Source organism: Notamacropus eugenii, chromosome 3, assembly GCF_028372415.1.
Source record: "Notamacropus eugenii isolate mMacEug1 chromosome 3, mMacEug1.pri_v2, whole genome shotgun sequence".
NCBI classification, from domain to species: Eukaryota; Metazoa; Chordata; class Mammalia; order Diprotodontia; family Macropodidae; genus Notamacropus; species Notamacropus eugenii.
Genome location: NC_092874.1, coordinates 17,216,082 through 17,356,081, shown reverse-complemented (window position 1 = coordinate 17,356,081; position 140,000 = coordinate 17,216,082). Strand labels below are relative to the sequence as shown.

General features: G+C 45.1%; 3 protein-coding genes and 1 long non-coding RNA gene across 13 annotated transcripts; 2 read left to right on the top strand and 2 right to left on the bottom strand.

Annotated features, from left to right (window-relative positions):
- Positions 1–30,866: 30,866 nt before the first annotated feature.
- On the bottom strand, positions 30,867–45,983 carry CBX3 (chromobox 3). 4 transcript variants are annotated; one of them, XM_072650972.1, is made up of 6 exons: positions 45,722–45,983; positions 44,409–44,460; positions 41,044–41,186; positions 35,421–35,583; positions 34,044–34,138; positions 30,867–32,410 (listed from the first exon to the last, which is right to left on the bottom strand). In XM_072650972.1, exons 2-6 carry the CDS (start codon positions 44,430–44,432, stop codon positions 32,284–32,286), a joined length of 552 nt encoding a protein of 183 aa, XP_072507073.1. In that variant the 5' UTR covers positions 44,433–44,460; positions 45,722–45,983; the 3' UTR covers positions 30,867–32,283. The 4 variants fall into 4 exon arrangements, with proteins under 4 accessions (XP_072507073.1, XP_072507072.1, XP_072507075.1 ...); XM_072650971.1 differs by lacking the exon at positions 45,722–45,983 and adding an exon at positions 45,287–45,438; XM_072650974.1 differs by lacking the exon at positions 44,409–44,460 and having other exon boundaries at positions 45,722–45,850.
- Positions 45,984–46,137: 154 nt separating this feature from the next.
- Positions 46,138–56,260, top strand: HNRNPA2B1 (heterogeneous nuclear ribonucleoprotein A2/B1). 6 transcript variants are annotated; one of them, XM_072650967.1, is made up of 13 exons: positions 46,209–46,623; positions 49,326–49,436; positions 49,544–49,690; positions 49,929–50,139; positions 50,302–50,403; positions 50,487–50,567; positions 51,243–51,305; positions 52,640–52,759; positions 52,986–53,108; positions 53,834–53,919; positions 54,083–55,013; positions 55,317–55,389; positions 55,939–56,260. In XM_072650967.1, the coding sequence occupies exons 1-10, from the start codon at positions 46,618–46,620 to the stop codon at positions 53,893–53,895; spliced, it is 1,026 nt and encodes a 341-aa protein (XP_072507068.1). In that variant the 5' UTR covers positions 46,209–46,617; the 3' UTR covers positions 53,896–53,919; positions 54,083–55,013; positions 55,317–55,389; positions 55,939–56,260. The 6 variants fall into 6 exon arrangements, with proteins under 6 accessions (XP_072507071.1, XP_072507068.1, XP_072507066.1 ...); XM_072650965.1 differs by having other exon boundaries at positions 55,317–55,397; XM_072650970.1 differs by having other exon boundaries at positions 46,138–46,623; positions 54,083–55,397.
- Positions 56,261–60,074: 3,814 nt separating this feature from the next.
- On the bottom strand, positions 60,075–95,601 carry NFE2L3 (NFE2 like bZIP transcription factor 3). 2 transcript variants are annotated; one of them, XM_072650963.1, is made up of 3 exons: positions 94,750–95,600; positions 71,939–72,022; positions 60,075–62,220 (listed from the first exon to the last, which is right to left on the bottom strand). In XM_072650963.1, exons 1-3 carry the CDS (start codon positions 95,326–95,328, stop codon positions 60,973–60,975), a joined length of 1,911 nt encoding a protein of 636 aa, XP_072507064.1. In that variant the 5' UTR covers positions 95,329–95,600; the 3' UTR covers positions 60,075–60,972. The 2 variants fall into 2 exon arrangements, with proteins under 2 accessions (XP_072507064.1, XP_072507065.1); XM_072650964.1 differs by lacking the exon at positions 71,939–72,022 and having other exon boundaries at positions 94,750–95,601.
- Positions 64,473–87,263, top strand: LOC140532471 (uncharacterized). Its single transcript, XR_011976528.1, has 3 exons — positions 64,473–68,942; positions 78,397–78,496; positions 86,927–87,263. It is a non-coding gene; the product is annotated as an uncharacterized lncRNA (long non-coding RNA).
- Positions 95,602–140,000: the final 44,399 nt, after the last annotated feature.

Here is a 140,000-nt window from a genome sequence, read left to right as displayed (position 1 = left end):
AAAGACCATGTCTTTGAGATCTGTCCCCCAAAAGGAAAAGCCCTGGACTTTCCCTTGTGGCCCAGGTCCCCAGCCTATGCCTGAGGTAATCGGCCCTTCCCAGTTAATTAACTGTTCTTTTGTTGCCTGTACCTGGCCCCACCCTAGACCTCCACTCCTGAATTCCATCCCTTCTCTGTTTCCACTGTCTTCTGTATAAAAGATCCATTTAGCTTACATTAAAGTGCTTAGATTTCTTAAGAGTCTGACCAATCTGGTGGATTTTTAGAATCACATCCACCCTGACCTGTGTTCTAATAAACCTTGTGTTTGGCTGAAAGAAGGCTTGGGTGGAATTCATTCAAGGCAGGACTCGTGTCACTATTTCAGGGTCCCAGCACCCCTAAAAAACTTCAAGATATGCACACACATGTATGTATGTATATGTGTACATGTGTGTGCATTCTGGGTTTGCATGTTATCTTCAGCATTTGCATGTAAACTGCTTGAGAGCAGGGGATGTTTTTGCATTTCCCCAAGCTCAAATTTTGCATTTCCTTACACTCACTAATGTCCTTCCTCTCCCCTCACCTCCAATGTATTTTGTGAATACTTATGTATGTCTATGTCATCTTCCCCAGTTACAGAGTGAGCTCCTTGAGCCCAGGAACTGCTTTTATTTCCCTTTTGCTAATGGGATACTTGGCACGCAATAGAAGGTGCTTATTGCTTGATTAATCGATGAGAGGATGCTCCAGCCCTTCCCCCAAGAGGGGTCCTCCATGTCTCCCAGTCCCCCTTCTTCAGCCAACCTCTTGCTTCTTTTCCTCCATCTGATTACCATCTTTGCTTAGTCATAACCTGACTGTGAACAAGCCAGAGAGACCGTTACCAAAGGGGCCCTCCCCTGAGGTGGCTTTAGGAATTTCCTTCCTCCCAGGACCCATGTGGTCACCAGGCTCTTTCCTCCACTTCAACGATCCTTCCTTCAGCACCAAAGGTATATCTTTTACACTAAGACGTTTATCAAGTGATAGAATATTAGTGGTCCCCCCAAAGCACAGTTTGGGGGCTACTTTCTGGAGGAAGCCTGTCCTAATCTCCCCAGTTCTGAGGACATCCCTTTCCCAAATTACTTCATATTTATCCTATATTTTTACTGTGTCAAATTTTCTGTCTAAAGGCTGAGGCAGAAAGTGAGGTGGCCTCCAAGCCAAGAATGCCTGGGTTCAAGTTGGACACATAGTACCTTGTATGATCATGGGCAAGTCATTCAGCCTGTCTAGGCAGCTGTCTAGGACTCTTAAGTTGGAGAGAAGGTGGCTACTTGAATGGTTGAAGGGACTTTCCCCATATGAGAGATCTATACCAATGAAACTCAGATCCAGTCCCTGTTCCTAATTATCTGTGTGCCTGTTCTTTCCCTTCAGTAGAAAATAAGCTCGTTGAGGGCAAGGACTGTTTCATTTTTATTTTTGTATTCTTAACACCTGGCAGCTGGAGTGCCTTGGGGCCTGGAATCAGGAAGACCTAAGTGCAAATATGATCTCTGACACTAATTGGCTGTGTGACCCTGGGCAAGTCATTTTACCCCATTTGCCTTCGTTTCCTCATCTATAATATGAGGTGGAGAAGAAAACAGCCAACCACTCCAGTCACAAAGAGATGGACACAACTGAACAACAAAAATCCCCAGTACCTAACATTTGTCTTGGCACACAGTCAATACCTAATAACTGTTGAATTAGATTAAATTAAGTGGGAAGTTGAGGCTGACCCACAGGGCAACACACTTGACTGCAACATGTTACCAGTTCTACAGAAGAATTACCAGAATTATCTGGAAGCAGCTGCATAAAGTTGTCCTCAGAAAGATGTATGACCCCAAAAGAAGATGGTCTGGTCAAATGGTGAGACTGGGAATGAGCAGCAGACAGGCGGTGTGCTCTGCTGGCCTACAGATTGCACTGGATAACGACTAGGTCCCTTCCAGACTTGAACTGATGATTTTGTAATCTGGTCAAGACTCAGCAGCTACACCTCCATTCTCCCTACAAATTTATACCAGAAAGAAAAACACTAAATCAGAATTTTAAAAACGGGAAGAGAATATAATGATTATCTACTGTAATCACCACTCATTTTACTGATAAGGAAACTGAGGCCAAGTTGCTCAAGTTCATATATGTAGTCAGTGGAAGACCTAGCATGGAAACCCCAGCCTCCTGACTTCTAGTTCAGTGTTCTTTGCCCTGCCCCCACAAGTTACCTCCCGAGAAAACTGGGCTAACCAAGGTGACCACAATGGTGGTTGAGGGTGGGTTGCTCCCTCCCTCTTTGGTTACCAAGGAAACAGCAAACCTACCTGGGGATTATAAGGACAGATGTTGTTTGGAGCTCAACCTTCACCTGCTTTTTTCTGGAGTGCTGAATTAGCTTACAGTCATGTTTTCTCCTGTTAAACTATCACTGACATATGGAAGGTCTACCATTATTATTAATTGTTAGCTGTTACAGTTCTGGGATTGCTTTATTAAAGAAACAAATTCAGCATAAAATTCCAATATCATGCTACATCTGAGATTACCTGGTTCATTTTTTAAAACTTTAATTGCATTTTTCTCCAGGGGTTTTAACCTTAAATTAATATTCTAGGACACATTTTTAGAGTCTTTGTTTTGGCGGGGCCTGCCCATATTTACTCATGTAAGACATCTCTTGAAGAAAGACCTCCCTACCACTGCCAAGTACCTTCATGTTTATAAATATAGGTAAATGGAGCAGCCTCCTTTGGTTTTAAAATTTTGCAAATTGAGGTTTTAAAAGGTTAACTTAGAGTTTAGCTAAAAGGTCCAGGCAGGAGAAGCATGGGCAAGTCATCCTATAGAAATGGGTGAGGAGAGGGATGGCGAGGATAAAATATGGGGTGCTAGATTTAGAACTGAGGTCTTGGGGAGTAAAGTAACATGCTAGAAGTCACGGAACTGATAAATCGTGACAGGGAAACTTATAATCCTATAAACAAAAACTAACTGGGGCTATGCAGGCTACCCCTGGCCCCTCTCATTAAGGTTTGGGGAAATTTGAAAATTGTGAAGGATAAAACTACCATTATCAAGTAGGTTTTCTTGCTCAGATGACCAGAAATGGCTGGAACCTCATGACTAGGCCTCATTTCTCATGTGACTCCTCTACCTCACCCCAGCTTTTTCCTTTTGACTATACAAAAATCTTTCTTTAAGTCTTCTCTGTAGATGCTCATATACTCAGATACATGGCAGTGCCCCAGGCTCTCAGCCCTCTTTATCTGGATTAAAGACATCTTTTCCTCTATATTTTGATTTCTTTTGAGTTTGATTTATTTCAGGACTCAGCAACAGTATAGCTGAGATTTGAATCCTGAACCTCTGACTCCATATCCAGGAGTCTGCCCACTCTAGTAGTGTCAAACTCAAAGAGAATCTGGAGTCACTAATCTGTACCTAAGGATCCCTGAAGGCTTCAAACTGACTTCATTTTAAGATGTCATGTTATCTGTCTTTAACTGAATTTTTATTTACTTTGTTAAATATTTCCCAGAAATGTTCTGATCTGGTTTGGGCTGCATGGTTGCATGCTGCCTGTGGGCTATGTGTCTGACACTTCATCACTCTTGTTACTCCATCATGTCCTACTCTTAGTGACCATACTGTCCATGGGGCTTTCTTGACCAAGATGCTGGAGTGGTTTACCATTTCCTTCTTCAGTGTATTCAAGCAAACAGAAGTTAAATGACTTACCCTAGGTCACACAGCTAGTGTTTGAATTTGAATTCAGCTCTTCTTGACTCTAAGCCTAGGGCGGGAGCCACCTAGCTGCCTCCAGGAACCACTGTCTTGTACAGAGAAAAAGTTTAAATTTTAACCCTCTTCCAATCACTGTCTGCTGCCCAATAGGGGAAGGATCTGTGATTTGGGGCAGCACTGGCACATTACTAGGGGAATCCTCTGCCCTGAAGCAGATAGCAATTCTATGCCTTAGTAGATAAATCTTAGGAAGTTGCCTCAGTCACATGGATATAAAGTGACCTGTCCCCTAAGTGAGTACCTCCATAGACTTTGGCCTAAAGGGGCCAAGGTCTCCCAGTGCATCCTGGGTCATCTCCAGTCAGCCTGATGAATATCTGGTCACTGGATCTAGATGATTCAGGAGGAGAAAGTGAGGCTGATGACCTTGCACAGCCCTCCCTCACTCAAAACAAAGTCAAGTGCAAGTCATGTCATCATTTCTCTGATGGCCTGGTCTTCTTCAGCAAAGAAGGACGAACACAACAACCCCTGGTTGATACAGGGAGCACTTGTCAGAAGCAGAATTGAATCCAGGCTTTCTAACTTAGTCCAGTACCCTGTACTAGGCTGTAGCTGCCTGTAGCTGCTCCTCAGTGGAGGACTAATCAAGAAGGTGTAAGAGGTTGAATAAGGTCTCCAGTCAAGGCCAATCAGCATTAGAGTCCCCTGTTCTCCCTTTGGGGACACCTTGTGTCTCCCAGTGGAGAGTGTACACATGGACAGACATTTCCATAACTTTCCTGGGGATGTGTGATCTAATCTTATTGATTGAGGATGATAAGATTGACTTGGGCTGTTGGGAATTAATCTGGGATGAATTGGTCGGTTCATTCTGTTGGGTTAGAATCACCCCTTTACACAGGATCCCTAAAAGTGAGCCAACTCACTCTCAGAGGCTTCTGTTGCTCCATGGACTTCTTTCTCCTCATTTGGAGGACAAAGGAGGGCGCTACAGAGTGGTTTCTGGGAGCATCCCTACCCTCTATTTACACCAAATCTACAAGCTAAGTGCTGGCTATTCAAAACAGAGTAATATGCATTCCCTGTTCTAAAGGCTTTTACTTTCTGATATGGGAGAAAGCATGGAATCACCTAAGTATAAACAAATGGAGACCGGATTATCTGGAGTTAATTTCTGAGAGAAGACTCTAGCTTTAAAGAAAATCACATTAGAGCTATGAAGTGGAAAGAATGTGAGAGGTACAGGCAGGAAGACCTGTGTTCAAATTCTGCCGCAGACATGTCTAAGTTTTGTGATCCTAGAAAAAAATCACTTAGCTTCTCTCATACTAAATTTCCTCATCTGTAAAATGAGGGTAATTAGAATACTTACTTCACCAAGTGAATCAAAAATGTCAAATATTAAGTACTTTACAATATTAAAGAGGTTAAACAGGGCCTGGAGGCAAGAATACTCATCTTTCCGAGTTCGGATCTGACCGGCCACTTCCTAGCTGTGTGACCCTGGGCAAGTTACTTCATCCTGTTTGCCTCAGTTTCCTCATCTGTAAAATGAGCAAGAGAAGGAAATAGCAAATTAGTCCAGAATCTCTGCTAAGAAAACTTCGAAGGGGGTCACGAAGAGTTGGACAGGACTGAACAAAAACTTCTCGACTGTACAGTCTGTACAGTCTGTACTCTTACAATTTGCTACTGGAAGAGACTGAAAAATGACTCAACAATAAACTTTAAAGATCTATTTAAATGCTCACTGCCTATTATTATTGCTGTCATTATTTCTGCCCCACCCAACGAAGAGGAGAGTTCCTGGATCTCATCTTTGGGGACTCAGTTTTCTGGAGAAAGAAGAGGAAGTTCTGGGTAGCACTAGTCTCTAGGCTGCATCTAAATGCATCTAACCCTAAATGCATCTATAGCAGCTCCAGGTTCATTTTCCTACCAAAAGAAATCTAACCCTTTAGATGAGATTAGATGCTTTTCTGCATCACTGGAGTATTAGGAGGTTGTTCCCAATGACAGCCCTAATTTTGTTTAGCTTCTTAGAGGAGGCCAAACTCCAGGCTGACATTATGGGTCTACTAGCAGCAAGGAAGATGAGAGTCACTAAGTAGACAGAATGAATGGACAAGATAGCATTTATCAGGCATCTATTAAGTCTCAAGCTTTGGGCTAAGAACTGGAGATAACAGATACAAAAGGATAGTCTTTGCCCAAAAGAAGGTTATCTCTAGTGGGGAAGACACCAGGAAGGGACACTTTAGTCCAGAAAGTTACTGGGACCATAAGTGGGATTATCAGGGAGTAAAATCGTATTCCTCAGTCAGAAACAAGGAAGAGCTGATTAGACCATGGTTCAGGGTTACAAGAGGGCTAGAGAGTTGGGAAGACAGACAGAGAGTTATTGGCCATTGTGGCTGGGCAGTCACCAGTTGGACAGTGGGAAGATGAATTGGATCAATTGGTCATTATGTTCTTTTTTGCCTTTTTTGGCGGGGGGGGGGGATGCCATAAAGGCCAATGACCAATATATGCTGCCAATGGGGTGCTTATACAGTATCTGGAGACCCTTTTACTCATATGGAGACCTAGACATCACCTATATTCTGAGATCCTAGAGGAAACTGGGTGGCTAAAAATAGGATAAAGAGCTAATCATTAAATTAGAGAAAATTAAACACCAAAATAGAAATCCTGAAAGTCTCCAAAGAGATGAACAAAACTGAAAGCAAACCTCCTCCTGCCACCAACTAAAACAAAAAACATCAAAATCAGAAATAGAGAAAGGAACTAGGTTGTTTTTTTTTTTTGGAGGTGGGGAGGAATAGCCAAACCACTAACTAATTTGACTAAAAAGAAGAAAGAGGGAAAACATTACTATTATCAAAAAAAGTAAAAGAGTTCACAACAAATGAAAAAAGATATTTTAGAAAATATTTTGCCCAAGTATATCCCAATAATCCTGACATATGAGAGAAATAATTGATACTTGCAAAAATATAAAATACCAATATTAGTAGAACAAGAAAGACTTTAAACAACCCAATCTCAGAAAAAGAAATCTATAGATGAAGAGTGAAAGAAAAAACCAAGACCTGAAACCAGTGGATTCACAAGCAAATTCTATCAAACATTCAAGAACAATTAATTCTAATACAACACAAGCTCTTCGCAAAAATAGCAAAGGAAAGGATTCTACCAAATTCCCTCTATGACAAAAATATGGTCCTGATAAGCAACTGGGAGAATCAAAACAAAACAAAAACTGTAGATCAACGTCTCAAATGAATATTGATGCAGAAATCTGAAATAAAACCTGGACAAAGATCTTACAGCAACAGAACACAAAGATTATCCACTGTTACTAGTTTGGATTTCTACCAGAAATTCAGGGTTGGATTGTGATAATATTAGGAAACATTAGAAAATATCAAATACTATTAGGAAAGCAATAACCATATTTGGCCATATTAATAATAGAATAAGAAGAAAATCATGATTATATCAATAGAAGCAAAAAAAAATCTTTGGAGGAAATAAAATACCCTATTTCTGTTACTTAAAAAAAAACAAAAAACACCATAAAACATAAAAATAAATGAGCCTTTCTTTAACCTGGTAAATAATATATACCTAAGACCAAGATGAGGAATAACATAGACTCTTCTCCAGTAAGTTCAAGGGTGAATCAAGCATGCCTCTTGTCACCACTTCTATTCAATATTATGCTAGAAATGGTGGTTATAGCATAACACAAAAAGAAATTGAGAGACTAAGTACAGACAGAAAGGAAACTGACATGATAATGTACTTAGAAAACCCTAAAAACTCAACTAAAATTAATTTAAACAATGAATAATTTCAACAAAGATGAAAGATATAAAATAAACATATACAAATCATCCACATTTCTGTATAATACCAATGTAATCTAGCAAGAAGAGATAGGAAGAGATATTCTATTCAAAATAACTATAGATTGTCTAAAATACTACCAAGACATACATATGAACTATATTAACACAACTACAAAACACTGTTGACCGAAATCAAAACAAAGACAGAAAATAAAGACAAACTAGAGAAATATTAATTGCTCATAGATAGGCCAGACCAATATCAGAAAAGTGACAATAATACCTACATTAGCTCCTTTATTTAGTGCCACACCCATCAAACCAGCAAAGAATGACTATAGAGCTCTGAAGCTCAGACACCATGGAGCCTCTGCTCCCTGCCTCAAGGCTCTCTTCTGGACCCTCCTGGCTTCAGAGTGATTATCAATAGTAACCGTTGCTGTTTCCCTCCCAGCCTGATGTCTTTCTCTTCTTTGCCTCTTTAAAGGGGCAGCTGGGTGGTACAGTAGCTAGAGCACCAGTGCAGGAGTCAGGAGGACCTGAGCTCTCATCTCAGATACTTGACACTCACTAGCTGTGTGACCTTGGGCAAGTCACTCAACCCCAATTGCCTCATTCTGGGTCATCTCCATTCATCCTGATGACTATCTGGTCACTGGATTCAGATGGCTCTGGAGGAGAAATGAAGCTGGTGACCTGCACAGCCCTCCCTCACTCAGAACAAAGTCAAGTGCAAGTCATGTCATCGTTTCTCTGATGGTGTGGTCTTCTTCAGAGACAAAGGATGAACACAACAACGACTTTGTAGAGCTAGGGAAAAATAAAGGTTAAGAATCTTAAGGGAAAAAAAATAATGAGGGAAGAAAGTAGGAAGGCATATGGTCATATCTCAGACAATACTAGAGAGCAGTAATTCTTGGATTTAGCGTTGGTTAAAAATGGAATTTTTAGCATTGGAACAGATTTAGTATACAATGTATGGAAGCATAAGAAACTACTAGCCTATTAGTCTATAAATCAGTTATAGATGGAGCCATAGCAGATAGAGTGCCAGGCTGAGAGTCGGGAAGAAAATCTTCCTGAGCTCAAATCTGGCTTCAGACACTTAATACCTGTGTGACCTTGGGCAAGTCACTTAACCCTGTCTTCCTCAGTTTCCTCACCTGTAAAATGAATTGGAGAAGAAAACGGCAAACCACTCGAGGAACTTTGCCAAGAAGACCCAAATGGCATCTCAAAGAGTCAGACATGGTTAAAAAATGATTAAATAACAAAATTCTATTAAGTCCAAAGATTCAAGCTACAGGGGTCAGGTCTCACTATATGATTTTTTTTTTTAAGTGCTAGGAAAATTGAAAAGCAATGTGGCCAAAATTAGGTTTAGACACATCTCAAGCCTTACGGCAATCTGAGCTCCCAATGGGTATATGACCTAGATATAAAGAGTCACATCATAAACAAATTAGAGGTTTATGGATAATAACAGGTAGTTTCCAAGGGGAGAAACCAAAACTATCTAAGACTATATTTTAAAATGCTCTAAATTATTGATAAATTCAGAAATTAAAATTAAAACAAATTTAAGGTTCCATTTCCCACTGATCAGAATGACAAAGATGGCCCAAAAAGGGGAATGAAACATGCTGAAGGGACTGTGGGTAAACAGGCACATTGATGCCCTCACTTTGGGTGGAACTGTCAGGGCTAGTCTAGGCATTCTAGAAATCTACTTAGAATTATGCCCCAAAAGTTACTAACAGTGCACGACCTTTGACCCTGTGGTGATGCCACGACAAGTCCTATACCCCAAAGAGGTCAAAAAAAAGAGGAAATGGTCCTATGTGCACAGAAATATTTTGTGATGGCAAAAAATTGCAAACTATAGGAATTTTAATCAATTGGGCAACGGCTGAACAAATTACCGCACATCAATATAATGGAATGCTACCACCCTATAAGAAATTATGAAAGAGATGGTTTCAGAAAGATCTGGAAAGATGTGTATGAACTGATGCAGAGTAAAACGAGCAGAACTGGGAGAACACGGATATTAGAAAATTCACATTGTAAAAATGAATGATTCCGAAAGACTTAAGAATTCTGTCAATGAAATGATTAACTATCATTCCAAAGGTCTAATGAAGAATGCTGCCCACTTCATAACCGCAAATTGAGAGGCTAACATGCAGAATGAGAAACATATCTTTCCCAACATGGGAATTTCTGTTGCTTGATTGTCTTTATATGATACCTGCATTCTTTTCTTTCTTTCTCTCTCTTTCTTCCTTCCTTTTTTCCTTTCTTTTGAGTGGGAGAAGGTGGGAGGAAGAAAAATAAATGCTTGATAGTTGAAAATTATCTTTTTCAAAAAGATAAAATAAAATAAAATTCAAAAAATAAATCTTTTTTTTAAAAAAAACAATTATTAGCAGGAGGGCACTAGCAAATGGGAAGAGAAGAGGGATCAAAGTAGGCCTTTTGAAGGAGGTGGCATTAGGGAGTCTGTAAACAAGCTATGGATTCTAAAAAGTAAAGATGGAGAGGGCCCAGTTTTTGACCTAGTGAGGCAGTCTGTGTAAGATGCTGCGTGTGAGGGATATCAAATTATGGCTGTGTGGTCAGAACATAGAATATATGAAGGAGAATCATGCTGAAAAGTCTGGAAAGGGAGGCTGGGTAAACATTGGTGATAAATCCATTTAGCCGCATATTGTGAGTGAGCAAATGCTTTGACTATATGGCCCTTTATTGTCAAGGTGATGTCTCTGCCTTGTAGCATACTGTCTAGATTTGCCATAGCTTTCCTTCCAAGGACTAGGCATCATTTAGTTTCATGGCTGCAGTCACCATCTGCAGTGATCCTTGAGCCCAAGAATATAAAATCTGATACTGCTTCCATTTCTTCTCCTCTATTTGCTGGGAAATGATGGGATAAGTTACCAAAATCTTAGTTTTTTTTTAGTTTTTTTGATGTTAAGCTTCAAGTCAGCTTTTACATTCTCCTCTTTCACTCTCATCAAGCGGTTTCTTAATTCTTCACTTTCTGTCATCAGAGTGGTATTGTCTGCACAACTGAGATTATTGATATTTCTCTCTTAATTCCAGCTTTCAAGTTTATTTCCCTTACTTTGTATGAGATGCAAGTTCGCCAGCAATAGTCGATGGCTCCTGTTGGCTCTGATAAGACCTACGTTAGCCAAGTCCCTCTGGTAGCTGATGAGGTATAGTGTGTTCTGAAGAAAATCCTCCCTATGAGGGAAGCTGGGTTGGAGATGTCCAAGAGAGCACCACATAAGGACCAGAATGATGCTTAATGGAACCCCACATTCTCCTTAGGGTGGTCCCTCTTTGCCTCCACATTCCATTTAACCATCCCATTAAAAATTTACACACCCAGAAATTGGGGGGATGCGCATCAATTGGGGAATGGCTGAACAAGTGGTGGTAGATGGTGTAATGGAATACTATTGTTCCATGAGAAATGATGAGCAGGCAGACTTCAGAAAATCCTGGAAAGATTTACATGAATTGATGCTGAGTGAAGTGAGCAGAACCAGAACATTGTACAGAGTAACAGCAACATTGTGTTATGACCAACTTTGATAGACTTAGCTCTTCTCAACAGTGCAAGGATCTAAGACGATTCCAAAAGAGTCATGATGGAAAATGCTGTCCATATCCAGAGAAAGAACCATGGAGTCTAAATGCAGATCACAGCATACTATTTTCTTTTTTTTGGTTATTTCTTCTTTCTTGTGATTTTTCCCTTTTGTTCTGTTTCTTCTTTCACAACATGACTAACATGGAAATGTGCTTAATATGATTGTACATGTATAACCTATTTCATATTGTATGCCATCTTGAGGAGGGGAGGAATTTAGATCTCAAAATCTTATATAAGTTAATGTTGAAAACTTAAAAAAAATTTTTAAAAAGGAAAAAAAAAGAAAATCCCATAAAAAAGTGTCTGAGACAAGAAAAAAATCTACATGCCCATTTCTAAAAGTCCAGATTCATCAGAAAGGTACAAGTTAATAATGCTCAAGTAATTCAACACTTAAGTTGGGAAAAGTCAAATTCAGCCCAAATAGCAATAGTGAACCATGAGGCAATAATGAACCAAGAGAGCCGGCATGGTAAACACTGATTCGTACTCTTGACTTCACTCTTCAGTATCCAGCTAAAATGTCCTTGAACTGTCAAGAGAGGTGACAATAAATCATTTGAAGCTTTTAGCCTTAAATTAAAAAGAAAATATTTACATAATTAGTCCTGCTTCCAAAGGTCCCTTTTGGACAATGACTCAGATTTTTTTACAGCTTCTTGGAATCCATTTAATATATGAAGGAAGTAATTCTTTCAAAACAAAAAAGTGGTGCAACTGGAAATAAGACCATAGTTCTAAAGTTAGAAGGGAGCTCAGAGGTCATTTAATCTAAACTTTCCATTTTACAGATGAGGAAACTAAAGCCCAGAGGGAACAGGTGACTTTAAGGTCATGCAGGTACCAGATAGCTAAGCCATATTTCTTTAGTTTTTTACAGACATTTACAGAGAAGTTATAGCAAGAACAAAATTTCCAAAAGTTTCTGGAGGCACACTGTCCTTTGCACCACCTTCTTCCCAGGGTAGAGCAGCTCAGCCTTAGAACCTTTAATCTCTGTTTCTCAGTTGCTGGTGTCTGACCTCTAATCACCCCATTACCATCAAGACCTTCCCTAGATTTGACCTCTAGTCACCCCAGGCTACTGACCACTCCCATCATGACCCTCCCTAGACCCACCTTTTCCTTCAGATTCCCCAGACTACTTGACCACCCCTGGATTCCTCCCTCAGTCTTTCTGTATGTATTTCTTGTTTCCATGAACGTGCTCAGATTCTATCTAGTTGCTGACGTTTTCATTACAAAGGCTCTGGTTCAATCTGGTCCACTGGCATTAGCTACACAAATGCTCAGATTCCTTAAGAGTCTACCCAACCTGGCAGATATTTAATAAACTTTATTTTCCTTCAGCTGAAAGAACACTTGGGTTGAATTCACTCAGGCAAGACCCGCCATGCCAGTATTTCAGGGTCCCAGCACCCCAAACCTCAACAACTGCACATCTGAATGAGGCAGAGTGGATAGATGGGTCACTGTTCTCTTCTTGGGTGCCCTCAGTCCACTGTTATGCTGAGTCAAGTAGGTTACTGGGGACTTCAGTCGGCCATAGGCTTGACTGTCTGCAGAATCTGGCACACACTCCACTTAGCAGACATTGGAAGCTCACAAGGTTACAGTCAAGTCAGTTACTCTTTCATCTAAAAGCAAAGAAGAAAAGAACCAAGGGCCCATATTCATGGTTTGTGTGTTGCCCCAGATAGGAAGAGCTTCAGGCTTCTTCCTACCTAGAGGTTTACTCTTTGTCTTCCTCTCTGGAAAGAACCAGACAGAAAAGAACCCAAATTCTCTAGATATAAAATCAAATGTTCTTTCAACTGGATGAAGCTGCTATAAACCTTTTTTCTTAGGGGTCTGATTTGCTCTCCTAGGTTTAACTATTATTTATCAATCAACATTTATTAGAGTCAGAATCAGTAAATATTTATTAAGCACCTATGTGCCAGGCACTGTGCTAAGGGCAAGGGATACAAAAAGAGGCAAAAGACAGTCCCTGCCCTCAGGGTGTTCACAGTCTAAAGGGGGAGACAAGCCAAAAAATGTGTACAGAAGAGCTATGTATACAACAAACAACAGAGGGAGGGCACTGACAACTGGGAGGGGCTGAGAAAGCCTCCCTGTAAGAAGATGGGATTTTAGGGAGAAGACAGAGAGGTTACTGGAGTAGTGGAGGGAGAACATTCCACGTGTGGGAGACAGCGGGAGAAAATGCTTGGAGCTGAGAGATGGAGGCTCTTGTTCATGGAAGAGCCAGGAGGCTGGTGTCTCTGGATCAAAGAGTACATGGGAGGTAGCTAGGTGTAAGAAAACTGGACACATAGGAGGGAACTTGGTTATGAAGGGCTTTGAATGCCAAACAGGGCACTTTGTATTCTGTACTAGAGGCAATAGGGAGCCACTGCAGTTTACTGACTGAGGGGGTAACACGATTGAAACTGTGTTTTAGGGAAAATTACTTTGGTGGCAAGGGCAGTTAGGTGGTGCAGCAGATAGAGCACCAGTGCAGGAGTCAGGAGGACCCGAGTTCAAATCTCATCTCAGTCACTTGACACTCACTAGCTGTGTGACCTTGGACAAGTTACTCAACCCCAATTGCCTCATCCTGGGTCATCTCCAGTTATCCTGATGAATATCTGGTCACTGAATTCAGATGGCTCTGGAGGAGAAGTGAGGCTGGTGGCCTGCACAACCCTCCCTCACTCAAAACAAAATCAAGTGCAAGTCATGTCATTATTTCTCTGATGACATGGTCTTCTTTGGCAAGGAAGGACGAACACACACTTTGGTGGCTGAATGGAGGAGGGGCTAGAGTGAGGACTTGTGGCAGACAGACCCCCCCCTCCCGAGCGCCTATTGCAATAATCAAGGTGATGAAGGCCTGCATCAGAGTAGGGGGGCAGTGTGAAAGGAAAGAAGGGGATGGTTGGAGAGATGTCACAAAGGTTAAATTGGTAGGTGTTGGTACCAGTTTGGAAATGAGGTATGAGAGAGAGTTGTAAGCCTGTCTATAAGGTTGTTAACCTGAGGGGCTCGGAGGATGGTGTTGCACTCTACAATGACAGGAAAAGTAAGAGGCAGGGGGAGTTTAGAGGGAACATGATGAGTTCCATTTAGTTTTTTTAAAACATAGTATTTTAATTTTTTCCAGTTACATGTAAAGACAATTTTTAACATTTATTTAAAATTTTTTTTTTGATTTCCAAATTTTCTCCTTCCCTCCCTTGGATGAGTTCCATTTTGGACATGTTGGGTTCAAGATGTCTACTGGACATCCAGTGACTGAAAGGCCATTGAGATATCTCTACTTAAATGGCTCAGATCTTGATATAACCCTTCCTGATGTGCCTAGGCAGGGCCCTAATAGGGGAACCCTTTGCACAGGGTATGGCCACCTTCCTTCCCTGTGCTATGTCAATATTCATACTGGTAAGTCTTAGAGATTGGTAGGTCTACTACTGGAGAAGTAGTAGCACAATGCAGCTACAACTACAACTCTGTCAGCATCCTAACATTAATCCAAACCCCCATCTGCACCCCTTACCACCTGATTCCTCATTTGCACCCCCCTCAACCCTTCTACCCCAAAGTTTCAATCTAGCTACCTAGGCCCTTTCCCTGTGCCCTCTGGAATGCCTGTTCCATAGACAACAAAGTAGAATTCTATTCTTCTACTCCTTCTGTTTACCAGCTCCTGCTGAAACCTGACTTGCCTTGATGACGCAGCCTCCCCATCTGCCATCCCCATCGCTGTCTGCCCCTTCACCCATTCTCCTCAGTCGAGACAGGGGAGTTGGAATACTCTTAGTTTTCCAGGTTCTCTCCCTGTGACCAGGTTCTTCTGAGGTAAATGCTGTTTATACTTACCACCCTGGTCTATACACCCCTAGAACACTCCCCTTCCTTTCTCAATGAGTTAAGATGCCTGACTTGCAATATTCCTCTTCTCCCCAATTCCTGCCCTCATACTAGGGGACTTCAACAAACATATTGATTCTCCCTCAACTGTCCTAATTACTCAATTCCTCAACCTACTCACTTTCCACGAGCTACTCCTCCACCCTACCTCACATACACACACACACACACACACACACACATACACACACACACACACACACACACACACACACACACACACACACACACACACACACACAAAGATGATTACACCCTTGACTTTGCCATCACCCACAAATGCACCACCTCCATATTCAAGAATTTTGAAATCCCCCATAGGACCATAGTCTGTTGGCTTTTCACCTCTCCCTCTGCCTTTCCTCGGACTCTTAATATCTGTGTGACCCTTATTATGGGGATAATAATAACAGCTACTTCTTAGAGTTGCTGTAAGGTTGATCAAATGAGATAACTTCAAAGAAAACCTCAACAGGGCCCTCACTGCTGCTAGGCAATCTTACTACTCTTCCCTTATCAAGGCCCACAAACCTTCTGATCCCTCCTCAAACCTCCCATGGCTTCCAACCCCCCTCCCATCCTTGGTGAAGGGGTTCCTACAACTTGAAATTACATAGAATTCTTTTGTGTTTATTTATCTGAAGACTTGTCATATGACCCTGGTAGAATCTAATGTCATCTTTGAGGGCATTTTTGTTCTTCTAACTCCTAGGTCAGTTCCCTACACATTATAGAAATGTAATGAATGTTTGTGATTTGAATTTTTGTGATTTCCCTATGGGTGAACTTAACTGACATCAGTAGTGTTGAAGAGAAAATATTAATACTATGCTTTGCAATTTAGGCTGAAGTTTGCCTGAGATAACTCTATTTCATTTAACCCAAGCATTTCTAGCCTACAGAGATACATGTTCAAATTGACATAATCACCCATGCTCTTGGACATCTCTCTGTCCCAAGACAATCTGAGTTAACATTTATACAGATCCTGAACCAGGAAAAGGTCATGATAGGTTAAATATAGTTTGAGGTTAACCTTCCTCCACAGTCACTCTCCTTTTCATTTTCCCTTGACCACTTGGGTCAAGGACTGAAAGGGTCTCCCTTCCAATGACCATTATCATCCATCATTCTTTCTGATTTCTCTGGGAGGGAGCTTCCCTTGAAGGGGTCACAGGCCCCTTCCTTCTGGGGATGGGAATTCAAGGAAGGAAAGGAGAGAAGTTTGGTTTCTACTCTTTATTCATTACCTGGGATTTTACCTTTAGTCTTTACCTTTTACCTATTTTCAAACTGGGAAAAGTCTGGGAAACGTTTTTAGATCAGAGAAATATTCTTTCTTAATTTCTAGAAAAACTGAGAAGCAAGGAATTTAATATGCTTTCATAGCAAGTATTCTGACTGGGTTTTCTTCTGTTTCCCATAAGACAGAGAGGAATGAGTCACTGGGACAAGAAAATTCATATGCAGAGTGAGTTGGAAAATAAATTTGACCTAGAAGGGGTGAGAGAGGAGAAAGGCAGTCCTAGGTAGGAATTAGTATGCAAACTATGGTCCACAGTCTCTCTAAACTTGGAGCTCTGGTAATGCTGGATTCAGTCCTGAGGGCTTATCACTCATTTGAACTTGTTCCTCCAACTCAGAATTTACTCTGGAATATCTCTGCATCCAAACTATAGGTCATAGCTTTAGAGCTGGAAGGGATCTTAAAGGTCCAATTCCTTCATTGCATAGATAAGGAAGTCAAAGATCAGAGTGGTTAGTGCCCAAAGTCACATGGCTGGTAGGGTAGGAATTTCAACTCAGCTTCTCAGACTAGAAATCTAGAGCTGTTTCTTCAGGACTGTGCTGCCTCTCAATGTAGGGCTTGTGTCTGAGTTTTCTTCAGTAGCTAGCTAGTTTTTCACAAATGTGACAGCTAGGTGGTATAGTTGATAGAACACTGGGTTTGGAATCAGGAAGACTCATTTATGATTTCAAATCCAGTCATAGACACTAGCTGTGTGACCCTGGGCAAGTCACTTTAACCCTGCCTGCCTCAGTTTCCTCATCTGTAAAAGTGAACTGGAGAAGGGAATGGCAAACTACTCTGGTATCCTTGCCAAAAAAAAACCCCAAATGGGGTTATGAAGAATCAAACATGACTAAAATGACCAAACAACAGGAAATATATTATGGAAATCAGGAACAAGAGATTCTTAGAGGCATCAAGGACCATTAGACAGACCTTGTTTCTTTGGGAGGCTGCCTGGTCAAAGACACAAGAGAGGCAGCAATGACCAAGGATGATGACATAGGTAAGGGACATGAGGATACTTCTCATGGTCGGTGCTCCAGCATTACCAAAGCATAGCTAGTTACCCTTGTTATTGGGGCCACTAGGTGGAGCTATGGTGCATAGAGTGCCAAGTCTTGGAGTCAGAAGAACCTGAGTTCAAATGTGACCTCAGAAACGTATTAGTTGTGTGACTCTGGGGCAAATCAATTAACTTTATTTGCCTCAGTTTACTCATGAGCTGGAGAAAAAAATGGCTAACCACTCCAGCATCTGTGCCAGGAAAATCCCAAATGGGATCAGAGAGAGTGACACAGGCCTGAACAACAGCCACAAGTTGTTACCCAACCACCTGAACAGATTCTTTACCAGTTTGGAATCATCATCAGCTTATTAATTGAATATGTAGGCAGCTAATACTATGTGCAAGGTTGTCAGGAGAGTAGGGGCTGTAGGTAAAGCCCACAGTTATTGTCCTGTTGGGGCCCATACCTCCCTTCATTAACTAGGACATAATCTGTGCATTCTGGGTGATGTTCATAGTTATGGAATCATGCAAGGAACTCACTACAACATCCACAGACCAAGCAGTCAGTCAGGTTTTGGACTCCAGCAATCTGGAGGATGAAAGCGACAAAGCTGTCATCAGTCCAAGGTCCCAAAGTTCATTTGTGTCATCCCTTGGAAAATCTGCTCGGTAAGCTAAAGGGTTGTACAGACATGTCCTGTACCCAAAGGATGGCAAGTCCTGCCCGTTTCGGGACTTGGAGAAGACTGAATATGAGCTTGTCACTTGGCACATGCTGTGTGCTTAACATAAGTTTGTTGATGGTGTAAACCAGACAGGGTGTGCTGGTAAACTGTAACTATTAGCTCTCAGAAAAAATATGTATGCGTCCACACTTTTACATTTAATCTACATAATTAATATTTAAAATTTTAAATGAATATTTTCTACATTTTCATAAATCAATGAAACAATAAATTGAGGCTTGCTTCTCACATTTGTCAATTTTTGAAGTATAAGCATTCACCCTGAAAATTTAGCATTTGACTCTTGTGAAGCAGTCCAAGCAAACTCCAACACGTCCATGTGGGGGCCTCCTTCCTTTCAGTAGAGAGGAGGTAAACAATGGCTGTGGATTGGGGCATACAGTGTCTGGCAGTGGGACTGGGGAGGGAGGGAATGTTATTGACTTATAGAAGGGTTTTGCTGGGGAGGGAGGGAAGGACAGTGGCACAGAGTATTTAGCAAACTTTATAAGGTACCCATAAAAAGACATTTTAAAAGAAGAAATTAACTGCACTGTGATTGGAAATAATGGTCTGGAAGATTCACAGATAAGCAGGCTAACATAGAAGATGTGTTAAGGGCTCACTCTGTGGCAGGCACTGTGCTAAACTCTAAGGATACAAATAAAAGTAAAGAGAAACAGTTCTGATACTCAAGGGGCTTACAAGCTACTAACATAAGACGAAGCTGAAAAGCAGAGTGGGTAGCGACGAAGGGCAGGCAAATGGTGCCAGAATAACAAATTCTTGATTGTCAGAAGCTCAGGTGGGAGGAGAATGAAGTTTGGGTCTAATTTCCAAATAGAGGACCTGAAAAGAACTCACCAATGAGCGAAGGGGTCCAGAAGGCAGGATGGGGAGGGAGGAATAGCAGGGTGAGAGGGTCCCAAGTGCTGAGGTAAGTTCCAGGGCCAGAGGGCAGCTGACTATGGCAGCAACATCCTTAGAGTCAGAGGCTCAGTGGGTAGGGTTAATTTGCTTCTTTTAAAGGAATTATTCTAAGAGCCCACAGTTCAGCTCTGAGACTGACTCAAGGAGTTTGTCCGCTTTTCCCTACAAACATCTTGCATTTTGATCTGTAATCTGGCATATTTAAGAGTGTTTAGCTTTTCTGGGGCTGGGCCATCTCCAGCCATCCTGATGAATATCAGGCCACTAGACCCAGATGGCTCAGGAGGAGAAGATGAGGTTGGTGACCTTGCACAACCCTCTCTCACTCAAATCAAAGTCAACTGCAAGTCATGTCATCATCTTGATGTCATGGTCCTCTTGGAGAACAAAAGACAAACACAACAAGAAGTTTTCTGGGGAAAGGTGACCTATAATATTGACCAATACATGAACAACAGTAGTTGGGGTCTGACAGCCCTTTCAACCTGGGAAGTTTGCCAAACTTTAGGGATCATTCCCTAAATTTGAGTCTGATTTCTTTCTCCTTGACCAGAAGTTGGCTTTACAATTTGTGGGGAATGTCCATTCCACAAGCAATTTGACAGCTCGCATTAGATAGGTAGTCAGAGCTTGTGGGACCCGCTGGCACAAGTGTCCCAGAGGAGGGAGCAGGAAGGTACAGCAGCAACCCCTAGTAGTAGGACCTAGATCCATCATGTCTGATAAGATTGAAGGTGCTTTGTGTCTTCCCAATGTACGTCCTTTGTGGTTTCTTACTGCAAAACAGTGGAGGAGGTAATAATAATTTTAATAATGATAACAATCTCATATTCAAGATGCCTCCAGAGAATGAGTTGACATCCACAACTTTTATTCAATTACAAAAACCAGTTATTTCATCTTCTTCAACAGATTACAAATATTAACTATGAATGAAAGAATGCTAAGGCATTTGTTAAGTAATTACCACTGGCTAAGTACTGGGTATACAGATAGAAAACCATTCTCATGAAGGTAGGCAACATTTCACAAAGGAGTGTAGGGAGAGGGAGTTGGCAGCCCATGCTCAGTCCCAGCCCTAGTCTGGTATGGTCCCCAGTATACACATCATTGGGAAATCTCATCATCTTGCAAGAGCCAATAAACCTTGGTACTCACACTTCATTGGTATCCTCTGCCCTCTGACCGAAGCTGGAGCCGTACACTCTTCCTTTTAAAGAAGTGGGCTACGACAGACATCTCACATCCCATCGAGATGTACTCCCCATCAAGTCCCTGAGACAGGTACCCTCCCCCACCCTACCCCTACCCTATCTCCACTTCCTTCAGTATTTTTAAAAGTATGTTAAGTATTTTTAAGTATTATCTTTGAAGCAATTTTTCCTTTTAAGTGTTATATTTCATCAGATTGTAAACTCTTAGGGCACAGGATCTGTCTTCCCTTTTAGTATTTATATCTGCGGCACTTAGCACGGTGCCAGGCCCGTAGTGGCTACTTAATACTTGTTTATTGAATATATGGTCTTCACTGAGACTTAGAAACTTGTTTCTAGGCCAGAGAAGGTGAAAACTCACCCATCAGAACCCGAGAATCCTGTAGAAGAGTGGGAGAGTGATTTATCCCATGACAGCTTTTGTCTGAATCCCATCAAAAAAGATGAGATGAAGACAAATGAAAGCACAAACTAACATCTCTCTCTGTCTCTCTCCCTCTTTTTCTCTCTGTATCTCTTTTGTGTCTTTCCCTGTCTCACTTCTATCTGCCTCCTTCCCCCCATACTCTCCACACTCCCCCACCCCACCCCTCATATTATAATGCTTCAAAATTTGCAAAATGCTTCATGTCTATGATCTCATTTGAGGTTATGAGGGAGGAGCTACTGGAAATATTATCCCCATTTTATAAATAGGGTACTGAGGTTCTGGGAGGAGAAGTCACTTGCCCACAGTCACACAGAGAATTAAGTAGGTGAGGCTAGATTCATAGGATCACAGATTTCGACCTTGAAGGGACCCTTGATGGAGTCCAATCTTTCTCATCTTATAGATGGGGCCGCTAGGGCTCAAATTTAGAGAAGGGATATAAGGTCACATATTCATTGAGCGACATTGCTGGGATTTGAAGTCAGATTTTCTTTTTTGTCCCAATATATTTTATTTACTAAATTAAATATTTCCCAGTTACAGGTAAAAAGTTAACATCCATTTTTTAAAATTTTGAGTTCCTAATTGTCTCCCCTCCTCCCATCTCATAATCTTTCTTGAGAAGGCAAGCAATTTGATATCAGTTATACATGTGAAGTAATGCAAAACATACTGCCATATTAACCATGTTGTAAAAGAGAACACGAGGGGAAAACCCAAGAAAAACAAAGTAAAAAAAATTCTCCAACTTGCATTCAGACTTTACCAGTTCTCTCTGAAGCTAGATAGTATATATTTTTAAAATTTTCTTGAATTGTCTTGGATTATTGTTTTGATCAGAGCTGCTAAGTCTTTCACAGTTGATCATCATGCAGCAAAGCACGTACAAAGTTTGTCTGGTTCTGCTCCCTTCACTTTGTATCATTTCATAAAAGTCTTCTCAGGTTTTTCTGAAACCATTGAGCTCATAATTACCACGCAATACTATATTATCACAATCATATAGTACTTATTCAACAATCGCCCAATTGATGGGCATCTCTTAAATTTCCAATTCGCTGCCAACACAAAAAGAGCTGCTTTAAATAGTTTTTGCTTGTGTTGGTTATTTCCTTTCTTTCACATTGAATCAACAAGGATTTATTATATGTGCATGCACTGTACTAAGCACACATAACAAGGCCTCGGAAGGGGAGTCTGGGGAAGTCCCCTGGCATGGTAGGAGCCAGAAGAGTGATGAGGCCTTCTCTTCTGCGCTTGGCCAGCTGGGAGGGTCCAGCACAGCAGCCTCATTACATTCCTGCAGGAATACTTTCATGACTGCTGCCCGAGCTGGTGCTAGAAGGCTAAGCTAACTTCTCAGAGGGCAACATTTCTAAGATTCCATAATGAAAATTGGGATTTCTTTCCAATCCGACTTGCTTTTGTAATGAACTGGCAGGAAGCCATGAAATCTTCATCAGCTTCTACTCCACAAACTCAAAATATTAAAAAATGAATGTTAATTTTGTCACCCATGGGGAATTGGTGTGGTGAGGGCCAAGTTTCCCATAAAAATAAACAAGTAAGTAGAAAAGAGAAACAGTCACTACCTTGATGCTTTTCTAGAACAGAAGAGTTGCAGTAACTTCCCATTGCCTCAAAGGTAAAAACAGAGACTCCTCCACTTGGCATTCGAAGCCTTTCCCAGTCTGGGTCCAGCTTACATTTGCTGATCCTTGAGGTGGCTTTCTCTCCTTGCTCTACAATCTAGCCCAAGTGACTGACTAGCAGTTCCAAATATATGATCATCCCTCTCCAGACACCATGACTTTGTACAAGAAGGGAATGCTCCTCCTCCTCACCTCTGTCTACTGGACTCCCTCATTCCTTCCAAGGCTCAACTCAGGTCCCATCATAGGAAAAGGAAACAGCCTTTCCTGATTCTCCTAGTTGCTCAGGCTCTGCCTACCCCAGGAATTACTTGGTGTGGATTCTGATTTTTCTTGTCTTTGAGCACATAGTATTTCCTCCATGAGAATGTCCACTTTTTGTCTTTCCTCAGTCTCTTCCACATAGTAATAAAAGCTTATGGAAGAGAATTGAACACAGTGAAATAGAGAGGCAGCTAGGTGATGCAGTGGGTAGAGTTCTAGACTTGGAATCGGGAAGACCCGAGTTCAATTACCGATCAGACACTAGCTGTATGACCCTCAGCAAGTCACTTAACCTGGATCTGCTTCAGTTTCCTCAACTTTAAATGAAGAATAAATTAATAATACTTCCCTCCCATCCTTTTGCAAGGGTCAAATGAGAAAACATATAAACAAATATAAATGCCATATAAATAAATACTAGTTATTAATTTTATGAAGTTGAATCCAGTTTGATCTGCAAGTCATGTACTGATTCCCAAGGGTGTTAGTGACTGAGGATCTCAACTTGTTCTTGGGCATGTCATGTGCCTCCAGGTGGTTCTTGGGCTGAACCTAGAAGGAAGGCAGGGATTTCTGGAAGTAGAGGTGAGGAGGGAGAACTTTACAGGCTGGAGATAAGAGGTGCAAAAACCAAAGATAGTCCTTTGTACCCTAAAGCACAGGGATAATAGAGGAGTGATGTGTGGAGGAGAGGACTGGAAATGGAGGAAGGGGCTGGTAAACGTGGGAAAGGGCTTTGCCTTGGTGCCCCCAGCTGGCTCTCTGGCTAGGATCAGCAGACTCCAAATTCTAGACCCTCCTCTGTGATCCTGGACAAATCAGTGAAGCTCTGAGTATTCCAGACACAGGCCAGCCTAGTTTGAAAATCATGAGTGGCACCCTGGGGGACCAAAAAGGGAATGTCCCACAGGGTGTATGTGTGGGGTAGGGAGAGACAGCCCAGTTCTCCCAAGGCCAGAACTTCCAGGCATTTAGCTTGGAACACATGCAAATCTGCATCAGTGGAGGGCATTTCTTCAAAGGGAGGAATGACAGATCTGGACTGACTTTTTTTTAATGACAGCAGAAATTGCTCAAGAAATGACTATTTGCTTGACAGAGCTCTGTAATGGCAGAACCCCCTCCCTCCCACACAAGTCTACTCCAACTGAGGAGCCTTCCTATTTTCCTCCTAATCTGTGTTACGATTGTAGATCGGTGATTTAGAGTTGAGATAGTTGTTTAGTTGTTTCAGTTTGTCCGATCCTTCAGCTGTGTGACCCTATCTGGGTTTTTGGGGGCAGAGATTTCAGAGTGGTTGGCCATTTCCTTCTCCAGCTCATTTTACAGATGAGGGAACCAAGGCAAACAGGGTGAAACCATTTGACCAGGGTCACACAGCTAATAAATGTCTGAGGTTGTCTTTGAATTTCGATCCTCCTTACTCTTAGGGCTGGTGCTCCAGTGCACTACCCGCTCCAAGAGATCTCAGTACAAACTCCATTTTAGAGAACAATCCAAGACTCAGAAATGAGAGGACTTGCTCCAAGCATGGAATCCCAGGTTCTCCAACCCAAAAGCCAACTGATTGCAAAAAAGGGAGGCTTCTGGTGTGGTAGAGGTGAGATCTAGTGGGCAGATGCTCACATACCCAGTAATAGTGAAAACACCTTCTCCCCAATTAATAAATGGTCAAAGGACATGAACAGGCAGTTTTTGGAGGAAGAATTTAAAGCTCTCTATAGTCATATGGAAAAATGCTCTAAATCACTATTGATTAGAGAGATGCAAATCAAAACAACTCTGAGGTACCACATCACACCTATCAGATTAGCTAACATGACAAAGCAGGATGATGATAAATGCTGAAGATGTGGGAGAGTTGGAACCCTAATTCATTGTTGGTGGGGCTGTGAGTTGATCCAACCATTCTGGAAAGCAATTTTAAACTATGCCCAAAGGGCTACAAAAATGTGCATACCCTTTGACCCAGCAATACTGCTTCTAGGACTGTATCCTCAAGAGATCATAAAAATGGGAAAGGGTCCCACATGTACAAAAATATTTATAGCAGCTCTTTGTGGTGGCCAAAAACTGGAAATCAAGGGGATGCCCATCAATTGGGGAATGGCTGAATAAATTGTGGTATATGAATGTAATAGAATACTATTGTGCTATAAGAAATGATGACCAGGAAGACTTCAGAGAGGCCTGGAGAGACTTGTATGAGCTGATGCTGAGGGAAAGGAGCAGAACCAGGAGAACTTTGTACACAGCAACAACCACAGTGTGCAAGGAATTTTTCTGGTAGGCTTGGTACTTCATTGCAATGCAAGGACTTAAATAATTCCCAGTGGTCTCTTGAGGCAAAAGGCCTTTCACATCCAGAGAAAGAGCTATGGAATTCAGTCACAGAATGAAGCAGACCATTTTCTTTTGTATTATGTTTTGGTTTGTTTTATGATTTCTCCCATTCATTTTAATTCTTCTATGCAACATGACTAAGGTGAAAATATATTTAATAGAAATGTATGTGTAGAACTTATATAAAACTGTATGCCATCTCAGGGAGGGAGTGGGGAGGTAGGGGGGTAGGGGAGAAAGGAGGGGAAAAATCTAAAATATATGGAAGTGATTGTAGAACACTGAAAAGAAATAAAATAATAAAAAAAAAAGAAAGAAAACACCTTCAAGGTGCTGCTTTCCGAAGGCTGGCACTGAGCGGCCACTTCAATATCCATCGAAACACATTAATTCAGCTCCTATTCAATAAATGATTGTTAAATTAAAGTGCTTGTGGAATACCAGCCAAAGAGACAGGTGTGAGTCTGCTCTTGAAAGTGATGCTGTACCTTACTACCCCAAGAAAACAGAAGAAAAAATAATGCCAACAAGCTAGGATTTCTGACTTTTTCTATTCAGTTATTATCAGTTTGGATTTCCAGCAAGAAGTGGCTTAGAGAGGCCCAAGGTCAAACCTAGAGTAAGTGAAATGGGCAGGATTCAAAGCTAGGTTCTCCACCTTCAAACAAAGCTCTCTTTCCACGATTCCCACATTATGAAGAATTGAGAAAAGGGATTTTATAGACTACCTTGACTGCTGGGGTTCAAAGATCCCCAAGAGGTTGATAGACAGATTTCAGTGGCTCCAGGAACTTTGATGAGCAAAAAGAAAAATGCACACCTTAATCTCTAACTGAAATTTAGCATTTCCTTAAATTACTTAAAAACATTATTCTGAGAAGGGATCCCCAGCTTGCCAAAGTTGGTGGAGGGAGGAGTCCATGACACAGAAGAGGTGAACACTTCCTCACAGATGAGGAAACTGAGGCCCTTATAACATAACTCCCTACGTTATAGCACAAGAACAAGGTGGGGAGAAGCCTCAGCAGGAGTGTCTATACTTTGTTTTATCCTTTAGGAAGAGGGTCTCTTCTAAGTTATGGATATGTCCTCCAAGTTCACTAGTCAATGATTTAAAAATTCTCCTTTATTTTTTAAATTTGTCCTGTTTTGATAAATCAGTTCTCTTCAGTCTACCAGATCCAATCTATGGATTTAATACATAAGTTAATCTAAGAAGGCAAATTGCCAACCAACCTCGATGGTACATGGTTAGCCAAGAATTTTGCCTTTTGAAGAGGAATGGGAGTTAAGATTAAAATAGATGACCCTGACAGTGCCCTCTAAGTCCCAAATCTATGATTCTTTAAGTGGTCTGTTCTTTGTAAAAGTCTGAGAACCGTAGATCGGGAAGAAATTCTGAACAAATGCTCTAGCAAGGTCTGTCCCTTGCCTACTTTCTGAAGACTAGGGCTGCAAAAGAGGGGCCAGTCTGCATAAGTAGATGGAGTTCCCAGCCAAGAGTTTCCCACACAAGTGAAATCACAGTTCTGGACTGAAAAAAAAAGTGGAGACAAAGGAGAAAAACAGAACATTCTTAGACCACTTTTTGCTGCCCTGAAATGGCAAGGTATCATCATAGATTTGTGATCAGAAAGATTTCCTGGGATGAGAGACCATCTATCTACCTGCTCCAGGTCAGCTCCTATGATCATAAATATGCACAAATCAGTTTCCACGAGTCCTTGGCTTGCTCATCTGAGTGCCCCTTGTCTGTGAACAAGCAATGAGTATGACAGGCATCAATCCTGATTTTCATCCCCAAATCTTAAGGCTTTTCTGGAATGTCATGGGCCTTAAACTCAATTTACAAAGATTCTTACTCTATATTCTAGGTCTCTAATAAACAAGCTAACTGAAGGCTGTCATCATGAAGTCTCATACATCTCTGCTAGGTTGAAAGGCTTCTCTAAAGATCATTCTTTATGAGGCAAAAAGATTTAATGAAATAAAAACAAATTAATTTAATTAGGTATATTATTCTGATGATCGCCTTATGATTAGTTCTGAAAGTTAGTTGGTAGCATTCCTGGAAATGTTTTAAGCTTTCGTCGGCATAATAAAAATGTATTGACTCAATTAACGATTTTGGGGTCACTCCTCCACACTGCCGACACGTACTTGACTTGCCCACAAGCTGTCTGAACTGAAAGCCTCTTGTAAGAAAGGCAATCTCCACTGAGCACAGAATTTGTAATCCCAAAGCTGGTTTCTTCTACCTCTTGCACATAGTCTTGATTTCACTCATGACTTAGGTCCCAGGGCCCCACGGTCTGTGCCAAAGAATCTAGAAGTTGGGACACATCAAATTTGTAGCACTTCCTATTTATTCTAATTCTTACCTCAAGAGCTTTTAATTTTTATCTCTTGCTTCATTCATTTCTTCTAGGTAGAATGTGCTTGTGGGAAATCCACTTTTCCCCCTTAAGTCTCTGCCTTTGTTTTTTTTTTTTTTAATGGTATTATAAAGCTGGAGTTTTTTTATTCTAGTACCCAGAGAATGCTAGTTATCAACCACAGTATTTCTGTAATTGTTGACTACAGAGTTTCAACAAGAACAAAAATAAATGGTTACCATGTTGACGATTCAAAATGAGAGCTGTTTATCGCAGCACTTGGGAATCAACCTTACAAGAACGGAGTACAAAGCAAACTTGAATGTCCACATGGACAGTTGTGCTTCTGACTGTCAAGGCTGGCTGTCTAAGCTTCACTGGTTGCTCCTGGGACTTTCAGGATTCCTAAATATCCTCCACTCTTGCTACCTTGGGATGGAGCTTCCTTCCGGGCCTCTCTGGAAGCGTGTAGGGCTGCTCTCTCATCACACAGGGGCAATGGGGCACACTGCCCATTGCCCCTGAACTTCTCAGGATGGTTCTCATTGGATTCTTATTCTTTGGTCTGGTGCCAACTGTGGGATTTTTGTTGAAGTATGCACAGGGGAGCTAGAGGGTCTGCCTCCAGCTAAGGCAACCATCTCTGCTGGAAACGTCCTCAATATATTTTCAGGAAAAACTAGCCCATCCTCTAGGGCAGATGTCACTTCTTTTTAGAGAGGAGGTGATCTTCCAGTTCTCAGTCTGTCTTATGCTATTATTCCCTTCCAACACCACAGAGGTTCATAGACTTAAGGGCGGCAGGGACCTCACAGAGCATCTTGTACAACTGAGGCTCAGAAAGGCCACTTGCCTTAAGATTACATAACTAGTATTTGAAGGCAAAGTTGCATTGATTTCAAACGGAGAGTCCTTTCTGTTGTTTCAAACTCTGCTCAGTTCTTGACTTCGCCATTTAGAACATTAACTTGAAAGCATCCAGAGGAAGACAATAAGCATGGTGAAGGGTTTCATGGTGATGTCATTTGAGGATGAAAGATTAAGGGATATAGGAAAAGACTGGGGCAGGGTGGAGGAGCAGAGCTTGCTTCAACTATTACACACTGGTCAGAGTTCTGGCTTTGGTGTCAGGAGGGAGCTGGTTCAAATCCTGCCTCAGATGCTAGTTCTGTGACCCTGAACATCTCATAACTTCTCAGTTGCCTTTTCTGTAAAACAAGGGAGGTGGACTTGATGACCTAAAGTCTCTTTTAGGTCTAAATCTATGACCCTATTAAGTGTCCGAAGGCTGTCTAATGTGGACAAGCGAGTTTAGACTTGTTCTGCACAGCCTCAGAACTTGGACAGGGGCAGAGTCCTCCTTAAAAGAGCTATTGAAATTCAAAATCTGAAAAAAGAATGTGAAAATCGTTTTTAACATGTAATCAGGAAAAAATAAAAAAATTTTTAAAAACAGCTATCTGAAAGTGGAACGAGCTGGCTGATTGGGTGTTAGTCACAGGTCCACTCTCAACTGAGTCAAGCATCCATTAAGTGCTTACTATCAGCTCGGCCCAGTACTAAATGGGATGAAAATACACACAAAAGCAAAACACAAAGTCCCATCCGCAAAGAGACTACACCCTTGATGGAGAAGTCAACATATAAAAGAGAATAAAAAAGTAGCGTGGGGGGAGGTACTCACATAAAGGCAAGTGAAGTCATACCAAGACAAGTAAGGCTGGTCTAGGTATTTCCTCAAAATGGAGGTTCTGGAAGAAAGTCACCGGGGCAGAGTTGTACAGGTAGAAGCATCCTCCAAGGATGAGACGGCAAGACTTTCAGACTGCAAGCCAGAGGCTCATATCTTAACCTTGGGAACAATATTCCCCCTGTAGGCCAGACCAGATTTTCCTGAAAAGGTAGTGAGGAGGCCCAGCTGAGACGGATGTCCGAGCTGTGGTCTTCTGGCAAAATGCTGCATAACTGTGTCAGATATGCGTTAGAGAGAATCTGCTGGGAAACGCTAAGCAGTCATTGCACTGGGGCTCTGTTCGCTGTAACGCTTCACTTTTCACACTGTAGAACCACATACACCTTCCTTCTCTCAAGATAAGCAGCACTGCTGTCCTTGAGCGTGGCCCACCTACTACCATGGTGGTCCTGTGTGGCTAGCTAGCTTTGACCACTTTTATGTCACAAATCTCTAGTTAAGAACAAAGCCAATACATTTTTTTTTTCTTTTGGAAGCAATCAGGGTTAAATGACTCACCCAGAGTCACACACAGCTTGTAAGAGTGAGGCCAAATTTGCACGCAGATTCTCTTGTCTATCCCAAACCCAGACAATTAGGTTAAATCATCTCCGAGCTGCCTTCCAGGTCTTCATGTTACAATTTAAGACTTCTAACTTTGCTGGCACGGTGTCCTTTTTTGCTTCCCTCTAGCATCGTTACCTTTCATAAAAACCCAAGTGGAAGAAAAACCCTGATGCTACTGGGAGATCATTAATTAGAACCATTTTTAATAAGAGCTTATCACATGGGGTGGCCTGACCAGCTTCCAAGTTCAAGCCCGTTGCCCTTCCCTACTTGTCCTGGTATCCTGTCTAGAATCTGGCACCTGCCAGATGCCTGTTCTGTGAGGGGACGAACACTGAGCTGGGTTGGGATAGGTGTTTCAGGGTAACCCTGTCATTACCCCATATGCCACCATTTTTGAGAATTTAATGGCCTCAAGCCAATTATATCTTATAGGTTTTAACCATAAGTTCTAATTAGGAGACAAAGACTAGTTAGTAAAAGGGAGCATGAAAATGTAGAGTGTATTATATAACATTTCATATCAAAGATCACTATTTGGGGTCAGAGAATTCAAACTAACTAAGGGTCAATCGAGTTCCTAGAGAATGGGATCTAGTCTAACCCCCTCATTTTATAGAAAAAGCAGAGGCCCAGAGAGGGGGCACTTCAGGGGTTAAGTACACAGAGCTATAAATGATTTGCCCAGATTTCTCTGGCACAGCCACTGTTAAAGACATGAACATAGTGACTCAGAGACACAGAAAGACTTGCACAAACTGATGGAGAAGTGAAGGAAGCAGAACCAGTGCAGACATGAGTGCAACAATGTGTGAATGCCAATAACTCACCTCCTGGGGTTCTATGGGCACAGACATTGCAAATGCTGTTATCAGCCGTTCCTGTCAGTTTTATGGGATCAGTTCTCTTTGCTACAAAGGATTTAATATCAGTGGGAGGTCTATCAGGAAATACCCGATAAAAACAAAAGGCACCCACTGATCCTTCAAAGAAACACATAAACCCGAACTTTAAAGGTTAAGGTGATGTTTGTTCACTGGTTCTTTAGGGAATTATTCATCAATGCTGGCGAGACATTCATGGTGCCCACTGCCCTTGCCCCCGTGAGGGGAGTTCAGAAAAAGGTTTTGCATGTAAAGGAAGAATATAAAACTATTTATTGACCACCGTTCACCAGTATTTACAATGAAGTAAACAATATACAATTGTATAACATTCCAAGGACTACAAAGTTATTTTTCTTGCCTGACTCCCACGGAGCCGAGTGACCCAAATACTCAAAAGGCTGGTCCTACATTGAAGGGATGGGTTGGGATAAAGAAGGAAAAACATGCACATCAAGAGTATAGAAGACTACCTAACATGGTACATCTGCTTCCCCATTTATGCCCATAGTTAGGAAAACACCCATCCCTCCCTCCCCCTGTGCCTGCCCTTTGGGCAGAATATGAACGTTCCAGCAGATGGGGATGTTATTACATGATTAAGAGAGGACCCTTTGGTTAGTAAAATAAGATGGGACACCCCTACTTTCCAAAGTAGGAAGTCCAAGTTTTTCTTTTTTTAAAAATCAAGGCCAAAACAGTTCTATTTTAACATTTTAGGTAAATGTTCAAACAAGTTCCGGCAGCATTTACCCATGAACATTTCTAACCTAGAACTGGGCAACATCAAGGATTGAGGTGCCGGACCCATAGCAGGGTCCTGCCAACAGCATGGCTACCCTTCCACAAGTCCTGGCAGGCTGCACTCTAGTCCAGCCAGGCTTTGGGGAGAGTATCCCTTTTGGATAAATGTGGAGCTGTCCTTTGCATCCAGAGAATGTTCACCATCACTTTAATAGGGCCCTGACACTGAGCACTACACAAGTGTGAACACTCCAGCAAGGCTGCAAAAGTGCCTATAAAATCATTCTCTTCTGTTCAAAAAGAAGTTAGTGTTTGGAAAAATGAAGGCAGCAGGTTTTCTGCCACTCAGGAGAAACAGGCTCTTTGGCTCCCCAGAACTGAGCAATAATGGGAAATGGCTGCCGGCAGCAACCTTTCAAGAGATTTACCTCTAGGTGTAAAATGTAGCTTTTATTAGTAAGTTGGGTTTCAAGTGAATGTCAAAATTCTACATGGACACAACATTGTCTCAGACAGCTAACCTTAGGCATACATGGGGGCTAAACATTTCTTAGGATTCAGAGTAGTGACTACAGAAGGTATTAATCAGTATTTATAAAAGTTTTTCTCTACTGTGGAGGAAGTTAATAATTCCATATCAAATACTCTCTTCTGTGATAAATGTTAAGTAAATGCAGAAAGCTTGTATTTACTTGTTCAGTTACCAGTGCTGTTGATGCAAAATAAAAACCAGCCCAAACAAAAAACCAAACAAAAACAAAAACCTACTTTAAAACCTACCCAACTCAGTTCTCATTAGATGCAGATGGTGCTCACACTGCTAACAAATTAAAGAATGGAATTGTATCCAGATTTTATAATATATATATATATATGTACGTGTGTATGTATGTATATATATATATATTTAAAAGCAACATAAATTATTGTGCTTCATCTTCAGGACAGGAGTGCCAGGTCAGTCGCTCCTCATAAAAGGCGATGACTATCTGAGGACATTTCATGTTTGCTTCTTTGGCCAACACCAAGTCAGCCTCATCGGAATCTTTCCTGCGTGGAAGGTGGAAAAAATTGGGTCAAAAAACAACCAAAATATTTACACAATTTTAAATTGCTGATTTAAGAGATGATTAGGCTTCTAATTAAATCAGGGTGAGGGTTAGGTCTGAAGGCTCTGCTCCGAGTGCTATTCCTGGGACTTTCTCACAAACTGAGGACCCAGTGCAGCACAAATCAAATGGCTTCACACTTCACCCTGCTGTTTCTTCCATATAGTATCAGATTTACACGAATCTCAATAGACTCAATTATTCTTATCTTGACAATGGAATGAAATTAAAAGATCGCCAAAAATATTTGGTGGTTAAAAGCTTTCCTTTAATTTCCAGTTCTAACGCCCTTGAATCCTACCCCTAACCACATACATGTTATGTTAGTTGAATAGGATGGGCAGGCAAACATCGATTTTGATGCATGCCACTGGAAACAGTAATGAACATCAACTGGCTCACAGTGCCAGCCAAGTGCTGATGGTCAACTTATTAAGCCCCATAGTTTAAAAAAAAAAGTCATTGGTCTAAACTACATTACAATACATCTTTTTGCAGGAGAGAGGAATACAAAGTAATCTTCCTGTTTATAGGACAGCGTCATTGGCTCACAGAGAATGGCCTTCATGTCTCCCCAGCTCCTTTAGATAAGCTATCTTTTCATTTTTGCAAATGGAGAGATTTGTCTTTAAGAGGTGAAGGGCTCTGTCTATGGTCTAAAGTATATCATTTGGTTTAGTCACAGAAGATTCCAAAGTACTTCTAAGGAAGGCTACACTTTTTATACAATCCCTAAAAGCAGCCAATCCCTACCCCCTGCCCCCACCTTCTACATGCTATCTACTACAACATCCACCTTGAGAAGCCACTTTGACTGCCACAGACTACTGCGTCTGACACTGTTGTCTTTTATTTCTCAGTTTTCAGGGGAAGGGATGGTCTAAGAGACAATCGTGGGTAAACTGACAACGAACAAATGCTGAGGATTCCTCCCATGTTTATACACTGTCCTATGGGAGCTGAAAACTCTGAAAGCTATCACATCTTCTTTACAGGGTAATCTTGAATCTTTCCTTCCTTGTGCTTATCCTATTTGCCAAACGACCCTTTCCAACCTTCAACAAGTTAGCGAGGAATACTGGTGGACAATTTTTGCTATGGTTTTAACAAGTTAACCACTATAACTAAAGATGAAGTACGTTCAAACACATCAATTTGTCAAGGATGCTTTTATTTGGATGAAAACAATATATCCTTGAAGAGTTCACCCTTAGGCCTTGAACCTTGATGGTGAGCTCAAAAGCTTACTGGTTATCTACAGCCCACCTGCTTCTGCTACTTCCCAGCAGCCACCACAAATAAGCCTGGGTCCTTGCTGAGACATCCTCTGGCAAGGCTGTCTCTTTGTTCACCTCTATGGTTCACATCTGACTGATCCCCTTAAGGGCCTGCTCAAGTTATCTTCTCCCAAAGTACTTCCTTCCTGCAGAGTCAGACTCTGTTCAAATGTCCCTTTCTCTCAGTACCCACCTGGGCAGCCTTGAGGCATTAAACTGGATAATCTGAACATCTCCTTAGAGATGGCTGGGTTATTTTTAAATTTATTCCCCAACATATGCACCCTGCCCCCTTACCATTTCATGAGAAACATCAGCTCCCCACTGCTGTCGGTAGCACCAATGATTCTCTCCGGGTCAAGGCCCCGAGCAAAGCCCCGTGGCTTGTCAGCCTGTCATGAAAGGTCACAAGAGTCCATTAAGCCAATGCTCTCCCCACTGGCACATCTGAGTCTGGCCAGCTAGTCCAAATCCCTCATTTTACAAAGGAAAGGAACAAAGCCCAGGAGTTGGGATAGAATTTCCTAAAAGCTACGATGAGTAATCTAATCAGAAAATCTAAATGGCTCAAATGGGAATCTAAATTCAGCACTGAACAAAACCCCCAACCAAACAAGGTCTTGAACTGTCAATTTAGAAAGACTAAAACTTTTAAAGTTAATTGATGTGAATTATCGGGATGACTGAAACTCAATACAGAACACTAAAATGCACAACAGGACATGCTATGCCACTGGAAAGACACCAAACTCCTTGATTGGATTTTTTGTTAACAGCAGTTAAGTTTTTGGGTTGCCTAATTCAATCAAGGCCGCAATACTTAATATCCTCACATAGAAGAGAAATGCTGTAGATTCCCCACCCCCATCACCAAGCAGAATTTCATGGGGGAAGGGGGCCTCTGAGATCTATCTGAGCAATTCAAAAGTCAGAAGACAAAGGTAATGACAGCCCATTTTAAACACAGCCGATTTTCTACTCTCCACAATGAATTCACTACATAAATACTGTACAGCCCAGGGGTTCCCCAAACCCTGCGCGCTTCATCGCCTGTGACATGAAAGCACATACTCCCACAAGCACTGGCTGCCTGTTCATGGATGCTCTGACGCTGACAGAAAGCAAAAACTGCCCTGGTCAGGGGCTTTGGTGGAGTTAATACTATACAATGTGAGACAACACCTCTTAGAGGAGAAAGATTATAAAAATGCACCAATTACAGACCATGACCCTTAAGTATAGGAAGTAGGTTTATGGAAAGTCCCTGGGACAAGTCCTTGGGGACGCACACTTGGACGGAGGCCATCCAAGATCCAAACACATGCCCTCTTTTTGAACATGTCCTTTTAAAGGGGCACCTTAGGTGAGGATGTGTGGGAGAACAAGCCCCCTGAATCAAGAGACTTGGGAAAAGGCGGCTAAAGCCGGGGCTTAATGAAACATGTCTCCTGGTGGGGATAGGCTTGGGGGACTTTGGATCACTGAACTAGGGCTGGCATGGATCCCAGGCAGTTCGTCCCAGAGAGGAAACTGAGGCAAGAGCTGGGAAATAGGCTGTGCAAGACCAAGGGGCAGAGGTCAACTGCCCAGGACTTTCCAAGTGGAATAACTAGCTTCAGAGTCATAATGGAGATCTCTGGGGGGCCCTCCCAGGGAAGAATCCAGAACACTCACCGACTCACGCTTCTTTTTCGACTTGCTATCATCTGACTCGCTGTCAGACAAAGACTTTCTCTTGGCTCCATCTTTTTCTTTACCAGCCTTCTGAGAATTCAGAAACGCTTCAATTAACTCTGGACAATCCAAGTTTTCCTCGGGTTCCCATGTGTTGTCGGCACTGTTTGGGAGAGTCCAAGGTGATGGCGTTCAGCAGATGGTAGGCCCTCAAGGACCATCCCATTTGAGTATCTCCACAAATGCCCTTGTCACTAGCAGGAACAACCTGGCATCCAGACTAGGGAGGGGGAACCTGGCCTTCTAGGTCCTCAGGTATGGCCGTTTGACTGAATCCAAGTTTACAGAACAAATACTTTTATTAAGGGCATTTGTTCTGTGAAGTTTGGGCTGCACCTGAGGACCTAGAGAGGCACAGGTGGCCTCAAGGCAGTAGTTCCCCACCCTTGGTCCAGACAGGTGCCAGCATTTAAAAGTGAATGAGCAGTTTGGAACAAGTGTGTTACAGAACAGGATAGCATGAGATCTAAAAGAGTGCATGTAACACAACCGACAGACCCTCCACCATCCCAGAGCCCCCAGGGCTTCTCAAAGAGAGCCATGTCTGGACAATGGCTGCTTAGTGGAGGTCCCAGACTTTGAACACGACCTCCCTCCCCTTCCCAACTCAACAGTTAGTTAAGAGCTCAGGCAAGCTCTCACTCATCTGAATGCAGCAGAAATGTCACATACTATCTATCTCCAGAAGGAGAGGTTGGGGGTCCTCAAACACTGACACAAGGAGAGGGCTCAGAGTCAAGGCCGTCATCTTTACCTCCTCCTCCTTGCCACAAGTGCTCAAAGTTGGAGGGATGGTGGCCAGATGTGCTTTGAGGGTCAAAAAGGCCTGGAGGACAAGTTCTGGTCAGTGCACCAGGGAGAAGAGGAGGACAGAAGAGGAGACATGGGCCTAGCTCAAGATGGGAGCCCTGAATGTGTGGTGGGTCAAACCAGCTGGATTCTGTAAGTTCCTCAGCCATTCATTCAAAAAGCAGGTGAGGAAGAACCAAAACACAGAGGGCAGACACATCAGAAAGCAGGGTAAGGAATGTGGTGTATAGGAGGAGAGGTATGGGCCTGAGTCCACTGGTTGCAGGGACAAGGTGGGGGGGGTATGTCACTGGGGGATGCTGGCAGAGGTCCTAAGAGCTTGCAGGATTGTGAGGAGGAACCACTAATGGAGAGGGTTAAGGGACCCAGGTTCCCTAATTTTCCATGAAGTCTATTAAAGCAAGGAGCTAGAAGGATTGTCCAAGGCTCTCCCAGGGGTTCCCCAGGGCACAGTGGAAGAAGACTCAGCAGATGGGTGGGCTATGAATAAGGAGTCAGGTTGTAGAGGAGCAAAGGGGCTCCCTGTGGGCACAGGCAGGGTGGGAAGCACCTGCAACAGTGGACCAGGCCCTGTGCTAAGTGCCTGGCAAATGTGATCTCAACTGATGATGCAAGAAAGTGCTGTGGCAGAATGACAAGGTGCAGTAACTGGATGAAGTGGAGGAGAAGGATCTGCCACAGAGGAAGGAGAAGCAGGCCAGAGCATGGTAGTGCAAGTTGGGCAAGGAGGGCAGAGGGACTCAGGAGTATGAAAAACCACCAAGGCCACTGGAGGCACAAGTGAGGATGCAGCCAGAGCTGGACACTGGAGAGCAGCCTAGTGAGATGTCCAGTCTTTCTGCAAGGCTGGTCCAGCACCAGTGATAACAGACTCACAGCTCAAGTTCACACAGCAATTTCCTCACAGATACACTTCCCATTTCTAAAAAGGACACAAAATCTGTGCAGGTCCTTATCAAAGGGCAGTGTCTTGAACTCAGGTCTTCTGGCCCCAGATGCACTGTTTGCTGCCTTTACTAGACCATGCGCCCTTTCACCTGCAGGGAAACCTCACAATTCTCTAGCTGGGCCTCAGTTTCCTTAACTTTAAGTGGGCACAGTAGCTTGTGTGTGATCTGCTTTACACAAACCTCAAAGCCCTGTCTGACTCTTGGTTAGTACCATGAGACACACGAGGAACAGGCAGCAGCCAGGACTTCTGAGAATCTCCAAAAAGGTGCCGGCCACATCTATGGTCCAAATGCTGCTTCATAATCACTTAGGGAAGGAAAGCAAATCAACTTTTTTACAGATCAGAAAACTGAGTCCCTCCCCTGCATCAGCCTAGAGGAGCCAAGCTGTCCTTGTGAGGTAGACAGATGAAAGGCAACACAAAAACTGTCACACATTTAGTTTCTTTGGTTCCTCGGCAGGGGAATTCTAGCCTGGTCCCTGTCCAGTCTCAGCTCCAGCCCTTGCACTGAACGAAGTCCCCAGATCCCCAGGTTCTAACATTGGGAGCTTTCTCACTATCCACATGCAGGGGGACACCATGGCCCACCCCACACCCCCAGGATCCTCTGAGAACCATGGGATGTGGCCCGGGTATGGCAGGCCCTCCACGGAACGCTGCCTGGTATGGGCATAAGCCACAAGGAGCCACTGTTGGGCACACCAGTTACTGACCTCACGTACCTGCCACCTCTACAAGGAACCTCCTTCCCACAGACTGAGATACCAAAGTGCACATCAAGCTTGAACCTGCCTCTTTTCCTTTCAAGTTAGACAAGGCAGTAATTCCCCAGGGCATAAAAGGTGATGCCCCTTCCCTAGTTATCTTGCCATCACCCAAGAGGGGTCACAACAGGGAGGTGGGACACTCCTGCCACGTTCCCTGCTCAATGTCCTCAGGATGGAAAAAATGCCGCTCTTTCCAACCTTCTTTAACCTGTATCTATTTTCCTATCTACCAGGTTCCTCCTGATACTCCATCCCCTCTCTCCCCTAGGGGAAGGGATTCAATAATTCTGTCTGCCCAGCCCTGGACACAAACACCCAAAAACACCCTGCAGAAGAGGATTTTCATACTGTGAGAAAATTCCCCCCAAACCACCCATTATTTGAGGACAAAGCAATAGGTACCAGTTTTTGCTCCCTCTCTCTGCCGCTCGAGCTTCTACATCTCCTCATCAATCTTAGGATCCCCAGCTTTCTGTTAAATTGAAGTTAAAGCCTGGCCACTGTGCCCGCAACTGTAGATCTGACCCAGGGCTGCGAGCCAGTCTTCACAGACCCCTGATTCCTATTTATCCAGAAGGGAAACAAAAGGCTCACTTTTCATGATCTAGATTTAACGACCCAATGGGCAACGTTCTAGAAACCCTCAAGTGCCCTCTAAGTCCATGCTGTTATTCAGGCAGAGGTAAACTTTCGGCTCTCAAAATTGTGCCAGCCACCCCCCCCTTCTATGTGAAATGTGAAACCAGCATCCTGCTCATCTGGGAGGTGTAGGGTTTGGGTTAACCATGCACTTCCTGATTCCAGAAAGGCTCCTTTTATCAAAGAAGACTTTATTCAAGCATAAGGCTGATTGTACTGAGCTCTTTCCTACTTGCACTTGGGACAGAGAGACTAAACCTTGAGGGCAGAGCCTTCAAATGCAATGACTTAGCCATGTTAGTAAAGAGACTAAGATCAGAGGCTGCACAGATAATGACTGTGTGTGCCTGTTAACACCAATCTTCATTTCTAATTGGTAGCAGGACCAGATTATGTCTAATCAAGTGTAATGACAGGGATCAACGTGGCTGAAATACAGAAACATTCCTTGTAAGCTGGGAAGAAACCTTTTCCTACAATTCCATTTGCCCACCACTAAATCTGGCTCGAGCTATGGTCCTGCAGAGGGCGCCATCCTCCTCTCGGGCCCCAGGGGTTATCCTCCCGCTCCCCTCTGACCCTTGGCTGCCAAGGCCTGGCCACCTGGCCTTCTACCATCTTGTTCACACCTCCTTTCCTCTGACAGTGCCACCTGCTGGATGGGCAATGACCTTCCTAGAGTGCAGGTCTGACCATTCCACTCCCTCTTCTCCAAAGCTTCTGCGCTTCCTTCCAGGGCCAGTCCACCCCCACCCTCTGGATTCTAGTCCCTTCTCTATTTCCTATCAACCCATCTTTTCACTTCTTGTCTTCCTTCTTCAGATGGTGAGCCCCCCAGGGCAAGAGGTGTGCCTGGTCTTTCTTGGAACCCCTGGTGCTGAGCATATAGTAGGTGCTTAACGTTCATGGACCCAGGACACCTCCATAGAGAAAGTCACAGAGCCAGGCAAGGAAGCACCTGTGGTTTTCTGTAGAGGGTTCAGGCGGGGGCTCTATCAAGCTGCCAAATAAAGGAAATACAACAAGAGCTCTGGGACTTCTCCCAGGCGGCAAGATTTCCTCCTCAGCCCAATCTGTTTTTCCCCGAAGCTCCACCTGGGGGAGTTGAAGGTGAGGATGCATTCAGTGGGTGCAGTTATTTGACAGGGCAGTAGCAGCTTCAGCCCCACCCCCCCCATCTGTGGATTCCAAGGAGCTGAAGCTACAACATTACAATGTAACTGTCTGCTAGGTTTCTTTTTCACGGTCAATGCCCTCGTACCATAATTACCATTTGGATTCCTCCTACGCCCTGGCTCTTAATGTGGGTGACAAGCACCCTCAGCTCAAGGCCAGATGCCCAAGGCCCCTTAAGGCTCCTCCAAGGCCCTCCTCAAACTTGGGCAGCAAAAAAGTCACTTTCACAACAGAAAAAACTACAAAAACACCAACTAGCTCATGTCCAAGTTATCCATGCCTTGTGCACCAGGTCGTTTAAGAGATACAAAGACTCAAGCCAGGGCCTTGCAATTTTTATGGGAAGATGTGGTCTAAAAGGGAGAGGGAGTGGGAAAGCTAGGTTGAAAAAAATATACAACTGGACGTTTATCCCATTAGCTATGAGGCTCAGTGGACAGAGTCTGAGCTTGCAGTCAGGGAGACCAAGTTCGGACAACTGGCACTGACTGGCAGTGTGACCCTGGGCAAGTCATTTCCCCTCTCCCAATGAAGTTTTCTCATCTCAAAAATGAAGATAAGGTTGGTATCTACTTTCAGGTTTGCCTCGCAGATCAAATAAGACAGTCTTTGTAAAGTGTTCCATACACCTTAGAAATTACATGAAGGCTAGCAACAGGTACTATTGAACTGGTATGAATCACCATAAAGCCTGGTTCCACTGCTGTGCCTAAACTCCACAGCAGCAACAGCCCTGGCACCACCCATGGGTGACTGGAGCACAGAGAACTCAACTTCTTAGTTTGGGACCAGGGTTTAAAAAAAAGCATTCTGTCTCTGGAGGCTCAAGAGGCCTCCTGTCCACACAGTGGATGGACAGAGGTTCAACGCATAGAGGTCAATACTGCTACAATCAAAAGGCACTGAATGCTTCTCCTGATGCATGCCACAAACAGCAGGGTCAATTCTGTGGCCTTTACAACAGGACTAATAGGCCAGCTCCTGCCTGAGTCATCACCCCTACCCCCCCACCATGTTTCCCAACTTACACCAAATCGTGTACCCTGAAATTAGAGGTGGGGGTTGGGAAGTCCTCAGGCCAGTCACTGACAGAGGTCAGGGGGGCCACACAGGGAAAGGTCCTGGGCTGCTGAGCCCCAGGCTTTGACATCTGTTAAGTGCTCCAGACCTTCCAATACCCACAGTCCCATCTGACAGAGGCTTACTGGGGGCTGCTTACTCTGTAAAGCCTTTCCATTTTAAGAAATATTCCACTTTCCCGTTCACCACTCTCCGGTCCAACACCTTCTCCACCACAAACTCCTCGGGTTCCGCTTCCTCCACTTTCTTACTCTTGCCATTCTGCTTCTTTCCCATCTTTTGCTAAGAAGAGGAAAAAGGAAAGAAAAAAGAAAAAAAAGCCACGTCAAGCATTTGGGTTTCCCTGCTTCTTGCTCAGCTGTCACGGGGGTTAACTTCTAACATGTGGCAGCTGTCCCAGACTCCACTCGCTACTCTTCATTTCCCCCAGAAAAGACGCCTGGGCAGGAGGAAGAGGGCACCCCAAAGCGTGCCCGCCTGGACTCAGCCACTCCTGGCCTTCCCCACACTGGACACAAGAAGCCACTCCCTGGCTATCTTGCCCCCTTGCTGCAAAGTAAGGCTTCCTAGAACTGTAAACACATTCCCAAGTGCAGAGCCCCAAAAGGGAGCGAGAATAAAATGTCACAGCAGGATGCAAACAGACCAAACAGATGCTACCCAGGGACATGCATGTATGTATGTGGCCAGTCACACGGCTGGTAACGGAATCAAGCGTGTTAACAAGGATTGCAGTTTGGCAGAAAAAAATTGAGAGCCACACATGGTTAAAAACTCACTCTAAAATACAACTCAAGAGTCTCCAGGAGGAAAACCAAGGGGGCAGAAATCAGCCAACACCTGTCTCCCCTCCCACCCCTCAGCTCAAACAGTGAAGTCAAAGGTGACAAAGTCTTTCCATAACTCTCAGACTAGCCTTGACCACTTGAAACAAACCCAGAATGCTATCACCAAAATGATTTTGAAGATGAAAGAGGTGAAAAAAAAAAAGGGTTCCCATTTTTCTGTCCTGTAACAGAACAAGCTCTAAAATGGTGGCCCAGTTCATCAGTAATGCTATCAGGACTTCGGTAGGAGCCCATGTTCAGCGCTTTACTTCCTCAAGCAACAATGTTTTTGAGAATATTTTTTTTACTCACTGAAACAATTCCTCCAGATTTCCTAGTTAAGCATTCACTTTATGTGTTTTCTTGGAAGACAATAGCTTTTGTGCTGCTGTTTTTTAAACACAATGAAAACCCTAGTTGCTTGGTGGCTTAAGGCAACCTCCCAAACATAGCATGAATGCATAAAAAAGTGACTAGTGCCTCAAGATTCAAAGAGGATATATTTTGAATACTGACACATATATACACATTTATTATACCATATGAAACAGGAGATATTTTGGCTTCATTATAAATTCATCAAACTTATGATTCTGTTTTACTAAAAAAACTTCCAAGGAGATGCCCAGGGTGGAAAGACTTTGGCAGTGTGTGGCTACAGCACAGTCCAAGAGCTAGCTTTCTGCTTTTGGACACTGTATCAGCATCAGGGAAAGTCAGGAATGGTTAGGGAGGCAAATACAGAAACTGGGACAACAAAAAGCTGATCAGAATGGAGCACTGAACCCGACCTCAACAGAAGACAAAACAGCCGCTACCCATGAAGATAAAGAGCAGAGACCCCACGTTCAAAAGGTAGAACACAGCAGATGCAAAAAGCAAGAGGAAGGAGACAGAGGAAGAGGCCAAGCACAGAGACTAGGCTGGCATGACGGCCCCCATGCCCAGTGCCCTGCTGGGATGCTGGGTTGTAGGGTGCCTTTCACGTTCCCAAGGTTCTCTTCTGGAAAAATGAACTACACAGTTCTTAGCGTGGGGGCATTTCATCCTAGTCCCCTACTACTCTACCATGTGGCAAAGAAAAACAAATAGCCTTTCACAACTCAGTTGTAGAAAAAAGGGGACAACAGCAGAACTGGAACTTCCAAAAGGAAGGAATCCCTTTTGGGATTTGGGGGATTTCTCTGAAAATCCTATTGATTTTTTTATGATCCAAAGCTGCCATTTGGGGGTCCTCTTGGGAAGACCTTTGTGCACTTAGATACAAAGAAGGTCAGATGCATGCAAAGTTTTGGAAACCAGTGCGCACAGCACTTTCCTGGCTCAAGAGCTATTTACTGAGGTGGCAGCAAGGGAACCTTTTCAGACTCCTCCTGCTCATCCCTTCATCATCAGAGCCCTCCATCCTCCATCTCATGGACAGTTAACCCTTCCCTTCATTTGGGTTTCTTTGGCCACAGAATGCAGTAAATGCAAACTCATAAAAACATGGAGATTTGGCTGATGAAATCTAGGAAAAATTGAAGGAAAGAAGCGAGGACATCATCAGGACATCTTCCCAAAGTCACCTTAACACTATAGATGACACTCAAGCGCGTGGGAATCTCACCAGACAATCTTAGTATTTCAGCTATCAACTTATTCTCCATGGCATTTGGCTTAATCTAACATCACGTTGACTCATTACCAATTTTCTCTCTTTTCTTTACTGGGAAATCCAAAGACTGTATACAAAGTACATACAGACACTGTGGCTTCAGCTCTGTGAACACTCACCTTTTAGGCCTAAAAAAAATCACTAAAACAATACAGAACTCGATACAATGGGAACCATAACTTTGAATTTCGTGATTTTCATGTGAATTTTCAATGAATGTTCTTAATGAAGAGTTGCTCTCAGCCAGCATTAAATCTAATGGGTCTAAGCAGATGCAACTTTATGCACATTTTAGTGTAGAAATCAAGGTAGGAGGCATCATGAAATGGCCAGATACACATACTGGAGTTGGCAGAAAAGGCTGTTTTGAAATATGCACAAGGATTGGAGCTCTGTCCTTCCCTGGTTCCCAAAACTTACTTTCTAAGAAAATTACAACCTGGCTGATGGAACTTGGACAGACGTAGCAGTTTAGAGTCTCCCTGCCTCTCACAAAGTTAAAGAAAGAAAAAGTGGTTCAAAGAGTAACTTTTATCCAGATTAACTTTAAGAATAACCTAGCTTTTAAATTAAACATTCCTAGAGCAACAACCCCCAAACCCCCAATGCATGATAACTTCAACTTTAAAGTCACAGCCAATCAAATGGCTCCGAGGAATTCCATAGGCCCTCTCAGGTTGGCTGCATCCTATGCGATGGATACAGAAAGAAGAAAGGATGCTAAAGAAACCCTGTTATTTTCTCAGAAGATACTATGTAACTGCTGCTTTACGTAGCTTCATCAAACCTCCCTTTCCTGTCCTACAAAAACCCCTTGTGTGTTGGAGATGAGTTTCTCACTGTATCTGACTTTACTAAGTCACTTTCGCGACTTCTCTCCTGACCTGGATGGGGCCCAAATTCTTGGCTAAAGTTGGATGTGTGTTTAGAACCACAGAGATGCAAAGTTATAATTGTTTTTTGGGAGGGGGGGGAAGACTTGGGTTAATCCTTACATATTTTAGGTGCTTATTAACTTACCAATGTAGTTTTATTGGAGGCCATTTTTTATTGCAGACTTGAAGAGCTTTTACTAGAAAAATGCATGACAGTTAAAAGGAAGTTTACATGAGAGAAAAAGCTAGTTGAATACAAGTTCGGTCCTGATTCCAACCCCCACGTATGCAGCACACATCTCTCTCTCGACACAAGCGAGTTTGGACAAAGTCCAGTGGAGAAGCCCCCTCGGAGCTCCTGCGCACGTTCGGGGTGGCACATACCTAAGCCTCCATCAGCATGCTCACCTAAGCCCGAGCACTCGCCAGCCTTCGTGGGGAGGGGGCGGGGCGGGGGCACACACAAAGCCCGCGGCTCCCCAGACTGCGGGGCAAGGAGCCCCCGGGGCAGTTGTCGGGGAAAGCGGGCAGCAGTACTCCCAAGCGAACCCCCCCAGCCCCACACTGGAGATCTGGCAGATAGCCTGCAGACCCCGGAGCTCCCCCGACCACCCTGAAGCCGGAGCCTTCACGTGGCCGCCCGGCCGCCCCCTGCCCACGCTCCCGAGGCCAAGGCCAAAGGGAGGCCGCGGTCCAAGGCCAGGCCGCGCTGCTGTGCCGACCATCAGCCGCCCCCCAGGCCCCTCCCGGACCGCTCCCTAACCCCCCTCGCCCGCCTCAAGGACCCCAGCGGGGGCGGGAACAAAGGCCCGCACCGCGCGGGGAGCCGGGCCTGGCGCCGGATGCGCCGACCTCTGCCAGAGCTAACGGGACGGGCCCGCGGGGAGTCCGGGGGGGAGGAGGACCCCGTGGCCGCCGCGTACCCCGCCCGGCGCGCCCGTCCAACCCCGACGTGGGCGCCCCCTGCCCGGCCCGGGGCCCCGGGAGGGGGAAAGGGAAGGGGAGAGCAAGAAAGGCACCGACTTCACCGCCGCTCCGGGTTCAGGCCGCTGCTGCTGCCGCCGCCCGCCTGCGTGCGTGCGAGCGAGCCCTGCCCGCGGCCGCCGCTGCTTGCTGCTGCCTCCGAGCGAGCGGGCGAGACGGGCCCCGGGGCCGCGGCGGGCGGGCGGCTGCGCGGGGCTGGGCCGGGCCGGGCTGGGCTGCGCGGGCCGCCGCTGCTACCGCTGCTGCTACCGCTGCCGCTGCTGGGGCTGCCGCTGCCGTCGCTGCTGAGCACGGAGGGGAGGGGGGGCCCGAAGGTGGAGCCCTACGGCCGGCCGGGGCGGGGCGATGACGTCAGGGGCGGGGCTCCGGGCGGCGGGAACTGACGGGGGGAGGGGCGGGAAGGGCGTTCGGCCCCCGCCTCCGGGCCGTGCAGCGCCGAGGGCGGGGGGGGGGGGCGGCGGCGCCTGCACTTACCGTCGCAGGCGACGGTCCCCGGGGTGGGGGCCAGGGGGCGGAGGGCGGTTGCGGAAGCCCCGGCGGCCGCGCAGGGTCGGGCTGGGCGGGGACTCCCCACGCCGGCGTCAGGGCTGGCGCCAAAACGCGGGCCCGCTAGGACTTCCTCCCTACGGGTGGGGGCGGGGTCGACATCTGGTGGGGGAGGGGGCCGCGGGAAGAACGGGGCGGCGGAGTCGGGGCCCCTTCGGGCGGGCCCGACCAGAGTCGAGGCCCCAGAACGGGGGGCGGGGGCGGAGCCGGGGAGGGGGCGGACGGAGCCCGTCGGGGCCCCGGGGCGGGGGCGGGGCGGGGGCTGTGTAAATTTCAAACTGCGCGACCGTTTCTCCCCCGCCCTGCGCCGAGGCGGGGGCCGTGCGCAATTCTGAGACGCCCTCTACGCCTCCTCGCGCTCTGCGCCCGGCCCCAGGCCGCGTGGACGCCAATGGCGCCAGGCACCGCCCTGCGGGGGCGGGGTGCGCCGTTGGCGTAAGGCGAGCGCAGCCCGGCCGCGCCGTTGGCGGCCGTTAGTGCGTCTGCGCAGCCGCACTGACGTAGGCGGAGGGGAAGACGCGTTGGTCGGAGGGAAGGTTCTAGAAAAGCGGCAGCAGCGCGAGCGACAGCAGCAGTCGCAGCAGCCGCCGCCGCCAGAGCCGCCGCCTCCGCCCGCTCCTCCGGCTCGTCGCTGTGCTCTCCGGCCGCCCTCGCTCCCCGCCTCGGACCCTGCGCCCAGCAGCCGGCGGCGGTGCGCTTTTCTTGGCCGCGGCACGGCAGCCCCCCCCACCGGCGTCAGGACGAGTCCGGTTCGCGCCCGTCCGCGGAGATCCTTCTCATCTCGCTCGGCTGCGGGGCCCCGGCCTGAGGCGACCGACGCCGCCATGGAGGTGAGTCGGGGCCCGGCCGGGGCGCTGGGAGGTTCGAGGGGGAGGATGGCCCGGCTACCCCCCCCCCCCCGCCCCGGGCCGCCGGCGCCATTAGCCTACGCGCGGCGGGGAGATGGGGGAGGGGCGGCCGGACCCAGGGTGACCCCCTCCCCCCCCCCGGCCCAGGCCGCCCGAGAGGCCCCGCCGAGCCCGAGGCTGCCTTCAGCCCGCCTGGGCCGGCCCAGCTTCCCGCGCTGGGCCCGGCCGTTTGGACGGCGGCAAAGTCGTGGGAGAGGCGCGGCCCCGCGGCGCGCTCCCGACGCCGCGCCCAGCGCCGCCATCTTTCCGAGCCCGGTCTCCCGCCCCGCCGCCCCGATCCCTGGTCTTGGTCCGGCCCGGCCGCCGTGGTCAGGCCCCCTCGGGTCGCGCGGTCTCGGCCCGTCTCGGTTCGGGCCAGTCGCCCCGGACCCCCGCTCGCCCACCCGTCCCTGAGGCCGCGCCGACCTTGGCTGCGAGAAGTGACGCCCTGGGCCCCGGAGCCGGCGGGGAGGGCGCCCCCGGAGGCCTCGGCGTGAGCGGGGGGCGGCCGGGCCGAGGCCGGGCCCGGGGGGAGGGGAGGGCGGCCAGAAAAGCTGCTGCGCCATCCGTGCCCATCCCCCCTCCCCCGGCCTCCCTCCCGCGCGGGACCACGTGCTCGGCCCTGTACAAAGGGGGGGTGGGGCGGCCTCCCGCGGCTCGGGGGGGGGGGGGGGGAGGGGAGCGGCGCCGCGTGCTCCCCCGGGACCACGCGTGCGCCTGCCGCTGTTGGGGGCCGGGAGGCCCAAGGCGCTGCGGGGGAAGGTTCTCCCCGAGGCCTAATTAATGGAATCCGGGGCCGGCCCAGCGGGGCGTCGGAGGAAATTGAGTGATAAAGTTCCAGCCTCCGCCCAGCCAAACGGCCGGTGTCCCGACGCGGCTGCGCCCTTTGTCTGCGGGCTTGGGGGGGATCATGGAAGTCCCTTAAAAGGAACAGGATCGTTCTACCTTCAGGGCTAGACTTAGCGGCGTCGCCCCGAGAGCAGCGCTGCTCGGGGGAGGCCGAGCGGACGCGGGGCCCCCGTTTAGGCCTGGCGGTGGCTCGCGCTGCGGGATCGAGGGTTAGAGTTTGGGTCAGGGATGTTGCTGTTGCGAGACACTTCACCGAGTGCACCCCGCTGACCCCAAGGCTGAGCTTTCACAAACCACAGGAGAGCTCGCCGGCCAAGGTCACCACAGAAAAGGAGGCGAAACGGGCCTCTCCATGTCGTGCGCTTTCTTCTGTAGACACCACGTGGCCATGCCCTGAGCATGGCGGGCAGGCAGTCTTCCTTGGAGTCTGAGCAGGTTCTGGCTGTTCTTTGCCTTCCGTAAAGACTTAAGGATTTGAAGCATCACAGTCTTAGACGTACTTGAATCTAATTTTAAAGAGGTTTGCAGCCCAGAATAGAAACGAGTGAGAACTGGGAATCTTACAACTTGGAAAAGAAGCTGTAACAACTAAATACCGATATTTGTGGTATCTTCAGAATTCAGGCTCAATAAACCTAGAGAACCTTATTTTTTAAAAGATGAACTTTTCCAAAAAACCCTTTATGTTCTAAGTCTCAACACTACTTGAAATTGTGATTCACTTTGTTGCAATTTACAGCTTTGATTATTGAAAACTTGAATGAGGGATACATCTGAATAGTTTCAAGGAAGTTTGTTAGGAATTAGTATTTCCACAAGTACTTGACGCTGAATTTTTTTTAATTATCTAAATCTCTTTTGAGACTTGGGAAGCAGTACTCCTATTATCCTTATTTGTCTTTGAGGATTGTAGTTGAAACATGTTTTTATAATTGACTTTAAGGCTGTCTGCAGTTTGACTCTTAACTTGAAAATGCAAAAATCACTTCTAAACTTTAGTGAAATGTGTGTTTTCAGTACACAACGATGATCATAGGATCATCAGTTACTAGAGCAGGATTACACTTCCGGTTCACCTGAATTACAGTAGTCATCTTAAAATTATTTTTAATCCCTTCTGCCACTTAGATGTGTGATCTGCATCAATTTCTTCATCTGTAAAATAGTGCTAATAACTTGGTGGAGTGGTTTAATTAGTATCAAATGAGATGATTTGTTTTGGAAAGCTGTAAGAATTCTATAAGTTCAAGGTGTGTATTAGGGCTCCTCTGACTTAAATTTTTGGGAGTGTATTAACTATAAAATTTGGAAGTGCTAGCTCCCTGTGTAATTTGTGGAAACTGTTTTCAGCTATTAAGTTTTTTATTCCGCATAATAAACATGTGAACTAAATAAAATATTTCAGGTTATGAGGCCATTAGTTTTTACTAATAAACAATGGTGAAAAATTTTTAAAAGTTATTTTTTTCCTCCTAAACTGGTGGACAACTTTGAGTAATGAAAGAAGTGTCCCTTTCAGTTCATTTATGGCACATACTTGGCCTGTCTTGAGATTTATTGGAACCATCGCTAGAGGGCACACAGGAGATGGAAATTAATCTTCAGCTCTGAAGTTTACCACACTGGCTCTGGTTTGAACACTCCAGAAACACAGAAACCTTTTGATGATCACTCTAACTATAGATGGCTTATATTTATAAAGAATTCAGAAAACTTAAGTGAAAATAAGCATTTAGGAGCTCCATAAAGTACCAGCAAAAGTGACTAAATCTCGGTGCTCCTATTTTTGTTTGCAGAGAGAAAAGGAACAGTTCCGTAAACTGTTTATTGGAGGCCTGAGCTTTGAAACCACGGAAGAAAGTCTGAGAAACTACTATGAACAATGGGGGAAACTCACAGACTGTGTGGTAAATTGTCTTTGAACTTCTTGACAATGCAAACTTAAAAAATGCTTTGACGTAAATGCTGTTACATTGTATTTATTGGGTAACAGATTCAGTTTTCTGTTTTATAGGTTATGAGGGATCCTGCAAGCAAAAGATCAAGGGGATTTGGTTTTGTAACATTTTCATCCATGGCTGAAGTGGATGCAGCTATGTCTGCAAGACCTCATTCAATTGATGGAAGAGTGGTGGAGCCGAAAAGAGCAGTAGCCAGAGAGGTGAGCAGAAAGGAACTTGACTGAGGGTCTAATTGTTCTGCAATGGTGAACTTGATCCAAGTCTTTCCAGAGGCTGTGAGTTTAAAATTTTGACCAGCTTTTCTCTCCCAGCCTTTTTTTTTTTTTTTTTTTGCTCTCTTTGACCATTTGGTTTCATAGCAGGAAACACATTTTCCTTAGGTGAAATGTATGGTTTAGTTTGCAAGTAACATTTTGTATTAATATCCTTGTGTCCTAGGAATCTGGAAAACCTGGTGCTCATGTTACTGTGAAGAAACTGTTTGTTGGTGGAATTAAAGAAGACACTGAGGAACATCACCTTAGAGATTACTTTGAGGAATATGGGAAAATCGATACTATTGAAATAATTACAGATAGACAGTCTGGTAAAAAAAGGGGCTTTGGTTTTGTTACATTTGATGACCATGATCCTGTGGATAAAATTGTATGTAAGTAAATTACAACTTTTGTTTTCTATGTAGTGTCTTTGGAAAAACTTTTTTGTTGCCCTTTTTCTTTTAAAGCATTGAACTTTTCTCCAAATTAAAAAAAAAAAAGATTTAAAAATGCAGGATGCTGGTTGATTCTCAAATTCTGAACTTGTGTTTCAGTGCAAAAATACCATACCATCAATGGCCATAACGCAGAAGTCAGAAAAGCTTTATCTAGACAAGAGATGCAGGAAGTGCAAAGTTCTAGGAGTGGAAGAGGAGGTAATGTGGTTCTCTTCTCATCAGACTAACTGCCTTATTCCGGGTGAGGGAAGCTTGGTGCTAATGTGAGTGATTGTTTGCAGGAAACTTTGGTTTTGGGGATTCCCGTGGTGGTGGCGGAAATTTTGGACCAGGCCCAGGAAGCAATTTTAGAGGGGGATCTGGTAAGTCCAAATGCAGCATAATAGTTGAGATACAAACAGGCTCAACTATCGAATACAAATAATTCTTAGAATTTATTTGACTTAAGTCTTGCCAGTCTAATAAAAGTTTACCATCTCATTCTCAGTACTTTGAAGAAACAAATTTTCTTTTAAATGGTGTGCTTGTCACCATTTGCATGCTTAATAATAATTTGAAATGATGGCTGGACATAACCAGTGATTACACACCAAGTGTGTAATTACCCATGGCCTTCAAGTTGCTACCTTGCCTGTTACTTGGACCTGAAAAAGTGCCCTTTCAACCCAGCAGCTTTTGAAATGAATGGGGGGGGGGCATAAGTATTCTAATTGAGGTCTAAGCCACATTGCTAGGACTTTTAAAAATACAATCTACTTGATTCAATTAAGCATTAAGGACATAAAATTTTTGTGTATTTAAAATGAATTAGAAGACATTCTAAATCTTGAGTTGCCTTTAGTGGGGTAAAAGCAACATAAATCCGTTTCATAGTTAGAAAATTTAAACTGAGAAGATTAAATGAGAAAAGACAAAAATGTTAAAATAGGAATTAGGAGGCAGAAAGGGTCATTGAAAGAAGTTTGGTAAGTAGATTCAGCAGCCAGTATACTTTTGTAAGTCTTTGGAGTGCTTGACATCTCATTTTCTCCCAACAGATGGATATGGAAGTGGTCGTGGATTTGGAGATGGTTACAATGGATACGGAGGAGGACCAGGAGGTTAGTTTTAAGATGGTTGTGGGGGGTGGGGAGTTGCTCTATAATATGCCTACTTGTTTAGTATTGGTTATAGGTAGGTATATAGGTAGGTAACATTGGTTATAGGTAGGTTATGTTCTGATCAAGGGTTCCCGAAAGTAGTTCCCTCCCCCCCTCCCCCAACTAAGTGATATTTTGTTGTAGTACCTCCTGGTACTGTTAATGAGCCCCATCCACAGAAATTAAAATGATCATTTTAGTATGTGATTAACAACAAACTTAGTGACTTGAGGTTGGAAATTCTGCATTCCTTATCTTCCAGTATTTGGAATACTATCTGGGCCTACTGGCTTTTTACTAAGTGTCTAAGTAGAACAGGAAGTCTGAGCACAGCTGCTGCTTAGACAGAACTCAGGATAAAAAGGTAATGAAAAATAGCCCTTGAGAAGGAGCCAACTTGTAGTGCAGCTGTTCCTTATTTTATTTAATCCTTTACTTAAGATGTTCTGTGATTTGCCATGGAATTTGTGACCCACAAAGTAGTCAAGGTGATTTTTTGTTTCCTTTTGCAGAGTTCCCACCCATTTTATATTTCTTACAGATTTCTAGTAGAAAGTCTTTTACCCTCTTTATTGTTTTAGGCTTTGATTTTCAAAACTTAAAGTTTTGAGGTCAGTGAATAAAATGGTCCTGTTGAATATTTAATGTGTAATGTTGCATCTTGGTGTAATTTTTAAAAGTTCATGTTTACATGATATATTTAAAAATTAGTTCAGATTGTGCACATTTTGGTAGGAAACTTTATTTAGTATTATAAGTGATTTACACCCTTTCCCTATTGTCCTTACTGTTACTAGAGGGTCCAGATTTTTGTTTTAGAGAATGACAAACTCGGGATTTGAGAGAGTAAGATAAGAATGAGTTGGAATCTGGATATTTAATGCTTCTCAGATGGACAAATATCTAGCAAGAAAATTGGACAGAAGTCCAGAGCTGAGTGGAAAAGGAGTTCTAGTAACCAGGAGCCAGTACCACCCTACTCCCACCCCTTTTTAGCCCTTTATTTTGGGGGGAAACCATGGCTATTGTGTAGAAATTTTCTGGTTGTTGCAGTTGCTGTCCAAAACAGGGGCGATGCTTTTCATTTTGTTTAGGGTTGGAGGGAAAGGGAAAATTTCTTAGGTGCCTTATGTGCCAGCACGTAGATAACAAAAATAAAGTAACATTTTCTGATTGCAAAAGTTAACTAGAAAACTCTCAAATAGCACTTTGTAGATTGCTATGCTTCCTCAGATTGAACAGTTCTCTGACTTTGAAGATATTAAGCAATTACTGAAAGGCTTATTTTATAATAGGTGGCAATTTTGGAGGTAGTCCTGGTTATGGAGGAGGAAGAGGAGGATATGGTGGTGGAGGACCTGGCTATGGCAACCAGGGTGGGGGCTACGGAGGTGGTTATGACAACTATGGAGGAGGTAATCAATTCATGTGAAAACTTTGTGTGGGGAAAATATGAATTTGGAATTTAAAATGACTTAGCACTTGAATGTAATATTGTCAATTTAGAAGTGTAGAGAGGCATTACTATTGTTGTAGTTACTTTTTGAGGTTTGTCTTAAAAATAAGTAGCACATATTTCAATGTTAAAGTTGACTCATCACACACGGCTGCTGTACTTTAATCGTCTCTGACGTTTAACAGGCAATTACGGAAGTGGGAACTACAACGATTTTGGAAACTACAATCAGCAGCCTTCCAACTATGGCCCGATGAAGAGCGGGAACTTCGGTGGTAGCAGGAACATGGGGGGACCGTATGGTGGAGGTACTGAATGGAATCTTAATTAACCTCTCTGGTTCTTCTAAGTAGACAGTTTTGTCAGGCATCTTTTAAAGTGAATGAAGTGTAACTTGGAGGGTATTGATACAACCTTTTTTTTTTTTTCTCTGTTGCCTCATTCTAAACGTTGAATTCAAGAAAGTACGTTTATACTAAAAGCACTATTTTTGTGAGGGTCACCAATTTGAAAAAGAGCTGTTAAAACTAATCCAGAATTGTAAAACTGCTCATGGCCTGGCATGAAACCAGACCATTGTTTTTGTAAATTTTTTTTTGTAAAGCATGTCAGCAGATAGAATTCTGGATGTTGATTTAAGTAAGCTTAATCCTGCTTGGTAGTTCTGGCCCAAGTAATTCCTTAGGGATGTTTTTAGGAAATTTTAAAAGGGTTGTGATCTCTGAACAGAGGGAGAAGCCCCCCTCTTCAGTTGTTGACTTAGCACTCAAAAATGGACCTTCAGAGGTTTAAAAAAAATCTGAATTTCTTAAACACTGAAAATCCTGATGACGTGTACTTAGGTGGTGGCTACATTTGATGGAAATCCTGATGTGTATGTGCAAAGATTCCTCTAAGAACTTTGTCCCTAACTGTAGTGAGTTAGGAAGTGGCTTTTTAAAAATCTCAGTGTTAAAATGTTATTTGTCCTACAAATCTTGGCCAGTAGACTTGTTGAAGATAACAATGCTTACTTTCTGTCCTAAAATTTTAGGGAACTATGGTCCCGGAGGCAGTGGAGGAAGTGGGGGTTATGGAGGGAGGAGCCGCTATTGAGCTTTTTCTGCCTGTTGGCCATGGGTAAGTGGATTTTTATGAGAGTACTACGATTGCTATTTCTCTTGGGAGACCTAGCTGCAGGAGTAAAAGCTTTTTAGGCTCATGTTATCTTTCCTTTAAAAACTGGTTAGATGGATAATTTCATAACCTATTTTTTTTTTACTCTTTACTTCTGTTGAAACAGGCTTCACTGTATAAATAGGAGAGGATGAGAGCCCAGAGGTAACAGAACAGCTTCAGGTTATCGAAATAACAATGTTAAGGAAACTCTTATCTCAGTCATGCATAAATATGCAGTGATATGGCAGAAGACACCAGAGCAGATGCAGAGAGCCATTTTGTGAATGGATTGGATTATTTAATAACATTACCTTACTGTGGAGGAAGGATTGTAAAAAACACAAAAAACACAAAAAAATGCCTTTGAGACAGTTTCTTAGCTTTTTAATTGTTGTTTCTTTCTAGTGGTCTTTGTAAGAGTGTAGAAGCATTCCTTCTTTGATAATGTTAAATTTGTAAGTTTCAGGTGACATGTGAAACCTTCTTTTTTAAGATTTTTCTCAAAGTTTTGAAAAGCTATTAGCCAGGATCATGGTGTAATAAGACATAACGTTTTCCTTTAAAAAATTTAAGTGCGTGTGTAGAGTTAAGAAGCTGTTGTACATTTATGATTTAATAAAATAATTCTAAAGGAAATTGTGTAATTATAGACTTTTTATTTTAAAGTTAAGGAGGGGGTAGTATATAATTAAGTCCATTGCTAAGCTATTGTTACATATGTAAATTTAAATGCTGATCAGAAAAGTGTGTTGTCTGCAATTCATCAGGATAAAAGTATCTAGATAACTGAAGGGATATCTCTGCAAAGAGAAACACCTTTTTAGATCTTTTAGATGCTGCTTCTTCAATGCAAGGAGATATCCCCAGCGAGGTACTCTTCCAGGGACACAGGTCTAGTACAAGAGAACTCTTGACGGCTACTAAAATCAGCCGGTCTTAAAAAACTGGGCTGTGTTTCTACAAAACTTTTAACTGCCATAGTTTTAGAAGGATGCCATCGAAAGCTGAGGGTGTGTAGAGAAAAATAGTTCTAAGCTTCAGTTAAACTGCTTTAGGTAAGATTTTATTTACTTTTTCTTTCTTAATTGTTCCCAAAAAAGATGAACTAATACTATATGACAGTCTTCTATGTCAGTATAGTGATTATTTATATGTAGTTTAACATAGCAAATAAATTGAGTTAACCATTATCAACTCAAATAATTTTGTGAATCCTGTTTTCCAATATATTAAATTGACATTGGGGAGCTTTTTGGCTTTTTTGGGAGGGAATTTAATTTCATTTATTTTTATTTTTCCTCTTCGTGATGAAGATTCTGGTACTTTAACATATCATTTTTTTCCCTGCTGGAATTTAGCATTGATATGAACCAAGGACAAGCATAATCTGCTGCCACAGGGACTGTAAAGTGCTACCTTTCAACAACTGAGGCAAGCAGGTGATCATTAAATAAAGCTTTTCTTGGGGCTCCTCCAGTGGTGTTGAGCAAAAAGGTAGACCTCGAAAAATTCAATAAACCATATATTCCATCTTGACACTTATTCTCAAGTCACAATGGAGTGAAATAAGAGATCTCTTTGAGGACAACATACTAGAGCAGGGCTTTTTTTCCTCTAATAACCAAGTGCAGTTTTCCAGTTACATATAATGTCTTAGAATATGTGCATTATATATAAACCATGTGCCTCTCCCCATATCCCAAGCAGCAAAATTCCATTGGATTAACCCATGGCAAACATTTCATTCTTCTCTGGTAGCATTGTGTAAAAGTGGACAGCCTAGGGTGATTTCCATCTATAAGCCTATAGGACTTAGAAGTTAGTTACTTGTGAAAACTGAAAGTTGTACACTAGGCCTTATTGCCAGGGGTGGGATATGCCCATCAGGAGTCAATCTCCGGCCCCCACTGAAGTGATTGGTAGCTGCTTTGGAGCACACGCTGATAAATCCTCTTCAGATACTTCTTTTTTCTTTGGCAGGAATGGGTCTTGCTGCAGGTAACTAATGAAGAAGTTCTCAGCCACAGAATGTCTTCAAGAAATAAGAAATTCTGTACCATCTGAATATATTTCTTGTTGGTGCCTTCATTTTTTAAAAGCACTTTTAGTTGAAAGGGAAATGTATTTGGATGATAATTCAAAACAATCAGTTCAAATTAATGGTGATGAGAATTGTCTGTAAACATCAAAAATTCAGCTTACTCGCCAGCATTAAAATTGTATGGTGTTTTAAAGAGGTTTTGTGAACAGACAGAACAGCTTTTTTTTTTTAAGTTTTTAAAATAAACATTTTTTTATCCAAGTACTTTGTGTGATGATTATACACACAATGTGTGCATTTTTTTATTTCATAGGCTTGTAGCTGTCCAAAATAAATACTGCTACGCATTAAGTATTCATTTAAAACCTGCACATTTGACAAGAATGTGGATTCTGTTTTGCTTGAATTAACCACCCTTGTATATTTTACTATATTTTTATATAAACCTGAGTTTTTCTGTTTACCTGGCTTTCTTAATGTTAGATGATGACAGATTTTACTAACTCTACAGAGAAAAATGGCTCCTTTAAAACCTTTTAAAACAACATTGTGAATCACTTCAAGTTAAACACGTGGAAATTGTGATCCGATTGTACTTGGAGAATGTTGCACTTGTCTTAAAAATGCTCTCAAACTCTTCTCCACCTCACCCCCAAGGGTCTTTTTTTTTTTTTTTAAGGTCAACTAGAAATGTAAGAATTTAACCCCAAATATGGACTGTCTTTAAGTGGTTTGACAAAGATGTACAGGTGTGAGGCATGCCTCACAGATGACTACTTGGCTGGCTTGAACCTTAGCTGTGGTCAGGACTAGAAATGATGTTCCCAGGGCTAAATGCAGGCTCCGTGCACAAGTACGGTGAATCTCACTTTAGGTACGGTGTTCAGAATAACATGAAGGAAAACTTGGGGTTGGTGGTGGTCATGTCTTGGTAGTTGAGACAGTTTTCCAAGAGCTTGGAGAAAGCAGTGAGCTGCACAGAGTACTGTTTGGAGGATGGGTGGTGTGGAACCATGTGGTTAGATGGTATCCAAAGAGAGGGTTTAATAAAATGACCCTTTTAAAAAGTGCTGTAACTGTGGAAGATGACTTCTATCCCTTTACAGTCGTGTGGATGCGAGTGATGGAATGTTTGACTAAGAAGTTACTACCCAAATAAAGCAAATGAACTTTATAAACTCTGGAACAGAAACACTTCAGATACCGATGTTAAAACATGCTCATTGTGGGGTCATGTGAGTTTTGTTTAGTTGATGAAAGGCTCAAAAGCAGGGTTTACTTTTTGTGCTTTGGATTTTTTTTTTTAAAGGCTGGTCAAGTTGTTAAAATTGAAACTTCTCATTAAGCTGTGGCAAAGGATATCCTGGGGTTATCTATGCATTAAAATGTTTTGTAAGGCCATTCACAACAGTATTGTGTCACACGTGTGCCCAGAAAGTAGTTTTGGCTGTTGTAAATGAGAAAACCCCACTTGCTTGTGCAATTCCTACACGTGGTGGAGCTGCTTTAGGGGTGGGCCAGGACATTGGACACAGTGATGAGCATTATGTAAGGTTTTACTGCCAGGCTTTAGAAAAATCCAAACACGGTAGGGCTTGAATGGTGCACGTGAGACATGGCCAGATCTCACAGCAGCTTAGTGGTAGCGTTGATTTCCTGAATAAAGTTCTAAATTGCTGTTTATGGAGCTGGGATCCCACTTTGTTATCAACAACGTAACTGGTGGGACTTGCTCCTAATTTCGTGGGTAGTTTCAGGAACATAAGGTTCAAAGTAAATTATATCTCGGCAATGACTGTTGCTTGCAAGAATTTACCTGCTGGAAATTGGTATTCTCAAGTTCAACATGTACTACCATGTGCCTGAATTGTTCAGGGACAGAAGCAAACTCCATTTGAGAGGAACATTAGTTACACGTAGATTGGTGACAAACAGCCAAGAGCTGCCCCATTTCTTATGGAACTCCAAGTCAATGCCACCTTCCCCATGCCAAGGCAACGAGGGTTAGGTAGGTGGCTTTGTGGATAGAATACGGGGTCCGGAGGGCAGGAGGCTCATCTAGCCTTGGATTTGTGCTACCGGTGGCCTTGGGTAAGTCATCATCCTGTCTGCCTCAGTTTCTTCATCTGTAGAATGAGCTGGAGAAGGAAATGGCAAACCACTCCAGGAGCTTTGCCTTGAGGGGGTCCAACAACTGAAGTCCTTCCCAGTCAACTCAGGGAGAGAAAACAAATGGACCAATTCCTCTTGCTGTCTAACAAGTGTCCAAGACATTTGGAAAATCGTATTTTTTCCTTAATGCTTTTTTTCAGTAGTAACAAGGTGGTCTGCAGAAGGTACCACAAAAAAAATTTAAGGGAAAAGTGGCAACCCAGAGGAAGGCTTCACGTAGGATGATACCCAGTGACAATGAGACAAGATTGCGTTGGGTAATTGAAGGTTTCCCCTAGTGGCTGTGAGGGAGGAGGGATGGAGATCTGCAAGGGCTGCCCACAAGGGAAAAGGGTTAGACTTGTTTTAATTGGAATGCAGTTGGCTTCCATCTCGATAGGGGAAACTCCCAAGTGGAACTGGAGCCCAGCTTTGGGCAGGAAGGATTTGGTTCTCATTAGATTAGGTCTTCCATTAAGGGCCTGTTGCATGATCGCTTGCTTGAGATGCTGAGAGCAGATGCTGGTCTCTGAAGGACATAGGACTACCAATCAGATTGAGTAGTACCCTGAGGTGTGAGGGAGCTAGAGACTTGGGTTAGCACAGTTCATTCAGACTTGTTGAATGGCCTGCAAACCACATATATGTCTAGTGAATTCACTGAACTGGGCAAAAATTTCCCATTGGACATAAAGTCCTTTACAATTTTGTCATAGTTTGTGTCCAATCCTTAATTCAAGAAACTTAGTTGCATGCTAGTTAATATTTTGTCATTCTGAATCCTGATCAAAGACCTGGACGTTATATTGCTGGAATAAACATTCTGAGCCTTATTCCTTTTTTGGGGGGGAGGGGAGAAGGGTGCGGGAGGTTTGTCAAAATTCTTCAGTTTATGAAGGGGAAGACTGCATCTGAAGGAAGGATGGCTAGTTTAACACAGCCTCAGGAACATTTCTTGATAGGATCCCTGTATCCTGTATCAAGGAAAGATGTGTCTAAGGCAAAAATGTGATGGGGAGACTGCCATTGAGCTGAGGTACAGAGTTTTGTAAAGCGGGCCTTTCTCCCTTCCACAGCAAGACCAGGGTGGGCTGTAAGGCCCAGTGCCAGGCTGGACAGTTGGGGGTCTGACAATGTCATGAACATCAGTGGGAGGGGCAGAAGATACAAATCACTACATATTTATTCCATTAAGAAAAGTACAATTCATCCTGGCCTTTTTCATCAGGCGCAGTGGAGACATTCCCAAACGACTCTTTGGCACAGGGTTTCACGATGATTATCATCACACTAGCCTTGTGTTCTCATCAGGACGGCCTTTCTGATGATCTCTCCCTAAAGATGTCTAAAACAGACCTACTTAAACAGTCGTATTTTCAACATCTGGAAACAGCATATTTCTAAACTCCCTCTGTACTTTATGGAAGAGACTGCTTAACTGAAAACAAAACAAAGTAACAATTGAAAGAAACAGGAACAAGGCACAAAGTTCTGAAGGTGGTCTCTCTATTGCAAAACTTTGGAAATAAGGATTCTCTGTCATTTAAAGGTGGGCCATCCAGTTTGGTTGATCCGTCCATTTCATCCAAATTCAATCACATACGCAAATTCTTTTGGTTTTGAAAAGTCATTGAAAATTCAGTGTTTAAAAAGGAGTTTCCAAATAAAACCCTATGCTAAAGACCAGCAGGATAATTTTTCTTTCAGAGCAGCAAAGAAATAAGGTCAGGTGTTCAGGAAAAAAAAAGCCATTCGTTGATAATAAAGCACCTCAGAGAACTGAAAATTATGCCTGTTTCCAGAGCAGGCCTAAAGTAACGAATCAGCAATGCCAGTTTGCTCACAATTTCAGTGTAGATATATGGAGGAAGAGTCTGAATTGCCACCAGGACATCTTCGGGGGGGAACATAAGGAAAAAACTAGTTTTCTAGAAATACATAATTTATTTTCATAGCAGGAAAAATACATAAATTAAGTATTCACAAAAATTTTGACTAAAAGATGCTTTGGAAAAGCTGACTGTGATCTGGGCTCCAGTGCTAACAGACTAAAAGAAAACAAAATCTGAAAAAACTCAAGTCACTTTGGGGCAGCTGGGCCTGGAGTCAGAAAGGCCTGAGTTTAAATCTAGCCTCAGGCACTTCAACTAGCTGTGTGACCCTGGAAAAGTCACTTCACCCTGTTTGACTCAGTTTTCTCATCTGCATAATGAGCTGGAGAAGGAAATGGCAAACCAGTCCAGTATCTTTGCCCGGAAAATTTCAAACGGGGTCAGAGTCAGACAAAACTCAACAAGAACAAGACCACTTTGAATTTCAAGATATTACTCCATAAGAAAACGTGGAATCTTTTTCTAACACACAGGATCTTTTTTTTTTTTTTTTTGGCTTGGAAGTGACTGTCTTATAAGATGTGGCCATTACCCAAAATGCCTGGGTAGTTGTCCCATACTTTCACACCCTGAATTTGACTCAAAGATTTTTGGGACGAAAGGGGAGGTTGGTGGTGGTAGTGTGGTACCTACCGTATGAAGACTTGTTGAAAAACATAGCTGTCCCGGATAGCAATGCCCACCAAGGAACTAAACCTGAAATCCTGGATTGGGTTTTTGGGCCAGTTAAATGTTAATTTGATCATTCAAGAACAAGCACTGCTAGACAGCAGCAACCTCCTATGGGCTAGACTGTGCCAAGTTAGATGTCACCAAGATTCAACAGGTTCACAATTCCATTTCAGTTGTTAACGTGACTCCATTTTCCCTGGAGTCCTTCACCAGTGTAACATTCCCTCCAGAGAAGTCAATTGTATAGAATTCCTCCCCTCATTTTCTCTCCTTTTCTTTTTGATTGTCTTTTTTAAGACTGGAAGTTATCAGTTCTTTGGGCACAATCAAAACGCTGCCGTCCTGGTGACAATGAAGAGTATACAGGTTGGGGTTGACAGGCCTGCCCTGGTCATCCCTTAATCTACTGAAAACATCCCTGTAAGCGTTGTGTAGCTTCTGTTTCATGAGATGAAGTGACTTACTATACTGGGCCCTCTCGAGTTGAAGGTTCTCCCTCTTGGCTCGAAGGTTGCACACATCTTCCTCCAGGCTTAGAATCACATCCAGTTTGCGTTTGCGGCAGTTCTGGGCAGCGACTTTATTTTTGCCTCTTCTTCGGATGTCACGGAGCAGGGACACCTGCGTATCTGTCAGGAAGCTCTTGGCTAACACACTGTTGAAGGAGTCAACAGGCATGCTGACAATTTCCTCCACCGAGAAGGGAAGGCACAGGGTTTTGGCGTGGTGTTCGTCCTGGCTAAGGGAGCTGTCCTGATCACTGAGGTAGCCGCTCCTTCTTACAGTCTGGGACTTCTGGGGCCATGGAAGGAGAGCTTCAGATGAAGGTGGACTTGGCAGAAGGTGGTAGTAAGTGTGGTTATGAAGAATATGCTCCAATGCAGGTTCTCCAGAAGCATCTGAACCTGGTATATGGCACAGCTCACTGGTCTCTGGCCAATGACCTCCGACAGCTCCCTCTACTCCCTGATTCAGGGAGAGAGATTCAGCATTACTGCTGTAACCCACGGCACCTTCTTCATCACACAGGGAAGCTGATGAATTAGGATGGGTCATAGATGTGCTGCTGTGGCTGGAATTTAAGGAAAGTCCAGAATCTGAATCTGGTTCTTCAAAAAGCTGGGAAACTTCCATCAAGTCAAAGCCCTCCTCCATGGCAAAAGATATTAAATTTATCTCATCAAATATATTTTCATCAAGGTCCAAGAGAAGGTCTTGGGCTGTTAGGTTCCTGATCCTACTCTCAGTAGATGGAAAAAGTCCTGCCCAATCCGTCCCTGGAAGAGGAAGGGCATTGCTGGAATTCAGTGATAAGAATACATCCTGGGTTTGTGGATGTCTGGCTCTCTGGTCTCTTCTGGATGCGTCTGGGCACAACAACATGGCCTCCTGGAGGCTGACGTTGTGACTAATCGCCTGACTGAAGTTCATGCTGTACTGGCTGGGAGGGTCCACAATGTCACTGCTACTGTTACAGAAAAGCGGCAGGGGCTGAGACGAGATGCCCTGGAAAGGATGACAAAGCACAGACCTCTGACATCTTCCTTGGTTGTTGGAAGGGAGGGTTTGGATTTGGGGGTGGAACTAGGAGAAAGCAGGGAGCTTCTATCAGTAAAGGATGGCCAGAGGCATTCTGCAAACGGACAGAAATCCAGAGGCATGAGCCCCTACCTTCCCTCAGGGTCATCCCACCCTGAAGGGCACTGGCAGGCTTCCCCTCGAAGAACACCAGCCCTTCAAGGCCAGAGACTGTCTCTTTTTTGAAAAAACCTCTTATTTAGCACACAGTAATTGCTTAATAAATGCTGTTTTCAGTCACTCATCAAAGAGATTTGGGTGTTCCCTCCAGGGCTGCAGATTGCCAACACATCAATCAATTCATCTGCAAGCCTTTATTAATTACTTATTAAGTACTGACTGCTCACCTGGCACTAGCCTGTGTTCTGCCTAAGCGAGCCTGCCTATCCCTGGGGGACCCCTGTCCTCCCCTATGTTGGGCTGACGGGGCTCCACCCAAGGGGCAAAAGACTGCCTGGTTGGTGAGTTGGAGGTAGGGTCTCTGTCCCTCCCTGCCCCCTCCACTACCCTCCCCTGTATCCTTGTCTTTATATGTCTCCTACTGTTAACAGGTGAGCTCTTTGTGGTGAGGGGCTGTGGCCTCTTTTAGCCCTGACATAAAGGCAGAATTGAATTTAAAAAATTAACTGCAACGTGATGAAAGTCTATTTAGGAAAAACAGCACAGATGTCCTATTCATAATGGCATGTTACACTGGACATGCACTTTATATTCATGATCTCATCTGATGCTTATAAGAACCTTGTAAAGAAGGACATTATGTCCATTTTACAGATGAGGAAACTGAGGCCCATGGAAGGTAAGTGACTTCGTCATAGGATCACACACAGTTCTGGAGATGGCAAACGACCTTAAAGACCTTCTAGGCCAACCCTCCCATTTTACAGATGAGGAAACTGAGGCCCAGAGAAGGGAAAAATGACTTGCTTAGATTCACACACAAGCAAGGCTGAAATTTGAACACAACTCCACTACACTAGGGCTTCTTAAGCTAAAGTCTGTCAATTCCTTTAAAATAAAACAAAATATTGTAATAACTATTTCTTTTTTTAAAAAAAATTATTTAATATTTCATTTTCTCCCAAGTACATGTAAAACAATTTTTAACACTTGTTTTTAAAACTTTGAATTCCAAATTCTCTCCCTTCCTCCTCTCATTGAGAAGCAATTTGATATAGGTTATACATGTGTAGTCATGGAAAACATTTCTATATTGGTCATACTGTGAAAGAAAGCAGACCAAAAAACAAAAAAACAAAAAACGAAAACTCCTCCAGAAAAATAAAGTTAAAAAAGGATGCTTCAATCTGTATTCAGACAACAGCATCTTCAGATGCCAGCATTTTTCATCCTAAGTCCTTCAGAGTTGTGTTGGATCATTGGGAATTGCTGAGAATAGCCGACATTCACAGTGGATCATCATACACTATTGCCATTACTTTGTACACAGTACATGTCAACTTTGCAGCAGCTCATATAATGAATGTGTATGTTTATTACCATTTTGAGTTAGTTCTGATGAAAGTAAGGTTCAGTCACTCCCCCTTCTCTTGCTCATCTTCCCCTCCAATGTATAAGCTTTTTCTTGCCTCTTTTATGTGAGAAAATTTAACCCCATTCTACCTTTCCCAGTGCATTCCTTCTTCCCATCCCTTAATTTTATTTTTTTAAAGATATTGTTCCTTCATATTCAACTCATACCCATGCCCTCTGTCTATATGAGAAAGTTTTTCTGAGTTACCAGTATCATCTTCCCATGTAGGAATGCAAACTATTTAACCTTACGAAGTCCCTTATGATTTCTCTTTCCTGTTTACCTTTTTATGCTTCTGTTCAGTCTTTATTTTTTTCTTTTTATTTATTTTTCTTTTTTTAAAATTTATTTATTTAACTTTTAACATTCATTTTCACAAAATTTTGGGTTTCAAATTTTCTCCCCATTTGTCCCCACCCCAAAACACCGAGCATTCTAATTGCCCTATCACCAATCTGCCCTCTCTTCTATCATCCCTCCCTTCCCTTGTCCCCATCTTCTCTTTCGTCCTGTAGGGCCAGATAACTTTCTATACCCCTTTACCTATATTTCTTATTTCCTAGTAGCAGGAGCAGTACTAGACGGTTGTTCCTAAAACTTTGAGTTCCAACTTCTCTTCATCCCTCCCTCCCCACCCCTTCCCTTTGGAAAGCAAGCAATTCAATATAGGCCATATCTGTGTAGTTTTGCAAATGACTTCCATAATAGTCGTGTTGAATAAGACTAACTATATTTCTCTCCATCCTATCCTGCCCCCCATTGCTTCTATTCTCTCTTTTGATCCTGTCCCTCCCCATGAGTGTTGACCTCAAATTGCTCCCTCCTCCCCATGCCCTCCCTTCCATCATCCCCCCCACCCTGCTTATCCCCTTATCCCCCAATTTCCTGTATTGTAAGACAGGTTTTCATACCAAAATGAGTGTGCATTTTATTCCTTCCTTTAGTGGAATGTGATGAGAGTAAACTTCATGTTTTTCTCTCAACTCCCCTCTTTTTCCCTCTACTAAAAAGTCTTTTGCTTGACTCTTTTATGAGAGATAATTTGCCCCATTTCATTTCTCCCTTTCTCCTCCCAATATATTTCTCTCTCACTGCTTAATTTCATTTTTTTAAGGTATGATCCCACCCTATTCAACTCACTCTGTGCTGTGTGTGTGTGTGTGTGTGTGTGTGTGTGTGTTTAACCCCACCCACTACCCAGATACTGAAAAGTTTCAAGAATTACAAATATTGTCTTTCCATGTAGGAATGTAAACAGTTCGACTTTAGTAAGTCCCTTATGACTTCTCTTTGCTGTTTACCTTTTCATGCTTCTCTTCATTCTTGTGTTTGAAAGTCAAATTTTCTTTTCAGCTCTGGTCTTTTCATCAAGAATGCTTGAAAGTCCTCTGTTTCATTGAAAGACCATTTTTTTCCCCTGAAGTATTATACTTAGTTTTGCTGGGTAGGTGACTCTTGGTTTTAGTCCTAGTTCCTTTGACTTCTGGAATATCCTATTCCATGCCCTTCGATCCCTTAATGTAGAGGCTGCTAGATCTTGTGTTATCCTGATTGTATTTCCATAATACTTGAATTGTTTCTTTCTAGCTGCTTGCAATGTTTTCTCCTTGACCAGGGAACTCTGGAATTTGGCCACAATGTTCCTAGGAGTTTCTCTTTTTGGATCTCTTTCAGAAGGTGATCTGTGGATTCCTTGAATACTTATTTTGCCCTCTGGTTCTAGAATCTCAGGGCAGTTTTCCTTGATAATTTCAGGAAAGATGATGTCTAGGCTCTTTATTTGATCATGGCTTTCAGGTAGTCCCATAATTTTTAAATTGTCTCTCCTGGATCTATTTTCCAGGTCAGTTGTTTTTCCAATGAGATATTTCACATTATCTTCCATTTTTTCATTCTTTTGGTTTTGTTTTGTGATTTCTTGGTTTCTCATAAAGTCATTAGCCTCCATCTGTTCCATTCTAATTTTGAAAGAACTATTTTCTTCAGTGAGCTTTTGAATCTCCTTTTCCATTTGGCTAATTCTGTTTTTGAAAGCATTCTTCTCCTCATTGGCTTTTTGAACCTCTTTTGCCAATTGAGTTAGCCTATTTTTCAAGGTGTTAATTTCTTCAACATTTTTTTGGGTCTCCTTTAGCAAGGTGTTGACCTGCTTTTCATGCTTTTCTTGCATCTCTCTCATTTCTCTTCCCAGTTTTTCCTCCACCTCTCTAACTTGATTTTCAAAATCCTTTTTGAGCTCTTCCATGGCCTGAGCCCATTGGGTGGGCTGGGATACAGAAGCTTTGATTTCTATGTCTTTCCCTGATGGTAAGCTGCTGGGATTGGAAGCTCAATTCCATGTGGACAGTCTCGGGCGGGTAAAGGTGGGAACTTCTAAATCTTAGAGTTCTCACGAGGCCCCCCATAATAACAACAGGGAATCGAGGAGGAGACCGAGCTATCTCGTGTATTTTCGCCTCTTCCCGTGAGATACGTGATGGGAGGAGCATCCCCGCTCTCGAGGCTGTCCCGGATCTGGGCACACCTATTGTTACCTAACAGGCTTGGTATTGACGTGTAAACTACGCGATGGGAGAGCTTAAGTAGGGTCAGGAAAGCCTGAAAGTTCTCTTGGGCGGAGGGGCCACGTGTGTGGACAAGGCTCTGCATTTCCTCTTTCCTCTCTCCCCTCCCCCTCTCTCCCCACTTACACTTCTACTTCCAATCTCTTATTGTAAGATCTTTGCCTCCTTGGGAGATTCTTTGCTCCCTCCTAAGGAAGAATTCCCCTGCACTTGTAACCAGAACCCTGAATAAAGCTCAACCCTTGTTCGACTCTGATAGGTCTCTTCTCTCATACAAGTATCCGGTTTGGCCAGCCGAAGACCTCTGATAGAGGTAAGGTAAGACTCGGGTAGCCCACAGGCCTCTAGGCCTGGCAGTAAGCATTGTTCTTCCTCATCTGAAAGGGAGGGAGGAATTATCTGTTCATCAAGAAAGTAACCTTCTATGGTCTTATTTTTTTTCCCTTTTCTGGGCATTTTCCCAGCCAGTGACTTGACTTCTGAGTGTCCTCTTCACACCCACTTCGCCTCCAGATCCGCCCAGCCAGCGCTTGGGGGCTGAGATTCAAATGCTGCTTCCCACTCAGGGCTTTGGGTGGGGGTGGGGCTGCTATTCAGTGTGAGATTAAGTTCAGGTACTCAGGCGGGGGCAGGGCCACCACTCGGGGCTCAGTTCCCTCAGGGGCTTTATGCAGAGACCTTCAACAATGGATCCGGGCTCCTGCCTGCTTGGAGAGCCCCAGTCTGCTGCTGCCTCCGCTGCTGCCTCCCGAGGGGGCCTGATTTATGGAGACACCCTGGATCCCCTCCTGGCAAGCCAAAAAGACTCTCACTCAACCCCAGCACCTGTGGGTGGAGGGACCCACAAGGCCGCTGGAGATTCCATCCCTGAAGCCTATTCGGATCTGCTCCTCTCAGTGCTGAGCGGCCAAGGCAGGGCTGGGCTGGGCTCTGGGTCCGGGGCGCGACAGACCTTTCATCAGTTTTTCAGGGCTCTCTGAAACAGAAATCTCATCCACTCCGTTGTTCTGTGGCTTCTGCTGCTCCAGAATTTGTTGGGAGTTCTTTTTTACAGATATTTTATGGGCTGTGGGTTTGGAGCTAGCGTATGTGAATCTTTCTACTCCACCATCTTGGCTCCTCCCCTCAAGTTTCTATCGCTTCTGTTCAGTCTTGTATTTGAAAGTCACATTTTTCTATTCAGCTCTGGTCTTTTCTGATTCAGGAATACTTGAAAGTCCTTCATTTCATTGAATATCCATTTTTTCCCTTGAAGAATTATAGTCAGTTTTGCTGGAGAGGTGTTTCTTGATTGTAATCCTAGCTCCTCTGCCCTCTGGAATATTATATTCTGAGCTCTCTGGTCCTTTAATATAGAAGCTGTTAAATTTTGTATTATCCTGACTGTGGGTCCATGATATTTGATTTGTTTGTTACTGCTTGCAATGTTCTCTCCTTGACCTGGGAGCTCTGGAATTTGACTTTGATATTCATGGGCATTTTCATTTAGGGATCTCTTTTAGGAGGTGGTGGTATATTCTTTCAATTTCTATTTTACCCTCTAATTCTAGACTATCAGGGTAATTTTCCTTGATGATTCCTTGAAAGATGATATCCATACTCTTTTTTTTTTTTTATCATGGCCTTCAGGCAATCTGATAATTTTTAAATATTTCTCCTGGATCTATTTTCCAGGTCAGTTGTTTTTTCAATGAGATATTTCACATTGTCTTCTATTTTTTCATTCTTTTGGCTTTATCAGTTCTTGGTTTCTCATAAAGTCATTAGCTTCCATTTGCTCCATCCTCATTTTTAAGGAATTATTTTCTTCAGCGAGCTTTTAGACCGCCTTTTCCTTTCGGTCAATTCAGCTGTTTCAGGCATTCTTCTCCTCATTGCCTTTTTGAACCTCTTTCCATTTGGACTAATCTGTTTTTTTAAGGTGTTATTTTCTTCAGCATATTTTTGGTTCTCCTTTAGCAAGTTGCTGACTCATTTTTCATGATTTTTTTCTATAACTCATTTCTCTTCCCAATTTTTCCTCTACTTTTCTTATTTTATTTTCAAAATCCTTTTGTGTGCATGCATACACACACACACACACACACACACACACACACACACACACACACTCCATACATGCTGCCTTACTTGGCTACACCTCTAAACAGAGTTGGTTAAAACTCTGAGTTATAAAAACTTAACAGTATATCCTAAAAGATAAAAATAAAACTTCTCATTCCTGCAGTCTGAACCCGATTTTAGGGGCAGATCAGAACTCCTTGGACTTAGCCCCTTAACTGTTTGCACTTCAGGGGTTGTTTCTCAAAACCCAATTCCCTTAAATAGGTTAAACTTTCCTCTTGTAACCTTGTTTGGAGCCCCACACCTGCCTTGGCAGGTATCATGGTCACATGACCACCCATTCCAAAGACTGCACTTCCTGAGTCCACATGAACATGGCTGACTGAGGACCTGGAGACTGAAAGGATCTCAGTGAACAATGAATTTAATGCCTTTGTAATGGATGAGGAAACTGAGGCCCAGACAGAGGAGGGAACGCCCTGTATCAGGTATGCAAGAGGCCCAGCTGGGGCTTGGACCCAGGCCTTTAGATGAGCCATTGATTCTGCAGCTCCTTCTACTGCCTCCTGGGTCCAATGATTATGTCTCAATAGCCAGCCCTGACCTCTCTCCTGGGTCAAAGGTACTTGGCCCTAAAATGGGAAATCCTCCTCACACTTTTCAATCCTTTAATGAATGTTCTCTCCCTTTTAAGTAAAAATTCAGTCAGAAAAATCTGACTGAAGGGGTAACAACATTTAGGAAGCTTTCTATGCACTGAGTGCTTTACAAATGTTATCTTATTTGGTTGTTTTACTATTTGAGTATTCTCTTATTTGATCCTCATAACAACCCTGGAAGGGAAGTGCCGTTAGTATTTCCATTTTGAAAATCAGGAAACTGAGGCAAACAGGGTTAAGTGACTTTCCCAGGGTCATACAACTAATAAGTACCTGAGGTCAAATCTGAACTCAGGGTTTATGATTCCAGGCCTAGACCCCTAGCGGCCCCGTGAACATAGAAATGTTAGGATGAACAGATAGCACTTTCCCAATGACTGCTTTTTGACTCTGGTTGAATCTGTTTTTAGAAAGGATGGGGTGGGAATGGAGGGAGAAAGCCTTGTCCTTGACACCCTGTTTGGAATGAATATCCTCTTGGGCATCTTCCTTGGGAGAGGGTCTGGGGATGTGGGACACGGCATGCATTGTCTCAATGTATTCATCAGTTTTTCAGAGTTTTTTCTTTTTAAACTACATTTTAAAAATTTTTTTGTTTTATGGAATGGATGTCTGGGCAAGGGAGGGGGGATGTAGGTGATGTTTAAGGTTGGCTTGGTTTTTTTTTTCCTTTAGAAAGAAAATAGGGTAGAAAAGGGGGAAGCAAGTCTTGGGAGGTCCAGGGTGGTACCCAACTGGACTGTCACTGCACAGGATACACGAGTCAGGCAGGCATTGGTGGTACCGTCACAGTCGTGGAATTGTCAATATTAAAACATCAGCAGGCTTGCTATTGACAAGTGTGGCTGTGTGACTGTGGGTGAGTCACTTAACCTCTCAGTTTCTGTTTCCACATCCTATATTTTAACATAAATGATTTCCTCTGTAATTCTATGTATCTTATTTTATGCACTTAAAAGCATCATTCTGAGGAGAGACCCTTTGATTTCACTGACCCAAGACCCGGAAAAGGTTAAGAACCTTTTACCACAGTCTGAATTCAAGGACTGGGACCCTATGGATTTACTTACTGTATGACCTTTATGAACTCAATAACCTTTAAGGTCACTTCTTGCTGTAATGTAGAGACATGGCCCCATTAACTGAGGCTTCAACAGGATCTGATGTGTAAGAAACCTAAAAAATGATGGGAGGACATCAGAGGACGTTTAATGATGACATTTTAAGGGGGATGTGGACAAGGGCCTGAGTCAGGACATAGGGAGAGGGGACAGCTGGAGCAAGGGGAGATTTAGCCTCAAGAAAACCTGAGGGGTGTGTGTGTGCGTGTGTGTGTGCATGTGTGTGCATGTGAGTGTGTGAACGTATGTATGTAAGTTCAAGCGTGAGTATGAGTGTGTGTATTCGAGTGTGAGTGTGGAGGTATTGTGAATGTGAGTGTGGAAGTGTGCGTGTGAGTGCATATATGTGAGAAAGTGTGTATAGGAATGAATTGTGTATGTGTATGAGTGTGTGTCTAAGGTATGAATGAGTGAATATGTATGCAACTATGTATATGAATGAGTGTGTAGATGTGAGGAGCGTGGGGGTTCTGTTCAACCACAGGCAGCCAGATGGTTTAGTGGAGAGCGCGTTGGACTTAGTGGGTGAATCTTGCCTCCGAGATAGTAAAGCTGGCTCACCATGGTCAAGGGAGAAACCTCTCAGTCTTAAGTTTCCTCATCTGTAAAATAGGGTGATAACAGACCCTACCTGAAAGGGTCGTTGTGAAGACCAAATGAGACATTTGTATAAGTGCTTTGCAAACCTTAAAGTGACAGCCATATCTAAGCGATTATGATTACACGAAAAGGGCTGAAATATGGAAGTGGCACAAGGACCAGGTGGTAGAAATTACAGGGGTGGGGGGGAATAGACCAATTTAAATCAGAACTTCACAACCAGAGAGGTACAAGATGACCCTGTGAGATGGTGAGCTCCCCATTAGGGCAGGTATCCAAGCAGAGGTTCTGTGACCACCTGTCAGGGTGCTATGGAAGGAACTTCATATATTCTTGTTTTGGGGGGGCGGCTGGAATAGATGAGCTCTGGGACCCTTCTGGGATAACTGAGGTAATTCAGGGGGATTTTACTCATTTGTCTTCTTACCTGTAGCTCAGGCAATGAGAGGAAATGCTGCCCTCTCTCTCCCAAAGAGTGGCTGGGGACTGGCCCTGTTCCTGGCTGCAGTTGTCCTGACTCTGACCTCCTGCTGATCTCTCCCCACACAGCACTAACTAACTGCCAAGCCCTCTGGTCTCATTAACCAGCCAGGCCAGGGCAGTCCTGGCTCCTGACCCCACTTCTGATCCTGCAGCTGAGTCTGTAACCAACCCCACTCTGACCCTCCGTCTCCTCATTTTTAAATGTAAAAAAGCCCCAACCCTGGTCCCTGCTTCACCAGAAAGGTGGCAGGAGCTAATCAACCTCATGTGCTTTGTAAAAATCATCCCACAACTGTCAGCTCCCAGGAATGAATGGACTCATAGGTGTTGGAGCTAGCAGTGATCTCACAGGCCCATTCACAACAGATGAGGAAACTGAGGTTCCTGGGGGTGGTGATGGGCTCACAGTTACACCAGTCATAGGACCAGGGTTTGAACTTGGGTAATGGGGGTCACAGAGCTAATACTGGAAGGGGCTACTGAGTGCGACCTCCTTGCCCAGTCACAAAGGCCCTGAGTGACAGAACTGGGGAGGCTACCATTTAGGGAGGACACAAGGCTGACCTCTGGGCTCCCTCCCCATGCCCTTCAATCTTAATAGCCAACGGTCCCCTCATTTACCTCCAGGGAATTATCCATTGGGGGTGACATCAAATGGAAGACATCTTCCAGAGACCAGGCTGTGTCCCTCTCATCCCCATGGCTCTGGAAAAAAGATATAGGAGGACAATGTTTTAAGGCCACTAGTTCAAATGAGCTGCCTTGAATAGAGGAAGGGCTAGGAGACCCATGTCCTGGCTCCCATAGCACCAGGGGCCACCAGAGAGAGACAGCTAACCCCCACCCTCCACTTTCCTTCCCTTCCAAGCTTTGGCCCTCTGAGGGGAAGACTTCCTCGAGAAAGGTCCTTTAGGTACCTCATCTCTCAGGTCATGGGAGAAAAGCTGCTAAGCCTAACCCTACTGACACCTGGAGGTCATCCAGAGCAGCAGATCTAAAAGTGGGTCTTTGATAGTGACTCCATTATAACTGGCTCCCTTTGTCATACTATGTATTTCATTTTATGCACGATAAGAAAGAGTCTGTAGGCTTCACTCAGCCCTTTCCTGTTCTGCATGAGAAAACCCGAGTCCTAAGTGACTTGGCCTGCCTTGGCACCTTGTACATCTTAGCTGTCTCTATAGAGAGGACTGTTTTCTCTCCCAATAGATTATAAGCCCTTTGAGGTCAGAGCTTTTTGCCCTTCTTAGGACCCCGCAGTCCTCAGACCAGGGCCTAGCACTTGATAACTCCTGTGGATCAACTGCTTGCCAAAGTCACACAGGATTTAGACCCTCGTCCTCTTACTCCAAATTCAGAAGTCTTCCCCCCAAAATATCTTCCCACAGTGTATGTCTCTATTTCTCTAGGTTCAGTCCTACATGATCTAGAGATAGGGACTGAACCTGGACTCTCTCTACCACCAAAGACCAGCCCCTTCTCCGGAATGGCCCAGCATCTGAAGAATGCTCACAGCACTGGCATTTCCTGGCAACATTTTAATAGCACATCAAAGCCCACTGGAAATGTTCAGAGGACTCGATGTACTCCAAGGAACAAAGGATGCCTTTAGGCCAGGCCAGTGGACAAGGGTGAGCTCTTCTGAAGAGGCTAAGTCTCCTCACCATAGCCCAGGCCTACCTGGTGAAGGAGGGGGTGGGCATGGGCCAGAGAACTGGGACCCAATGTGCCTTTCATCATTCTTGAGGGCATACATTCTCAATTCCATTTCTACACATGGGTAAGAGACCTGTCCTTAGAGTGAATATGGGATTGTTCTACAAACAAGAGGCAGCCTCCCTTTCCCCCACACAAGGAGGTTGACCCTGAATCTGCCAGTCAGGCAACATGGGCATGTGGTATCTGATTTGCTCATCTATAAGGTATTCTCCTCAGTGACTCAGATGGAGCCATGGGTGAGAGGCTTGCACAATTTGCAGCTGATGCAGACTCATGGAATGAGAGGGCTACATGGGCCTCTGGTCCATCAAAAGGTCCAGTTCAACGGAAACATTTATGTGGTCTGAGGAAGCACACAGTAGGCGCTTAGTCAATGTCTGGTGCTGTGAATGAATGATTACATGGATGGTGGCTACAGCTAATATTCCTTTTTCAATAGGCCGACTGTTAAGAGGGTGGGAAAAGCTAGTCCTCCTCCCACTAAGGGTCTCACTCAAAGGCGAGAAGACTGAGCCCTGATGGAGTGGGCCCCAGGTCAAGGCTATGCAGGCCAATCTCCTCACAGGCCCCCACAGGGCAGAGTCAGGGTCTAAAGAGATTCCCACAGGTAAGAGGGAAGGAGAAGGAAACAAGTAGTTTATTAACCATTATGAGAAGTAACGTCATTATCCAGAAGGATGGGTCAAATCTAAGAAGCTAAAATAGACCAGATTGAAATGTCCAGTCCTCCCCAAGGATCCCTACAATAAGATTCCTCAGCACTATGGCAATGTTTGTGTGAAAAGTCTGGAGACTCTTCTATGGGTACCAGGCTATGGGTGTGCCCAGGGCATGATACAGCATCCCCAAAAGCCAAGGCTGACCTTGGTGGCTGGGATGAGGGTGGAGATCTTCCAAGGAGGAAGGTCACTGTCCAGCCATATCCCAAACTGTTCCAGCCAGGACCATTCGACAGTTATTTGAGCAGCTGGGGCAGCTGGGTGATATAGTGGACAGTGTCTGGTTTGGGAGTCAGGAAGCCCTGAGTTCAAATCCTGCCTCAGACACTTATTAGCTCTATAACCCTGGGCAAGTCATTTAATCCTGCCTCAGTTTCCTCATCTGTAAAACAGGGATAAAAACAGCACCTATTGCCCAGGGTTATCGTGAGGGTCAAATGAGACAATAAATGTAAAAGTACTTTGAGAACCTTAATGATATAAATGCTAGCTATCATTATTAATCATTCTATTATATTTTCATAATTAATATTATTACACAACATATAATTATTACATTATACTTATAATTGTATAACATAATAAATAATGCAATTACATTATTACTCTATTATAATATAGCATTAATAATAGCAGTAACTTGCATTTCTATAGATCTCCCTAGGTTCCAGGAACTGTGCTAAGCTCATCTGACCCTCACAACAACCCTAGGGAGGAGGGGCTGTTATGATCTCCATTTTACAGATGAGGAAACTGAGGCAGGCACTGGTTCAATGACTGAGCCGAGGTCACCAAGGTCATAATAATATTAAGATAAGAATCAGAAATGGTAAGTCAGAATGTGAACCCAGGTCCTCCAGTACCGCCCTAGCACCCTCCCCACTGCCTTTCCTTCAGTTCTGGAGGCACCTTTTAGGGAGGATACCAAAAAGATGTCGAGTTTATAGAGGAGGGCTGACAAGAAAAATAATTAACTAATAATGAAATTACTAAAGATAAACTTAAAAATAATTAAGAACTAAATTGTTGAAATAATGCTTAAAATAATGAAATAATTAATGGTTAAATGACCTAAAAGAATCTCTAAAAATAATTAGGTAAGTAATGATTAATGTGAGAAGCTGGAAGAGAGTGTGGGGAGGGCGGGGGGGAGGGGGAGCCTGCAGAAAAGCTAAGGCAGGTGGACATGACAGCTCTCTTTAAATATTTCATGAGCAGCCGGATGAAGTGTTGGCCTTGTTCTATTTGGTTCCAAAGGGCAGGTGATGCCTGAGGATTCCTGGGGAAGGGAGGACAGGGCAGACAGGCTCTCCTGACTGGCACCAGGGGTACCACTGGACTCCTGGGTGTGTTTGCCAGGGGGTGAGGAATTTGGCAGGGAAAGAAGAGTGGACCCTGGGAATGGAAGAACAGGTGGTGAGTGTGAACCAGGAAGGCAGGGCAAAAACCCTGGGAGCTGGATTGGAGGGAGTAGGGGGAGGGAGTCTTGGCACAAAGATGGTGGGAAGGATGAGGAATCCAAACTGTCACAGAGAGGCTGGGAAACAGGGCCTGTAGGGTCTCCAGGAATATGTGTCTGAAGGACAAAGTCTTTCTTCATTGGACTGAGGAAGGCTGACCATTCATGTCTGTCCCATGTATCCCAACTGAGCACCTGTGCCTAGAGGTGCTGGGAGAGGACTCAATCAATCAACATTTTTTATGAGGAGAATAATTCTTTATTATTAATTGTTTTCAGTTTTCTACAATCACTTCCATAAGTCCTAGATTCTCTCCCCCTATCTCCCCTCCACCAGAAGGTGTGCTATCCTACATGGGTTCCACACTTGCATTCCCAATAAACACATTTTCACATGGGTCATGCTGCACAGAAGAATTAAAACAAATGGGAGAAACCATGAGAAAAAAACAAAACAAAACATAACAGGAGGGTAAATACTCTGCTTCACTCTGCAGTCCAACTCCATAGTTCTTTCCCTGCATGTGGAAGGCATTTTGCCTCAAGAGTCCATTGGGGATGTTTGAGGTCCTTGCTAAGTCTACCAGAAAAATTCCTCACACACTGTGGTTGTTGCCACGTACAAAGTTCTCCTGGTTCTGCTCCTTTCACTCAGCATCAGTTCGTGTAAGTCCTTCCAGGCCTCTCTGAAGTTTTCATTCATTGTACAATAATACTCCATTACATTTATATACCACAACTTGTTCAGTCATTCCCAATGGATGGGTGTCCCCCTCCATCTCCAGTTCTTGGCCACCACAAAGAGAGCTGCTACAAGTATCCCTGCACATGTGGGACCGTTTCCTATGTTTATGATCTCTGGGGATACAGCCCTAGAAGCGATACTGCTGGGTCAAAGGGCATGTGCATTTTTGTAGCCCTTTTAGCATAGTTCCAAATTGCTCTCCAGAATGGTTGGATCAGCTCACAGCTCTACCAACAATGATCAATCAACACTTATTGAGCACCGACTATGTGCCCTGGCACTGTGCTAAGCCCTGGGATACAAAAAGAGGCCCTGGAGTCTAATGGAGAAGTGAGGGACAGAGACCAGGCAGTAGGAGGCTACACCATTGGAGAGGAAAGAGAAAGTCACTAGAGAGGTTACTAGGCAGCATTTAACTTCTCCCAAGAAGGATGCAAACTGTTCTGTGACTGTACTCTCTCCTTTTTTGTGAAGTTTGGGAGAGCTGGGCCTGGCCTCCAAAGGCTGATGTTCTAGGACCGTGCTCCTGTGGACCTTAAGAATTTTTTAAGTGTTATATGAACGATATTTTAAAACTGAATTACAAGCAATAAGCATCACGGAATCTTGTCAAAGCCAAGTAGGACTGAAAAGGAGTTGGGTCAGGAAGCAGGGATAAGTGACGGATGCATGGGGTAGCCTATGCATGCTACTGGCTTCCACAGAACAGTAAGAGACCAGAACCACTGGGGTCACATGACAAAAACAGCTGGGAAAACCAAGGAGCTGTCTGGCAGAAATGAGGTTTAGACCAGTAGTTCTTAACCATTTTTGTATCATGGGCCCCTTTGGCAGGGGTCTGATGGAGCCGATGGGCCCCTTCTCAGAATCAAGTTTTTAAATGCAAAAAATAAAATACTGAGGGTTAAAAAGGAAACCAATTACATGGAAATAAAGATATAATTTTTTCCCCATCTAAATTCAAGATTTCCTAAATCTATTCATGGATCTTGTAGGGGTTCATGGACCCTGGGTTAAGAAGGCCTGGTTTAGACCAGCATCTCACACTGTAGACTGTTATCCCTCCACTTTGTGACTCTCTCCATCTCAGTTTTGATATATTGAGGGTTGGTATAAGAAATTAAAAGGGAATTTTGGGGGAGTTTTGCAGAAGCTGCAGATGACACATGAAGGCCAGATGATGACACAGAAATGGTTTAGAAACTCAGAAATGCATAAAATATAAGTACAGTGTTGTATAATATCAACATATTTTATCTTTCAATACTGAAAAGACACTATAAGAGAAAAAGAAAAAATTCATACTTTTTCTCTGGTACAAAGGGAAGGTCAAAAAACTTTACTCAGATTTTCCAGATTGTGGAGATACTGCACCTCTAACCTTCATGACATGGAAGGGATAACTGTACTACAATAAACTCTAAATAGAAGGTCACAATATTATTATCATCATTATTGTTTTAAATACAGCATCAAAGTAGGAGATCCCTTTCACAACTATGGGTGAGGAAAAGTTCATTACCAAGGAAGATACAGTGGATCACTTCAGCTTCTGCACAAACAAAATCAATGGAGTTGAAATCAGAAGGGGGATAGTTGACTAAGAAGCATTTTGCAGCATAAATTGCGGCAATTAACTTTAATAAAGGTCGGATGTCTAAAATATGTAAAGAATTTATAAGAACAAGAGCCATTCCCCAGTGGATAAATGGTCAAAGAATTGAACAGGCTGTCTTTCAAAGGAAGAAGTCCAAGCTGTTAACAATTGTATGAAAAAAAATGCCCCAAATGACTAATAATAAAGGGAACTTCAAATTGAAGTAACTCCCGAGGTTCTAGCACCCACAGATCAGCAGAAATGATGAAAAGGGAAAGGGAGGAACCAAGGAAGAACCTTGCTGGTAAAGCTGTGAGATGTTCTGCCATTTTGGAAAACAATTTGCAACTCTGTCCCAAAATCACGAAACTGTGAACTCTCCTTGACAAAGCATACCATTCCTGGGTTCACACCTCTGAGAGAAGAAATGAAGGGGGAAAGAAACCATGTTTATTAGGGCAGCATGGCTAGTTATAGCATGGGAGCTAAGGGGGTGCCCATCATCTGGGAGCTGTTTAGACAAATTACAGTCTATGAATGTAACAGAATGTTATTGTGTCATAAGGAATGATGAATTGGATGGATTCAGAGAAACCTGGGAAGACTGGTATGAATGGATGCAGAGGGAGGTGAGAAGAGCCAGGAGAGGAGTTTGTATACTAACGACAACACAGTAAACAAAAACGTCAAAGAGTGTGTAAATGCTGGCTAGCGTTATTATTGAAAATGATTTTGAAAGACTTAAGAGTTCTCTTTAACATATTGACCATATCACTACATATCTCTGTATGTATGTATGTACATGCGCATGCACACACACACATATACATGTTTCAACAGAGGACCGATGATAAAGCATGGAGCTGGGCTGTGTGGCTGTCAAACTGACAGAGAGATGGGGGATTCAGGGACCAGAGACAGACACTTTTGGACATGACTGGTACGTAGATTTGATTTACTTGACTATGGGTATTCATTATAGGGAAATGGGTTTGTTTGTTTTTTAAGTTGTGGGAGTGTGGAAGAAAAGTGGGCTTTTGTATCATTTTTTTTAAATGGACAGAACAAAAGGAGGTTCAGAAGCAGACAGACAAGCAGGGTAGCTTTCAAAAATTAATAGGCTGAATTTAGGATATTTTTTAAAAACTGTCATCTGTACAGACTATATTTGAAGTTTTATGCACAAGCCTCTTCTGTTTTCCTTTGGACTGGAGATGTAGCAGATAGAATGCTGGGCTTGGAATTCAAATCTAGCCTCAGACACCTAGTTAGCCGTATGACCCTGGGCAGTTAATTAACCTGTTTGCTTCAGTTTTTTCCTCTGAAATGAGAGCACCTGCTAGATGGTGCAGTGGAATGGGAAAGACCAAAGTTCAAATTCAGCCTTAGACATTCACTAGCTGTGTGACCTTGGGCAAGTCACCCTATCCTGTTGGCTGCACTTTCTTATCTGTAAAAGAGCCAAAGAAGTAGATGGCAAACTACTCCACTAACTCTGCTAAAATACCCCAAATGGGGTCACAGGGAGTCAGACATGAATGAAACAACAACAATTTCCCAGGGTGGGTGTGATTATCAAATGAAATGATAATCGCTTAGCACAGAGCCTGGAACATAGTCGGTGCTATATAAATGTTAGGTACTAAGTATGAAATAAAAAAAATAAAAAAACTGAAGTCCTTGGAGAAGGCTGAGAGTGCACTGGGGAGATCTTCTCTGGACAAGAATGCCCAAGATGAGAAAGTGAGGTGGATGGGTTGTTGGAGAGAGTGCCCACCGGATGGATCAGTGATCCTCTCTGATGCCTCACGTGTGAACTCTGGTGTTTCCTTCAACATCAATGCAAAGACCTTTGGCTGGAACAGAAGGCTAGGAAAGTGACTTTCAAAGGGAAGGAGACAGGGACCAGAGGTGAGGTGGTCAGAAAGAAGGTGCTATCACACACACACACACACACACACACACACACACACACACACACACACTCCCCCCCCACACACATCAGCTCTGTGACCCCTCTAGCAAATCTCTCAGCCATCTGAAAGAAGTGGAGGAATTCTTGAATCACAAGAAGTTTTGGCAGCAAATAAAAGAAATCTTGTTTGAGCCAAGTGGGAGTCACAGGTAAGGGGCATCAAAGGACCAAGCCATATGGAAAGGAATGAAACCGATTGTACTTTTGGGAACGATGAGTTCTGCTGACTGCAGAGGAATCAACTCTTCTTAGCCCTGAGTTGCTTTTTTCTCCTTTCAGGAAGCATCCCTTAAGGGTAGTACTGTAATTCTGGTGGGCTGTATTGGTGCCTGAGAAGATTTAAAAGAAGGAAGGCTGGCAGAAGATGAAGTAGGAGGACAAGGAGATCATAACGAGGGACACTTTTGTTAAAAAAAAAAAAGAAAGAAAGAAAAAACAGAAAAGAAGGAAGTTCTGAAGGAGAAACAGATAAGTGGACAGCTTTGAAACTGGGGTGTGGAATTTATTATTTATTATCTTTTAATATTATCAATGCAATATATTAAGTATACATTTATTATATAAATACATTTAATAGAAATATACTTCTATACTTCTATTAATATATTCATATAATGTTTATTATGCGAATATATTATTCTATGAATAATCCTATATTAATATAAGAATTTTCATTTTAAAATTCAAACTGCACTTAACAGGCTTGCAATTTTGCATACCATCCTCTTTTTCTGTTCTGTGTATAGGGAAATGTTCCTCTTGGTTGATGGTTGTCAAGTTAAAAACAGCAAGGAAAGAAAATTGGTTTTAAAAAGTCAAGCGACTTGTGATTCCCTACTGGAAATCACAAGTCTTTGTTTTTCTCGTTTTTTTAATTACCAGGGTAATAGTGTGGGTCTCAAGATGCCTGCACAGGCTGCAGCTGGGGGGCTCAGCAAAGGGAAGGAAAGGGGTCCATCCTCTAGTCAGCTCCAGTGCTTTCCCCTCACCGTGAGGACTCGAACCCAAGGGTGGTGCTGTCAGGGCAAAGGGGTTCCTGGGGAAGGGAGAGCCCCAGCACAGAGGCAAAGAGAGACATCCTGAACGCTTACCGCCTCTCCTGGGAGTCCTTTGAAGTTTCACTCCTGTTCTCCAGACTTTTGTCTACCCAACAACCTCTGGCCCTGGAAGATGCCTCCGACCCCGTGGCCCTCCCAGTCTTCCAGACTGGCCGGTTCCTCCTGGAGCCCCAAGTTGACTCCTTCATTCCCCTCTAGACTCTGATCCAGACTCTGGATTATTTCCTCTCCCACCAGCCTCAGCTTTGTCTGACATGTTTCTCACGCCATTAGAATGTTCACTCTCAGAGGCAAGGACCACCTTTCTTTTTGCTTGGATTTTTATTTTCAGAGTTTGGCACAATGCCTGGCACATAGTAACCACTTATAAATGCTTGCTGACTTAATTAAAACTGGGTTTATATTTTTTGAATCACTTTCAGTCATGTCTGACTCTTCCTGACCCCATGTGGGGTTTTCTTGCAGACATACTGGAGCAGCTGGTCATTTCCTTCTCCAGCTCATTTTACAGATGAGGAAACTGAGGCAAACAGGGTGAACTGACTTGTCCAAGGTCACACAGATAGGAAAACACACACACATATATGTATGCATATACACACATATACATATGTACACATACATATTTTAAAATACAGGTGAACATAAGGAAGTCACACAGGAGTATGATGAACATCCTGTTTATCAGAGGAGGAGCTGGGAAATTGCTCCAGCTTGGTGGAGGGGTGACAGCAATGCCCAGGAAGCTGGACAATAGGCTACCTCACAGACCAACACCGATCAGAGGCTTTTGACGGAGATGGGTCAGAGCTGCTGTTTACTAAGGATATGCCTGTCCAAAGTGGAGGAACAAGCCAGCCATGTAAGAACAAAGGGAAGCAGGGTTGGGGGCAGAGAGGGTGGGTGACAAGGGTCCTCAAAGAAGGCAAGGTGACCCGTCTTGGTGGGTCACAAGGCCAGGCTGGGAGCAGGTCTTTGTGACAGGCCAGGAAGTGGCTCTGAGGCCAGACTAGGGAAGACTTTTTAGAGCTGGCTGAAGACAAAACCATTCTGAGAGATAATTATTCAAAAGTTAATATGCAGGGTTTTTAAAAATTGATTTTTAAAAATTCTGAACTTAATATAACTGAACAGTTCAATATACCAAGTAGATCGTGAAATTTGACTGTGTATTAAAACATAAATTTCTCTTCCATAATATATGGCTTATGATCCCAAATTTTCTTACATTTTGGTGAGGTTTATTTTGACATGCTAGAAGCAGAGATTGAGATGAGGAAAGGGGATATCAGCTGGAAGAACTCTAAAAACAGAACATCGCTTCCCACCCCAGCTGATGAGGCCCAGGATCACCCTAAGATATTGCCCAACACCTTGTTTGGTTCAGGGGATTAAAAGGTCCATATGTCTGAACCATCTGCACAGGGAAGGCCAAGTGGATGAAGAATGTCTATTGAGCAGATTATGACTTCGGTTGGATGATGAGTTGGTCCCAAATCTGCGTAAGAGGAGAGTGGGCTGAATTTCTTCCTGGAAAGTCTAAGATTCCCAACATTCCATCATAATGATGAGTCATGAAAAAGATAAGGTTCATTGAGACATGAGGCCTGGACTATGATTTATTAGTATAAGGAACTCCCAGGTGAGGAGACTCCTTTTACCAATGCAATTTGGCACTTTCTCTGAAGAAACATCATCTCAGAGAGTTGCCTAGATGAAATGATTTGCCCAAGGAACTTCCTCTGAAGAATGAAAATGAACAGCCCACCAAGGGCTGTCAAAGGACTCAAGGAGGGCCTAGATGGGCTGCAGTCTGCACCAATGGAGGGACCATCCACAGTGATAAGATCAAAGATCCATCGGAGCATTTAGTCTGGAAAGACAGCCAGGGGCTGAAGGAACCAGGGAATTATAGGGTGGGTCTGGACAGGTGACTGGAGAAATAAGAAGGCAAATGCACACACTCACACACACATATTTAGGGGAATATAAAAGAGTATGCTGGAGGGAGGGTTGTAGAAGGTCTTCAGTGTAAAAACAAGGAATCTGGACAGCATCTTGTCCAGGAATGAGGATTTTAGAAAGTTGGACCCCAGTCTGAACCCTCCTTTCCTATCCCTTAACTCAATCATGTTAAGTCTCAGGTTCAAGGTACTCGTCAGGTCCACATTCCTAAAGCTATCACTCATGAGCCCCCACTACTAAAGACTCCCTTTAGTATCAGCCAAAAGACACGCTTAGCTCAAAGTAAGGGCATTTACTGAGATGGCATCCTAAGAACAGTAACTATAAAACATCCTAAAAGTGGGCCTCCTGCAAATAGACACAGAATCATGGGAAGAGGAGACAACAATACAGAATCCATGAATGAACTCTGAAGAAACAGCTCATCACTCAGCTCAACTGCTCTCTCAAAAGTTAGACATGATTTCTAAACAAATTTCCTTTTAGGAAATTGGGAACTGGACTAATTAGGAACAGATACTGTTCTATTATTATAATTAGTGTTGCCTAATCCTTATAATCACATTATATAACATAGTAATTATAAATTATTACAATCATTACTATAGTAATGTTGACCAACATTCTTATCTTTTATAATTTCGTCAGTTGGGCAGGAGGAAACCTTGCTGTGACCCTAACTCTGGTCAAAACCCCACCTTCTGCAGGAAGCCTTTCCCAGCCCCTCTCAATTCTAGGGTCTTCCCCCTGTTAAGGATTTCCTGTTTATCCTGTATGTAGCTTACGTTGTACATACTTGTTTGCCTGCTGTCTCCCCCATTAGATTGTAAGCGCTTTGAGGCTAGGACTGTCTTTTTGTGTCCTCAGAGATTAATATACTGCCCAGCATATAGTTGGTGCTTAATAAATGCATAATGACTGTTGATTACCCTGACTGACCCCCTACCACACTGAAGATATTAATCTGAATGGGGGGGTTCTCACAGAGGTGTACAGTGCCAGCCAAGAGGAGCTACTCCACATTGTTGGAAGATGGGCCACCAGGCCACGACATTTTTTCCCAAACTCAACAACTCAAGGGCCTGTCTCAGGAATGGAAGGCTGGGGATGTACATTGGTGGAGGGAGCCCCTAGGCTGAGGACTTTGCAGCATAAGCCTCTGAGGCTGTGGCCAATTTCATTCTCTCATTGTATTTACCACCTCCTAACACAGGACCAGGAGCAAGCAAGGCTCTCAGGCCAGGTTATCCAAATGGAATTAAATTGGTTAACTTTCAGAAGCCATCTTTACATCTGTATTTGTAGAGCAGTCAGCATTTAATAACAAATATTTCTGGGGGAAACTAGGTGGCACAGTGGGCAGAGCACTGACCCTGGCGTCAGAAGGACCTGACTTAAATCTGATCTCAGACTTTCACAAAGCTGTGTGACCCTGGGCAAGTCACTTAGCTCCAAAAATAATAAATGCTTTTTCACTGACTGATTCGTGGTTAACCTATTCACAGATTCCTAGACATTCTTTGTAGTGCTACTGACCAATTAAAACCTATTTACAAATAAAATCTACTTCAAAAACATTTACATTATTGTAATGGAGAACTCTAAAACAAGTGCATCTCAAACCTCGTACACAGTAACAGTAGCAGTGCGCGATGATCAGCTGTGATAGACTTAGCTCTTCTCAGCGACACATTGTTCCAAGACAGCTCCAAGGCTCTCCAGAGAAAGTGCAGAGGGAAGGCAACTGTTTCTGGCTTTTCCCTTCTGTTCTATTTTTTATTTTACAACATGACTAACATGGAAAGGTTCCCATGACTGCACATGTATAGCCTATATCAGACTGCTTGCTGTCCTGGAAAGGGGGGAGGGAGAAAAATCTGGAACTCAAAATCTTATAAAAAGGAACGTTGAAAACTATCTTAACATGCAATTGGAAAAATAAAACACCATTTACAAAAAAAGGAATTACATCTCAATTTGTTTGTCTTTTAAGATGGGATCTCCTCTTCTCTGGGGATAGGGATGTTATTCACAGGTGCTGCCCCACCCCCCCTCACCATAGCAGTGCCAGACTCCTGACTGGCTCAGCCCATGGCCATTCAGAGCTTCTGAGCCTGGGAGGTAGCCAGATTACAGGCAGGGCTCATTCCCAGATCCATCTTCTTGTAGGAGCAAGATACACACCTGGAGCCAATAAAAACACCACCTCACTCAGCACCTGTGAAGCACCTTCGGTGCACCTGGCCCTCAGATACAAAAACAAAGCGTGATCCCCACCCTCTGGATTAGAGTCCAGAGAAAGAATGGGAACCCAAATGAACATAATACAAACTCTAGTCTACAGACTGTAGGACCCCAGACTGGTGACTAACCTGAACCCGAAAAGCTGCAGAATAGACATGAATCTGCACTGGTGGAGGGAGCTCACACAAAAAGAGGATCCCTTCCTTCCAGCCACCCCAAGTGCATAGGAGAGTGTGAAATAACAACAGAAAGGTCCCTGGTGGTGACCCCCGGAGCGGGGGCCATGGATTGGGCTCTGAAGCCAGCAGGGTTAGGGTTCAGCAAACTGTAATGTGGAAAGTTAAAGTAATTTGCTCAAAGTCACACAAGAGGCAGGATTGGAACGTGGAGCCTCGGAATCCAGAGATGGTGCTCCTTCCACTGTTTAAAGCATCAGGAAACTCTGAGTTGAGATCCTGGTTTTTGTCCCAGCTGCATGACCCTGACAAGTCATTTATTTAATGGGTAAAGTGGCAAGAATGCTTTGAGCTCTCTCCTTAGAGGGAAGCCTTTGGTGTAGCATGGGGAGCTCTTCTAGGGGTCATGAAGAAAAGTCTGGGGTAAATGACAGGCCCAGGGTCACACAGCTAGTATGTGTCTGAGATGAGATTGGAACTTAGGTCTTCCTGATTCCCTCCACTCCACCATCCTGCCTCTCTGGCTGGTGGCCTGAATGGGGAGGGTCTGGAGACGGGACTTCGGGCAGACCCTGGCAGCCACCAAGGGGGAGGGGATAAGCACAGTATGAAAGCACCTTTGGGGGGGCCTTTTGTGTCTGGTGACTTGTCAGCATCTGAGGATGGTCCAAATGGGGGTGTGAGTGGGGAGAGCAAGGGCTGTGGCGCCCTGGAGGGTGCCAGGGCTGTCTCCAGGAAGAGACAATACACAGGAGGGGAGGAGGGGAGGAGGGGAGGAAAGGTAGGCCCTGAGCTGCCAAGGGCACTTGGGGAGCAAGTGTGAGCACGAGGCTCTAAGCAAGGTGAGGATTTGAACCTGTACTTGTTGATTCTACACGAGGCGTTCTTTCCATTGTGTCCACCACCAAGGTCATCTACTCAAAAGTACCTAGAAAAGGCATGTGGCCTAATGGGGAGAGGGTGGGTTCAGCCTGGAGCCCCTCAGGGCCGGGGCAGCCTTCCAAGTCCACAAGTCACAGGGCAGCTGTTGACTTGCACTGATGGGAGGAGTTTCTTCTCTGGGACCAGGTGAGAGGACCGGAGGGATTTGGCAGCCCTCTCCCCAAGGCCTCTCACTGTTCAGTTCAGCTGCTGTTGATGAAGCTGGGGCGACAGGCATATGTGCTGGTTTATGCTCCTTTCTGTGTCCCCTGCACTTAGCACTGTGCCTGTATAGAGTAAGCATTTAATAAATGCTGGGTGACTAGCAAAAGAGTGTCTGAGGTTTACATTCTGATGGGGGGAAGTACAAGCAAAATAAATCCGAAGTCTTCCTGGAGGGTCAGGAACTGACCCTTGGACCGAGCCTTGAGTCTTAAAAAGCTAAAGTGACAAGAGGGGGCATGCCTAGCATGAGGGGCAGACAAAGGCAGGGAGGCAGGAACTCTCACTTGGTCCCGATCCATGATCTAAGCTTCATGTTTGTCCAGTTCTTCCTCAGCAACCTCTCCCTCCTTTGTTTCCTGCTCTGGTTCTCACCCTTATACACAATTCTCTTTAACGCCCACCTGGGCTATTACACAGCCTGACAGGCTGCTTACATACACTCTCCAGTTCCTCCTCCACAGAGGGGCCAGACTTAGTGAAGCTTCCTTGGCTACCTGACTCATGACTCCTCTATTCCACACCGGGCCATGGCTGCTGACCGAACGTGGTCCAGCACCCCAGACTGGCATTCAAGGCCCTCCCCTTCTGTGCTCCCAACAACTCGGCCTAACTGCCACCCCCTGTACTCAGAGCCTGATTTCTCACCTCCATGCCTTTGCTTTCACTACTGTCTGCGCCTGGCATGACCTCCTTACGCTCTCTGCACCTGGGGAGCCCAAGGCAAAGGTCACCTCTTCCAGGAAGTCTTTCTTGGTAATGATTTCTTCGCGTGAATATTTCTAACACTGCTATTTTTAATATTACAGGGGTCTCCTCAATTACTCAAAAGAGACTGACCTGACAATCCACGTGGGAGAAACAAAATGGATGAAAAACTCCAGCGTGCGGGTTAGGACATTCTGGCATACAGGCAGGCCACTGAGGTTTGCATGTGGCAAAGGCCCTGCAGATGGACAATGAGGGAGGCCTAGACACGAGAACCTATCTTTGCATGTGGATATCTCCCTGGGGATGCTGCGTGGTAGAAAAGCTCCATGACGGCAGGAATTGTTTCATTTTTGTCTATGTATCTCCAGACCTGGCAAAGTGCCTGGCGCAGTCAGTACCCAAAATGTGTTTGTTGAATTAAACTGAATTAAGTAACTGTGGTCCCTGTAACAGCATGGAGGGAGGGAATGCCTGCTTCAGTGAAAAGACAGCTGTATCAGAAATGGGAAGGGAGGAATGAATTTGGGGAATGGGGGGACATTTATTAAGCCCTTATGATTATTCATGATTTATCACTAGAAATCAAAGAATGAGGTGCAGAGGCACAGATGCCCCACTTTGGCTGGAGGCCCGACCACCTCTAGGGGAGCCACTAGCCACAGGGCCTGGACTACACCTGGGCCCAAGCTCTGGTGTCTCCAGATGGAGCAGAGGGAAGGACAAAGTAGTGTCTATCAAGGCTGGGGGCCTCCAATGAGGGGCCTTGAGGGCTAGGCTGGAGCTTCTCACAAGTTTTCCTTCATCATACAAAGATCTCACTGCCTCTGGACCCAGGCACTGGAGATTTCCCAGGGGCCAGGGGCTCCCTGAAGAGCTCTGCATTCCTGTCTCAGGCTAGGGCTGGGGCAAGGGCCCCTCTGGTGACTGCAGGGGCTCAGAAAGGGGCTGGGGTCTCGGGGCACCCCCAGGTGTAAAGGTGATGAGGTCAAGCAGCAAGGGCCAAACAGTCAGGCTGGTGTTTCTGGGAGAGGCTTGTTTTTACTGTGAAGTTCGTGTGGGAGGGAGGAGGCAACTTGAGAACAGTGGGGGTTCTATCTCTGGTGTGGCCTTGAACCTGACAGATAAGGTGAGGCAATCCTGAACATTTCACTAAGCCACTCACTCCCCAGGGAGATGCCTCCCTCCACCAGGAGGACGGCAAAACCCTTACGCAACTTAACCATAGGGGCTTATGTCTGTTTAAGTCTGACTCCGGGCCAAACTCTCCTATCCAGTGGGCTGAGGTGCCCTCCTCTGGACCAGCCTGGTCCAAGGTCTCTTCTAGCTGTGACCATGGGCTCAGAGCTGTGGGGATTGAGCTGAGCCTGGACAAGATGTCCCTCCGATAGTCAGGACCAGGGATCATCCTGCCTTGGCTTGAAGGGGGCAGCCCAGTTCACTTTGGGGAATCTGCTTCCTCTTCCCCAGGACAGTCTTTCCAATACTTAAGGCAGATGCCATCCTCCCTGCTCCTCCTTAAAGTCTGCTCTTATCTAAGCTAAACACTCAGTTCTGGGCGGGTGAGCAGAGCCCCCCCCACCACCCTAGAGGCAGGCACAGCCCCCCCACCACCCTTGAGACAGGCATGGCCCCACCACCACTCTCGAGGAGCGCACAGTTCCACCGCCATCCTCAAAGTAGGCATAGTCCCACCACCTCCAGTGGGGCAGGCACAGTCCCATCACTACCCTTGAGACTGGCACAGTCCTACCACCATCCTCAAGGTGGACATGGCCCCACCACCACCCTTCTCTGATCAATGGCCTGCCTACAAAGGGCACCATAAGTGGTCCTATTACCCATCCTAGCCCTGGTCTGGGAGGACCACCATCACTAGCCCACAGCCTCTGGGTCTCTTTGAAAGAATGAAGGTCCTTTAAACGGACCTTTTAATAGAGGCCAGGAAACCCAGCCATTCACACCCCACTCCACAACAAAGCCCCTGAGAGAATGCAATTTTTTCCCAACACCAAATCACATACCCCAATGGACTTCAGTTTCCTCCTCTGTAAAAAGAGGAGGTTGCACTGGAGGCCCAGAGGCAGCAAGGTGTCACTATAGCTCACAGGGTGCTGGGCCCAGAGTGACAAAGGTCTAAGTTCCAATTTAGGCTCAAGCACTCACGAAATAAGCCACCTTGCCTCAGTTTCCCCAACTGTAAAACGGGGATAGTAGCCTCTACCTCTGAAGGGTTGTCTTGAAGATAAATGAGTTCACATGAAAAGTGCTCTGCCAACCTTAAAGCAGTAGGTAAAGGCCAGCTATTACTCTTGTCATTATATCCATACATAGAACATCTAGAATTCCTCATCTCAGCCTTCATTCACCACTTGGGAGCTGCTCTGTCAGCCCAGTTCCACATTTTTGGGGGATGGCCTGACTGGGAAGGCTTGGGGCCCACAACACCCTTTTTTCAATAAACAGGCTGTATGTAAATCCGACGGGGCAATGTGCTTGAAATTGTGAAACCCTCTGTTGTTATTGAATCTGCTGAGTAACCAAAGGCTGGATGCCTTGCGTATACTAACTCCTGGGGGAAGGAGAGCATTTGACAGTCACACCTGTGAAACTTCATCTACCCCAGGCATTAGAAACGAGATCCAGATCGCAGGTTTGGAAACCGGGCTCCAGAGGCCAAGGAGGCTAAGCACCCACGCCCTGCTTACGCCAGACCTTGGGTTCCTTCTGCGTTCACTTCCCTAGAAGATTTAAGGCACCCACCCAAGCACACCCTCTTCAGAGAGCAGAGAGTAAAGAGCTCTGGGATTGGACCTGGAGAGCAGGGGTGCCTGACTGTGTGGTGGGGGTGAGGCAGCTAGCTGGGGAGTCACAAGGCAAGAGAAGGCAAAAAATCTCACTGCCCCTCTGCTTGGCTGACTTTGGCCATGTCTCTTCTCTACTAGGGTCCTCATTTGTAAAATGGGGAGACTGAACCAGATGGCATCTGATCGATGGCTAGGATGCTCCAGCCTTGATTTTCACCAGCGCAACTTGGCCGTAAAATGGGATTTATAGATTTAGCATCTGAGATCTCTCACCCACAGTCCACACCCATCATTTGAAGAAAGCCAATTATGTGGAAATTCAGTTATTTGCATATTTAAAAGGGCAGAGAACCCCTGCTCTAAGACTATAGAGGAGATGATGATGTCCAGGGGGAGGGAGCTTCCACACCAGAAGGACACAAAGGCTCCTGGATTCTTGGCAGGATACCTCCAGGGGCCGGCCACTGAGCCTTGGAGTCCAAACTCTGAAGTCCTTGGCTTTTTGGTCACAGCGTGGGTTCTGAAGGGCAGTTCCACTGTCAGAGGAATTCCTGACACTGTTTTAGATTCACCAAGTCTCCCAGAAGAGAAATGAAGCTGCACCTTTGCTGCTTAGAAATACCCCATACCCCCCAAATGCTTCCAGGGAACCAGGAGGGGAGCAGATCTCACCATACTCCCAGAATTGCCCCAACTCAGCTCAATGATAAAACGATGTGCCTATCAAGTGCCAGGCTGGAGACAGGAAAAGAAGAGTCCCTGCCCTAGAAAGATGACATTGTAGGGACTTCCACTGACACCTGATTGCTTTGAAGACTATCGTCTGGACTGGGTGGGTGGGGGTGGCGCCTCCGGCCAGGTGTCACAGTATCACAGGCTTGGAGGGGTACAAGCCCCAGTGCAAGGCACAAGGGCAGGATTCCCACCCAGGTCCTCTCTCTTCATTGCACTGTGTGCATGTACATCCTCGTGTCCCCCAACCCAAGTTCTCTTTGCTCACAACAGGGCGAACAAACTAGCCAGACACAGGAGTTCTGGATTTGATCTTGTCTCTGACAGGCGCTGTGTGGCCTACAGCGAAGCCACGCCCTGGACCTCAGTTTCCTCAAGGCCTGTAATACCTGGGCTCCCCTGACTTTGAACACTTCAAAGGGCTCTATAAAGTCAGTGATTAGTGAAGCTCTCAGCCATTAACATGAGCTCCCTGAGAAAGGCTGGCTTCACTCTCAGATCCAGAACATTAAAAAAAATATATTATTAGGTCTAGGATTTCATTTCTGGGAGGACTGTCCCTCCACAGTGCAGACTGGCACCTCCCCAATCACTACTACTCTTAAAGGATCTCCAGGGATCCTGAGGGATTAAAGAGATGACTGGAACCCAAGTTTCCCCGATTCTGAGGGCAATTCTCTATCCACTCAAGTGGATACTCAATGCTTAATTCAGTTCAGCACCTCGAGCACATGAGCAGCTAATCTTGGATCAGACCCTCTGTCCAAGAAGACCTACCCCATCTGGATCCCCTTGGTCAAGGTCAGCCCTGCCCCAGTATATGGGACTTTGTCACTGAATGTCACATTTCACTTCTCCAAGGGCATCCAGAACCACTGGAGGCTTTCTGGGCACCTGCCCCACACATGGAGGACCCTAGACCCTAACTAACAGCTGAAAGAGGTTTCATAAATGCAGAGTCCTCACTGAGTGACCATGGACAAGCCGAGGTTTCTCTGAGCATTTATGAAGTACCTACTATGTACCAGGCACTGGGGATAGGTAGCATGGGGGCTGGACTTGGGATTTCCTTCAGAAAGGGAGCTTCAGGCCTCTGCCTTTTCTGCAGATTCTATATTTGGATTCAGCACTGAGAGATTCTGTGCCTTGCTGGGTTACACAGATAGTATGTGGTTGAAGTAGGCCTTAAACCCATAGCAACCTGTACATCTACTAAGGCTTGGGCCTTTGCTGGACTATGGGGCCAGACCAGTCCATCCTTCTTGGGCCCCTTCACTCAAGGATATCTTCTGTGCCCCAGAGGGCAGAGGGATTTGGTGCTTGCCTGGGACCATTTTCTCCCCAAGGAGATTCCACCAGTTCAATGAAGGGAGTGGCCACCAACCTCAATGGGGCTTCAGCTGTTGCACAATCCATCCTTCATTCTGACAGCCAGGTGAGCTAGGTAGGCAGGCACTGTAACTGCCTAGGACTTTCACCTTCCTCACTGCCACCTTCTTCCCTTCAAAACTCAACCCAGGTGTCATCTCCTCAACCCAACTCCAGCTCAAAGGGATCTCTCATTTGTTTCTATACCTCATTCTTTTTCTTCCATCTATGGGAGAGCTGGACTTTGCCTCAGACACTCCCTAGTTATGTGACTGGGAAAGTCACTTAACCCTGCTTGCCTCAGTTTCCCCATCTGTAAAATGGGGATAACAGCAGCACCTACCTCCCAAGGTAGTTGTGAGGATTAAATGAGATAACATGCAAAGTATACTGGTTTAGCCATTTCTGTCTGGTTGTCTGTGACCCCATTTTCGGTCTTCTTGGCAAAGATAATGGAGTGGTCTGCCATTTCCTTCTCCAGCTCATTTTATAGATGAGGAAACAGAGGCCAACAGGGTTAAGTGCCTTGCCCAGGGTCATACTAGTAAGTGTCTGAGACCAGGTTTGAAATGCGTTCTGCCCACTGTACCCCCTTCAAAGTACATCACATACCTTAAAACACTACATAAATACAGATTAGTTGTTACTGTCAGATTGCCTTCTGACCCCCCTACCACTTTTAAGGGCAGGGAGTGTCTCATTTTTGTATCAGTATCCCTAGCACAGTAGGAGACAGAGCTAAATAAATCCCGAGAGGGAGAGATCACTAGGAAGAAGGGACAGGAGAAGCAGAAATTAGGGAAGGCTTCCTGGAGAAGGGGGATAAGGATTCTGAAAGACAGACAGGTTTGTGCACACACCCACAGGCCAGAGATGGAGCGGTGCAGAATTCAAAGCAAAGCTAGCCCAGCTGAGCCAGAATGTAGAGCATTGGACAACCAGGCTGAAGCTGATGGTGGAAGGTGGAAGGCCAAGGGGTTTGCCGAGGTTTAACTTGGGGCGATAGGGAGCCATGGGAGTTTTTTGAGCAGGGTAGTAAGCATCTTCCAAGGTACAAGCCTGACTAATTCCAGCACCTGTGCAGGGGGAGGGATTAGCATGGGGGATAATGAGGGACCAACAAACAGTCCAGGTAAGAAGAGATGACAATGGAACAAGGGTGGTGGCCATATCGGGGAGAGAGCTGGGGACTTCCAGAAAGTCTGTGTGGGTAGACTGAGGAAGCTGGTGAGAGGCAAGGAGCAGGGATGACAGTGATCCATCCAAGGAGGATGGAGTTAGATTAGCATAAGAGTGAATCATTACACACTTGGAGACAATCCTCTGTTTAGCTGAGGGTGGAGAAGCTTGTCCAACAATGGCATGCCCACAGAGAGTTAAGCCAGCTCAGAGCTTTTCCCCTCGTTTGCATAAGATTGCAATTCAACCAAAACAACATCCAAGGAACAGATCTGTTGACTGATACTAATCTCTAACCTCCTGGTTTCAGGGGAAACAAATCATTTAAAGGCATTCTAATCACTTGTGGCATTAAAAATGGTGGGGGGGGAGGGAAGGCTAGAGAAGGCGGCCTGTGTCCTTGGCTTTTATTGCCCATCTTGGTCCCTGTTTAATGATCCCCAGTCCATCGGGCACAGGCCACTTCTGCAGAGTCTATTTCAGGGCACTGAGGGGTGGGAGGAAACCTGATTGGAAAAAACTCGCAAACAAAAGGAAACCTGTTTGTCCCACTGAGATGAGATAGTTGGTGCCTAATGAGGGCTGGGCACCACCCTTAGGAGAGTTATTATTAGGACTGTTCTAGAATTATTGTTAGCACACCAGGACAAACAGCCATCCCCTAGGAAGGGCCCACTCCCCTTGGACCAGGTCCTGGCCTAGGGTGCTCACCCTCACTGCTGTCACTGGACCGGTTGGTCCAGGCTGGTGTGACTTGCCTATGGATTGCTTGAAGGACTTTATGAGGAGGGGAAAATAACCCAAGATTTCCTTTTTCCCCACAATAAGACATAGTTGTCAGGGACCTTTGAAGCCAACCCCCCCTCATTAGCTGGAAAATGAGGCCCAGAGAAAGTCAAGGGACTTGGTCAGGTCACACAGGTGGCAAATGTCGGAGGCAGGATTCAAACCTAGGTCAGGGGGCAGAGTTCTACAGCTGGAAGGGCTATCTAAGGTCAACTAGTCCACCGTTTTCATTGATCTCTCTTGGAGGAAATCTGCTTCTGTTCCACCACAATTATGCTGGTAGTAAAGGAGAGTCTCCAGGTCTGGATTCCAATCCCAGCTTGAACTAGGTTTATGACTCGGGACAAGTCACAACCTCCCCGTGCCTCAGTTTTCCCATCAGTGAATTGCCTACCACCCAGGGTGTTTGATAGATAGACTAAAGCACACACTGGACGGTTCTTTAGAAAGATTCATATTAGGAAGCTAGCAGGAGGGGGAATTGTCACCTAGTCCCCTTCCCAGCACCAAAGAGCTCTCTCCCCATACTGGGGCCGAGGCATCCTAAAATCCTAGAACGGCAGAAGTGGGAGTGGGGGGGAAGGGGATGCTCCCTGCTCAATCTTCCTCAAAACCTCAGGCTTAAGGATCCTTGGATTATCCCCCAAAGCCTCCATCGAACAGAGAAGCATCCTCTGGACCTAGGCGTGTCCAGGGTTCAAGGGTCCAATTCCTCCCCATTCCTTCTCTGTTCAAGCCTAGAAAATCCCCTGGAATTGCTTCTAATTTACCGACTCCATCCTCGCTCCAGCTGGGAGTAAGGCAGAGCTAAGCTTCTCGTCTACACTGTCCTGGGCTAACAGCAGAGTGAAGAAGCGAATAGAGACCCTAGAGTCGGAGACCTCTCCATTGGAATCCTGGATCTGCTGCATGTGTGACCTTGGGCCAGTCCCTTCACCTCGTTTCAGTTTCCCCCTCTCTCAAAAAAGAAAGAGGTTGGCTAGGATGCCCTCTAAGGTCCCCGCCCAGCTGAGTCCCAGGAATCTGGGGGTGCGTGCCAGGCTGTCAGTTACCTCCTCCACGCCGCACCCGCTGGTCTCTTGGCCTCCTGAGGCTGGGGCAGCTGTCGGGGACTTGTCTTCCTCAGCCTCCTGGTCCGTGCCCTGCCCTCGGGCCGGCCCGCTGCCGCCACCACCGCTACTGCCGCCGGGGTCTCCAGGGCCCACGTCCCCGCTCGCCTCGGTCTGGGCCCCGTTGCCCAGCAGTCTCGGGGGCCCGTCGGCGCTCCCGGCCGCGGCCACACAGTGCACCAGCCAGGCATCCACGTGCGTGCGCGGGGCGAAGGGGACCCCCAGCGTGCGCACCTCCTGCAGCAGCCGCTGCCCCTCGGACGGCCAGGCAGAGTCCGCCTCCGGGCACTTGGGGTGCAGCTGGCCCCAGCCCCCGACCGCTCCTTCCTGGAAGGAGGGCAGAGCGCAGGCGGCGCCGCCCGGGCTCCCCCACAGCGCCCAGGGGTCCCGGAGCAGGGGCGGCGGCGGGGGGAGCAGCAGATAGAGGTCCAGGTCCACGCGGAGCCCCGCCAGGCTCAGCAGGACGGCCAGGGGCAGGAGGCCGCCGCAGCCCTGCGCCCAGGACGGCCTCAGGTACATCATCCTCGCTCCCCGACGGCTCCGGGGCCAAGCCGCGCCCGCCGCCGCCTCCCGGCCTCCCAGCGCTCCGGAGGCGGAGAGAAGGAGAAAGCCCCCGACCGGGGCCGGCGTCCAGCCGCGGGGCCCTGAGATCGCCCGCAGCCGGCCACTCGGGAAGGCCAGCGCCGGGCACGGCCGGGGAGGCGCAGGGCAGGAGTGCGAGGAGGACCCGGGGAGGAGGAGAGGAGGAGGGGCGGGAGCCGGAGCCCGAGGAGCCTCCAGCCCCAGCCGCCAGCCCGCCCCGCCCCGTCCAGCCTCCCTGCACCCCCGAGGCCCCGCCCCAGCCCCGCCCTCTGCTGCCGAGCCTGCGGGAGGCCCCGCCCCAGCCAGCCTTTCTCCACCGGAGGCCCCGCCCAGACCCGCCCTCTACTCCCGAGCCTGCGGGAGACCCCGCCCCAGCCAGCCTATCTCCACCGGAGGCCCCGCCCCAGCCCCGCCCTCCACTCCGAACCCGCGGGAGGCCCCGCCCGGTCCGAGCTCCAGCCTCCGCCCCGGGAACCAGAGGACTGCCCCGCCCCGTCTGGCCTCAGCTGGACCTCATCCCCGGCCCCCAGCCGGAGGGCGCACTCGGGGCCGCGGATCCCCATCTCCCGGGGGGCTGCCCAGCCTGCGGGGAGCACGTTTTGTTCTGGTTTGGGTTTTCCCGGCGCCAGACGTAGCTGGTCTAAGAGAGCCTGAGCCGAAGCTGGGCTGGGGTGTCCAGAAGGGGAGGGGGCAGCGATGTTGGGGAGGTGGGGGGAGGGGAGAGGGGAGATCGGCCAGACGTCTAGGAAATCCTGTTTACCCCGTTACACTTGATGCACCTCTGGAGGCTGCCTGGTGAGGGGTGGGGTTAGTCAGGAAGGGGAGAGCCCTGGAATCCTGGCCCTGGCACCTGCGGATCCTTGGGCAGATCACACCTCTGAGCCTCAGTTTCCTCATCTGTAAAATGGAGACAGTAATGCCCCAAATCCCCCCTCTCAGGATTCTGGTGAATTTGAAAGCCTTGAAGCACCCCATACACGTCAGCTGTCATTTGGAAGATGAGTTCCTCCAGTGCTCTTACTGTCTTGGCCGGGTGGCAGTCTTGCAGACTTGGCGGGTCACTTAGACCAGCTGGAGCTGACCAGACACAGGTCCATAGTGGGGAAAGCTGACTCCCCGCAGATGGCTCCAGCCTTGTTTCACATCAGTCCCCTTCCTGCACTCTCTGTGGCAGCGAGACTGGCCTCCTATCTGCTCTCAGAAATTGGCCCTCATTTCCCATCTCCGGGCAGTTGAACAGGCCCCCCTCCTTGTCTTCTCCTGGCCTTTTTGAAATCACTTCCTTCAAGGCTCTTGGGGATGCCTCTTCCAGAAAGCCTTCCCTGATCCTCTGCCCCATCTCCCTCCACCTAACAGTGGTTCACAGACACAGGAATGAGAGGACGTTCGCAGGGGTTCCTTCGGTTTAAAAGCAGCATTGAACGGATCGAGAGAAGATCTCATTTCAGATCCTGCCTGAGCGAGGCTAAATTCTCTGTCCCAGAGCAGACAGGTCGGCTAATTGATACATAAATATCCCTGCAAGTCACATATTGACTTAGGTTTGAAATTTAATATCATCTATATTGTATTGTACTTTATTTTGTTAAATATTTCCCAATTTCATTTTCATCTGGTTCAGACTGACTCCCAATTCAGACCCTGCCCTTCCTCTTAGAAGACTTGAAACCTCGGAGAAGGTGCAAATGACCTATATTTACTGGTGGATGGACTTTCTTCACCTGGGAGTTTCCTACACCAGTGGAGTCATGGGTCCAATCTCTAGCCCTCCAATGTGCCAGGGTTGATCAAGGCCAGCTGTTTTTATCATGAGTGTGTTATGACAGACTAATGACTAGTTTGTCTACCTAAAGGAGACAGTGGAGGAGAATGTTTGTTACCTAGAAGGGATTGTCTGTCTTAACCCTTTGGATAGCAAGTCCTGGCTTGCAGGTCTATAACCTGTTCCAAGGGTGTCCCTGGAGAGCCGCCAAGAGCCCGGGGACAGTGGCCCTCCCCCAGCTTTCTCCCCGAGGGGCCAACACCTTGGCACAAAGCTTTTAAAAAGCTCCTGTCTTCTGTTCTAGCCACTGGAAATGCTTATGTCCAGCATCATTCCTTGATCAAAGAGAGCAGGCAGAGAGGAGAGCTGTCTTTGGGGTCAGCAAGACCTGAGTTCAAATCCTGTTTCAGACTGACCCTGGAAAAGTCACCCTCTGTTTGCCTCAACTTCCTCATCTGTAAAATAGAGATAACAATAGGACCCACCTCACAGGCTGTGGTAAGGGTCAAAAGAAATAATATATGATAAGTGGGTTATAACCTTGAGGAACCATGTAAATGTTAGCTGTTATTATTTTTATCATATGCATGTATATTCAGTCATGTCTGACTCTTTGAGACCCCATTTGGGGTTTCTTGGCAGAGATCCTGGAGTAGTTTGCCATTTCCTTCTCCAGCTCATTTTACAGATGAGGAAACTGAGGCAAACAGGGTGGAGTGACATGCCTAGGGTCACACATCTAGGAAGAGTCTGAGACCAGATTTGAACTCAGGGAGATGAGTATTCCTGACTTCAGGTCCTGTGCTCCATCCACATCACCTAGCTGCCCCCAAATACCCATGCATACACACATACATAAGCATGCATGTATTTATAGGTACACACATATATGTATATAAAACCTCCCCTCAGTCAGGAACATCCCTCCACTACATTGTTAGCTTCCTTTGTGTGCCCATTAGATTATAAACTCCTTGAGGCCAGGGACTATTTTTCTTTTTAAGTTTTTTTGTATCCCCAGGCTTAGCACAATATATGGCATACAGTAGGTGCTTAATAAATGTTTATTGACTATTAAAGTGGACGGTCCTTGAAGTCAGGAAGACCCAGGGTCAGGTCTTGCTTCTGCTAAATACCAGGATGTAAGTTTCTTGCGAACAGATTGTCTCATCTTTCTTTATCTTTGTAAACTGAGCACCCAGTCCAGTCCTTGGCACACAGAAGGCATTTAATAAATGTTTGTTGCTTGCTTAATTAGATCACCATGAACAAGTCACTGGACCACTTGGTGTTCCAACAGCTTTTAATAAGTGTGGGTTACAGGGGAGTTGCCAGTCTACACTGGTCAAAGGGGTTTCCATACCAGGAGATCCTTACACCGTTGGGAGGCCCAGATCCCTCCACCCCATTCCCCTCCCTCTCTTCTTCCAAACTGGCCAGGCAAGCCTCCCCATTAAGCCACTGAGGCATTAGAGTTCACAGGTCATATTTCCCAACTTGATGAAAAGACCTAAGAACATCTTTGAAGGCCCAGGACATGCTTAATGAGCCTGTAAATTGGAAAATGAGTCTGTGGGGTCTGGGGAGTGCATGCAGTCAGTGGCAAAACTCTGGAATGTGAATGACTACATTTACGCATTCGCCACAGTGGAGGAGACATTTGTCCGCCAGCCTGAAAGGAGAAAATTTATGAATGACCTAATTTGCTAAGGGCTTGGTGAAAAAGAACCAGTCTTGATCCTAGTCAAGGGTTGTCTTTCCCTGGATCGTAGGACCTAGAACCAGAAGAGACCTTGGAAATCCCCAAGGGTGGGGGTCCTAGACCAAATTGGTTATTTGAGAGGGGAGTAAAGAGGCTGGACATGCGGCTGATGTGGGACAGAGCTCCCCCAGGGGCACCAGGTGGTGTCTCCTGGATCAAGGGACCAGCCCAGTCCATGGAGGGAGCAGGGTTGTGTTTGGCTAACCCGGATTTGAATCTTAGCTTGGCCTGTGCAGCCTTTCAATGCTGGACCTGGAGGTGAGAGGACATTGGATGCCAGTTAGGAGGATGTTACTGTGTAGCATCATCAAAGGCAAACACAGGTGGAGTCTGGGGACACTGGGGATATTCTGGCTTGAGACGCAGCCCCTACCCCACCCTCTAGGACCGTGTCCTCTGAGATTGTATTAGTCTGGGATTCCTCGTTTCTGTCTTTGCATCCCTAGGTGCTTAATAAATGCCTAATCGAATTGAAATAGATTTAGAGCTGGAGAGGGACCTTGCTCAGAGAGGTTAAGTAATTTGTCTGAGGTCACAGAGACATTAAGGAATTTACAATTGCCTCCAGTGTATACATAGTCGCAAAGTCCGAGCCGGAAGGCATCTTTGAGGCCAAGTCCAACCAGGTTATTTTACAAATTAGAAAGGGGTTTCATTTCCACCTTGGGTCTTTCCGGCCCTGGGTCCACAGCCCCAGCACGCTAGATAGAGGCCACATTGCCCAACTATCCTATTGCCCAACGTTTACAATTCTCTCTTATTTTTATGCATCACAACTTCAATTTTATATTGAGTACACAGAGACCTAGTTGTGCCCTCCGGCCCACCCCTCCCCCCCCAAAAGAGTCCATGTAACAGCCCTGCAGATCCTTGAAGCTGGCACTCAGGTCTCCCCAGAATCTTTTCTTCCCCAGGATAAACATTCCCAGTTTCTTCAACCCCTCCACATAGGGCACAGGCTGGAGAACTTTCTCCATGCTGGTTGCACTCTTCTGCATGGCGGTGCCTAGAAGTGAATTCAGTCCTCCCTGTGGGATCAGAGAAGCACTGAGGTGCCCATCCGGTCCTCCTTCTTCCTGCATAAGCTGGGGGGAAGGGAGGGCCCTGCATGAGTTTATGGCCAAACACATGTTTGCATGAGGAAGTGATTTAAGGGGAACTTCCCATCTATGCAAATGACATTCTAAAGACCTCCTCAGATCCCAGTGGGTCCTGACCACTCCCTAAGTGGCAGCTTTTCCAAAATTGCTTTTTAACTGCCTGTTCTAACATAACCTGGAATCTTTGGTTTTGCTGGTTCAAGCCTGATCGTTCTAGCTTGAGAAGGACCCTGGGAGGTCATTCAGTCCAACCTAGTCATTTTACAGATAGGGAAACTGAGACCCAGAGAGGGGCCTGGTGACTTCCCCAGATTTTCAGTCCGGTATGGCAGAGCGTTTGGAGCACTGGATTTGTACACAAAAGGCCTGGGTTCAAAAGAGATGACTCCAGGATCTTTGGCAAAGCTCCAACATGCTCTGGGCCTCAGTTTCCTCATCTGGAAGTGAGATGTCAGACCAGATGGCTCATGGGGCCATTTTGGTAACACATGTTTTTCTATCCTGGCTGCATTTCTGTCTGAAAAGGCTTTGGGCCAGAGGTTTACCAGCTGAATTACGGAAATGTTGTGGCATGGTGGTGAAGATGCTGGATTCAGAATCCAAGGACCTGGATTCCCAAGGTGGTTCCTGGCCTTATTACTGGCAAGACCTCAGGGCTTCAGTTTCCTCATCTGTAAAATGGCCTCGGTCTGAGTTGGTGATTGGCCGAGTACCAGTGAACCAGGAGCCTGCCGAACTCCCCTGGCTGGCCCCAAGCCTTCCATGTTTCCCCCAGAGCTCTTTCTGCTGGATACCTGCTCCCAAGCCAGCTGGGTCACCAACCAGAGGGAGGAACAGGAAGGACAGGGACATTTTCTTACCCGTGTAAATATTTGTTAAAACAGAACTTGTGCGCAGCCTCTCAAGAGGACCATCTGTCCCTGGGCCTGGAAAGCTGTGGCAGCTGAGATGGGGCTTGCATGCAGTAATCAGCTCTGGGTTTCAGCAAGTTGTCTTTGAGTGAAGAATCCTTCCTGTATGGCAAGCAGGCAGCCATCATTTATTAAGTGCTTGCTGTGTACTTGGCATGTACAAGCTAAGGATATAAATACAAGCTAAAAGAAAGACTGTTCCTACCCCAGGAGCTTACATCTTGATGGGGGAAGATGCTGTACAAAAGAAAGGAGGGCAGGGACCTGGGAGGGAGCAAAAACACAGCCAGGATCAGGGAGGAAGCAGGGAGAAAGCTGTTCGGGGCTGGGCCCATCCCCAAAAGGTTGACCCCCCAAAGGGTCTCATCTAGAGAAAGGGCCAGTATTGCAGGGGTGTGAGGTGGGGGTGGGATGTTCCTAGGTGAGAAGGTAGCTGGGGAAGGAGGGCAAAGTCCTTGGGGACAGAAGCAGAGGAAGGAAAGGGGCACAGTGATACAGAGGGCACGGGGTGCCGGTGGGGTGGCATCAGGGGGTCTAGGCTTCCTGCTCAGGTGACATTGGGCAGGTCACACCGTCTCTGGGCTTCAGTGCTCTCATCTGTAAAATCTCAGGGCTGGACCTGATGAGTTCTGCAATCCCTTCCAGCCTCAACATGCCATCCTGTGAGGGCAGAAATGAGTTTCTGAAGGTTCAGATGTGCCTGATTTATGCAAACAAGACTTGGGAAAGTGTCTAGTAACAGAAAATCTGCTTAGTTTTAATTGTGTGTGTGTGTATCAACTTTTTGTTTTGAAAGAAAAGTACAGTGCAATTCCTCAGAAAACTGAAGGAAAACTGAGAAAATTGAGACATCCCCCTCCCCCTCTTGGCAGGACCAAGCTCGGGGTGGATTCTTTCTGGGTGTTGTCAGCCAGGGTGTGCCATCTTCCAGTGATTCCTACTAAGAATCAACCTCTGCTGGTCTGGAGGGGGGCTCCTTATTTGTGCTGGATTTTGGCCCTTCCTAATGGTGCCACTGGGTACCAAGTCTCTGATCCAGTGACTTGCCCAGGTCCCACAGCTGGTGAGGCTCTGAGGAGGGATTCAAACTTACACATATTTTCCTAACTCAAAATCCAGCCCTAAGGTCAGAAGCCCCCTTCAGGCTCTGACACTCGCAGTGCATCTGAGAAATGGGTGCATTCTTTCCCCGCCCTGCAGACCAGTTCTCTGCTCAGAATTCCAACAGCCAACGAAGGAACATCTCAGCTTCCTCCTCTGTCAGATAAGGAACTAGAGCCCCAGAAGCCCCAGAAACCTATGAAGAGATTCTATGACCACAACAAAGGGAGCTGATTTTGGCTTGGGGGAGGGGGGCAAATTACACCTCAAATCTAAAACTGTATTCAGTGCCTAGTTTCTATTATTACATTTATTTGACATGTTATTTAAGTGACAAGGGGATATATTTCTTGTCATGAGAGTCACTGTGTTAAAAATATTGTCTGTGCTCACAGATCCAGAGACCATCCTCTGGAAGTTTTTACTCTTTCATCTCAAGAACTTCCATTGTGGGGTGCAGGCTGAGGGTGGGTTTGGTGACTGCCTCTCCTGGCTCCCTCTTTCAAGTGGGCCCCAAATTTGCTTTTGTCCCTAGTCTTCAGGAAGAGAAAGTGAGGCTGATGACTTTGTAAGCCTCTGCCTCACTTAAATGAAGTTCATGAGCGAGCCAAGGCATTACCCAGCAGATCGTTGGTTCTCTTCCAAAATGAAAGGCAAACACCACGACAGTACCGCGCTGTATTTTCACCATGCACACTTCTTCCCCTCCATCCCACTTCTGTTACCATGATAAAATTGACTATTCCATTTAAAAAAATTAATTTTTCCAATTATCAATTTTTCTTTAATTTACTCTTTCCATTCCTGTTGGGGAAAAAAGAAAGGGGAACAAAAGACAACTCCTTTATAACAAATAGATATAGTAAAGCAAAACTTATTGTCACGCTGGCTAAGTCCAAAACTACAGCTCAGTCTTCACCCCAGAGTCCATCTGTGCTGAGGAGAAAGGAGACCATGTAGGAGTCCAGTGGAGATAAGAGAAGGTCATAGTCACAGGTGTAGACCTGTCAGGATCCACACCCTGAGAGGCTGTCTAAAAATCCAGCCTCTTCATTTTACAGAAGGGGAAACTGAGACCCACGGAACTTAGACAGCTTGTCCACGTTCATACACCAGTACTAGCTAACTCATTAATTAGAGGCAGTATTTGAACTCAGTCCTTTTCTTCCCAAAGCAAATACTCCTTACACTAATGCCTTCTCTCTTCAGTGACTAATTACCGTCTATCCACTCTGGATTTATCTTCTGTGGACAGAACTATTTGCATGTTTCTCCCCTCATTAGGATGTAAGCTCCTTGAAGTCCAGGAATGTGTTTTTGCCTGGCACATGTTCACTGTACTGCACTGGGGATTCCATGGGGAGTCAGTTGGAGTAGGGTAGAAGGGAAGGGAACATGTATTTATTAAGCGCCTCCTATGTGCTGGTCATCACGCTTTATAAACATGATCTCCTCTGATACCCTAACCCTAAATGCCTAGAGACAGCGAGGGCCTAGTGGAGGCTGGAGAATGGAGGTGGGTGGGGGACTCATCACTGTGGTTCTGCATGATTCACCCACCCCGAACCGGGGTGGGGAGGAGGCCAGGAGGGCAAATCCAGGGTTTGTGGAAGCAGGAGAGAAGCCAGGCCAGGCCATCCTGGTAAATGTTGAACAGCTGGTGCTCCAGAAAAACAGCATCAGAGTTTACCCTCAATGCACTTTGCAGTTTTGCCTGCATTAGCAACATTTTCTCCACCACTTTCTTATGTCTAGATAACCAGGATAGCACAAAGCAAGCCTTGATTGACATCATCACCTGTTGGGGGGCAGGGGGAATGCTCCCACCGAGCATTTAGCCAGTGGCTCACTGCTGGTGGGGAGCCTACGGGGGTCCTCTCCTGTGCTGCAGCCCCTGAGCCTCTAGACTACCCACAAATGCACTTCCTGTTAAGGCTAAGCTTTGGGGTCCCACCCACTGTTTGGAACGTTCTCATCACCAGCCACAGCGGAGCCAGTTGGCCTCGGGATTACTGCCAAGGGGGTCCTCAGGAGGGGGCCTGCTCTGCTCCAGCTTCCTTTTGCCACTCTCCCTAAGCCTGATGAGGATCCAAAAGCTCCTCTGGGAGCCTCAGGAGGACAAGTGCCTTGTGGGCTCGAGTCAGGATTCAGTCTGCTAGAAAGCAAGGCTTTGAAGGCTTCCAGCCAGCTGGAGGAGAGCTGTAACAATAATATAGAATACTCGCTACCACTTACAATATCTGCTGTGCGCCAGGCCCTGGGCCAAGTGCTTCTACAAAGATGATCTCATCTGATCCTTGCAATAACTTGAGAAGGAGTTGCTATTATTATCTTCATTTTACAAATGATGAAACTGAGGCAGTAATCAAATGACTTACCTAGAGTCACACAACCGATGAATGTCTGAGGTTGGATTTAAACGTGAATCTTCCTGACTTGCACTGCACCACCTAGCTGCCCCAAGCAAGAGCTTGGGATCTAGGTGATAATCTTAAGTTTTACCCCTTGCTCCCTGTGTGACCTTGTGCAAGTTATTTCCCTCCTGTAGACCTCAGTTTCCTCATCTGTAAAGTAGATCAGTTTTTAAGGACCCTTTCATCTCTAAGTCTTCTCTCTCTCTCTGTGTCTCTCCAAATGAATAGCAGAGAGGGCTGGTTATGGGGTCCATAGGCTTGATTCCCAGCTGACTTAGCACAAAGCCTGGGACACAGGAAGCATTTAATGAATGCTTTTTCATCAGCTGTGTAACCTTGGACAAGCCTCAGTTTCTTCATATGTAAACTGGGGGTGATACCATTTCTCTACCCACTTTACAGAATTGTTGAGATAAAAGCCTTTCTGCATTGCCATTCCTTATCATGGAGACGCTTCAAACCAGGCTGGCCTGAGAACCCCTCTTCCCCACCTCTAACTTTGCTTGGCAAGAGCTGTCAATCTATTCAGTTCTCCCCTGAGACGGCTCCCACTGGGAATCTAGTCTTGTGTGGAGTCTCACTGCCATCGGCACCAATTCTCTTGTCTTTCTTTCTGTCATTTCCTTCCAGGTTTCTCCCCGGGTTCCAATTGCTTTCCTGTCCCTTGGGTTCACACTCAACTGATCTCACCTTTCCTCCAGAAGAGGCTGTATTCAATCTGTGTTTTTTGGAGAGCTTCCTCCTCTTCCTCCTCTTATGAAAGGATGGGCTGGGAGGCCCATACATTCCCCCAAATCAAGGCAGTGGTGATTGCTGCTTCCTTGTGGCCCCAACCAGCTGGGCCTGACTCTCCTCATTGGCATATAGGGGACATACACAATCCCCAAGGTCAGAAGGTGAACGGGACATGTTCTTTCCCCTGAGCCTGGCTATTCTCGATCCCATCTGGCAGTGACTAATTGTCTGCCCACGCATGTAGTAAGATGGGCAAACAAAGACAAAAGCCTCCTTGTCCCTGCTCCGGTGTCATCTGTCACCCCTTAAGTCTGGTGCCAGTGTCTCCTGAGAGCACAGATGTGACCTCAGGTAATGGAAGATGACACCCACCCTGTCACTCCCTTTGCTCAGTAAGCTCCAGACTGACATTGAGAGCCCTGCACTAGCAGCCCCTCACTGCATTTCCCAGCTTCTAACATGTCATTTCTCTCTTTGTGCCACATGATCTGTCGATAACTGGGCTATTTGCTGCTGTGCTCACTTGACGTCCCAGCCCCCATCTTTCTGCCTTTCCTGGCTCTGCTCTGTGCCTGGAATGCACTTGCTCCTCCCCTACAGGCCTCTCAGAATTCCTGATGAATTCCTGGTTACCCCCCCTCCCTCCCATAACCCCCTTGTATTCATTTTGCACATATATTTTTATGCACATGTACATTAGAATGTCAGCTTCCTGAGGGGAGGATTGGTTTAACTTGTTTTTGTTAGTATCAGCAGCATTTAGTACCGCGCAAGGCACACAGTAGGTGCTTAATACATGCTGATGGCTTTCTCCTAGCTCTACCCTGTAGGACTGAATAGCACAAGTCTAATTCCACAGGACTGCCCTTCATATTTTCCGAAGACAATTCTCTCACCTTCCTTCTGTCCATCTTCCCATAGTGTGGACTCCTCCAAGAGCCATCTCCCTTCTGGGGGCTCTCCAGTGTATGAAGGCCTTTCTTAAAATGTGATGCCCAGGATGGATACACTCCAAATTGACCAGAGCAGTTGTGAGACCTGGATTCAAATCCTGGCTCTGACCCCTGTTCTTTCATTTGTGAAACGGGGAGGTCGGAGTACATCACCTCTCTGGTCCCTTAAAGAATGGATGATCTGTGGCTAGGTGACATGGTTTGGTATTCTGACTTGGCTGTTTGCTACTAATATGATGTATACTCCTTCCCCTCACCCCCATTTCTTTAAAGGTGTAATGGAACTATGGGCTCCATTGGACTTGGTGTCAGGAAGAGACATTAAATGAATCTAGGGGCTTAATTTTTGTCCCTGTCCTCCAGTGTGGTGCCTGATTTAGAGGTAGACCGCACCATCTAGCCCAACACCTTATTTTACAGATGAGGACACTGAGGACACAGTAGGCATGTAATAAATCCTTGATTGACTTATCTTACAACTAGGAAGAGACAGGATATGGACTTGGGTCTTCACTACTTCAGGAAGGAAAAATTAGAATCCTAACTCTGTATCTTACTGGCTCTATGACCAGGAGAAGTCATATGCCCCTGGGCCTCAGTTTCCCTACCTGTAAAATGGGAATAATGATGCCTATAGTGCCACACTTCCAGGGTGGCCATGAGGGTCAGATGAGGCCAGGCCTGTAAAGGGTTTTGCAGTTCTTAAAACAGGGCCCTTGTAAATGCCAGCTGTGATTATTTTTGGTGGTGTGTCATCTCTGTGTTCGGCAGTCTGAGGGCAGGGAAGTAGGGGCTTTGATGTAGATGGAGGCAGAATAAACAGACCCTCTTGGCTTTTATAATGGCTTTCAAACAGACTGGTGGCTTGGTCTCTTAGCCCTGCCCCAGCTGAGAGAGTGCATTGCTTTGTGAAGACAGAAGGATGATTTTGAACACATTGACTAGTCAGCCAACGTCAGCAGTGAAACAACCAGTCCCTGCCGTGTTGGGCATGGGACCAACATGATTGAGAAAGGCCCTGTAATGATGAAAGAAGGAACACCTGGGCCAACTGGCTGGAGCTTCTGAACTGGCTGAGAGTGGGGGCAAAGAGACTGTTCAGAGGCTGCACCTGCTCCTGCTTCCTGGTAGGCTGGGGCCAGCATTTGCCACAGTGCCAGCGCACTCAGCCCAAGCAAAAGCTGCCCCAAAGAGGGAGGGTGCCTGGACCTCACCCACCAGCAGCGGCCACTGCTCTAAATCAGTGGGGTGGCCACCTTCCTTCCCGGTTCCCTTCTGGGAATGACAAGGAAGGCTCTGGCAGGACCCTGCTCCCCTGTGTTCTAAGAAGCACAGGTACTGGCATGACAGTAACAACCTACTCACTGTGGAGTTTACACTCTAACTTCACCAGTAGGACTGGGGTGCTGGGAGATAAAGGAGTTCCTGGGACCTTGGCTCAAGCCAGCTTTAGGCAGGTATGAGCTGTGTGACCCTGTCAGCAAACCACTTGACCTCTGAGCCTTGGTTTCCCCATCTGTAAAACGGACATCATAGTTTCTGCACCATTTATCCTCACAGCATTGCAGTGGAATTCATACATAGACCTCATGGCAAACCTTATTTTCTCTCTCTCTGTTTCTGTCTTGGTCTCCTCTCTGTGTCTGCCTGTCTGTGTCTGTCTGCTCTCTGTGTGTCTCTGTCTCTACCACATAATATGTATAATTATATGTATGTATATATATAATATATGTATATATAATATGTATAATTATGTATGTATAATTATATAATATATAGAGTAATCTATATAGATTACATATGTATCTACATATGTGTAGAGTATGTGTACTTCAAGCCACAGGCAGATCTGCTGACATATATTTGTAATAATATCTATCTATATATGTGACCAATATTCACATGTATGTCATTTATTATTATAATTACCATAGGATCCTTCCTCTAGATTGGGAAGGAACATCATCTCTCCCAACCCCTTCATTGTACTGATGAGGAACAGAGGTCTGGAGAGTTTAAGTGATCTACCTCAGGCCACAGAGGTAGTAAGTAACCTTCGTCTTTGACTCCCAATCCCATTCTCCTTCCATAAAAACACCAACCCTATTACGATGGAAAAACATAGTGGTCACAATGTCCGCCTGCAGCTTTCCTTGATCCATGGAACCCTTATCCAAAGAGGATCACCAGGGCCCAGGAAGCTGTGTGGGAATCATTCATCAGGCTCTGATGGTGGGTGGGCCAATCGCTATTGATCCAAGCCTTTCAGTGGCCTTTATCCCACATCCAGTGGTTTTAAAGAGAAATGCAATTAGTCAGTGGCTTTCTTTGTGGGCTCTGCTTCATGGCTCTGTTGGATGGTACCCGAAGAGATCTGCCAGCAGATGCCCGCATTGACTTTGACCCTTGGAACCCAGTGGGCTTCCATGAAAGAGAAATGACAAAAATGAATGCGTTTAAGAGGGCTTGCCAAGGGAAACTTACACGAGATGTAGATAGAAGCCTAGCACAGCCCGGTCCAATTCAATGAACACTGGTGTCCAAAAAGTTGCATATAAAGGTCAGTCAGTATTGTTTTAAAGTGGTTACACATACATCCTCATTTGCCTCCTATGTGCCAGCCACTGTGCCTACATCTTGGGCGTAAAAAGACAAAAGTGAGACCATCCCTGTCCTTAGGAAGCTTATATACCCTAGGAGGGATGATCCAACATGCAGACAGGTCCAATGAGGAAGGATGAAAAGATTCCGGACTTGGCGTCAGAGGCCCCAGCAAGAGACATATGGATTCTCTGATGCCCAGTGGGGCTTTGGGGCACTCCATACACCAAGGGACTCGAGAGATAAGCAGGGAGGCTGGGCATCACATTGGGTACAAATCCCTTTCTGACACTACTGAATGATCTTGGCCAGGTCACCTTCCTTGCTTGTCATTTAAGGACAACACTACCCATGTTACCTCTCACAAGATTGTTGTAAAGCCCAAATGATGTGAGGTATGTAAAACACTTAAGAAAAATAATCATCCACATTTACAGAGCATTTCCTAGGACTTTGCCAGTCCGTGCACTCTTCTGGGACTATATGAGCTGCAGGGTTTCTCTCTGTTCTAAACAATCGTTTCATTGTAAAGTCAGTTCTAGGGAACCTCAGGATTCCATCTTTGGAAAGGAAGGCTTTGCTCAGGTCCCCTCCCACCTGGCAGATGGGGAAGCTCGGGACTTACCTGGCCTAACAAAGGCATCAGACACAGCTGTCAGTTTTCTTCACTGTCTTGTTGCCAGGTGTTCATGGTCAGATCAATCCGTCGATCTACACATTGGATTAAATGCTTCCTCTGGGCCAGGCACAGAGTGGATCCAGGCGGTATAGCCCTTAACTTCGATTTTATGAAAAGAGACTTGATTCAAGCTACTAACTAAATAAATACACAAAAATTTTAAATTGATAATCAAATGGAAAAACAATTTGTTTTTTAAAAATGTGTGTTAACTTTAATGAGAGCAACAAAAATATTGTTTATTTGTATGGTCCCCTTTTCCTTTTAAATTCCATTTCTATCTAAGTATTTTTTCTGTCTGCTAAGATCTACCTTAAGCTTGTTTTCTTTCTAAATATTTCCTATCTAAGTATTTTGTGGGGCGCTAGGTAGCATAGTGAGTGGCGCGTCAAGTCTGGGGTCAGGAAGACCTGGGTTCCAATCCCACCTCAGACACTAACTGGGTGACCCTGGGCAATTACCCTGTTTACCTCCCGTTTCCTCACCTGTAAAACGAGCTGGAGAAGGAAATCGTAAATCGCTTTTTTGCCAAGAAAACCCCAGAAGAGGTCATGAAGAAACAGACCTGATTGAAAATGACTAACCATACAATATTCCCAGATTCTTTTGCACATCAAAGTAGATGGAGAATGCCTTGGAGCCAGGAAGGCTCAGGTTTAAGTCCCTCTTATGACTTTCAGGTCGTCTTATCCAAGCAGGATGGATGAAGTGCTCTATTTGGAGTCAGGGACAATTGAGTTCGAATCTGGTCTCAGATATTGGATGACATACAACCCTGGGCAAGTCATTAACCTTTGTTTGTCTCAGTTTCCCCATCTATAAAATGAGAATGATAGTATCACCTAGCTCAGAGTTGTTATCAAGATGTTATAAGTGAGGCACTTTGCCAACCTTAAAGATATATAAATATGCACATGTAAAACTCATATACACACATGTGTACACATATATACATAATACTATTATAAACAGAAGCTATTTCTCTTGCTATATGTGACCCCAGGGTCATAGATTTGGATTTGAAACTGACCTCAGAGTTTATTGGGTCCAACCCCTTCATTTTGCAGATAAGGAAACTGAGATAGACAGAGGTTAAGTGACTTGCCCAGGGTCACACAGCTAGTGAGTATCTCAGGCAGGATTTGAATCCAAGTCTTCCTAACTCTAGGTCCAGTACTCTACTGTCTACATCTGCCTCACTCACTGGACAAGTTGCTTCACCCCCAGGTATCCTAGGTGACCTCTAACCCTAATGCCAGTCACAGTTGAGCAGATCTCCACCAGAGAACCCCCTATCCTGGCTTCCCATTGTCTGTCCTTCCCATCCTCTGCCTTTCTGCCTCAGGTTTTGCAGATTAAAACCTCTTCCTGTGCTTTTGTAGAAGAAACTGGGCAGGGCCAAAGTCCCAGGTGACCTAAAAAGATTCAGTCTTCCCTTTAAGAGATGTGTCATGAGGAAGGTGACTCATCCAGACCAAGGCCAAACCCAGGGCCAAGCCATGAGTGGCAGAGTTGACTCATCCCCGCCTGTTTTCTCTTGCTTCAGAGTTTGCTCATACCTTGACCTACGGTCACCTACGGAAACCACCGGTTCAGGAATCCAGTGTTTATGATGCTGTTAAGTACCACTCTCGGCCTGAGTTCTTCTCTCCAGCAGGATAAAACAAAATTGATTGTCTATAAATTATGCATCAGCCTCCCGGAGGCTCTCTCTGTCTCGTTCATTATTTATTAGATAGCTAAAGATGACCCTTCATCCAACCACTGGGGCTTGGCCGCCATTATTCTTGTACTGATTCATTACCCTTAGGACAGGGACCTTGTGAGGGCTTGGATAGAAAAGGAAGCTGAAACGCCCTTCACTTTGGACAGCCTCGGGGAAAGAATGGAGAGAGGGAAGGGGATGTTTGCCTGGCCCTGGAACAAGAGAGACTTGGAGTGACCCAATCTGCAGGGACATGTTTTTCCCAATGAACTCAATTACTCAGTGAACCTTTAGAAGCAAACTCTCCATCTGTCCTGAAGGGTTCTGGAGAAAGAAATCCCTGCATGATGACAGGAAAGTCTCTTGGAGATCACCACAACCCAGGCATGTGTCTGAGCAGGTCCTGGCAGGCTCCCCTCTCTCCTGCCAAACGCCCACTTGGAACTTCTAAAGCTTCCCTTTTCTTTCTGGTTTTGGGAAAGAGGAGACTGGCCTGGGTGTTGTTGCTGGCCCGTCCTTATCAGAGAGCAGCAATGACACCAGGAGGGGGTGTCTACTACTGGAGCCAAGATTTAGGGTGGGAAAAGCCTTCTCTTCATTGAGTTCAGTTTCTTCATTTTACAGATGAGGAAACTGAGGCCCAAAGAGGTTAAATCAGTCATTCAGGCAACCAGCTTTTATTAAGTGCCTGCTGTGTACTAGGTACTATGTAAGCTCTTGGGATACAGAGAGAGTCAAAAACAGCCCCTGCCTTCGAGGGGTTCACAGTCTAATGGGGGAGCCTAGGTACAGATGAGGTATTTACAGAGTAAGTGGATAGTCACCCCAGAGGAGGAGTCCCTAGTAGCAGGAGAACTGAGAAGGCTTCTGGCAGAAAGTGGGCTTGGAGCTGAATGTTGAAGGAAGTCAGGAGGCAGAGGTAAGGAAGGAGAGTGCTCCAGGCAGGGGGTACAGCTAGTGTAAAGGTGCAGAATCTGAAGGTCAGCGCCATGTGGAAGGAACAACAAGAAAGCCAGTGAAACAGGATCCCAGAGTGAGGAGGGGACAACTCATAAGATGAAATGCAGGAAGGGGTCAGGTTAGGAAGAGCTTGGTGTGCCAAACAGAGATCTTCATATTTGATCTGGGGGACCACAGGAGTTTATTGAATAGGGAAATCACAAGCAGACAACATAAATTTTTATAATTTGACATTTAGAAGGGAGCTTATACCTTGCCAGTCTCTACCCGTAGGAGCCTCCCCCATTCTCCATTTCTGCTCCTGCGCTGGAGAAAGCCTCCCAACTGCTGACTGAATCCACTACAAAGGTGTTACCTACCTCAACTGGGTCCTCACTGCTGCTTCTGCTCCTACCTAGCTAAATGATTCTCTAGGGGCAGCTAGGTGGTGCAGTGGATAGAGTACCAGTGCAGGAGTCAGAAGGACCTGAATTCAGATCTCACCTCAGGCACTTGACACTCACTAGCTGTGTGACCTCGGGCAAGTCATTTAACCCCAACTGCCACATCCTGGGTCATCTCCAGTCATCCTGATGATTATCTCGTCACTGGATTCAGATGGCTCTGGAGGAGAAGTGAGGCTGGTGACCTGCACAGCCCTCCCTCATTCAAAACAAAGTCAAGTGCAAGTCACGTCATCATTGCTCTGATGGTGTGGTCTTCTTCGGCAATGAAGGACGAACACACACAAATGATTCTCTGTCTCTCTGATGATGGTGACTTGCAAGCTTTCTTTTCCTTCTTGCTTTTTGGAGGCAGTCAGGGTTGAGTGACATGCTAGTAAGTGAGGCTGGATCTAAACTCAGGTCCTCCTGACTCCACTGTGCCACCCAGTTGCTTGAACCTGTTTTCCAGTTGTACCTGTTCCTCCTACCAGGGGAGGCTCTCAATTTATATTTGACCAAAAAATCCTTGAGAAGTCCCTCTTCTCCCCCTTTTTTGTCCTGTATCACTTGAACTGGACATCACTGCCTTGCTCCCAAGTATTTCTCCCTTGGTTAATCTGTTTTTCATCTAGGTCAGCTTGTCCTTGAGCCCCTTCTACCCCATTCCCTCCTATGGATCACCCCACTGTCCAGCCCCCCACTCTCCTTATCTTTCATGTCTCTAATGCTCTGTCCTTCATGCCACCAATGTGCCCAAATTGTCCTTTGAAAAACCCTCATAGATCACGTCCATTACTGACTGTCCTCTCTCTCCCTTCAGCCGGACTCCTGGCAGATTCTTGGTGCCTCTATTTCCCCTCTGTCCCCCGCACTCTCATCTTCCCTCAGTACAATTTGGCTTCAAAGGCCATCATCCAACTGAAGCGACTCTCCCGGGTCACAGTTGTGTCTTTGGAGCTTTGGTTCAGGGGCTGCTATCTGGACTCCCCATTTGTGGTGGCAAAATTGGGTTCCCAAAGAGGCTGATACTTCTCCCCTCAAGGATCTGAAGCAGGGGGGCGGAACCTGCAGCCTTGAGACCACATGTGGCCATCTAGATCCTCAAGTGAAGTCCTTTGAATCCAAACTTTACAGAACAAATCCAGGGTCCCTGAGGGGCTGGAGGGTGGGGAGCAGTTTCTCTAGTACTGCAGGTAGCTGATGAGCCAACCCTAAGTGTTTTTCCAATTGATTGTTATGGGTTGATATAAATTGTTTGGTCATTTTCCAGTCGTGACCCCTTTGGGGGTTTTCTTGGCAGAGATACTGGAATGGTTTGCTATTTCCTTCTCCAACTCATTTTACAGATGAGGAAACTGAGGCAAACAGGGTGAAAGACTATGTGATATCAATTAGCCAGCTATATATACTTAATTAGGCTAATTAGAAGGTTATTAATAAGGCAGATACAGTAAGAGCCCCCAAAAGTCTATGTTACCTTCTCCCACAAGGACACACAGAATCTGAGGGACAAGCTTTGAGAGCACCCATGGCAAAGAGGAGACTCAGCTCCTGGTTCCCAGGAGTCCTTTTCTCCCCTTTGAGGCATACAGCTAGTCTCTCTGGTTTGCTATTTGTCACATCCACTATTTCATCCTGTCTCTGGGCCTTGGCATTAGGTGTCCCCCATTTCCCCCCTCAGTGGTCTTCCTTCTCACTTCTGCCTCTCGGAATACCTGACTTCCTACAAGTCTGAGCTCAAATGCCAATTCTATATAAAAGCCTTTCTCATTGTCCCCTTCTGCAAGGGCTCATCCTCCCCAAACCACCTTGTGTTAATTTTGCAGGCCTTATGTACGTAGACTTCAGGAGTTCTTCTCTGAAATCCTACCCAGCCCAGCAAGCCAGGCTTTCCTGCTCTAGAATTTGTTTAGAGTCATTTTTTACAGGTATTTTATGGACTGTGAGGGGAGAACTAGAGCAGCTTTGTCTTTCTACTCTGTCATCTTGGCTCTTCCCTCAAGCCAGGTTTCCCTGAAGGCTGGGTATCCCCCTCAGGATTCCAGGGGTATCCCTGAAGGTCTGGCTCAAGCCCTCATTCTGACATATTTTCTCCCAAGAATACATTGGACACAGGTCTAGGTGGTTCTCATTGAATGAAGCTGGGCACCCCCTCTGTTATGCCACCTTAGTCTGAGGGGAAGGGAATTCAATATAAAGCAGCTGCTCCAATGTCTTTGACCTTTCATGTTTGCTTTCAAATTCAGTCTAAACACTGGATAAGGTGCTCCTTGGCAACAGGGCACAGATCCCAACTATGGGCTGAGCGGCTCCTGGGTAGGTTCAACTGTATTGCTGCCAGCCTGGGTGCTTGGCTACCTGAAGGGATCTAGGTAGGGCCCTGGAGTTCTAATCTAGCCTCAGACACAAACTAGTTTTGTGACTCTGGGCAAGTCACCTAGCCTTTGTTTGCCTCAATTTCCTCACTTTGTAATAATAGCACCTAACCCCAGGGTTGTTGTGGAAATCTATTATTTAGAGCAGTAAAGTAAAATTTGTAAAGCACTTAGCATGGTAGGACTGGCACGGCACATAGGAGGCCTTTAATAAATATATGCTTTCTTCCTTCCTGCTTCTGACAACCTCTGGTCTGGACTTCAGTTCCCTGGTTCTAGTGGAGGCTCATTCTACTGACCCTTTGAAACTCACAAGGTCATAGTGACAAGGTTTAGGGGTGTTGGGGACTCCAAAATACCAACATGCTGGGTCCTGCTTGAATGAATTAGACGCAAGCCTTCTTTAAGTAAAAAAAACCAAAAAACCAGTTTATTAAAGATTTGCCATCTTGGGTTGACTCTTGAGGAGGCTAAGCATTTGTGACGCTTGTATTCACAAGCGGGCCAGATAGAATCTCAGCTAGACAGAGTCTGAGCTGGATTGAGTCTGAGCACCTTCATGGAGGTGAGATGGAACTTAAATACAGAAAGTCCATGGGAAAGATCTAGAGGTGGTCTAGTGGTCTGGGAGGCAGATCTAAGGAGAATCTTGATGGGATTGGGGCAACTAGTGATATAATCCAGGGTGGGAAATAGCTGGAGGCAATCAGGAGATATCAGACCATGGAGGGTTTGAGTAGGAAGCAGGTGGAGCAATCGAGAGGTAACAAATGGCCACAGATCTGAGTACTGAAAGGCCAGGTTAAGTGGGAAGATTCAAGAAGAGTTCAAGGAGGTTCCCAGAGTCTGAACCCCATCATTAGCTGTCCCAATAGTAGGACCCTGCCCTCAGGAGCTGGGCCTGGATAGGGAGACAAAGGCCTGGGGCCTGAGAATTTACAGCACTTTGCCATCCTTTTTTGGATTCAGCTAAGGAGAGTGGGAGCTCCATTTGATTGGTTAGTGCCTTCTGTGGGGTCTCTGAGGGTCATTATTTTGACTCCTTCTCAAACTGACCATTGGGGTCTGCAGTGCATTGATTATCTACGTCTCCCCTTCAGGGTTCGACAACCTTAAGGGGTTATGGGATGTTCTCTTTTGCTTTCAGCTTGAATCCTGCCCCCTAGCACCTTAGTGAGGGCTTGGGCACTATAGCAGTAGAAAGACCCTAGACCCCAGGGACCTGGCTCCTGACCATGTGCTCTGAGTGGTCCAAACTGCAGGCTTGTCATGGGAACAGAGAAGCATCATTCCAAAGCCAGATGGGACCTCAGAGGCCCCTTCATTTAACAGAGGGAGAAACCGAGGCCCAGACAGGGAAAGAAGAGACTTGTTCCAGGTCCCCTAGGAGGTATACATATGGCAGGAATACATATGGATTCTCAGACTCCAGGTCTGGTGCCCTTAGCCATCCCACCAGCAGCTCCTCGGGGTTCATTCATCAGTCCATTAGGGGGATCCTTAATGAGCTGTTTGTGAGTCATTTAGTAGAGAAAGAAGCCCACCACGATGAAGAAATGTGCCATTTTGTAGCTTTAAAACATCTTCAATCATACTGCTTTACTGTCTGTTCTCCGGGACCATTGTGGTAGATAACGCACTCTGAGCTTGTCTCCTTCCAGAAGGCATTTCATTACCACAGGTTTCCTACCCACCCCCAGGCTTATTAAATTTTAAAAAAGAACTTAATGAAATAAATGAGGATACTCCAGATTTCATAGCAGATATTTGGGGACTGTCACAAATAAAAAGGGACCCAGGAGAATGCGAGCTTCCTCAGGGCAGGAACTGTGGGACTTTTATTTCTGTCTTCCCAGAATTTAGGACTGTGACTGACACACAGTAGGCATTTTATAAATGCTTATGGATGGTGGGGGCATTGATACTAGTGCTTAGAGGAGCAAGAGGAGATTACATTCTATCAGAGGAGAAAAGCTATCCAGAGGATCAGAGATGCTGTGCTAGAAGGATCATATGGAGGTATATAAAAAAAATAAAAATAAGGTGATTTGTTGGGAGGATAGAGGGAAGAGGCATCGGTGACTGAAGGTAACAGGAAAGGTTTCACATAGGAGAGAACGCTTGAGTTGAGTTTGGAAGGAAAACAGAGATTCTCAGAGGTTGAAGTAAGGAGTGAAACCATTCCAGGCTGGGGATGAGGAGTAGGGAGTGGGGAATGGGCGCCATGTTTGTTGGGTTAGATTGAACTGAAGTCCAACACATTCCGATATTTTCGTCTTGCTGCCAAGTGCTCAACTTTCTTTTCTGATTGTTTCTTGTCCTTTGTCAAAGATTTGTCATCTTTCATTCTTTCTTGGAGAAAAAGAGCTATAAATATCACTGCTTTCATTTTTATTCTTTACCCAGATAAGCAGCATCATGTGATTGGAAGGCATCCATTATAAAAGGCTACAACATTTTTATTTCAGTGTTCTGCAACTTGGATCGGAGGGACTGATTCTATGCAGACACGGCAAAACTTTTATTATTCTCCCGAGGCAGGAAACAAAAGGGCTCCCTAATTGTGATTCCTGATGGCAAGATTGCTACCCTTCCTGCTTTCCTGACCCTGTGATTCTAAAATCGCAATGCATAAAATTAGACTTCTCTTCCCTTTCTTTAGCAGTTTCAAGGAAATTGTTGCTGCATACCATATTCTTGGCAGGGTTGTGCTTATTCGATATTTCTCTCCATTCATTTGCTTGCTTAATTATTTGACAGAATACTGACTATGTACACTGCTGGAGAAGCCAGAAGGTGTAGCCCATTTGGCCCATGGGGCCAGGCAGGTGATCCAGCAGTGACATTAAAGCCGCTTTTGGACACTGATGAACCTCAGATCCTGAGACTTCTGTAGCCCAATACCGAGAGATGATGACCATTCTCCAGTCTTCTCTCCAGAAGGGGAGACCACAGGATCCCATACATTTGTTTCCCGGCCGGTCCAGACAGATGTAGCTTTTCCAAGTGGACTTTGGAGGGCCTGCTGCTGCTTCTAATTTCTTATGGCTCACCTTGTAGCCTGATTTAAGTAATTTTTTTTTTCCTTTTCTTGGCCTCACTCTGTCTACTGTGATTCGATTACTACTGACTACTCAGGAGAATCTGAAAGGATGATCTTCAAGGAGATGATGAGCCCAGGTCGCCCCACCCAGAGAGCGGCACCTGTCTTCTGCCTCCAAGAACTAGGATGTTTCCTCGGCTCCCCTTGACCCTTCCAGGATCACAAGGAAAGTCAGTATCAAGTTCTTCATGACTGGACTCGTTCCAGTCTTCACACACTTAGCTCCCCTCCCAAATCTATGCTCCACCTCCCTTGGCCCCTGGTCATTCCCCTCCCTATGTCCTTGTGTTCTCCTGTGCCTGTCTACTCTTCCTTTTCTCCCCTACCTATTTCCATGGTTTCCTTCCTCAGCTCAGAAGCAGCAGGAGGTGCAGTGCTTGGAGCACTGGGTCTGGAGTCAGAAAGACTGGAGTCCCAGATGCTCACCATAATGATCCTGGGCAAATCTCTTAACCTCTGCCTCAGTTTCCCGAATTGTAAAGTATGGGAACCATAATAACACTTGCCTCCCAGGGTTGTGAGGATCAAATAAGAGAATATTTCTAAAGTGCCTGATACATAGGAGGTACTTTATAAATGCCAGTTCCGAATCTTTCAGCTCAAATTCTATGCCCTGGAGGAGGATTTTCCTAGTCCTTCCAATTGCCAGTGCCTTCCTTTTTGAGATTGCTTGCCATCAATTTTGTCTATCTTGTGTACAGACCCAGTTATTCACATGTACGTGTATTAGAATGTGAGCTACTTGTGGCCAGGCATTGTGTTTTTAGCATTCTTTGTCTCCCAGGTACTTGGTACAGAGCCTGGCACTTTATAAACGACTGGCACCAATGTTTTGGTGATCGCTTATGGTGGTGAACAAGTCTTTGTCAGGTTCAGTTGCTGAACCAGAGTTGGAAGATCTCTGCAGCCATTTTGTCCAGCCTCTGCCTGAATGGATTCTTTGACAACTGCTAGAAAAGGAAAATCCCCTCCTCTCTGCATTTGACAGGTTGCTTTGTCCATTGAGTGGTTGAGGGGCTTACCCATGCCCCATTTGGAGGATTCCTTCTTGGTTCCTGCCTCTAAGAAGAAAGTGGTACAGGCCTGTGTGGTGAGAGTCAACCTGGATCACTCCCAAAGTAACCACCACGGCACCCTCCATTCCAGAATCTGCCTTTGAGCTGCTCTGGCCTCTGGGAGACTCAGCTGGAGACTACCAAGAGCCCCAGGAAAGACTGTTGACTCACACTAACCATTTTGTCAAGTGTTTTAGAATATACTTTATTAGAGTGAGAATATCATTCAGAAACTTGCCAATATTTCATTTTTGTTGGCAGAAGGATAGACCCTTTCTAAATACAGACTCCATGAAGTGATGGGCCTGGACTTGGACATCCACAGGAAGATTTTCTTTCACAGCAGGTCAGCTTTGGAAGCTGCACCTTTCCATGCTACCATGATCACAGAAACTGCTTTGTAAATATTTGGGGACTTTGTCTTGTGTGTTCAGCTGTTTAAAGACAGTCACTTCAGTGAACAGTTGCAACTTCTGTACAAATACAAATTGAGACTGCCTTCTTTTGGTTCTTGGTGAATACCTGTAAGTCTATGAGAACCTCAAAGAAGCAAGTGTTATATAGAGACATCCATCCAAGCAATAGGTAAGTATACTCATGGTCCTTCTAAATGTCTCATTCTTTGATAGAAGGGAAATTTCTAGTGGAATGCTATGGTTACCAATTACATGAAATTCTTTCCCCACCCCCATCTACCTATATCTACCATTCATCATCCCTCCTCCCTCTCTCTCTCTTTCATTACTCCCTCTTTTCCCATCTATCTCTTCCTCCCTCCCATTACCTCTGTTCTGAGATCCAATACTCTGGCCCAACTCCATGACTGAACAAGGAGGAGGGACACATTACAGACAAAAGTTTGGGTGATGTCCTCTCTTCAGTGTGGATGCTTCCGCTGACCTCAAAACCTGTAATGAAGCAGAAGGAGGAGGCCCTTGAAGGCCGTGATGTTATGGAGAAACAGGACTCTGTGGTGGCCTGGGACTAGTTTTTCTTCTTCTTGTTCCACTAATCATGGTGTGAGCTCCACTCTGCAAAGCCCAAAAGCCTTTAATCTACGATCTCCATAAACGATAATTACTATTCACAACACTCTCCTTGGCTCCATTTAACAGAGGAGAAGATGGAGGCAGAATGAACTTAAATAGCATGTTGGAAGTTCCCACAGGGAGGCTGCACCTGGCTCTCTCTCTGACTGACTGGAGGGAGCCTCCACGTGCCCTGTTTTAGTCTGGTGTGCTACACAATTCAGGTAGTCAGACAGGTAGTCAAGTTGTTGCTTCAGTCTCTGATCTAGCGGGAGAACTGGACCCTTCAGGCAGGTGCCTGACCCTTAAGGGCAGGGTCTGGAACTCTCCAGGGAGTGTGGGAAACATTATCCATCTTTGCCCATCATTCTTCCTTCCCAGGGCAGCCATGGGACAGGTATTCTAGTCTGTTCTTTTTATTTGGAGGAGAGTGAGAAAGGGACAGGACACTGGGATTGCTGGGGACAGTGGAGGACATAGGCTTTAAGTACTTACATTTGACCAGCTTGGCTGATATTTTATCAGAGGAGCTAGAAAAGCACATGGATTTGGAAACAGAGGGGAACCTACCTAATAACCTTATGACTTGAATATGGTTGCACATATCTCAGAAAAGCTGGTATTCTACCTCATGTCACTTGACTCCCTGTCTAGTGCTGTTTCTACAATGCCACCCTCCCAGGCTCCCACTGAGGCGGAAGGACCCTTTTGACATCATCCCAAAAACAGTTTTCTTAGCTTTGATTTTGCTATTCCCATTCTCAGGTGGGCCATGAACGGGCTGGGAATGTTTAAGATGTACTCATCTCTAGGCAACAGCATCTTAGCAGCTCATATCTAGAGGGAAGGTGGTGGCAGAGCAGGGTAGAAGACAGATTCTGTGACTTAGGGGGCAGGCTCCAAAGGGGGCCAATGTTTGTTGTTGAGTTGTTCATGGATAATGTTGCTGGGTCATGGGCAGAGGGCACAGAAGAGGAGGAGAACCTTGATGATGGAAAGGGTCTTGGAGAAACTTGAGCATGCACAGACACCCCAAATCTAGTCAGGAGAAGTCATTGGCTTCTGTATAGACAGAATTAGAGGGAGCATATCCTGTCTTTGTTTGACTTCCTTGAGAAACAGTACTGGAGAGGAGGGGCATTGGAACCTTCTCAGGCCTTGGTCTCCATGTTGGATTTTTTCCATAGAAGGGGAGGCCTCTGTCCTTGGGAGATTTGAAAGATGAGGAGGGTAACACTGGGCTTCCTGAAGTCCCAGTCTTACTGCCAGTTGGGTATTGGTGACCAGAAGAGCAAGGGGGAGCCACCCCAGCAGTGACCTTTGGGTACTAACCCTGTAGTGACTGAGCTCAGGACATGCCACAGCTAGGAAAAGCTGGAATTCCAATCTATGTGAACTTGGTGGGACTGGGTTAAGGGTTAGCCCCCTGTACCCAGAGGCCAAAGTGGGATAGAGAAGAATGTTTCCCTGAGATGTTGGGGGAAATGCTGGTCCTTTCATTCCTCCTACCTTTGGAAGTAAGTAGTCCTTGTAAAAGCTAATCGATATTAAATAGTTACAGGGAAACTGAGGCCCCAGTCACAGTGAGTGACTGGCCCCAAATATCGGGACTACAGTCAGTGGGGCTCAAGCCAATGGCTTTAGGTCAGAGTCACTCCCAGGACATTGCAGGTGCCCCTCCCCCAAAGGGGCAGATGCAAGTGGCCTGGCTCTGGAGCAGTAAGAGCCAGTGTGTACCTGCTGCAAGAGGCAGTTGTGCAGATGGGAGTAAGGGTGAGGGGAAGGTAGGACTTAACGGAGTGAGCAGACATTTATTAACCAAGCTCCTAGAGGGCTGGCACTATTTTGCTTTGTCTTTGAAAACCAGTACCTAGCACAGGCCTGGCATGTAGTGGGTGCTTAATAATTACTTATATCGTAATCGAGACTCTGTGCTTGGCACGAATTCATTGGCATTTCCCCTAGGCAAGTCACTTAACCCTGTTTGCCTCAGTTTCCTCATCTGTAAAATGAGCGGGAGAAGGAAATGGCAAATTCCAATATCTTTGCCAAGAAACCCCAAATGGGTCATAGAGTCAGACATAATTGTAATGACTGAACCACAACAACATCTGGTTATTTAAGTTCCATTGAAATTCTTTACTCCTGGGCTGGGTGGGGCTGGCATTTAGAGACTAGAATCTAGCCCCTTCTTTTTCTATTTGGGCAGACTGAGTTCTAGAGGATTTTTGTGACTTCCTGAAGGTCACCCAGGTGGTAAGTTACCAAAGCCAGTGCTTCTGCTAGGCCCCCTCCACATTTGTCCCTTTCCTGTGCCCTCTGCCATCTCTGTGAAAAAGCCACCTCAACCTTTATTGGTTTCTATTGTTTAACTTAAATTTCCTTTTATTCCCAGCATTTTTATTATTTCTGTGATTATTTTTACCCACATGAAGACAGGTTAGGGTAATGGGTAGTGTCAGACTGTGGATGGATATTCAGACCTCACCTATGACACCACTTGAGTGACCCTAGGTGAATCACTTAACCCCCCCGTGCCTCAGTTTCCCCATTTGTAAAATGAGGACAAGGGTAGCACCTACCTTACAGGGTTGTGGTGAGAATTAAGTGAGATAATGTATGTACACAGTTTTACAAACCTTATTTATAGCGCTGTATAAATAAAGCTATTTAGTCTTCTTCACCCTCCCACGTTCCAGATTTTTGGGGAAAAAAAACCGTTCAAGCACAAAACAAACTTCTCCACCCCCACCCCCATCCCCACTCCCTTTCATGGGCTTTCTCTAATTTCTTTCTTTAATTGAGCTGGTAGCTCCAGCTGAGCCCAGCCCTGTTTCCCAGGAGGGCAGCTCAGGAGCATCTTGGGCCAAAGGCTTGGGGGTAATTGGGGCTGGGGGCAGTAATAAGATGAGCTCAGTTGAACTTAATTGCTCCATTAGGGAGAGTAAGTGTAGACAGGCATAAAGAGCCCAGCCGGGCAGTGACCTGAGGAGCAGATTTTCTTCCACTGGGCTGCTGGCTCCAGAAGGCTTCTCTCTGCCCATCTGCTGCCCGGACTCTCCCTTTCCCCCTCTCTTGCCCTTCCCTGCTCCCTCTCCTCCCTTTCCCCCTTTCCTCCCTTTCCCCCTTTCCTCCCTTTCCCCCTTTCCTCCCTTTTCCCTTTGTCTCCCCCTCTCTTTTCCTCTCTTTCCCATCTTCTCTCCCTTCCACCATGTCTACTGCTTTTCTCTGTGGACTTTAGCAAACACTTTTGTGCTTTTAAAAATCATAATTGCCTTCTTGCTTCGAATCACCTCCATTTACAACCCTAAGCCCCCCCCCCTGCCCCTTGAGCCATCTCTTGAGACAAAAACAAAGAAGAAGGATCAGTTGAAGGAGTCAAACGTCCAATTAAACCCCACAGCACACACAATATTCTGCAACTGTAGTTACACACACCTTTGTAGCCATTTAGAAAAAATGATTGCCATCTTAGGCTTTTTACAACAAAGCAGTCTTCCCTTCCCCCACGCCTGGATTCCACTGAATGTCCCCTTGCTTGGGCAGACCTCATTAGAGTGGGAGCTCCCCCAGGGCAGGGCCTGATCTTGCCCTTTTTTTATGTGGGCTTTGCTTAGTACGGTGCCTTACGCGGAGGAGGCGCTGAGCAGATGCTCTTGGACAGGGACCCCACGGCCAGAGTAAGCCATGTGCCACCAGCATCATTGCCATTGATCTGTTTAAAGGCACCAAGGTTAGCCATGAAAATGAATCAGTGATGTGTCTTTTCAGCTTGCTACCATAGAAGTTCTATTTCTCCCCTTCCCTTTGGGGCAGACAAAAGGCTACCCACGCTGTGCCATCTCGAACTCCCTAGCCGAAGGGGCAACGCTCCAAGGCTCAGGCTGTCTGAGACCTGCCGTCATGGCCCCGGCAGCCCCACCATACGCAGCTAAGGGGAAATGCGGATCGTCCTATCTTCCAATCCCCCTTTGTCAGCATGAAGCTCACACAAAAGCCTCAATAAAAGGAAGAAAAGACAGCCAGAGTTTGAAAAGAGAAGAGCGATATTCACCTGTCACACATTCCAGCTAAAAATACAGAAAGGGGAGGTTAGAGCAAGATGCCATTGGTGGCAAGGTGCTGCCTGATTGACAGGCTCCTCTTGCTACCTAGAGCATGGGGAAACCTTCATGGAGCTGGGGCCAACATGGCTGGGCTTGGACCACTCCTTAGGCGGATGGGAGGGTATAGTCAGCTAGAGCAGCCGCAGCATCTCCTCTGAACCCAGGGGAAAATGCCACCCAGCCAACAGCGGGCCTCGCTCCATCTAGCCCAGGGTAATGGACTCATGGCAGCCTCCAAAGATGGCGCCATTCCCCCTCATAGTGAGGTAAGTGATGGGAGTCTTATACTGACCTACTGACCTGGAAAAGAAGGGGGAGGGGGTCATGCCTGAGCTTGCAACCTGGAGGTTCAGTTTTTAAGCATCAATACGACATGAAGGAGTTGGTTCAATTTTATCAGGTCAAAATTCTTTACAGTGAGCCATTTGGGAAAAAAATTGCTTTCTATTTTGTGAGGCTTTACGTAGTTGGTGGGATATTCATTCAAAAAAATGCTGCCCTGAAATATGTTCTGCATGACTTCACATGTATAACCGATTTCAAATTGCTCAACTCAACGCGTGGGGAGAGAACTTGGAACTCCAATTTTGAAATGAATGTTGAAAATTTTTACATGTAAATGGAACAATATAAAACAAAAATAATTTCATTCCCTTTTTAGAACATAACCCCCATCTGCTGAGGATGTTTCCATCGGGACACTTGGTCTTGCATCTCTTTGCTTTCATCTGCTTATTTATTTATTGTATTTGCTATAAAATGGGTCACCTCCGTGCTTAGGAGGCTGTCTCTTTTCACCTCTCCCTCTTAGCATGCCTGGCTTCTATCAAAATGCAACTCAAATGCCGTCTTTTGCCACGACAGAGGAAGGGAATAGACATCTGTTAAGGACTTACTCCATGCCAGACATCTCATTGAATTTTCGCAAGAAACCAGGGAGGGGGGGTGCTATTATTATTCCCCTTTGACATACGAGGAAACTGAGGCAAACAGAGTGGGGGAATGACGTACCAAGGGTCACACAGCTCATCAGTGTCGCAGGTCAGATTGGAGTCTTCCAGACTCCAGACCCAGCTCTATCTGCTGCCTCACTGAGTGGTTCCCCCAATTTCTAGTGCCTTCCCTCTTAGACTACTTTTGATCTGCCGTGCCCATAGATTGTGTGTTTCTTTAGATTCTCACTGTCTCCTTCATTAGGCTGTAAGGACCTAGAGGACGGAGACTGGGCTTTGCTCTTGTATCTCTGATGCTCAACACAGTGCCTGGCACAGAATAGACACCTTTTTTAAATTGATATGACTTTATTATATGATAATATAAATTGATCAATAGTGATAAAAATTATAAAGTGCTGTGTTTACTTGCCGGCTGGTACTGAAATGTTTACTCCTCCAGAAACACCCAGTGGGAGGTTCCCATGTTTAGGAGAAGGCAGAGTTTTGTTCTTTCTATGTTTCCCACCGATGAGACGGGGCTTGGCAGCTTGGCCCCTGAAAGGGCCATCCCCTCAGCCACCGAACCCTGCCAAGATGGAGAGAAAAGGAAGGCTTGGTACCTTTGAATCATGGGAAGGGTGCTTTCCAGTGGCGCACACGGGCATGTCTCAAACTGAGCCCCCTCCCTCCCTCCCTATTTTTTCAGGGAGGAGATTAAAAGCCAGTAGATTTCTCTTCTTAATTACAACACTAGCTTTAGAATGTGGAAAGTCTCTCCAAAATGCAGCAGGCCACCTTGGCACATGATGGGCTTCTTCTTTCTGGAGATATTCAAGCCGAGCTTGGATGACCTCTGGCTGGGGATATTAGAAGCTGACCGAATTCTTGGCCTGGCGTGGATTGGACTGGACTCTCGGGTTCTTTGAGACTCTGGGTTTCTGCAAACCCATTATTCTGTGAAGGGAGAAGCCCCACTGAGGAAGAAGGCAAAGGAGTCCTTGCTTCACAAGAGGAGTGTGTTAAACAGAGCCTTGGTTACCACTGCTCAAGCAGGCCCCGTATGCGCAGGGCTCAGCCTGTCCATGGCCAGTCCGGTTCTTTGCCATTGACAAAGGAGTAACTCTGGAAGTTTCTACCTCTGAGCCCTGGATTCAGACTCCCTGCCAGTTAAATGCATTCTTCTTGGGCAGACTGCGGCAGCCCCAGAGTGCCCAGCTTTACACCCGCCTGTGATGCAGAATGAAGCGTGGTCTAAAAAGAGGATTTTTTGTGCTTTCCAAACCAGGCGTGGGTAGATGGGAGAGGCAGCCGGGCTCTCCGGGCCGAGCCCTGGTGCCCGTCTCCAGCAGGATTTCTCCACCTGCCCTTGGGGGGAGGAGGCCCGCCTCTGGGCCGTCTGTTAGCAGATGGTGGGGCCCCAGATGGGAAAGCAGGAGCATGCTGGGGGTTTTCCCTCCTGGGTTCTGGGAATGCAGGATTACGTAATGTAGACGTGAGCCCTGCTCATTTAGGACGATGCAGCGACATCTGCTGGCTGGTGGGTATCCCCTCTAGGGCCTTCCAATGCCCCAAGATGGAAGCCTTTCCCTCTGTAAAGGCCGGTCTGCTGCCCCCTTTTGCAAATGGCGCCAGTGCTTGTGTTTTCAGGTCCCCTTTGGGTTCTAGAGCCCATGACTCTGATCACAGCACAGGGACAGGAAGGCAAGAGAAGGAAGCAACCCAGGAGAACAGAAAGAGCACTGGTGTAGAGGTAACGTGGTCTTGAGTTCTACCTGTTAAGGTGAAATAGTATATGTGAAGCACTCAGGTGTCCTTGTCCTTGTTTTCTTATCTGACTTTGTGATCCCATTAGGGGTTTTCTTGGCAGAGATACTGGAGTGGTTTGCCATTTCCTTCTCCAGCTCATTTTACAGATGAGGAAACTGAGTCAAACAGGGTGAAGTGATTTGCCCAGGGTCACACAGTGTTTGAGGTTAAACATGAACTCAAGTCCTCTGACCCTAGGGCCAACTCTCTATCCACTGTGCCTCTTAGCTGCCCCATAGTAGGTGTACATAAATGTAGATTCTCCCCTCTACTACCTGTGTAAAGATTCATTTAAGGCAGTCAAACTCTAAGTTATTAATATAATGACCATTCTTGTTCTGAATCCACATAATGAAACATCATTCCATTGCTACAGGGTAATATATTATACACCCTGCTTGTTATAGTCACTATAGTTTTTTGTTTATTTATTTTACTTCTTTTTTAAGCTCTTATTTAGTTTTTTGTTTTCCCCAGTTACATGTAAAAACAATTTTAACATTCATTTTTAAAACTTTGAGTTCCAAATATTCTCCCTTCCTCCTTCCCTCTTCCCCTCATTGAAAAGGCAAGCAATTTGATATAGGTTATACATTTGTAATCAAGCTTTACTTCTTCTGAGGTCTTGAGTTTGACTTCATACTCATCAGATTGATGAAACTGACAAAAAAGGAAAATGACAAAGAATCCCAAAACTCAGAATTGAAGGAGGAAGCTATATGCAGAAATCATTTTGAGATCCCAAATAAAAGGAATCCTAGACACTGAAAGAGATCAAAGAGAGGGAAAAGAACCCACATATGCAAAAATATTGGTAGCAGCTCTTCTCATGGTAGTTGAAAATCTAGGTGGGGAATGGCTTAGCAAATTATGGTCGATGAATGTAATAGAATATCATTGTGCCAGAAGAAATGAAGTGGAAACGCAAAGATCCATATGAACTGATGCAGAGTGAGGAGAAACAAGAAAGAGCAGAAAGTGAATGACAACTCTGAAAAACTTCAGAAGTCTGATCAATGCAATTATCAACCATGAGGCAGAGGGTTGAGATGAAGAGTCTGAGAGGCGAGGGACTAAAAATGTGGACTAAGATAGACGTTTATGGACGTGGTGAATGCGGAAACTGGTTTTGTTGTACTCTCAAAACTTTGTTATGAGCATTTTTTTTCCTTCTTCTTCAATGAGAGAAATAGTAATTGCTTTAAAATTAAATAAATTCCTTAAAACAATAAAGGCTAGAAAAATGCAAAAAAAAGCATCAATGAATTGTATTTTAAAAAAATTCTATAGAGGAAAAAAAAAGGAAAAACCTATAAATCTTTAGGCATAAAAAGGAAGCTTCACCAACAGTGATTTTCTGAGGTAAAATTTGGGTTGGGTGCACATTTAAGAAATAATGAGCTAAAATGAACAAGAGAGGTTTCAAGTTCTGGCTCCTCATATTCATAGGCACTCTGGAATTTTCACAGAGAAAATTCCTTCTTCAGTCAACAGGCTTCTTTTTGGACAGATAAATGGGTAAGTCGTGTGTGAGATATTGAGAGAACCACATGGCACTAATGAACTGGAGTATTTTTTAATTTCTTTGGAGATGCTGGGCTTGTCTCCAGTTGGGTCAGCTGATAGCTATAGTCTTGTAGTCCTGGACTTTTTTTTTAAACTGTAAAAATAGACATTGAATACTGAAGCAAGAAAGGGCCCTAGCAGAACCAGATCATAACCCATACTACAATGCGATAATCATCCAAACAATCTGGTTAAGAAATCAAGATTGGATTAAGTACGCGCTTTTTGTTGTTGTTGCCAGTGTCATAGTATTTGATGAACCCAAAGATCCCAGATATTGGGGTAAGAACTCATTATTCCACAAAAGCTATTGGGAAAACTGGAAAACAGTCTGGCAGAAACTTGGTATAGATCAGCATCTCATACTGCACACCCCCATAAACTCCAAATGGGTACATGATGTAGACAAAAGGTACATTATGTAGACATAATACACATAAACATATATATATAATAGATATATATGAAACATTTAAACTTATGGGAATAAGAGGAATTCCTTAATAAATGATCAAAGGATATATTCAAGACACATGAAAAATGTTCTAAATTACTTATAATTAGAGAAATATAAATTGAAATATCTTTGAGTTTGAACTCATACTCACCAGATTGGTGAAGTTGACACAAAAGGAAAATGAATGAGGGGTTATGGGAAAGGAGGCACATTGATAATGAAATGAGCCATTCTGGTAAGCATTTTCGAACTGTCCCCAAAAGCTACTAAATGGTACAGGTGCACAGGTGCAAAGGCCTTTGACCCAACAATCCCACTATTAGACATTGATATTGCTGAGCACCACTATATCCGAAGGAGATTTTTAAAAATAGGAAGACGGTCCAATGCATAAAGATACTTATGGTAGCTCTTTCTGTGGTTGCAAAAGGTTGGAACCTGAGGGGATGCCCATTGATTGGAAAATGGCTAAACCAGGGATGGTATATAACGGTGACAGAATGTTATCATGCTGTAAGAAATGATAAGGGGAATGGTTTCAGAGTAAGCTGAGAAGATTTGTATGAACTGATGCAGCATGAAGTGAGCAGGACCAGGACAGCAAGCCATAGAATAACAATATTAAAAGTCAGATAATTTTGGAAGATTTAGGTACATGGATCAATGCAAATAACCACAGTTCCAGAGGATTCATGGTGAAGCAGGTGACCCACCTCCTCACAGAGAGGGCACGGACTCAGGGGGCAGATTGAGGTGTGTCTTTGGACATGGCTAAGGCAGGGATTGGTTTTGCTTCATTATACATTCTTTGGGGGGGTGGGAAAGGGGAAGGTCCCTTCTCTCCCTCCTGCCTTTTAAACTTGTGTATGTTGTCTTCCCCCCACCCCCAGAAGGCAGGGAGGGGCTTTCTTTTCTTTCTTTCTTTCTTTTTCTTTCTTTCTCTCTTTCTCTCTCTTTCCTTTCCTTTCCTTTCCTTTCCTTTCCTTTCCTTTCCTTTCCTTTCCTTTCCTTTCCTTTCCTTTCCTTTCCTTTCCTTTCCTTTCCTTTCCTTCCCTTCCCTTCCCTTCCCTTCCCTTCCCTTTCCTTTCCTTTCCTTTCCTTCCCTTCCCTTCCCTTCCCTTCCCTTCCCTTCCCTTCCCTTCCCTTCCCTTCCCTTCCCTTTCCTTTCCTTTCCTTTCCTTTCCTTTCCTTTCCTTTCCTTTCCTTTCCTTTCCTTTCCTTTCCTTTCCTTTCCTTTCCTTTCCTTTCCTTTCCTTTCCTTTCCTTTCCTCCCTCCCTCCCTCCCTTCCTCTCTCTCTCTTTCTTTCTTTCTCTGTATCCCCAGTGCTTAGCACTGCACCTGGCACATTTTTTTAATTGTTCAGTTGTTTTTATTCATGTTCAACTCTTCATCCCCCCATTTGGGGTTTTCTTGGCAAAGATACTGGAGTGGCACCTGGCACATAGAAGACATTTAATAAATATGTATTGTGTTGTTTGTGACAGGGATCTATTTTTGGCTTTTTCAGTGGGAATGGGGGAAGGTAGGAGGGAGAGAAGGTATATTTCCATTTGAAAAATTAAAATTTACTTCAAATAAGAAGAAAAGAATACTTAGTTAAGCTGTGATGTTTCTGGTTATTCAATGAACCCTAAAAAAGGAGTCATTATACACTTTTAGCCCTAATTAAAAATCCCTTCCCCTACATCATGTCCAATTCAATTATTAGATCACGGGATTATAGATTTAAAGCAAGAAAGAAGTTCAGTGACTCACTCAAGGACATACAAGTAGTAAATGACAGAGGAAGGATTTGAATCCAGGCCCTTGGACTCCAAATCCCAGTTGACTTGGAGTATTTTTCTCCTTACCTCACCTGGTTGGCTGGTTAATGGAGCTGGCGTTCTCCTAGGGTTTGCGAGTTCTAACTTGGGGTGGTGGTTAGTTAAAACGGGAAGCCTCCTACTCCTAAGTTAATGTTCATAGACTATTTAAAAATGCCTCCTTTTCCAAAAAGATCCCTGATATTCTGAGTGACTTACCTGATAGAGATGAGAGCAGAATAGACTATGGGGACAAATGGCCCAACATGCACTGGGGTCTTGAAGAGGAAGCAAGCAGATGGAAGGAGGTTTTTTCTCTCTTTCCTCACCTCCAAAAGGCTGCACCTCACATTTGGCCATGTCCTCTCCAGCAGCTTTAAAAGGGTTTTGGGTCCATCTCCCAAGTTCTGGAGCGGGGGGGTCTTAGGATGCTTCTCTCCTACCCTCTGCTCAACGGAATTGATCTTAATTGAAAAGTCTATTTGAAAAGAAGAAAACATTATGAAATGCAAAATGGATAATTTTGATTACATTAAACTGAGAAGTTTTTGCACAACCAAACCCAATGCAACCAAAATCCGGAGGGATGTAGTAAATTGGGAAAGAATTTTTACAGCTAAGCTCGGGGATAAATGCCTCATTTCTAGAATATATAGAGAACTGACTCAAATATATAATCATACAAGTCATTCCCCAATTGATAAATGGTCAAAGGATATGAACAGGCAATTTTCAGAAAAAGAAATTAAAGATATTTATAATCATATGAAAAAATGCTCTAAATCACTATTGATTAGAGAGATGCAAATCAAAACAACTCTGAGGTACCACATCACACCTATAAGATTGGCAAACATGACAGAACAAGAAAATGATAAATGCTGGAGAGGATGTGGGAGAGTTGGATCACTAATTCATTGTTGGTGGAGCTGCGAATGTATCCAACCATTCTGGAGAGCAATTTGGAACTATGCCCAAAGGGCTACAAAAATGTGCATACCCTTTGACCCAGCAATATCGCTACTAGGACTGTATCCCCAAGAGATGTACAAAAATATTTATAGCAGCACTCTTTGTAGTTGCCAAAAACTGGAAGTCAAGGGGATGTCCATCAATTGGGGAATGGCTGAATAAATTATGGTATATGAATGTAATGGAGTACTATTGTGCCATAAGAAATGATGAACAAGAAGACTTCAGAGAGGCCTGGAAGGACTTATATGACCTGATGCTGAGTGAAAGGAGCAGAATCAGGAGAACTTTGTGCACAGCAACGACCACAGTGTGCGAGAGTTTTTTCTGGTAGACTTGGAATTTCGTAATAACGCAAGAACTTCTTAAAAAAAAAAAATCCCAATGGTGGTTCTCAAGGCAAAATGCCTTCCACACTCAGAGAAAGAAATATGGAATTCATTCACAGAATGTAGCAGATCATGTTTGTGTATGTGTATGTTTTTGTGTATCATGTTTTGATTTGTTATATGATTTCTTTCATTTATTTTAGTCTGACTACATAGCATGACTATAGTGAAAATATACTCAATAGGAAAGTATATGTAGAACCCATACAGAATTGTATGCAGTCGTGGGGAGGGAGGGGGGTAGTGGGGGGTAGGTGTGGGGGGGATAAAATCTCAATTGTATGGCAGTGATTGTTAAACATTAAAAAAAAAAAAAAAAAAAAAGAAAAGTCTATTTGACATGTCTTTTCCCAAATGCCAAGTGGTCTAGTTGTGGTTGAGGGTGCTCAGTCCAGGAGAAGCGTCATGTAATAGTGAATAGGATTTTTCCCCATGTGGTTTGGGGATCTCTAATTCTTCACCTGACATACCATGTGGTCTGGCCTGCCTGGAACTCTCTCTATTTGGTCTCTCCATCTCTTGCATTGTTGATGTTCTCTGTGACCCCAGCTGGCTGCTACGGTTGGCAGGTAGCACTGTGTTCCTGCTTGATCAATGAGTTCAGGATTATTAAAGGAAATCAACTCAAGAATTGAAATTTGCCTTTGCTGAATTTGTTACTAAAATCCTATGAATGAGAGAAGGGAGGGGATTCAGAGCAGGGAAAGTATATGGAGGGAGGAAATGACATGGTACAAGATGTCAGCACTTGGAACATGAGTATCATTATTGGTTGTGCAGAGGAAGAGGAGAATTCAAGGAGTGTTATTACTTATAAAGATCTACCTTCCCAGATTTAATACACAAAATTCTATATCATGCACTTTCCTGGCCGTCTTATATTTTTTTCACACAAAGGCTCATCTCCCATCATTGTACCTTTGCACAAGCTGTGACTTTTCTCCTCACTCTGCCTCTTAGAATCCCTCAATTTCATCAAACAGAACTCTGTGCTAGATGAAGCTTTTTTAATTCTCTGGCTTCAAGAGCCTCTTTATCAAAAAAAATTCCCTTGTATGTGTTTTGTACACATTTGCATCTAATATATGTTTACATGTTTTTATTAGGAGAGTGTAATCACTTCGATGGCATTTCCTTTGAAACATTATTTTCTATTGAGCGTAGTTAAAATTGAAATTTCAGAGACACTGAGCAGAGCGTATTGAAATCTATGCTGTGATATATCTTGGGGGTTGGAAACGATGTTGTGGTAGCTCAGGGGTTAGAGAAAGTTTTGGGCATTATAGGTCACATTTCACAGCCTTAGTTACATATAAATTCCTAGTGGCTTTGAAGTGATTTTCAGAGGGAGTTTCTGGGTAACAAGAAGGATCTGCCTATTTTATTTTAAGCTTCATCATGGCCATAAGATCATAGATTCAGAGATCTATGGGAGGAGGGTGGGGGAGAAGCTTCCCATTTTAACTAATTTTTCTTGCTAAGGAATAAGCTCCATTGTTTCTACCCTATGGAAGGATAGTAAGTGCTGCCAGCCCCCTCTAAATTTCAGTGCCCTAGGACAATGGTTCAGCAGCCCTGTCTTAGTTGTGGCTCTGGAGACTTGGCCTTCTGACAGATGTACAATTGAAAGGAAGTTCTGTTAGCAAATAAATTCAGAGACTAAATGGCTTCCTCACACCAGCTGACATACTAGTGTCATTGTCAGGGTCATTGCTAGTCCTTCCTGGCAGCTAGGTTTAATTAAACGACTCTCTAATTGTGGCAACCTTTGGACAAACTCAGGATTCCTTTACACTGCGTGATGGAGCACTAAACTGATTCTTGCTGAAGGGGGAGGGGAAAAGAAGGAGCATCTATTTACCACCTACTATGTGCCAGGCACTGTGCTGAATGCTTAGTAAATATACCTCAGTTGATCCTTACGATAATCTGGGGAACAGTGCCATTTTATTGCTGAGGAAGTTGAGGCAGACAGAGGTTGAGTGACTTGTCCAGGGTCACACAGCTAGTAAGAGTCTGAGGTAGCATTTGAACTCAGAACTTCCTGAGCTCAGGCCCAGCACTCCACCCAATCTGCCCCCAGATAAGAGTTAGGGGAAGCTTCCAAAGCAACGTAGCCTCCAGTCCCTTGGGTACCAAACATCCTTTCTGATGTTTGGTGTCTGTTAGATATTAGATCTCTAGCTTCTCCCAGTCAGAGTGGGAGGCAATGTTTTTTCCTGCCCAGACTAAGATGGTCCTTTCACTAACAGCATCCTCTAATTCATTGTCAGATGATAAATCCTTTCCATAGTTCTTGGTCTGAAGCTGGGGAACAGCTGCTTGCTGCCTTCGGAAGCTGAAATGTAGGCTCTGGAGTTGGGGTGTGTGTGTGTGTGTGTGTGTGTGTGTGTGTGTGTGTGTGTGTGTGTGTGTGTGTGTGTGTGTGTGTGTGTATGGTGAGAGTAAGATGTGAGCGTCTCTTTTGGGGGGATGGAATTATTTCTTAAATTTTATTTTTAATTTATGAAATAAAGCAAGCCTTTCCATAACATTGTTTTGGATTTCACTGTTTCAGACTGTTTGAGCCAAGCCTGTCCTGATGTCCTGGATCTTCCTTTAGCCTCACCATCCCCTCCCTCCACAGCCTTAGCAAGGCACAGAGATGAGCCTGGGTTTTCAGGGCAATGCCATGGAGCCTAATGTCTGGCCAAGACTGTTCTTCCTAAGCTGGCAAACCTCCCAGTTCAGTCAGCGGTAGGTTACCTACCCCTTGTCAGTGAACCAGCCTCATTACATTTGGAGAGCCTCATCTCCTGGTTGCATAGTCAGTCATGCATTTTGGGCAGTAGCGCTTCTGATAGCCTCTCCTCCCAATCACAAGTCCCTCAAGTAGAGAAACCAGCTTAGCACATGCGTCACCCATTACCTCCAATTGTCAAGACTGATTGCAGTTCTAGACCACTTCTTAAATAGGTCTGGGCAACAAAGCAGCTGGGCCACTGGAGTACGAGTCAAGAAGACCAGAGTTCTAGTCCTTCTTCAGGCACCATTGCAGATGGCTTAACCTTTCTGTGCCTCAGTTTCCTCATCTGTAAAATGAAGAGGTGGGGCTGGCTGGCTTTCATGGTCTTTTCCAGGTCTTAGTCTTTGACCAAATGAAAAAGTGGATGGTGAGTGCACTGTTGTATCATAAGTCTGCTGCGACCTGAATTTTTTCTTCCTAATTCATGTACCTTATTTCTAGGTCATTAACTACCTCTGGCTTTCTGACCACATGACATTCAGGTGGATGTTTCCACTGTCACGGCTTATTATCTGTAACAGAACTTGAGAGAGGGACCTTTTCAAGTGGATTTCTGCCACTGATGGTAGGAGGTCAAACAGCTTTCACGAGGTGACAGTTCCTATTTGCCTCAAAGTACTCAAGGTTGCGGCCATCCCATTATGCTTCTCAGCTGGCAGTTTCTGAAGCTTTCATTACAAGATTTCAGGTGTCCACTCAGAGGGCTTTTTATAGAAGGCATCAATATCAAACGGCACATAAAAGCTGCCCCAAACCGTGATTCCTTTGTCAATCAATTCATAAAATGGATGTGGACCGGATGAGAGCGTTTGACAATGTGGTAGTCAGCGAGCCAACTGGAATTCGCTCTCATTGGTCCGGTCTCTTAAACAGGAGCAGGTATTCTCATTCTGGCAAGTGAATTCATCACATCCTTTAATTTCCTCTTCTATCTCTTGACCAGCCATTCAGCCCCATGGCAAATGTACCCATTTAGCTCCTGCGATATTTCTGTCTTCTCCAACTGCAAAGAGCCACAATTTGCTGGCTGTCCTGGCATGGGTCTGTCTCTGTGAAGCGGCAAGGCTGTGAAGTGATTAAAAGGAGCCAGGATTGAGCGTTACCAAAAATATGACCTATTTATCACAAGTAGGGGGGAGTCTGTCAGGATTACTTTAAGCTGTCAGATTAATCAAGATGGGCAAGAAGACTGTTGTAGAAACCACAACTGGTAAACCAGGATGCTTGGACAGAGAGAAAATTTAATATCTGAATGAGAAAAAAAAAGCACCAAGTTTATTAAATCCTGTTTTTGAGAATGGTGATGGCTTTCAAAAGTGTGTGATCATAAAAAGCGAGAGACATTGTGCACAGAAGCCAGGCCTCAGAGTCAGGGAGATGTGAGTTCAAGTCCTTCTGACATAGATAATAGTGTGATCACAGGCAAGTCACTGAACCATGCTGGTGTTCAAAGCCCGTCCCAGTTGGGCTCCAATCTATCCTTCCAAACTGATTTCACATCACTCTCTTTCTACTTTGGCCAAACAAGCTTTTTTTGCTGTTCCCCTGTTATATGCTACTTCTCCCTCCTCCATGCCTTGGTATAGGGCTGGGCTGTTCTACATGTCTGGAAAAGTAGGTAATGGTAGCTGCTAACATTTATGTTATGTTACATAATATGGGCTGCTAGGTGGCGCCATAGTAAATAGAGCACTAGAGAGTCAGCAGACTCCTTTTCCTGGGTTCAAATCCAGCCTCAGACACTTACTAGTTGGTGACCCTGGGCAAGTCACTTTACCCTGTTTGCCTCAGTTTCCTCATCTGTAAAATGAGCTGAAGAAGGAAAAGACAAGCCACTTTAGTATCTCTGCCAAGAAAACCCCAAATGGGGAGATGGCAAGATGGACTTGGCTGAAGCAACTACGTTACAATAGTAACAACATTTATATACTATGTGTCAGGCACTTTACAATTATTATCTCATCTGATCCCGCCACTCTGGGATATAAGTGCTATTACTGTCCCCATTTTATAGATGAGGAAACTGAGGCAAACAGTGACTTGCCCAGGGTCACACGGCTAGTAAGTGTCTGAGTCTGGATTTGAACTCAGGTCTTCCTGACTCTAGACCCAGTTCTCTGTGCACTGTGCCACATACCTGCCTCAGTGTTCTCTCTCCTCCCAGCTTTCTCTTGGAATCTCTGCCTCTTTTCAAGGCTAGTCCCCCATGCCATTTTCCCTTCTTGGGCCTTCCTCATCTCTTTGGTTTCTAGTGCTCTCCTTTCCCCTCCTCCAAATTATGTGGTATTTAATTTGTGCACACTTTGGCATTTGCTTTTGGTAACTGAATAAACACTGGAATGTGAGTTCTTCCTCCATCTGTAGGCTGACTGCAGGCACCCTGGGGATGCCTCCTGGAGCAGACTGGAGGAAGAGGAGGATGTAAGCTTCATCCTTTTTCTACCAGGTCTTTGGTCTCTTCTGCTAGGTCTCTATCATTTGCAAGGATTTTGTTTTACGCAGCTCTGAGGTTATAAGCACTCGAGATTGCAACATCTTTTTAAATACCGTTCAATGTTATGTCCAAGTGATTACAGACAAAAGTCTGGTCTGTAATCCCAGTCCCATTCTGGTACAGTTTGTTGTTTGAGTTCTCCAGGCTATTTCAAGGTCTACATTTAAAGAGTGAGTAGCTGATGGGTATCTTAGATACCAAGTCATCTTCCTCTTCCCCTTCCCCAAGAGCCAACTAGAGCCAACTTCCTGGTGGACCTGAGTTCAAATCTTACTAGCAGTGTGACTCTGGGCAAGACCCTTTACCACTACCTGCCTCAGTTTCCTCAACTGTGAAATGAGAATCATAATAGCTCCTCCCTTCTAGGGTTGTTGTGAGGATCAAATGAGAGAGAATATTTGTAAAGTACATAACGCAGTGCCTCGCATGTGGTAGGCATTTCACCTTTGCTCCTAATTGGTCTAGAAGATGGAAGATTTCTTTTCACATGCTCTTTCTGAGGATCACCTTGGGTAATAATAATAATTTAATATAATATTCTACCATTTTCAAAATGCTTTCACATGCTGTATTGACCCAAAGATAGGGTAAACCTCTAAATGAGATCTCTGTGAAAGGAGGAAAAAAGTACAGGTAGGCACTGGAAAAAGGATTACCCAAAGTAGATGCCCATTGATTGGGGAATGGCTAAACAAATTGTGGTTACCTGAATGAAATGGAATAATTCTGTGCTTTAATGAATATGGTGAAAACAAGGACACAGGAAAAGATTTGGATCAAATAATGCAAGAGCCAAGGAAACAACAGATGAAATGACTCCAACGATATAAAAGAAAGAACCACACACAAAAAAATAAAGGCACAAAAATCATGTTCTCTTTTCAAAGTACAAAAACAGGTTGGTCTCCAGTGATGGCTTATGAGAAGACGCTCGCCCATCCTCCAAGCTCCCACCACTTTGCAGAGACGGGGGTCTGGGAGCATGGTCCATCTCACATATTTTCAGACTTTTTCTATGTGCTGGTTAGTTTTGCTGCTTTTTTTGGTCTTCTTGTGATATGCAATGGCTACTTGGGAGGGGAGCAAAAGGGATACGGGGAGAGGGGCTGTGGTGGTGTAAACCCCCCCCCCCAAATCCATAAAAGCTTATTGAAAATAATTGCACAAAATGATCAGTTGTGTAAATTTTGGAGTAGTCTTTCTTTTCATTTAAATAAAGGCACTTTATTCTTTTTTTAAATCACCGTTCTCATCTTTGCCTCTTTCGCTGTCATTTTCTTACTGAGAGCATTCCTAGGCTACTACAATACGAAGCTACTCAGAGTTTCGTAGGATCCTCAGCTTTCGGACAAACCAGGGTGAAAAGATGAGCCTGCGTTCCCACCAATAGGACAGATGACCTCATTTGCTCCTCACAAGCCTGGAAGGCAAGCTGGGGACGATTGCTGTTTCTCTTTTACATATTCAAGGAGGTTAAGTGACTGACTTACCACAATCTGACAGCAAATGAATGGTGGAGATGGCCCTGGTACCTAAGTCTTTTAACTCATAATGCAGTGTTTTTATCGCTAGAACACAGTGATAGGATATGAAAATCCCTCTCTTGGAATGGCTCACGTAAATATTCATTTCCCTATATTTCTTTAGAGAAATGATGATAAAAATATTCATAGCAGCTCTTTTTGTGGTGGCTAAGAATTGGAAATCAAAGAGATGCCCATCGTTGGGGAATGGCTAAGTAAGCTGTGGTACATGATTGTCATGGAACAGTATTGTGCTTTAAGAAATGACAAGTAGGATGATTTCAGAAAAACCTGGAAAGACTTACATGAACTGATGTCAAGTGGAGTAAACAGAACCAGGAGAATGTTGTATACAGTACTGGCAATATTGTTCAGTGAAGAACTCTGAATGACAGCTATTCTCAGCAGAACAACGATCCAAGACAATCCCAAAGGACTCATGATGAAGTATGCTATCTGTCCCCAGAGTAAGAACCGGCGGTGATTGAATACAGACTGAAGAATGTGATTTGTCATTTCTTTTTGTCCATTTTTTATTTTGTTTGAGTCTTGTACTACATATATAACCTATATCTGGCTGTTTACTGTCTCAGGAAGAGGGAGGGGAAGGAGAGAAAGAGAATTTAGAACTCAAAACTTTAAATGAAAATGTTTAAAAAACAATAAAAAGATGATGAATATAACTTAAATTGTCCCCAGTGCCTGGAATCCCTCCCTCCTCTCCTTTGCCTCTCTCAGGATCCAAAGCACCATTCAAGGTTCTGTTCAAGTTTTCTCTTCCACAGGAGACTTTCCAGTCTCTCTCTTGCTCTCTCTCTCTCTCCCCCTCTCTCTCCTCTCTCTTTCTCTGTCTGTCTGGCTGTCTGTCTCTCTTCCTCTCTCTTTCTCTGTCTCTCTATCGTTTTCTCTCCCCACCTCTTTCCTCACCCACTCCCTACTACTCTTACTACTGGTTGATTTCCTCTTCTGAATATTTTATATTTATTTTTCTAAGTTTGTGGTGTTTCTCCTAGTAGAATGGAGAAATGAATGAGTGAGGAAAACTAACCACGCTTCCAAGATGTCTTCCCATGCTTCAGCCCAAACATCCTCTTCTCACCTTAACCA

What these genes read in the sequence shown, in the direction of transcription:
- CBX3 (XM_072650972.1), bottom strand. Translation starts at nt 44,432, where the DNA reads ATGGCCTCCAATAAAACTACATTG. An exon ending in AAATGGAAAGGCTTTACAGA is followed by an intron (nt 35,584 to 41,043) that starts GTAAGCAGCCCC and finishes TCTCCCAAACAG; the next exon opens with TGCCGACAACACATGGGAAC. An exon ending in CTGATGTTTCTCATGAAATG is followed by an intron (nt 32,411 to 34,043) that starts GTAAGGGGGCAG and finishes CCTTCCACGCAG; the next exon opens with GAAAGATTCCGATGAGGCTG.
- HNRNPA2B1 (XM_072650970.1), top strand. An exon ending in TTCTAGGAGTGGAAGAGGAG is followed by an intron (nt 50,404 to 50,486) that starts GTAATGTGGTTC and finishes GATTGTTTGCAG; the next exon opens with GAAACTTTGGTTTTGGGGAT. An exon ending in GGGGGGACCGTATGGTGGAG is followed by an intron (nt 53,109 to 53,833) that starts GTACTGAATGGA and finishes CTAAAATTTTAG; the next exon opens with GGAACTATGGTCCCGGAGGC.
- NFE2L3 (XM_072650963.1), bottom strand. Translation starts at nt 95,328, where the DNA reads ATGATGTACCTGAGGCCGTCCTGGGCGCAGGGCTGCGGCGGCCTCCTG. An exon ending in GCGGGTGCGGCGTGGAGGAG is followed by an intron (nt 72,023 to 94,749) that starts GTAACTGACAGC and finishes TCTTTTTTCCAG; the next exon opens with AGCCATGGGGATGAGAGGGA. An exon ending in CAATGGATAATTCCCTGGAG is followed by an intron (nt 62,221 to 71,938) that starts GTAAATGAGGGG and finishes CATCCTTTCCAG; the next exon opens with GGCATCTCGTCTCAGCCCCT.